The following is a 144179-nucleotide window of genomic DNA, read 5'->3' on the forward strand; positions in this document are numbered from 1 at the left end:
CTATTGAGAATTCTTTCTTCAGTTCTGTACCCCATTTTTAATAGGGTTATCTGGTGTTTTGTTGACTAGTTTCTTGAGTTCTTTGTGTATTTTGGAGATCAGCCCTTTGTCAGATATAGGATTGGTGAAATCTTTTCCCAGTCTGTGGGCTGCTGTTTGGTCTTGTCGACTGTGTCCTTTGCCTTACAGAAGCTTCTAAGTTTGAAGAGGTCCCATTTATTAACTGTTGCTCTCAGTGTCTATGCCTCTGGAGTTATGTTTAGGAAGTGGTCTCCTATACCAATTTGTTCAAAGGTACCTCCTACTTTCTCTTCTAAGAGGTTCAGTGTGGCTGGATTGATGTTGAGGTCTTTGATCCATTTGGACTTGAGTTTTGTGCATGGAAACAGACATGGGTCTATCTGCAGTCTTCTACACATCCTCATCCAATTATGCCAGCACCATTTGTTGAAGATGATGTCCTCGCCCCATTGTATAATTTTACCTGTTTTGTTGAAAATCAGGTGTTCATAAGTGTGTGGGTTAATATCAGGATTTTCAATTCGATTTCATTGGTCTACCTGTCTATTTTTATGCCAGTACCAGGCTGTTTTCAGAACTATAGCTCTGTAGTAGAGCTTAAAGTCAGGAATGGTGATGCCTCCTGAAGTTCTTTTATTGTATAGGGTTGCTTTGGCTATCCTGTGTCTTTTGTTTTTCCATATAAAGTTGATTATTATCCTTTCAAGGTCGGTGAAGAATTGTGGTGCGATTTTAATGGGGATTGCATTGAATCTGTAGATTGCTTTTGGTAAGATTTTGGCAGCTTCTTTGTATCCACCTTCAGTAGATAGAGAAGTAGGAAGTGGACATCCCTCTCCCATCCCTTCACACAAGCTTGCACACCCAATCTCTTCCAAATCTTTCCTTTGTTGTTAGTATTCTGGAATTGAGAATGGTCCTTGAAGAGGTGTATATTCCTCTCCTCTATGGGTATCAAAGGGCCCTTTGGGTCTAGGAAGTCTAGGAGATGCTGCCATCAGTTCTCAGAAAATATACAGAAATTTGTTTTCTGTTTTATTTGTTCTCCACATGAGTTTCTTTAATGGGAATATTAGGCCCCTTAGTCTACCAGTGGGATTTTTTTCCCTCATCTTTTAAAATCACTCTGCCATTTTTCGTCTTTTCTCTATTGTCTTTATTTTTGTGTCTAAGAGCTCCCCTTTGCATTTGTATGGTCTTTTTAAAGACTTCTTATTAGGGGGTTATTAGTGATAGTTGTTGTGAAATTATTCCCCCATAGAAGAGTCTGTGACAGGTGCATGCTAACTTCATGATTACTTAGGCCCTTTTCCTGTTGGTGATTTTACTGGCTTTTTTTTTTTTTTTTTTTTTTTTTGGCCAATCTTGGCTATCTATAATTAAGAAAACTTTTGAAAGCTGTCAACTATTGGCTTCACTGGAGACTCTAATCATTGTAACCGTGAAGTCTCTGACCAGGAATTATCTAGGAATGCTAACAGTGGAAGTCACATTGGCCCCTTAGAGTACTCAGAGACCTGGGAGCAACTGAGGGGAAAAGGAAATGTGTCTCTCTCTTATTAATGTTAGCATTGATCTCTCTTTGTTAGTATGTATTTTCTCATTCAGTTGTGTCTGGTGACTGTCATAGTTTGAATGTAATTGGCTCCCATATGCTCATAGGGACTGCCACTATTAGGAGGTGGGGCTTGGTTGGCGTAGACATGAAGGAAATGTGTCACTGTGGGGATGGGCTGTGAGGTCTCCTATGCTTCAGCTGTAGACACAGACTCTTTCCTGCTGCCTGTGGATCACCATACATCACTCTCAGCTCCTTCTCCAGCACCACGTCTGCCTGCGTGCTACCATGTCCTGCCATGGTGATACTGGATTGAACTTCTGAACTGTAAGTTTGCCTCAATTAAATGTTTTCCTGTATAAGAGTTGCCATGGCCAGTGTGTCTCTTCTTAGCAACAGAAACCTAAGACAGTGACCCATTGTAACTGATTTGTCGCAAATGACGATATTCTAAAGAGACAACACATATCCTACTGAATTCCCCTAGGACATCTTATGAAGGACAAGGATAGGGCACCAGCCAGAGTGGAAGCTCACTATTGATATAAACATCTTTGGTTCCTCCATTTAAACTTTAACATCACTTCAGCACCCCAAAGACAGACATGAAGTTTTTGCTGGGTTTCCTTGTTCCTCTTCCTAGTGCTGCCACATTGAATAAATCTCACTTTACTGCTTCCCACTATTAATTTGGCTCATTTTATTGGATTATTGAGGATTGGTGGCTGAGCCTCACTTCTTGAAGCATAGGTTGCAATCCTCAAAGTCAATAACACTGTCATCCAATATCCTGTGTTTACCCTTTCCAAAGGTAGCAGGTACTTCTAATATTGGAGAAAGAGGTGAGGACCTATTTATGTGTGTGTCTCTCTCTCTCTCTCTCTCTCTCTCTCTGTGTGTGTTCACATGTATTTTGGTACATGCTTACTTGGGTAAATGTACATAGGTGTACACAGGTATGTAATTCAAAATCATCAGGGTGTCTTCCTTTGTCACCATTGTATTTATTGTGGTAGACCCTCTCACTTGAACCCAGACCTTACCTACATGGCTGGTCTAGCAAGCCAGCTTGCTCCAGGCATTCCTTGTTTCTATCTCCCTTGCTCTAGCAGGGAGGATGAGGGCCACCATGCCTGACTGGTATTTACATAGGTGCTAGGGATCAGAACAATGGTCCTTACACTTGAGGTGGAAAATGTGCAAACTCATTTTGAGATGACTTATGCCAGAAAGAAAAGCAGCTGGCAAAGAAAATTGGTGTTTTCCCATGAACATTAGTACCACTTCTGCATAACTGAGCATTCTCGGTTAAGGTGTGGCTTCACCTGCCATGACCACATCACTGTCTGGGCTTCAATCTCTCCTGAGAGGAAGGCTAACAAGTTGTTAGGTTTTAGCCTGGGAAACAGTTTCCTCTTCTGGCTGCCTGGCACCAGGCGTTAACTGTTTTCTTCACTTTGTGTGGAGGGCCTACCTGAGGAATCTTGAGATTTCTTGAAAGCTTTGTCCTAACAGTCAGGTAGCTAGGAGGATAAGTACACATGCCTTCCTTTAGAGTACTGCCACTCACATCAGGATGGTCACTGCCATGTACTTGTCCTTGCCCCCAATCCTATGTGTGAGATCCTAAGCCCTCAAACCAACTGCATTAGAAGGTTGGGGCTTTTTGTGGTTTCTAGATTCAGAGGGAAGATTCCTTCTACATAGGATTAGTGTCCTTACAAATGACAGGCTCCAAAGACCTGTCCTGGAAGATACAGGAACTACAAGAAATACCTTTCTGTGCTTCCCAGTATTCTTACTATGACAGAATCCTTACAGCAATCTAGACTATGTTAGTCATTAAAATTAAGCATAAAAAATTCAGAAATTTTGAACAAAGTGAATGTTGCTGCTTTCTGGGCCAGCATATTGTATCAGTTGTCAACATTGCATTTTGGAGGATTCTGACCCTTGTGAAGGAGCACATAGGATACACAGGCTCAGATGCACAGTCAGCTTTAATTTGTTTATTGATGCATTTTATCTTTCATGTGTATCTCATGTTCTCCCTACTTTAAAAACTATAATACAAAATCTAAAACATGAATGAGTATCCTGTTCCAAGCAATAAATACAAAAGGTAAATGGGTATGCCAGAGAGGAACTGGAAGAAGCGAACTATTTTGAAATAAACAAGAGAATGTGCTGCTGTAGAGGCCACAATTGTACAGGACTCCACACCATGCACTGTAAGAAAGAACTCAGCACAAGGAAGGAAACAGTAGATCTGAACACATTACAGTCACTGTCTCCCTTCTCCCTTGAAATGCTTGCTGGGAACAGTGTCATTTGGATGCACCTGGTCTTGGTGCCTTGTGAAATCTATTCCTTTATGAAAGGGGAAAAATCCTGATGAAACAGCAAGATTTAAATTGGTATTTTAGTCTGTTGTAGAAAAGATACAAACAAGTTGAGGAGCTGTAGCCCCATGTCTCATTACACTTCATCCTAAAAACTGCATCCTCTATGACTTCTTCCAAAATCAAAGTTGGAAACACTTCCACACTTATTTCTGCCAAATGAAAGTCATGTCTACTACCTTGGCAAAGTTCAAAACGAACTTCTTTCTTTATTAAGGACTTCATGTTTTAAACTATGTGATATACTTAATGGGTTTTATGTACTTATACTGACTACAAAATTACCCAAGATTATGTTCAGTTTTGTCATAGAAATCCATTATGCTTATTAGACAAAATCCTGCATGCATTCATTTTAGGAATGCCAGTACCAATTGTAGAAGCAGTAACTGTGATGTATAAAGTTGTTCTTTAGAGGATTTCAGCTAAGAAATGAAGAGGATGTGGTGGCATGAAAAAGCCTCCTCTTGGTGCTAAGAAAACAATACTAGCAGATAATATTAAAAGTCACCAGAACCACTTGGTGAGGGGCTGAGGGGAGCTTAAAGTTGAGGTTTTCCATTGCTTCTCCTTGGCATAGCAACCCATTTTAGAGCCACACAAGAGGTGTTATGTGCTTCCCAATGTGAGACAGATGTGAAATGTTTATACTAAAATAACCAGGAATTAGTCAAGCCTGCCTCTAGGGCTTATGGTTTCCAGTTCCTATACTTGGGAAAAAGAATCATACCACCACAAGAGGGGAAACAAAAAAATCCAGAATTAGCTACCCAATTCCATCAGCAAATAAATGATTTCTAAAAATAAAAAGGGAGAGAGAGAGAAAGTAAATATTACATTGTCCAATCTTAGGAAACATTAAAATACATTGTTGAGTTAATTTTCTTGGGCTGATGTGAGCAGATCTCTTCTCACGTAGGGTACCAGCAACATACATGTCAACACTCCACCCAAGTCCAGTTGCAGAACTGGACTTGTATATAAAGCATGTATGAAGGGTTGCTTACAGGAGCATGGGTGATCCCCAAACAACGGAGTCCCTGCAAAGACAAGGACCTCATGGAAGCTGCACTGGCGGCTGCCTGGCGATCCTCTCTTCCTGTCTGGGGAGGCTTTGGAGCTTTTAGGAGGTAATAACTGTGGTGGAGGAAGTATGTCACTGAGTAGGCAGGCTCTGGGATTTCATAGCCTCACTCTCTTTCCAGGTCTCTCTCTGCTTCATGTTTGTTGTGAAGATGAGATCTGTTAGCTTCCTGTCCTGGTGCATCAAACAGATACTCCCTCTAAAACCACAAGCCAAATTAAACTTTTTTCACTAAGTTAATTTTTAGTTACAGTGTTTTATCACAGTAACAAAAGTAAACAATACACACACAACACACACACACACACACACACACAAAGATGTTGCTCATAGAGACACTCAGGAGTTAGGGAAATTCTGCACTTTTTACAGTTTTTCTGTAAATGTGAAATTGCTGTGAAAAGTAAAAACTTTTTTGAGAGGGATCCTATGTAAACTTGGGGGAAATGAATTTTATAAAACTATATCTGATAAGAGACAATACATCTCAAATCCACAATTGAAAAAATAATTAAAATACAGCCAAGCTAAAATGCTAAGACACTTCACCAAGGATATATACTGGCTAGCCAGTACCTGAAGGATACACACACACACACACACACACACAATGAATGCCATTAAACCGCTAGAAAGGTTAAAGTTTAAAAGCCTGAGAAGACACGGTATTTGGAAGGGGCTGGGAACTGGGTCTCTTACATGGTCCTGGAAGAAGTGTATAGTGGTTTGACCACTGCCATAGTCACTGTGTGTATGCCATCTTAAGAGTCATATGTTCCTTTCTCAGGAACTCAAATCTTATAAAAACATTCATACACTAACACTGAGTGTAGTTTTATTCATAGTAACAAAAACCTTGGATACAACTCAAATTTTTATCAGTAAAAAATGTATAAAATAATATGTTATTTATATAATGAGATATTACTCAACAATGGAGGAACACTCTGTTAACATGCCTGGCAGCATGGGGTAATCTCAAATTTACACTGAACACAAAAAGCTGTTGTACACTGTTATGATATTCAAGAACAGACAAATTTATCTGTGAAGACAGAAATCAGCCCACATAAGATTGGCCTGGATGCACACTTGTGATTAGTGATCCCTGTGGGAAGGTCTAACCCATTGCAGATGGTCTCATCCCTGGGCTGGCAGTCCTGGAATGTATAAGAAAGTAGTCCGAAGATGTTGTCCCTTTCCCCCTTCTCAGGGGGACCATATATGTCTCTCTTAGGGTCCTCCTTGTTTCCTAACTTTCTGGCAGTATGAACTGTAGGCTGGTGATCCTTTGCTCTATGTCTAAAATTCATATATGAATGAGTACATACCATATTTGTCTTTTTGTGTCTGGGTTACCTCACTCAGCATGGTTTTTTCTAGTTCCCTCCGTTTGCCTGAGAATTTTTTTTTTTTTGACTGAGTAGTACTCCATTGTGTAAATTTGTAAATGTACCACATTTCTTTATCCATTCTTCAGTTGAGGGACCTCTAGGTTGCTTCCAGGTTCTGGCTATTACAAATAATGCTGCTATGAACATAGTGGGGCAGATTTCCTTGTATGAATGTGCATGTTTTGGTATATGCCTAAGAGTGGAATTGCTGGGTCTTTTGTTAGACTGATTCCCATTTTCCTGAGCAACCACCATACTGATTTCCAAAGTGGCTGTACGAGTTTGCACTCCTGCCAGCAGTGGAGTAGTGTCCCCTTTTCCACATTCTCTCCAGCATAAACTGTCTTCCATGTTTTTGAGTTTAGTCATTTTGACAGGAGTAAGATGGGGTCTCAGAGTTGTTTTGATTTGCATTTCCCTGATGGCTAAGGATATTGAGCACTTAAGTGTCTTTCATCCATTTTAGATTCCTCTACTGAGAATTCTCTATTGAGTTCTGTATCCTATTTTTTAATTGGATTATTTGGTGTTTTGGTGACTAGCTGCTTGAGTTCTTTGTATAGATATTTTAGAGATAAGCCCTCTCTCAGATGTGGGGTTGGTGAAGATCTTTTCCCATTCTGCGGGCTGCTGTTTTGTCTTGTTGACTGTGTCCTGTGCCTTACAGAAACTTGTCAGTTTCAGGAGGCCCCATTTATTAATTGTGGATCTCAGAGTCTGTGTTACTGGTGTTATAGTCAGGAAGCAGTCTCATGTATGTACCAAGGCCTCAACCTCCCTGGGGAGCAGAAAGGGGATGGGATAAGAAGTTGGTGGGAGGCAGGGGAGGAGGGGAGGGAACTGGGATTGACATGTAAAAAAAACAAAACAAAACAAAAACAAAAAAAAAACCAAAAACTTGTTTCTAATTTGAATTAAAACAAAGGAAAGAAAATAGTCTGAGCAGGTCACGGGGAGAAAGCCAGTCAGCAGCACTCTTCCATGGCCTCTGCATCAGCTCCTGCCCCAAATCCTGCCCTGACATGCACTGATGATGCACTATGATGTAGAAGTATAAAACGAAATATGCCCTTCCTATTCCAAGGTTTGTGTTTTAGTACAGCAACAGAAACATCCTTTGCCAACCTCCTGAAGCTGTGGTATGAATAGAGCTCCTTGAAGATTTGGATATTTGGGATCTCTTCCACCTTGTCTCTGTCCTTCTCAGATCCAGCTTAAGCTTGGTGCTGTAGATACTGTTACCCCTGAGTGTGATCTATGGCACTAGGAGATGAGGAGTTGGTACCACTCAGATAGACTTACTTCACCAGGACTGGAAGGTCAGGGGTGTGTGGCACCCAGCTTCAGTCACTCCAACAACGGGACTGTTCCCATCGCAGGGTCTTGTTTGTTTTCAAATCAATGCTACAATCTGAAAATTAACTGAGTGTAACTTTGGGTTAAGTTTCAAATTTTGCTTTGGCTATGGCTTACTCCTAGCTTCAAAAATTGACACATGAATATTTTGGTGTGTATTCGAGTGTGTCACTTTATGACAGTTTTGAAATATTAGGTTCTCAGTAAATTCGGTAGTCTCAAACTAAATTTAAGCATAATGTTTGAAGTGAATACTTTTGCTCATTTCCTCCCTTCGTCATTTGCTCTTGCTATTTGCATGTAATTAATAGTTCACCAAGGCTTCAGTTTCCCAAGTCTGTTTTCACTTATCTGAGAAAAGGTGCAATTTCTGTAAAGGGATTGGAATCCAAAAACATTATAAACCAAGCTGACATATGGAAATAGTAGAGTAATACAACCAGCAGATTTTACACGAATTGTAAAGGACATAGAGGCTGGCTTCATACTTAAGAATTTCCAGTCTCAACCACTTTTCAATACTATGTACTACTTTCTAAAATACTGTCTGATAAGCCTCTTGTTCAAGGTTCTTTTCTTAGGTGAGTATATTATGCTATCCACCACCATGGCTTAGAATGATGATGAGTGAAGGGAATTTAACTTCTTCCAAGTTTTGTGCCCTTGATAAAAACTAATATTTGTATCATGCTTTATACCTCTCTGGTTCCATTTCTGAATCTTTCTTCTATGCAAGAATTTACAAGTGGAAAACCTCGTGGTAATCTGATTGATTCAGCTGTGGACCTGAAGAAGGTCAATAACATCATGGGGGCAGCAGAATGTGGCAGACAAGGAGTCGATCCTGTGATGACTGGGATCCTCTTGCCTGTGTTCTCTCTTGGCTTGGATGAAGCAGCTCACAATGAAATGTCTTAGTTGTTTTTATGCCTGATGCCCTCCACACATGCCCAGAAGCATGCTTTAGTGATGTCCTTATCAGCTGTCAGTTCATAGTCAGTTTCTCAACCATAATCAGCGATCAGTGTAAGTAAACAAGTAAAATAGAGGAAATGAGTCAGTGCCAGTTTGTAGCTCATGCTAGATCTATTTCTTTCTCTTGCTTCCATTTCAACAAAATACAGAGATGCCTTACTTTAAACAGCTTAGAAGTGAGGACCATACTATCAACAGAAAAATTGAAATGTTCTATGATTTAATACTTTTTCATCAAATCATTAAAATATCCCTTAGTGTCTGTTAAAGGTGTATAGAAAAATTGAAAAAGTAAAACTAGACTAACGTTTATTTAGTATTACATAATAGATATCGTTAGACACAATAGAAGTGAACATGTTCCAGGGCTGGGGTGCAGTCCAGTAGGAGGGTCCATCCTATGCCTGAAGCACTGGGTTCGCTCCCTGAAGCATAAGAAACATTAGTCAAGAGGAGCTGGTGTGATGTTTGCTATTTATGTCATGAAACTTATGTTAGGAAGTTGGGAGATGAACAAGTAAATGCATATGTGGTTTCAAAGACGTGTAGGGAAAATTAAATGAACAAAATATATTATACTATAAGATGCTAGTTCAGCTGGAAGATCTGCCAGGTACCACAGGTGTGGTAGAAGGACAACCTAAGTGACAGAGGAATACAGATGTCAACAGGAAAATGGCTGCCTGAGAAAACACACGCTTAGAGTGGTCTGAGCATCTGTACTTCTGAGTAGCAGAATGATAGAGGAGGGAGCAGGAGATACAGAAATAGACTTCTTGGTGACACCTCGAAATTTAGCTATGGGCAATGCAATGGTATCAGAACAGGGTTTCTTTTTTATTTATGATAATTATTAAAATGCTTTATTTTTAGAGTAGGTTTGTTTTTCATAGCAAAATGAAGAGCCAACAACACAGTTTCCATATATGCCTTACCCACACATCCTCACTAGAAGTTTCCCAGAACAGCGTGCTTAGATAATGTGTTTTTGCATAAATAGCAAGAGTGCTGCCCTGAGGTTTAAGTGGCTCAGTGTCGGAGACAGAATGAATATGGCCTATGGTCAAGTGATGGATGTGAGGCTGCTGTAGAGCTGTTATGTCCCTGGACTGGGGTACAGGAAGATGGAAGAGTTGTGTGGGTCCTATGTAGAGAATCATGAAAATGAGTTGAAACAAGAGTTTCTTCTTCACTTTCTCAAATCTTGCAAATCAAAATGAATGTGATATGTGGCAAACAATGAGACAATTTTTTCTTATAATATTGAAAATGAAGATTTTTATTGACAACTATAAAGGTTCCTTTTTGTCTATCTTATGGCAGAAAGGGCAAAACAATTTTGCAATTGTAAAAATAAATCTCACCAATATAGGTTTTGAGTAATTTTTAACAAAATAGTGAACCTATTCTGATTTCAGACATGAAAAACATTTTGGCAATAGGTTATGATCAATAAAAATCTATAAAAATATTCTGCAATGAATCCAGAAGCAAGTGGTACCCTGCTTAGAGCTTCCAAGGCCTGGGGACTGTGCTCACAGGGGGAACCCATCCTGGCTGACCAGCCTATCAGAGTCACCCAGTTCTAGTCCTGTCTCCAAACAGAGTTGGCCACAAAAAGTGTCCCCTTGCCACATAATAATTAAAACACCAAACACACAGAATAAAGAAAAAATATTAAGAGCAGCAAAGGGAAAAAGGCCAAGTAACATATAAAGCCAAACCTATCAGAATTATACCTGACTTCTCCATGAAAACTCTGAAGGTGAACAGGTTCTGGATAGATAGTCTACACTAAGAGACAATGAATGTCAACCCAAACTACTATACCTAGCAAAGCTTTCAATAACTATAGATGGAGAAACCAAGATATCCACGACAAAACCAGATGTAAATAATATATATCAACTAATCCAGCCCCACAGAAAATTCTAGAAGGAAAACTCCAACCACAGAAAGTTAACTACAAAATCATAGGCAATAGATAATCCCACTTTACTATCAGCCAAAAGAAAAATGGGAAGAAATCCACACCTAATACCACCACCAAAAACAAATCCAAAACAAACAAGAATTAACAATCAATGGTCATTAATATCCCTCAATATTAAAGGTATGTACTCACTTATATATGGGTTTTAGACACAGAGCAAATGATCACCAACCTACAATCCACACTACCAGAAAAGCTAGGAAACAAGAAGGACCCTAAGAGAGACATGCATAGCCCCTCTGAGAAGGGGGAAAGGGTCAAACTCTCCTGAGCAAATTGGGAGCATGTCAGGGGAAGCTAGCAGGTGTTAGGAGAAAGAGAAAGGGAGAAGAGGAGAGGACAGCAGGATATGAGAGAGCAGGAAGATTGAGTTGGGGGAAGAGTAGAGGAGAGCAAGAAAATAGGTACCATAATAGAGGGAACCATTATAGGTTTAAAGATAAACCTGGCACTAGGGAAATATCCAGAGATCTACAAGGATGAACCCAACTAAGAATCTAAGCAGTAGTGGAGAGGCTACCTTAAATGCCCTTCCCCTATAATAAGATTGATGGCTACCTTATATGTCATCCTAAAGCCTTCATCAAGTAGCTGATGGAAGCAGAAGCAGACACCCACAGCTAAGCACTCTACTGAACTCCTGGAATCCAGTTGCAGGGAGGGAGGAGTGATGAGCATAGGAGTCAAGACCAGGCTGGAGAAACCCACAGAATCAGCTGACCTGAACAAGGGGGAGCTCATGGACCCCAGTCTGATAGATGGGAAACCAGCATATGATCAACCCAGACCCCCTGAATGTGGGTGTCAGTTAGGAGGACTGGGCAGTCTATGGGGACAGTGGATCAGTATTTATCCCTAGTGTATGAATGGATTTAGGGAGCCCATTCCACATAGAGGGATACTCTTTCAGCCTAGACACATGGGGGAGGGCCTAGACCTTGCTCCAAATGGTATGACAGACTTTGAAGATTTCCCCCATGGAAGGCCTCATCCTCCCTGGGGAGTAGAAAGGGGATGATATGGGAACTGGGTTGACATGTAAAACAAAATTTTTTTTTCAAATTTAAATAAAAATATCACAAAACCCAAAGCATAATTCCATACTATTTGTAAAGAAAAGGGAAATGATTTGGAGGGTGGAGAGGTGGTTTGGTGTTTCTTTTATAATGGTTTAGTTCCCACCACCCATGTGGCAGCTTTATAACTGTCTGTAATTCCAGTTCCAAGGGATCTGATTCCCTCTTCTGGCCTCCATAGGCACTGTATGCACACACTCACAGATACACATGCAGGCAAATTACCCATACACATAGTGTAAGAATAAATCTTTAATAGATAATATAGGAGCCATATTCTCACAACAGATTTTCGGTCCTTTGTCTCTTACAACCTATGTCCCTCCTCTTTCTTGATGTTTCCTGAACCTAAGGTACAAGAATTGTTTTATAAATGTCATGACTGAGGCTAGGCATCCTACTCTTTCTCTGCAATTAGAAAGGTTGTGGTTTTCCTGTAATAGTCTCCATTTGTTTCAAAGAAAAGTTTCTTTTGATGATTGGTGAGAGATAAACTTACCTGTGGGTAGAAGAACACGTATTTGGAATGCAGGTAGGAATTGTGCTGGCTTAGTGAGCTTAATTTCTGCAATGACAATAGTCCATCAATGTCTCAAAGACCCTTGAATACTTCATGACTTGAATATTTACTTATTTCCAAGCAAACAAGCTCAAGATAAAGTTCTAGAGGTTCTGGTTTGGTCTCACCAACACAGATAATGCAAAGGTCATTAGCCTATTAACAAACTGTGTCTACTCCCAGCCTTCTGGATGAAAATGGGTTATACATTCTCCTCTTTGAAGACACAACCATGTGTGTTTAACATTCCTGGTTCCCCTAGCGCTTATCTGTGAGTACAAGGACATTCATGCCTCCTTCAGTTTGAGGTAAGGAAGATCCCTGGTTTGGGGAATAATTCAATGATTTTGTGTTTAAGGATCTTAAAAAAAAATCAAATCTAAAATAAACTACTCAAATAAGTATTCATGTCAAGGCCAATAACTGATTAGAAACAAAGAGCAGAGCATACTAAGGAGACTATGAAATATATGAAAGGGGGAAGGAAGATTATATGATTATCAAGTAAGCCTTATGATAGCCTGTGAGCAGAGACTTGTATGAAGTGAAGTTGCAAGCCACATGAGTATTGAAGGAAAGCTCCAGACAGCAGAACAGAGTGCAAACTCTGAGGCATAAGCGTGCTTGGTTTATTTAAGCATTAAAAGAGGCCAGTGGGTTGGAGAAGTGAACACAAATTGTTATTAATTAGAATTACATGTAGCTGTGCATAACAGAACAGACAATTTACGGTGACTTAATAAATAACAAACTCTTAATTGTTACCACATACAAGAACCTGGCGTGGCAGATCCATGATAGCACAGGGAAACCATTTCCTTCTACTTTTTCTTTCTATTCACTTTCCCCTAAATCTTCAATACACAAGTCTCATGTTCAAGATGAATGATCCATGTTCATTTTACTTTCAACCTTTCAAACTGGAAGAAGGATGAAGCTCAAAAACTTATATGGCAACAAAATTGGTTCCTATGAAGGTGATTTTTCCCTTCTGGGAAGCTATCAATCAACTTTCTTTTACTGGCCACAACTGAGGCTTATGGATAACCCTATGTGCCGAGAAGGCAATGTGCCACAGGTGACCAATTTTAGTTCTGCAAATTGTCTTTTGTGCTAGGATTCGGGTTCCTTCAGAAGGAGAAAATTGGAGAATATTTACTATGTTGGGAACTGAAGGTCAGTGTCTCAAATGCTTTTCAAATATTAAGAATAGAACTGCTATACACACATAAGAGGAATATTCTTAATCTATGTACTCTCTCACCCATTGCACTGTTAACAATAACTAAGATGGAAAATCAAAATCTATTAGTTACTTTGGTAATACTGCGACCAAATCATCTGACATAGACCTTTCACAAGAGGCAGAATTTTTTCTCTTAGAGTTTTAGAGGGTTTCACATCATTAAGGAAAGGAAGGCATGACAGAGAAGCCCAGGTCATGGCAGTGCACATCTGTGGCAAAGGCTGTTTATTTCACAGCAGAGTAGGAAGCTGTGAAGGCATTAAGATCCAGGGGCTGGGCACAACCTCCAGAGGACTACTGGTCTACCTCTGCCTGATAGGATTTACCTCCTAAAGTCCTCAGAAAATCCAAACAGAGAACTATTACTTGGGGAACATATTCTCCATCCATTAATGGGTGAAAAAAAATCAATAGATGGATGGATAAATAAAAAGTGGCCAATAACCATAGTGGAAGGAAATCTGCATTGTGACAGCATGGATGAGCCTGGAGAACACTGTATTATGTGAAATCCGACAGACACAGAAAGATAAAGGTACAACATGATCTCACTTAACTGTGTAATCTAAAAATGTGCAACTTTTAGACAAGAGCAGAATAGTGATTGCCCTGGGTGGGGAGTTAAGGACACAAACATGGACACATACAATTTCAAATGGACCCAAAGAGATGGCCAAGAGTTCTATTATGCATCATAGTTGATGATACATTGTATGCTTGAAAATGACTAAGAGAACAGATATGAAGTATCCTCCTCATGATAAATTAAAAGGGAGACTATTACATTAACTAGCTCAACTTAGCAATTTAGAGGTAATTATTCATAGTGGGTGTATACTTATTTTAAAACATTATGTAACATAAATATATATATATGTATATATATATATCTGCTTTTTATTGGTTAATTAAAGTATTTTAATGAATAAAAATAAGAAAATATGTATGTGAGATGGCAATGAATAAAATAAAAAGCCAAATAATCAGCAAAAGAGGGGAAAAGTAAGTATCAAGACTAGACAGTGTAGTTTTAAGGTGGGTCTAGATCTTGGGTTGAGATGATGAGTTTTTGAGACTTTCATGCTTGGGTGTCACACACAAGACATGGATGAAGCACTAAGCACTAACCCAGGGACACCCAGAAGTATGATTTAAACAAAGGTTTGCATGTATAGAAACTATTTGAGAAGTAAGCAGGATTGTGGGTTCATAGAAAGTCAACAAGGAGGGATGTCTTCACAGCCATTATCAAAATCTCCCCCCAACCATTCCGATCTCACTTTCCACTAAGTGTAACCATCATGGAGCTATTGGGGACAGAGGAGTAGCCAGCATCTCCCAGTGAAACTATGGAAAATTATAACAAAACCAGCTCCAGTCTCTTCGTATTCATAGCAGTTTCTAAGGCTGAAATTGGTATTTGTCACCTCTCCATTAAGCCCCCTTTTTGATGTTCTTACCATCATTAATTATGCAAGATTGCCTGGATATTCACATCAAAACACCCAGTCTTAACTTGCCTGTCTCTATTTGAACTTGAGTACTACAGTTGCTGCTTGCTATTGTCGTTGACAATAGCAAAAGGAGATATACAGTGAATAATCTGGCTTCCATGCATGCCCTTCCTGCCCTAATTGTGTGGCAGCAATACCACCTTTTCATAATTAAGATGTATTAACATTCTAAAGCTCTCTTCTGCCTACCGATTCCCTGGCTTAGCCAGAGCTTCCAGAGTAGTGTAATCATTATCCTCTCCTCTGGAGAAAGTAGACTCTCCTTGGACTCGGGCTGTCCAATCCAGCAGGGTATGATTAAGGACACAAATAGCACATGTAATTGCATCAGGTCACTTGCATGATGCCAAGTGGTATTCAATACTACTTAATACCTTTTATTCTTGGATCTATACATTATAAACCCTGGGGAGACAGTCTCAGTTCATTCAGTGAATACAGCAGCATCCTTGATGACAGCACCACAAGTCTTTAGGGTATTGCCTCTACTTTATGCCAGGCTGTTATAGCTTTTAAAAAAATTCTACCAGGCTGGCAGCTTTTGGGTATATATTATGGACAGGTACTATGTGCATAGTTATTTATGTTGTTGCTACAATAGAATATTCAAAAAGGTGATGCAAAGAAGGGAAAGTTTATTTTGGCTCACTGGCTGAGGGTACAGACCAGCATGCAGGGGTTGTGCTGTGAGAGCAGCTTTAGAGGAAAGAATACCACAGCACATCCACAGAGATGAATGCGGGTGCTCATTAGGTTTTCTTGTCCCCATTTCCGCAATTATTTAGTCTGGGCACAGAGCACACATTTCTGGATGGTCTTCCCTTCTCTGTTAAACTTCTTCAAATATACTCTCATAGATATGCCCAGGAGTACATTTCTTTATTTTAAAATCTAGCTATTTGACAATGAAGATCAACCACCGTGCAGTCCTTGGTACAGCTCTTTTACTGTGAAATAGGCTCTTTCAGCAAATGCAGTGTTATCTACATTTATATGCAAATGAGCTGCCAAATTATCCTATCAGACATGGCAGGTGGGGAAGTCAGACTGATAAGCACCAAATTTGGTCACTCAGGATAACCATCCATACAGAGAAGTGCTATCGGTTAATCAACTTATAACCGTGTACCATTTGAACATCCTCAGGGGACAGCATTACTTTAGTGGAAGCAGCATACATGCTGCATGTCAGGAGGCAGAGAGGAGGGAGATCTGCCTCGGTTCATTACTGCACTCATGCTCCTGCATTCCTGGTTCGTTGTGTAAGCATATGGGCTGGCATCCATAAGATTAATCATATACATTCTAATTGTTGTAAAAATGCTTGCCTACCTTGGATACATATTAGTTGCTTTTTAGTTGCTGTGATAAAGCATCACATCCAAAAGGAACTTAAGAAAGAGTTTATTTTGGTTATGGTTTCAGAGTGGGAATCCACAATGGCAATGAGGCATGGCAGTAGGCAGAGCAAGAACCTGAGAGAGAAAGAGTTCAGCCACAGACATGAAATGCAGAGTGAACTGGAAATGGAATGAGGCTGCAGGCCCTCAAAGCCCACCACAAGTGATACACTTCCTCCAGCAAGGCTCTATCACTTAAACTCCCTCAAAGACCACTGCCAGCTGGGGATCATGTGTCCAAATACTGAGCATATGGGGGACGTTTCCTCATTTAAATCACCACAGGGTGCTTTCTGTTAAGCACCTCATGTTATCATTCTTCCATTGACATTGCTTCCTTGGACTAATGACTGGGATTTCCACTGTGGTGGTTTCTAGTGGGTCTTGGCCAGAGACCGCACACAGCATTGCCATAGACAATTTTAGCACCATTTCATTTCTGAGTCATAGGACAGAACAGCCAGGGCCACTTGCAGCAGTGCTGAAAATAAGTTTTAGACACAGCTTTCTGTGTAGTCTGCTAAATGGGCCAGAAATGAATGAGCAAAACTATGATATCTACAATCTGAAAAGACCCACAACACAGCTTGACTGCCTAACTGATCTAATGGACATCCAGTGTAATGTTCTATGGAAAGTCAGAGGTTCATCAAGAATCAGTATTGATGGAAAGTAAGGGAGTCCACATGATGCTTGGGTGAGCATTGAACATGCATAGTGTCCCTCTTCTCTCCTTCATGTAACAGATTCTCTTTTGACTTTCTGATTTAGGGGGATTGGGAAAATGCATTTATTTGATACTTACCTTTGTCTCCAGGCCAAAAGGTTACATTAATGTATTTCTAAAATATCTGCACCTCAGGCTTCTGCTCAGTTAAGTTTATGGCATTTGCCATTCATTAGCTGATCATTTAGATAGCAAATATTCAAATTAGTTTGAGATGTGATGGAACTCACTATTCTTAACACTATAATGATATCAATTTCTTTATTGCTTCCTTTTACATGGTATTATGTCTGAACTAATGTCTTGCTTTGGGTTGTGAAGATAGTATTAGGGACTTGCAACTGGTTGTCATGAAATGTTGGTTCTCATTTCATCAATCAGGAAACCAGTGTGGTAGATACATACAAATGCCAAGTGCCTATATAATCTGAAAGTTGTGTAAATTATGTGCAAGATGATATTGAACCCACTGTCTTAGTTACTGTTCTATTGCTATAAAGAGACATGACCAAGGCAACTTGTGGAGGAAAACATTTAATTGCAGGTTGGCTTACAGCGTCAGAGGATTAGTCCATTGTCATCATAGTGGGGAATATGGGGGCAGGCAGGTAGGAGCAGTAGCTGAGAGCTTTACATCCGGATCTGCAGGCAGCAGCTAGAGAGAGATTGGTTATGGCATAGGCTTTGGAAACCCCAAAGTTCACTCCCAATGACACACCTGCCAACAATGCCACACCTCCTAATCCCTCTCAAACAGTTCCACTAACTGGTGATTGACAATTCAACATATGAGCCTATTTTAGCAATTCTCATTCAAATAATCAAATTCCACTCCCTGGCCCCCATAGGCCTTTAGGCATATCATAGTGCAAAAATGCATTCAATCCAACTTCAAAAGTTTCCATAGTCTATCTGTATTAGGACTGCTTAAAGTGTCCAAAGTCTAAAGTCCCTTTTGAGAATCAGGGGAGTTTACCAACTACAACCTCCTTTAAAAATCAAACAGCAAGTTACACACTTCTGACATACAATGGCACAGAGTATGTATTGCTCTTCCAAAAGGGAGGCAAGGGAGCATAGTGAGGAAATACTGGACTAAAGCCAGAAACTCCGCAAGGCGCTCTTCAAATTCTGTGACCCCACGTCTGATGTTAAAGGGTTTATTAGATGGCTCTTATTTTCCAGCTTTGTTGACTGCAACACACTTACTTCTCTTGGGCTGTTACCCACCCGGTTAGTAGTTTTCCTTGGAAAGTATCCTATGGCTCCGGCATGTTCAGCATCTTGCATTTTCCAGTGCAATCCAGGCTTCACCGTCACAGCTTCACCTAATGCTCTGTGCTTCCATGCAGGAATTCCTCTGCCACAGACCCTGCCTTGGCAGCTTTCTTTAACTGTGGAGGAAGAGTCCCTAACCTCTTTTCTGTTTCCTTATTGACTCTAACTCCAGAAACAAGTGGTAAAGTTATCAAGTTCTTCTACTTGCTGGGGCTAGTAATTGCCACCCCCTCAGTAAATCAATTCACATAATCTCTCACTTGTTGATGGTTTCCTTTGCTGTTTGAGCTTTCCTTTAACTCCTTTTCACAAGTTGGAAATTACCTGGGTGGAGTTTTACACTAAGGGTACCATTCTCTTTATTCCATTCTGACTCAGGCTTTTCTTTAAACTTTTTTATGTTCTTGAGCACAGGACTTGGTTCCAACATTACATTTCATGGTACTCTTTTCTCATAAAATTGCACATTTTGCAATTTTATTTGCCCTGCCCACTTCTTTTCACTGTGGATCTGCATAAGGGTGATCACTAATAACCACATGACATAATAAATACTAGGCTGTCTTAAATTATCTTCTGCCAATTGACATTAATCCAAAACTCCTCAATTTAGCCTCTAGCAGACTTTTTGGACAAGGACAGAAAGTAGCTAAATTCTTTGCCAAAATATCACAAGAATGGTTTCTAGCTACTTACTAATGATCCACATTACCCTCAGAACTACTGCCTTTCATGCTTCTACTTGAATGACACATTAAACCATACTTAAAGCATTCAACTACTTTTCTAGTCCAAAGTCCCAAAGTCTTCTATATTTCTCCAGTCCTTTCACAGTAATACCCCCAATCCCAGTTTTGTTCACCATGGTGTTTTTTGTTATATTGATGTTAAATATCAATATCCTATTTTCAAGCCCCAACTGTGGGAGGGAAATAAAAAGAGAAAAAATGACCTCTGCAGGGACTCTGACCAGATCCAGCATGGTAGGCAGGTTCTGGTAGGCCTTCACTTCCCCCCATTCCCTCTGCCATCCTAAAAACCACTAGGTTATATCTCTAAAGCTATCCCCAAAGGTCTATACCCTTATTTGACCACTTCTTTCTCCTGAATCTTACTACCAAGATCCAGCTATCAAATATTAAAGTTAAGCGATGAAAAGCCCCCCTTGGCTCACCTAATTAATATGCCCAATTAAAATTAAACACCTTATCCTAACACATGCTTTCCCCTATTACCATTACAAACTGTGGGCCATGTCTTTGTTCTCTTTATCTGGAGGCAGCCCATTGTCCTCTGGGACAAATACCCCTCCCTCCTGTCCCTTGTTGCTTTCCCCTTTCCCCTGTCCTCTGTCTCCTGTCTTTGTCTCTTATCCCCTGCCCTCTGTACCTCTGGGGCAAATAGGTCTCCTTTGTGCTGAGAACTTGGTCTTGGGGGTCCTGAGGCAGTACTTTTCCTTTCATCCTCTCCTCCATATCCCAGTGCCTAAAACCTAAAGCTACACGATCTTACATGTCCAAGCATACTATGTCCATAGAAGAGTTAAGATACTGATCATGAAAGGGGTTGTTTTTCAATTACCCAGTCTAGTATAATTGGAAAGATGCTTAAAGTGAAACAGGGGCTCTGGAAATAGTTAAAGAAAAATGGGCTCAGTAAGTGTAGTCATTGTGCAACCATAAGAACTCAGGTTTGATCCCTATCCATGTCAAGAAGCTGTACATGGTAGCATGTTTTTCTGTAGCCACATGCTGGGGAGACAGAGACAGTAGATCCCTGGGACTTGCTGGACAGCTAGCCTAGATGAACCAGGTATCCCCAGATTTATCAGGAGAACCTCTTAAAAAAAAACTGGGTGAAAAAAATGATTTCTGGTCCACACACACACACACACACACACACACACACACACAAACACACAAGAGAGAGAGAGAGAGGGAGAGAGAGAGAGGGAGAGAGAGACACACACACACACACTCACACACACACACAAACACCAGAGAGAGAGAGAGAGAGAGAGAGAGAGAGAGAGAGAGAGAGAGAGAGAGAGAGAGAGAGAGAGAGAGAGACAAAGATAGATAGGAGGGGATGAGGAAAGGGAGCTTGGCTTGCTTCAAACTCTCCACACAGGCATTTCATCTTTCTGTCATGCCACAGGTCACCAGCACTGCCAAATCTCATGTTGTCAGTGTAAGGTTAAAGAGGTGTTCAAGTTCAAATTGGAGGTCTCCTGGAGAGAAACATATCCCTGTCCTTTCACCTGTTTAACTCCTCTCACAAGAAAGAGCTTCCCATTCCTCCTGCTAAAAGTTTATCCTCTAGCCCTGTGCTATCCCGTGGCCATCCTTTAAGAAATGGGGAAGAGAGCCTTCCAGCTTCATTAAGAACAGGTACTACATTATTTATTTTGAGTTTTCAGTGTTGGCAAAGAAAATACATTTAATAAATATGGATTGAACAAGTGCCAAGATTCCACTTTTGTAAATGTATTCATCGGTGCCTTGAAGTTTTGTTAATCTGCAGAGCCCATGCCAGACTGCAAGCATTCATTGGGGCCATGAGTCTGTAGCTCTTATCCGGAAGGATGCTCTTACCCATGAAGGGATCTTCTGATTAAAGGCACTGGCACTTAATAAGGTTCTTTGGCATCTGATTTATATTACTTAACCCTCACCACATCCCCTTGTGTAATAATTCTCCCCATTCTACAGATAATGAAGTGCAGCTGACCTGCTATGGGTTGCATGGGAAATGCCTCTGTGGGCGTGTGTACTTGGGGGAGCTTGGTTGCAGGCCAATAGGCTTTAGGGGACTGACTTGGTCATGGTGGCTCTGGGTTCATGTTGTTACTGGGAGGGAATGGGGGTTTGGGGCCTGGTTGGAGGAAGTAGGTCATTAGAGGGATGCTTTGGAAGGTGTGTCTTTCTGTCTGTCCATTCCTCTCTGTCAGGGCTCTCTGATTCTCAGCCATCATGATTGAGTAATTTTGCTCCATCACACACTTTTCACCATTGTGATGTTGTGCCTCGCCCCAGGCCTGTGGCAATGGAGCAAGCTAAGCACAAAGTGAAACCCTGGACCAGAACAAAAATCTTTTCTCTTTTTGTTTATTTCAATTATTTTCATAGAGACACAAATGCCTGCCTCCTCCACAGTCAATACTGCTCACAGGGAAGGCAGCAGTGTTCCATTCTAAGACACTGAGGATGAGGAGTTAGGGGTAAGGAGGAAAGGGCTATGACATAGCCCTATCGTGTTGGCAGTTAAAAGTAGGTCAACTAAGAAAAACCCAGGCAAAAAATTCCCCTGTTGAAAGTTTCCTAGGAACTTAGTGTCATCACAAGGCTGACATTTTACCCAGATCTTGAGTAAGATCTAAACTGGCTGTAAAAGGAATGATACTTCTAGGCCACAGATTCAGGTCTTAGTATTTTATTCCAGCTCTTTCTGAGGCAATACCCTACTCAGATATTTCTAATGTTGTGGTTTACCATCAGAGAAGAAAAGTTCAATACATCCTTGTTCCATAGTATTTTCCTTAATAGAGTCACATAATCTTTGTGACCAAGGGGCATCAGAATGTAGCAATTGCAGAGTTATCTTTTCTGTTGCTTCTTTTTCCTCTTCAGTTTTATTTTAGTAACCTTAGTATTTGAAGAAGTTCTCCATTCTTCTTTCTATTAAGGTCACAAATCGCAGTTTATCTCATACTTTATTATTCACCTTTAGACTATGGTAGCTTTGCCTTTTGAGGCCTGTGATTTTAGGTCTACAAGACTTTAAACCAACCTTGTTTGATTTACAGTGGGAGTGTGATTAAGTATTTTCAAGTTATTGGAGTTGAAAAACAATGGCTCTTAGTGTTCAACTTGTATCTTGTCAAAAGTACAGAGCTGGTATTGTTAGCTGATGACTTCCAGCACTCTAACAGCACTGAAATGATACATATGCAGAAGAAATGGGTCATTGAGTTTGGAACTTTCCTGGGCTTAGTGGTACAGGCTTTGAAGCTGTTTCATGATGTCAAGCAGCCATAGTGAGTCACAGTGTCTGTTTGGCCATGATGACAGATGGGACAACCCATTCTTCCCAGAGAGCTCGAAATGCTATGCCCAGGAGTTTAGCTGATTAGGCAGATCATGCACGTTGTTATCACCATATATTTTATATTTTTGCTGGATTTGTCAAAACATAACTTCAGTGTGTGTATGAAGGGGTATTGGTGTTAGAAAAACACATGACAAATAACTAAAATTTTATGAAAACATGATGATATAGAAATTTTCTCTCTGAAGGAAGATTCACAGTTACCAACACCCAGCAATAGAGACAAGAGGTTCCCTTCTATAGAAGCATGAGATTTTAAGTGCTATCCCAACTTCCATTTTAAAATTCTTTTCCCGAATTGTTCTAACTTTTTAACATGGAATTTTTAGGACAGTACTTGTAACAGAGTACTAAAGGTATTCTGAGATATGTTTTATCCTGTTATCTAGAGCTATATTTGAATAGTAAAAGAATAAGTTAAGAATCACATTTGACATTTGGGACGCTTATAATTATCTAGCAATTTTAATCAACTAGTTGTCACTTTGCTGGATGACAAAATAGATATGCTGAAGAGAAACAGAGCAGATGCCATGCCTGCTCACCACTTTCCAAGCTAGGCAATGACCACTATGCCCTCATCATAGGTAAGTGGGGACCATTGAGAGTCAATGATGGACATTTACTGTCACAACTAGTTTTAAAAGGAAGGTTTTGTTCGCACACACACACACACACACACACACACACACACACACACACACACACACAAAACAACAAGAACAACAAAACAAAATAAAACCCTGACTGCTTATTTGTAAATGGTATAGTGCCTCCAGCCTCAGGTTCTCCCTGTGTTTCATGATCATAATGTTGGAATTCTGTGCTTTTCAAATACAGTTTTGAACAGAATGATGCTAGTGTAAGACTGAAGGAGAACGAGTCCGCTTGGTGTGCATAAAATGTCTTAGAGGAAGTGAATCAGGCAAAGGGAAGATCACTCAGGAAGGCTGTGAGTTGTCCACAGCAGAAATAGTGAGACTGTGATTGGCACCTCAGTGGAACACTCAGAGAGTGGGCAGGAATGGTGATCTTCTGTTAGGACCCATGGTTGATGGTTGGGCTATCAGCAACCAAGCAGGAAATAATACTGATAAAATCTAGTCTTCTTAGGAATCCAGAACAGTACTGGGACTGTGAAATCAAACTTGTGCACTGGTTAACCACTTGAGGCTTCAGCTTAGCTAGAATGTGGCAGCAGTAATATTTCTTCAGGAACTGAAGAGAACTATGGCTGTAAAATATTCATGGCAGTGCATAGTGACTTTTCACTGTTTGTTTTCAAAGGGGATTGTCAGTATTAGTCACCACACGCTGAAAGATATACAATGCTTATTTATCAAGTTTATTTCCTAAGATCAATGATTTGTAATAAAGTAAAATTCTGCCTCCTAATTTATAGTTACACGTCAACATGTCATTTCATTTTGTGACATGTCTCACGATGCAGCGGGGCTGGCCTAGAATTAGCATTCCTCCTACCTCTTTTCTCCCAAGTACAAATATAACAACATTCTTAATGCTGTTGCTATTCTAGTACTGGACTAATTGAAATCTTTCAGAAACTCTATGATATGAAGCTGAATTATGGGGGAAGGTAATACGTGTAGGAAACTAACTATAGTTAAAGGCTGTTACTCTGAGGGGGCAAAGAGACTTCCTTCTCAGACAATTAGGCCTAGTAAGTAGATTCCAGCAAATGTAGGGAGACACAACTTATAGAAGCCTTGATTGCCTTTCCTGTCATGGCTTTAACCATCCGTGTAGAGTCAGCAAAGCTTTAAATGCTTCATTCTAAGAGTAAATCCATGATCTGGTTCTGGGGTCACATTAACATCTTTAATGAAACAAATTGTTGTACCACAGTGCTCTGTGGAAGTAAAATCCTTTACAATAATGCTTTGGGTTTGTCTTCAGTAAAGGAAGTATGTTGTTATATTATCAGTGGTCAACCTTTGTTTGCAAAATTGAATTTAGTAATTTATAGCATCAGGCAAGCCACACACACTCCTCCCTGAACTCAAGGGGAAAAGAGGCAAATCATACATGTTGAAGTTAAAAGGGAGCTTTGTGGTGCTGTGGTCTATCTTACAATGCAAGAAAGGAGGGCTCAGTATTCACACAGTTTGTAGCTAGGTCCTTTGTGGTCTGAGAATGTGGATAGCAAAGCCAAGACTTGGCAAAATGTGAAGGAAGACGAAGCTCACAGAAAGCACTGTCATTGTGTACAATTAGACAAAGTCATTAAAGGATGTTAGCAGAGTACATTCTAGAGTGATGTTGATGAAACGATTGTGTGATGTTGAGCTATACTCCAGAATTGCTACCTGAGAGACTTATTCTCCAGCACCCCCCATGTGTGCATGCATGTGCACACACATGCACACGCAACTGAAAATAGGTAATGCTTTCATTTGATTATTAACCTTGATAGTAGCAAAGAAATACCTAGATAGGAAGCAGTTTCCAGCAAGCTTTTCTTTGTTGACTATGTATTGTCATTTCTTCTATGGGAGGATAGAGCAAGATACAGAGAGATCACTGGCAAGATACATCTCAAATTATCTTTCATGAAGTCAAGAAATAGAATGCCCTCCATTCTAAATGGATCTGTTGATAAGCCAAAAAGAAAAAAAGAACATGGTAGAAAAGAAAGCTAAGATTCTGATTCATTAAAAAAAGGATTAGAAAGGAAGGAAGGAAGAAACAAAAAGAAAGAAAGGAAGGAAGGAAGGAAGGAAGGAAGGAAGGAAGGAAGGAAGGAAGGAAGAAATATGAGACTGATGTTTTAGTTTTGAAATACTGTCAAGAGTGACCATCGGAAAGCTAACCTCTGCATTTTCAGGTGTTCTCAGTGTAAACTGAAAGCAAAGGCAAATACCTTCTCCACATAGCTTATTTTGAGGTTAAGCATTGCTACTTGAGCTAGTGTCCTCAAAATGAATTGCATTTAGTTGAGGAAATAACCGTGATTTAAATATAGCATTTCAGTCACTTGTTTTTGTACCTGAATGGATTTTTTTTTTTTTTGAGTTGGAACAACATTTTCTGTTTTAGGACACAAGAATCCTGGAGCCCAGGAGTAGTTCCTACATACACTGGATATAAGGCCCTGGGTAAATAATCCTGTTAACTCTCTTCCTGTCCTCACATATGAAAGTGATGATGACCTCTCTCATTTCAACCACAACAGGGAACTGGGGATGGTTGAACATTGGTTGGTGAGTACACCAAGGACTGTGACAGCACATTGGTGAAATTTGCACTGTTGGAGATGGTGAAGGAAGGTCCACATGGGAAGAACCATTATGATAAATTTCTGCATTCCCCCAAACAGATATGCATGATTGTTTCCTAAAGAGTACAGGCAACATCAGAGGGATTGTGAATGTTCATTTACAACAGAGGGATACAAAATAAGGCCTTTGGAGAGAGTATTAATCCTTAAGCAATCTGGTAGATCAATTTTTCAACAGGTTCACATAACTGCAGGATTTTCATATGGTATTTTTCTTCTTCCCCTTTGAAATTCTTTCTCCTAAGTATTTAAAATTATATGTACATTATGTCATACATGCACCAGAGGCCTTAAGGGAAAGAAACAAAACAAAAGTAACTCTCTCAAAAGTGAAATGATAAAATCTCAGTAGCAACTTAGGTAGGAAGTATTTTGATTGATGGTTTTGTATGACCTTCAGTATCTCTACAAATGGCTGCTACTTTGTGGTTGTAATAAATCCATATTATAACCTCTAGATACAGCTAATGATATTATAGTCAATTACTCTCCATTTGATGTCTGTAAGTTTTGCAATCAAGTAATTTTTTTAATTGCTATTAAAGACACTTGGTAATATACAGTCTTATTAGAAAAATCTCTATTTAGGGAAGCAAGGCTATATTCCCCAAACAAATAGAAACAACAAGCCTTGGTGAGACTGGGCAATAAACTACAGAGCGCACACAACAGGCACATGAGGATAATAGGAACTGGAAATATCTTATGGGAATCAATTCAAAATCTGAAAAAGAAATAGATAGACATTGATGCTTAATGTGTTAAAAGGCAGGGTGTTCTGGTAATGTAAAACATCCAGAAATTACAGTGGCCATTTATGACAATCTTAAAGTAATAATGAAGCCTTTATATACTCACTGGAATGGTAAAAAACAGAGAAAATATGAGGTGCCAGCCAGCTCTCCAGTGTTCCCTTTTCCCCCATGGGTTAGTATTAATATGGGACAAATAGATGTAGTGAGGATGCCATGCAACATCTCACTGTCTCAGAGTTAACAGACAGAAGGCTTCTATAATAGACATGGGAAGAAAGAATGAGAGCTGGGTGCGGTTGGAATAGAGAGATTTCTGAGTCAGAACAGAGAAAAGATCTTCAGTTTAATCCAACAATGAGGACTTTGGGACTCTGGATGGGAAAACTAGGCTAGGAAGAGATATTTCCATGGGTATGACTGGTTGTAAGGTTAAATAGGGGTAAAACCAGTTGGAAGCTGAGTCCTTAACTACAGTTGCGTCTGGAAAACTTCGAGGCATTGTGGAATATCAGGTGTGGTGTAGTAAAGTATTTCATGTGACTTTTTGAGGGAGATGAACAGGCATATATTTTTATTTAAGAGGAGTCTCCAACAACAGACCAAAGAAATTTTTCTATCCAAGTCGGCCTTGGTGGACCAGTGAATTTATTGAGGTTATTTATAGGAGTATGGGTGGGGGTTCTTTTAGAAGAGTATGGGTGGCTCAAAAGCATCTTTATCATTGAAAAGCCTGCCCTAGCATGGGTGATGACCCAAAAGCTGTATCCCTGGAACTCCATGCACAATTTGTGGGCAGCTAGCAGCAACAACTGTAACGTGGAGTTGGGCAACATGAACTATGCACATTTTTGAAGCTTCCTGAGCAATCTAAGTTTCATGAACTTTCTGAGCATGTATATGTTCATTTACATCTTGAATTTAAAGGGATTCTTCTGGGAAACAATGTACCAATTCAAAGAAACTACTGATATACTTGGAGAGCATCATTGTCTCATTAACATTGACAAATAAAGCATTGCAATTGCCTTTACCAAGATCTCAGTAATCGTAATTGATATTTTATCCTGCACCCAGGATAAATATCATTAGAATAGTCTAGTGGTTTCTCCAGTCAAGGAGGAAATAAACTAAAGAAACTGGGCAAGGTCAGGTTGCAGTCTTTGTAACAGAAACACTGGGGCTTTTGATAAATAAGAAAAGGATGACTTTGAATTCCATGGTTATTTGTTCCTTCATGGATAACTTGACCACAACTCTTCTAGCTCTCTAATGGACACAGCTGTTTTTAATCAACAAAGTAAGATACCTGCCTATAGATTTGGATTAGATAAACATGTATTGAGAAATGACTGCTCAAACTTAGGATTGGCATTCTTGCCATTGGGTTCAGGACTTTGACATGAACTAACTCTGAAGGAGGGTATAGCACTTTATTGCTACTGTAGCAAGACGGCTCTCATGGTCTGAGAAATGGATCTCAAGCATGCCTGTGCCCTAATCTCTAAAATCCCAGAACACAGATAATATGAAGGGTCTTGAATTGAGAGTTACTCTGTTTGGGTCATGCTGGGCTGTAAATATAGTTAGAAGGGTCCTCCCAAATAGTAGGCAGAGGAGAATTTCACTTTACATGAAGAAAAGGCATCAAAATGCTGTCATAATAAAGTATCTGTTAAATAGATGAGTGGCTGCATGGAACCAATATTAATACAAGAAACTCTGGTGCATGCAACCAATATTAATACTAGAAACTCTGCTGTAAGTTGGGTATCTACATGTGCAGATAACTGTTTTAATTTCAGCTTTATCTTTTAGCTTTTCTCTGCCTCCCATTATTGTTGATGCAAAGGGACTACCCCCTATGTATGTCTGATATAAAGAAATTGTTTTGTTGGAAAAGCTAAGAAGGTGATTAGAAAACCAATGTGAAGTGGAGGAAGGAGAAGTTCATCAGCAAATAAGTGGGAAGTACCCTTTGCAGGGTATCGGTCAGCATGAAGCAGTAACACAGTAACCATTGGATTTTACTTTTAAAGTAACAGTATAGTACGCTCCCATTGATGTCACCTAGGGGATTTATAATATCATATGATCCTATGGATTTGTAGGCAAATTAATGATCTCAAATTCTATTCTTTTATTTCATGACTTCTCTGTTTTTGATGTGGCACATGAAATTGTACATCTCACAAAACAACATTAAGAAACCATCTTAGGGCATCCAGGTCTGTATTTACAAAAAGCATGTGGTCCAGTGTGTACATTTGTATAAAGTAGAGGCAAATAGCTTCCCCCTTTAATATACCGTATTTCTTAGTGAGATGAAAGATGGAAACAAGAGAATGGAAAACACTGGAGTCCCTGATAAACCTTGGCAAGTGATTGACAACGCTAGGACCCGGGAAGGTGTCTGAAGTACCAGGACTCATAAGTTTGGTTGTTATCATCACCCTTTCCTTCTCTTGAACACCGTCAACGTGTCTTCCTTCTGGCTGTTGTCCAGTTCTCTAGCATTCCATTGGAGAAGTATTTGCAGACAAGAGGGGAAATAGGAGTTTTGAAAATCTTTTTTTGATAGTTGTCAGCAGATGGTTTATGAGAGATACACAGGAGTCCCATACCTAAAATGACTTTGGAATGTTGTGAAGTTGATTCACCCAGAGAAACTATTCACTGAGAGCTAAAAGGTTAGGGTCTTTTTCATTGATAACTCCATGAGAAGAAACTTTTATGATTTCTATACTTTCCATAAATGGACCAGAGAGGAGAGGAGGAAAGAGCACACATGCTTCTGATTTATCTTGAGTTCTTAGTGGTGTGCTTAGTTCTTTCCTTCAGGCTCTTGCAAGGACGTGATTGTAGAGGCTTCCAGTTCATTTTGGAGAAGTTTCCCGTCAAGTGATTGGCACATGAGATACTGTCACAGGAATCTCTGACTGTATCGGTTTGTGTCTCCCCAAGGAGCCACTTTTAATTATGACTTTTTCCCTTACTGTCTCCTAAAGGTCAACTATGAAGGCATTTTCCTTCATGATCCTTAACTTCCCACACACTCAGTGTGGGTACTGGAGGCAGAATTAGATATTTGCATGATTGAATTGGAAATACTACTTTGGGCACATTTTCCAACCTTTGTTTCTGGGAACTGAGTAGGACCAATGAAGTGGTCATTACAGTTAGATACTGACTTGACGTAACTCATGGTTTCTAATGACTGGAATTGCTCAGCCACATAGTGGGAGGAATGATGTTAAACATGTCAAGTCCAGGTTTGGGTGGCCATTTACTAATGATGCTGTGGACAGCATTAGTGAGAATAGCATTAAGCTAAAAGAAATGCTCATGCCTAATGGAGATTATTAAACTTTAATTAAATGTATTATTTTAATTCACTTTGAATGCTGATATGCAAACCAGCTGCTCTTGTAGTCTGTAATACCCTCTCCATCCATCTGTTTATTCAAGCCATCCTCATTCTTTACGTTGTGTGTGTGCACATGTGTATAATGGCCACAGAGCAACGCAACATTAAGTGTCCTTCCTCAGGTGCTGCCCACTTTGTTTCATGAAGTGGGCTCTTCCACTGGGACCTGGGACCTGGGGATTAGCAACTTGAGTAGCCTATTTCCAACTCCACAGTGCTTTGGTTAACAACTGTGTGTATTCATTTCAGGGTTTTTATGCAGTTCTAGAAAGCCATCTTGGTTCCTCCTGCTCCCAAGGCAGGTGCATCACCAACAGAGCATCCCACAGCCCATGATGCCTCTTCTTTTAGGACCAAAGTTTCTTTACCCCAGCATTTCCTGACTCAGTGATCTCGCCTTCCCTAATTATAACTTCCAATAACTGCATCCAATGGCGGGATCTTTCACTTCAGCATTGAATCACACATGTTCTCGTTTCACTACCTAACTCCTCCACATCCGCTTATCTGTTGAGAGACATGAACAGTACAAGTCCAGTTTTTCCCTATTCCCATTTCAATAGTTTAAATTACTTGTCCTTGTTGAGTAATGAAGGACTTGATATTTTCAGTTGAAGTTCCCCTTTTGTCATTGTAGTAACCTATGAAATATATTACCTTTACAATTCTAAATTGTCCTCATGGAGTGACGGTTTCAGTTATATAATGTATTGTCTGGTTCTCTTTCTAAAGTCAGGCTATGGGAATTTTTAGATATTTCTTTTAGCTTCATGAGCTCTGCATATCTCTTTCTCTGATCTTTTGTAAATGCCATTTAATGGCAAAATAGAATGATGACACAAACAATTTCACGAAGCATAGAACACAAGGCTTCAGGATGCCAAAAAGTTTAAAAGTTTGTGGGAAGAATGGATTTCTTGATACTGTAAGAACAGAAATGTACCTTTTGATTACTGAATATGTTATGTAGTCAACAGTTACAAAAGTGAAAATGATGGGAAAAAATGAAGGACAAATGTGAACTCTTTATTGTTTTATTGTGATGCTGTCTTGATATCTTCATCTTCCTCAGGCCAGCCATCAATCCTAGGGGAACTGTAAATATATACAATCTATCATAAGACCACCCAAATTCTTTTGTGCATTGTAAAAAATAATCCTTTTGAATTCACTAACAAGCATATATGACCTATTATATCCTGATTTTTTTTCCTTTTCTTTCATTGACTTTAAAGTAAATCTAATAGCTGCTTTACTCAGCTCATTCTTGTGTGTGGAATAAGAGGAAAACATAGATGGACAGACCTGAAGACATTCCCATCCTACCATCTGCCCTCATCCTGGGATAGAACAAGTCATGTTAGGGATACTTCATGACATGTTCCTCGTGTCTAAATAACAAGTTATACTCCCCTGATCATCCCTACTCCTCCTTCCTAGGGCAAAGACATTCTGTCTTTAAGGCAGGTATAAATCTTCAGAACGGAGGCTTTGTGTCAAAGTTGTATAGTGATATTCTTTAATTTTATTACTTTCTTTAATCTGTAAGTTATTTATGAATGGGTATATTTGTAGATGGTGTTTCACAGGAAATTAAAGTTAAAGATTGATGACAGTATGAAATAGTATGGTGAATGAGGTAAGACCATTCCTACTGCTTCATACTGAGGCACTCAGGTCAGAGGGAAACTATACCATTTAATTTGACTAGTTCATTGGGTTTTAGAGGGACCACGTCTCAAGCTCCCCAATCCAAAGGGTTACCATTGCCTGCTATAGTCAAATATTGTTTGTTTCCTGAAATACTGGATACATTTTTTTCCCTCAATCAGCCCTCATACTTAAAACTTACTTCTGTATCACCTTATATTCCATTGCTTTTATTTTTAAATTTTAGAAGGGTCAAGGATTCCTTTTTTGTGTGTGGTGATATTTTTATAAGTTTTATTAACTTTTAAGTATTACAACTCTCTTTTCTCCCTGGATGAGGGGATGTTGTCCCTCAGAGTAAATAGCCACTTGGCACAAAACATGGAACCAGGCTTGGACACTTAGAAAAAATCCAGCTTGGTCATGGTATGAAATTCCTACTTGCTGTTGAATTGACTGGAGCAGGTTTTCATCTGTGTTTATGAGGAATAACTATACTTTCAATTTCTTGCAGGGTGTTTGGCTGGTTCTAGTATGTAGGTAGTACTGGTGCCCCAGGGTGTGTTAGGGACAAATCTCTTTAATCTGTAAGAGATGCAGAGGACTGGTACCTTCTTATTTAAATGTTCTTACAATCTACCAGTGAAAGCATCTGGCCCTTTACTTTCTCCTTATTAGCCTTTGCCTGCATACCTTGTATAGTCATGGAGCTGTGCGGGTTGTATTTTGAATCAGTCATAATGCACTATGGTTTTCAATGAGTTGGAATGTTTTTTAATCTGAGTTATCCAAGAGAACCTCTACTGACATTTGTATGTGCATGGGTCACTTACTACATTGCACTTTGTGTCATTTCTCCCTTCTTAGCTGCCAGTTTGGTGAGACTTTACTGATTCTATTGATCTTTTCCAAGGACCATCTGTTATTCTCATTGATTTTCCCTATGCTCTTCTCATTGTAATTTCATGGATTTCTAATTTGCATTTTGTACTTCAGCTTTATGAATGTAATCTGCCTGCCTCTCTTTTGGTGTTTTAGGTGGGAGCTCATTATTGATTTTAGAGTTTTCTTTCTCATATGTACATTCAGTGCTATCAATTTCCCTCTGGCTTCAATTGCAGCCTCTGGGACTGTAATCAATGACTGTTGTTTCAGCCACCCAGACAGTGGCATTCTTTTTCTCCAGTTTCCTTGATGCACTTCCCAAGTTATGTTTTAGAGTCTTCCATATCATTACTCAGAGACCTTTAAAAATTCTTTCTTCCAGTTGGTGAATTTCAATTGAACATATTTATGGAGTAGAAAGTAATGCTTTAATATGTGCTTCTAATGTTATATTATTAAATAAGAATAATTGGCAAATCCATCACCTCACTTGTTCATCTCTTGTGAGGTAGAAGCATTGAAACTCCACTCCTCAGTAGTTTTGAAAGGTCAGGTTTTGTGGTACACATCTTTGATCTCATGTTGCTGGTTGGCAAGCCAGGTGGATGTCTGTGAGAAGCAGACCTAGAATGTCTTCATAGTGACTTTAAAGCCTATGTCACATACACACGAAGAATAAAAACAGTTTTTAAACATAGTACACCCTTATTTCTTACAGTGAACACTGTAGGGGTTATTAAGTCTCATTTCTCATGTCTCCTGGGAGCCATGCTCTCTTTGATCAGCATCTCTTCTTTTTTTGTCTCCCTTCTTCCCCCACTTCTGGTAACCACATCCATTCTCTACTTCCTTTTAGAAGTGTAAAAATAATTTTTCATTTCTGTGGTGTGTGTGTGTGTGTGTGTGTGTGTGTGTGTGTGAGAGAGAGAGAGAGAGAGAGAGAGAGAGAGAGAGAGAGAGAGAGAGAGAGAGCATGCCAAAAATTGTCACCTGTATGGAGAGCCAAGGACTTTCGGTTTTCTCCAGCCATTGCTGGCAGATAGAATGTAGCAAGAGAGAAGTGTAAGGGAGGAATAGGAGATATGAGAGAGATTTTGTTGTGTAAAGAGATGTGGCACATGAAATATAGGATTAGTTTTTTATTGTTAGTAAATACTAGTATGATTGCTTTAATTCTATGGATTACTTGGGATTTATACAGATATTTTAAACAATACTCACTCAATCTAGAGCACTTTCCTATCTGCCATTTACAATTTCTCTTACCAGTGTTTCATTGTCCATATTTAGTCCTTTCACTAAATTCTGACTATTTTATATTTTATACTATTGTTAATGAGCAATTCCTGAAAATACTTTTTTAAGTCTCTGTTGAAGAAATGCTGCTATTTTTGCTCATTGATTTAATACTAGAAAATTTGACTTTTCAGTTTTTAAAGATCTTTTGATAGATTATATTATGAGCAAATATATGCATTTTATTTTTTCCCTACATGGATGCCTTTCATTTATCTGTGTGTTCTGGTCAAAACTCCAAGTACCACATTAGACAGACACAGTGACAGCATGTGCTGTTTTCTAGTTCCTGGTATTAAGATATGTCTACTGCTCTCTAGTAGGCATGATGGTGGTCATAAAGTTTCCATATGTGGGTTTTACTGTGCTGATTTCCTTTCATCTGGTTTTTATCATATTCCCTTTTCTACTGATTTTACTTTTAGTTTGTTCTTCTTTTTCTAGACCCATTAGGTGTAAGGTTAACTTTGTCTTGGAGTCTGTTTCTTTTCTTTTTTTTTTTTTTTTTTCCTTTTTTTTTGATGTAGGCATTTACTGTTAAAAATTTCTCTTTTACATGAATTTAGTGTATCTAACATGTTTTGTTAACTTCTTACTCCATTTTTATTTGTATCTCAAGATACTTTTGACTTTTAGTTTTCATTTTAGCTCCTTGCCTCTTCAGGTACATATTAATTTCCATGAAATAATAGAAAGTGGCCTTCTGATTCCTTTTGTTTCTACAAAAACCTCTAAGCCTGACTCTTGATTTGCTAGAGTCACACAAAACAATATATTCCTTTGCTATTCAAATTAGAACATGCTTGTTTTTATATTAAAACCATAACAGGTTTTTAATGTCCTCTAATTACATATACAGAGCCCATCTTGCCATTGCTCACCAAGTATACATAGCTTCTTTTTGTTGGGTAAAAGCCTTACACTTCCACTCTGGACTAAGCACGGTGTTGCAATTACTTGCTGTGTCCTTGCAGCTAGAAGTATTGATTTATTTACCTTTGTTTCCAAAGCACTAGGCTCAGAATAAAGAAAATGAAAAACAAATACTAGGTGATTGTTGATCCTTTAAGTCATAGGCCCAACAAGACTGAAATGACCTACTCTGTCACTGTGATTTTAAGAATGCAGATAGAGATCTAACATTTCAATCCTTTGTTTACTGTAGTTGAAGCTGTGTGATAGAGAGGACCAGAGAACAAGTGGGGAGATTGTGATATTACTCAGAACCTGGTAGATATGCAAGATAAGCCTTCTACTCAGGTTAGAAATGTACGGGACAAAGAACAAAAAAAGAGAAGATTCAAAGATTAATGTGCATATGGGGCTAGAGACATGGTATAGTAGTTAAGGGCATTTGTTACTCTTGCAGAGGATCTGGTTTGATTCTCAGAACCCACATAGGTAGTTCACAACCATCTGTAACTCCAGTTCACCTGGATCAGATACCGTATTTTAACCTCCATGTGGTACATATACATACATATGGCCAAATCACACATAAAATAAAAACAATTTAAATTAAGAATATTTAAAAATACTAAAGTACACAGGCTTGAAATTAAAAACATAAAAGTAGCTGAAAAATATTTTTTTCTTTAAATAATCAAAGTTATTAATGGAGGGTAAGACTGAAGAAGAAAATGATGGGGATGCCGTTCTGAATGTGTGAATATATGTTTCTCTAATTGGTTGATGAATTGCAGGATATAGCCAAGCAGGGAGTATAGATAGGGTTACTAGATAAGACTAGGAGAATTTGGGGGAGAGGAACGTAGAGAGTGACTCTCAAGGGAGATGCTGCATAGCTACTGAGAAAACAAGAGGCTTGGGCATCACTGGTAAGCCAAGACAATATGGGGGTACATAGATTAATAGAAATGGGTTGATAATTAAAAGAGAGCTGGCCAATAAGAAGCCTGAGCCATTAGACAGTTTATAATTAAAATAAGGTTCTGTGTGTTTATTTGGAACCAAAGGGCTGTGGGACCGGGCAAGACAGAAACTCCATCCACAAGAAAATATGCAGTAAAGCTGAACTATACATCTGAGTAGGTGGCCAAAGCACAAGGAAATTCTGAGAAGAGTTGCTTTATTTTCATATTTGTGAAGGATTTTACAGGCTGCCCTTCAGTCTCACACATTATTGTTAGCAGTAAGGCAAAGAGGCGGGGTTCTTTGATTATATTTGTAATGCAAATTAGAGACCTTGCTACTAGTGCACACTTCAATATAATGTGGTTTGATATGGTTTTAATTGAAACAATAAGTTGCACAGTGGGTGTAATGACTTATGTAAATGCAAATCCCAAATTACAACGTGATCTGATCAGTCTACAATTACTTTTGAAGTCAACATATGAACTGCACTGTCGAGGGAGTAATGCTAATGAAAAAGCTGCGGGGAAAATTGCTTATGATGTTCATAATAGATAAAGGAACCAATATAAGGCCTTCTTGTTACATGGTTTTATATAAAGTTTATTAACTGAACAAAAAGGTAAAGGCTTTTCCAATAGTTTTCTCTGAATTAGTAAATAAGAATACTATAGCAGACTAGATGAGAAGATAATGCAAGAATCCTAAGTATTAGCTAATTAAAAAAAAATGTTAAAAAGAGTGAGGTCCAAATTTTTCCTTCCTGAACTGTCACCATAACTATGCATTCTTCATATTTGAATGGTATCAATTTGTTTTTTATTTTTATCTAATTTGTATTGTATTATATCCCTCTATATATTTATATATAAGCAGCCTGTAATTTTAATTTAGAATAGGTCTGGGCAATATTTACGACAATGACATAAAGGTCATCCTCATACTTGAATCACACAGCTATGCCTTCCATTGCCTCTATTCCCCTGTTCATTTAATCTGTTTCTTACAAGTGAGTACTGGAAGAATTCCAGTTATAGAGTGAGTAATAGGTATGTGATGAGGGCATACCATAGGTATAACCAGCTTTTATGGATTAAATGGTAAATCCACTTTAATTCATTAATAGTTCCAAAGTGTTAATCAAAAGGCTAGAATTGGAAATAGAAATTATAGCAAGCCATAGTTGCATAATGATGAGTTTTCCTCCCATCTGTTATAGATGAAAAGGGACATTCTCTGGTGGGAGAAGCAAAAAAGTGGTGTAATTTCTTTTCTTCCAGAAGAATAGCGAGTACTTCCAAAGTAATATTTTAAATGGCTGGCTGGGTTTTGAGTTGCTGTTTTTGTCACGTGTTGACTTTCCATGTGAATGGAATGCATTTTTAAGGTGTGTGTTAAACATATCATGGTGATAAATTATTTTTCTTTCTGTTAAGGTTTTTTTATTTCTCTTGGGAGTGGCCATAAACTATGGTGGACAGTCTCTGGGACAGTTATGGCCAGTGTGAACTCAGTTTTAGCTGTGTATGTCAAGTGAAACATAATGGAGTGAAACAAAATGAATGAAAGAGGAGAAATTTATTCCAGGTTTTAGAAAGGTTAGGGTTGCTGTCAGGAGGTCATCAGGAGGTGTGGATGTGGTGGGAAGCTCAAGTGGTGTGCACAAAGAAGGATGGAGGGGAGAAGTGATAGCACATATGTAGTGGTGTGTGTGTGTGTGTGTGTGTGTGTGTGTGTGTGCGCGTGCGTGCGTGCATGTGTGTTTGCATGTGTGTATAGCTACACTTATATGCGGGCTCATAAACATTATCTGCTAAGGTTTCCTGCACAAGTGAAGAATTGGCTCGTTGAAAGAAACTGTTCATGAAGGGAACTTATTTACAAGCCTAGGTTCTGATCATTAAGGGGATCACAGTAAACAACTGTGCGCTGTGTTCAATTTTGGAGTGGGGAAATGAAAAGCAAGTATTCATCATGGTTACCACCCAAGAGCAGAAGCTTTAACTAAACTAGAGGTGAGAGAGTATGACTAGGATTTGAAGAACTGAGAACTCAGGTTAATATTAAGGCAACAGTTACATTAAGCATACATATGGCACATGCTTTGGAAACTTTATTTCAGCTTTCTCTGTATTTTAAGAACCTATATATCTGAGTTTGTATCTCAGTCACACCTCAGCTACAAACACATGGCAATGACAGATAAATATAAAAATGGAAACATATGGGTGTACAAAAATATTATATCTGTATTTTGGTTAAACAGTATTGAAATAGAAAGGCAGGATAGTGTGACTGAGTAAAGCTATTGTTCTCTGAATCATGGAATGAGATGTATGGACAGGCTCCTTGCTGTTTAAAGAAGAGAAGTGTGGTCAATGTCAAATGAGGGATTTAAGGTAGGCTGAGTCCCGCTGGCAGAGAAGTGCTGACATATGCCTTTCTCAGCCTCAGTTTGAAAGGAAGGAAGAACAAAAAAACTGAGGCAAGTTTGAGCCTGGGGCTTGGAGGCAGCATTAATGTCATGCCCAATGAGAGAAAGGGACAATGTCCTTTGTGAGTGTAGATGCCTAAATCTCGTCAGTATACTAGAAAACTGTATCTAGCTATTGCTTAGAGGTATTCTGTTTGGAGTCTAACAAATGAAATTAAATCAGTGTAATCTAGTATTGAACAAGGTGAAGAAAAAACATACAATCATTTTAGTTGATGCAGGAAATGTATACAACAAAGTCAACAACTTACAACGATTAAAAATTTAACAAAGGCAAAGGGAACTTTTCAACATGATGAAGAGCATTAACAAAGTCCACAGCTAACATTGCCCCCAACATCAAAGGACTACTACTGTTTTCTCCTTATCTGGAATATGGTACTGGTACTTCTTCATAGCTTTGGTAACTCTAGACGGAGCAATTAGACAAAAAATATAAATAAAAGTCATAAAAATTTGAAAGAAAAAGATGAAATCATGAAAACTGTGTATATTGAAAATTATAGAACATTGCTGGCAGAAGGTAAAGAAGGGTAAAAGAATAGAAGGCATCTCCAGTTTTGGTTAGCATACTTAGTCTTAAGAGTATCGTGATTCCCAAGTCACCTACAGATTCACTGTAACAGCTATCTAAACTGAACTGCATACCCAAAGAGGAAAGCTAATTCTAAATTTCCAAGAAATTCAAAGAGACAAACAAAAACATATCCCAAGTCATTTTATGCTTCTAATTGTTTTTGATGTTTTCAGTGTGGGGGAAGACAAGATCATGTCCTTTTGGAATGCTAACTTCTCTGCTATCTGGAGATAGCTTATCTACCCTTGGGGCAGGGTATTAGAGGGAAGGGGATACTAATGCTTGGTGATACTAAGACTCACCAGCCTTCCTTTCTCAAGTCTGTTTTCTTTCTCCCATCTTAGGCAGAGATGCGGCAGCTTGATCCTCCTTTCTATGGATAGAAACATATAAGGATAAAGATGATATGACAGGGATTCTGTTCACTTTTCCTACTTCATTTTTGTGGCATTGGCAGCTCTCATTAAGCTGGTGTGACAAAATCTAATTCTCAACAGTGAGTCATGTTGGGCACAAATGGGTACAAGTGGTCATCCTTGCTTGGGGGGGTTCTTAGCATTTGACACTGATGTCCAAGTGCTTGTATAGAAAACAAGAATCCTTTCTTATAGTTTAGCCAGTGGCTTTGTACTGCAGCAGAACAGGAACTTATAAAAATTGAGAATTGCCAATTCTAGTCCATATTGTCTCCTCTAGCACTTTGCAAAGAGTGTGATAAGTTCACAGATGGCTTCTATTATTTCTAAGTTTCTTAGCCTGAAATAGCTCCTTAATCCAATCTTAGTCGTGCTACTATGAAGAAAGTATCAAAGTGATGATAACAAACTTGGCACTCGTTCCACATCTGTTTTCTGAATGCTGTAGTACCACTAACTTGTTCAATAAGTAATAGTCAACGGAATTATTGGATGTTAAGAAAAGTTGCTATTGTTTTGCTGTGATGGTGATGATGATGACGATGTTGTTGGTGGTGATGATGGTGGTGATGGTAGTTGTGATGATAGGGATGAGGAGGAGGAGGAATGTGTAGGGTGCTGGCACTGAACTGATAGTGACTCCAGCAGCTAGTTGGTAGACAAGAACTCTGATTACTTAGATTTTATAGCCCAAATAATCAAGAAGATAAGTGTTTACATTGAGCCCTAAATATTTTTTTAAAATTCCAGGCAACTTTATTCTGCAGTTACTCGGACAGTCAAATGTAGAGTTGTGGCCCAATGTATGGGAGCATTATTTCTTTGCTGTGTTTTCCTTCTTCTGGAAGTTAAATATTTGTTTCCACATTACTGGACCCCGCTTTGTGGAAGATTGTCTTATCCTTTAGTGGACGTATCCAAGTTTTTTAATATTAAGACACTAAGATGTCATCTACAAAAGCCACACTTTAGGACCACACAATATAGTTACAAAAATATCATAAAACTCTCATGGTTTGAATAAGTTTATGGTTTTACACTGGGCTATGTTGATTGCTGTCCTGAGCTGCATGAGGCCAGTGACCAATGATTGGACATCCTTGCTCCTCAGGGTTCTCGGTGTCTTCCTCTTCTACCTTCCTCATTTTAATTTCCTATCAGAAATTTAAAAAGCACTGACACATTGTTCTGGTAATAGATTCTTTTAAAACTTAATGTGATCTTTGCCTTATAATTCTTTTTGTGCTACATGGCTAGCTTTCAATTGAGGGAATAATTTAGTGGAATTTCCTCACTCTGTATAGCCCGGTGAAAGTTCACTGGAAGCAGTGTCTAGGGTAATGTATGGTGACTTTGACTTTGTATTGTATGTGAGGTGATACAGTGTTGGTCCTGTCCTAACTCACCCTGGAGCTTGCATGCCCTATACTTTATCTGGAGCTTTGCTTTTGTGGGTAGTCTTCAAAAATAGGAGCCTCTGGGGTTTAAATATGAGCATATATCTTCTAGCTCTTCCGGCAGGTAACAGAAGCGTTCCTTCTGCTCACATTTTGTCTGTAAAACATCATTATGTTCAGTGAGAATGTGCATATTCACAGGCACAAACGGACATGCTCATCTGTAACTTCAATTCTGTAGGGTAGCCCAAGGAATAAACCCAGGGAGACTTTGGGCTGATAAGACCAGAGGTAAAGATATCTGAGGGAGGATGAGATCGATGGTGCCATCACATAATGAATAGGTACCAGCAGTACTAGAGGAAACTCAAGTGAATTGAGCTCCTTAGAATTGAGTCAGACCAAAAGACTAAACGGGAAAGAACAAATGGTACAAATGGTATGCATACTGCCTGTAGCCTCAATTCAAACTTCTGACTCATTAGTTTATCTTCTTAGGTGCTTGGATTTCAGAAGCAGCACAAATGCTGCCATTAAAAATAGGAAGTTAATATTGGAAATTAAATGTCTCCACTGGGGAGGTAACATTTCTGAGCTGTTTGCAGTTGGCAGACACTAAAATCAGATACCCATCCTGCAGTGGATTCTGTTTCCTCCCAGTGACTTTAATTGGATTGCCAGGACACACATCATCTTGAAATTTATTTACCCATTCTAAATCAAGAAAGTGAGTTTCTAGAAGTTGAACAAGCAAGCCTGCCCTAGAATTGCACTGTATTGATTTGGTGCTAAAACAGAAGGGAAGAATCCTCTTGAAACATTTCTGTTTAACAACCACTGAAGAGGACTGAGAGCAGAATGGAGAGAGGTTGTTCTCTTTAAATCAAAGGGCTCTATTTGCAGTTTGAAGTACTCTGGTGCATAGTAAAATCTTGATTAGCTGAGATTCCTTGTGCCTGTCTCTTGGTTTCTTGCAGAACAATCACAGCAGAAATTTAGCACACACAAGTACCCCCAGAGAACCTGAAAGTAATACACATGATGTCAAGCTTCCTACACATCTCCAGGGTTTGCCACAGAGAACTGTAGAGCCTGATGGTTAGAAGAGTTTCAAGGGACCCTGCAAGTGCTCCACGAGAAAAAAGAATTCACTTTTCTTTTTAATGCTCTCCTAGACAGACAGACAGAGAGAGAGAGAGAGAGAGAGAGAGAGAGAGAGAGAGAGAGAGAGAGAGAAGAAAATTAAGGGGATTTCCCCCCCAAAGTATTGAAGTTACTTTTTTTCTTTTTTTCTAGTTGAACTCATGTATTCAGTTTATTAATAGCCCCACTCTGATTTTCTGATTGCCTGTTTCACTCTTCTGCAAGATATGAAGAAGGAAACACACAATCATCCAACCGGGCTACTCTACAAAGATTTTCTTGGGGAACACTGGTGTGTAGTTATTTGGTATTCTATTTGGCCATGGTTATTTTTGGTAGTTGCTATTTGGAGAAATTTCAGGGCAGCTTTATTTGCAGTGTGATATACCTATAGAACAGAACTGGTCATGTGGGAATCTGGGCTCCTCTTCCTGGAGGCCAGGGAGAAATGACAGTCTACAACACTACTTAGAAGAATTATCACACAATTTACGGCACTGATGTGGGAAGACAGCAATGATGCTTCCAATCACATGTCTTCTTAGTTAATGAGTAAGGCTAGGACAGGAGGCTGAGGCAGGGAAATCTGGCAACTCAGGCTTGGCATAGGACATAGTGATAAAGAATATTGAAATTAGCACAGGAGCAAACTCAGGGTAAAGATCACATTTGCCCTGTGTCCTAGGTTTAATGAGCTGTCTGGTGACAAAGTTCAATTTCTCTGCCACTAAAATCCAAGTTTACTTGGGCCTTCTTTAGTCTCATGGGTGTCAAACTCTAACAGATATAAGACCTAAACAAACAGATACTACCAAAAAAAAAAAATCAAAAACCCCGGAATACCCAATAAAATTTATGGTGAGGCCCTGGGGGTGGGGGGTGGGTTGGGGAATCCAATGTGTGCATTTACTTCTGAGTTTTGAATGTCTGGCTTTGGAACCAGACCATTTGTAACTCAGATGACAATGAAGTGGCTATATTACCTGTACAAAGGAAATGTCTCTGCATCTGCGCATCTATTGGGGTCCCTCTATTTGGTATTGAAGCACTAACCTCTGGGAGAAGATTAGGTTTTCCTCATTTCATTTTCCTCTTTTTGATTGCTCCTTGCCTGACTCAGAGCTCTTTGGAGATGTATGATAGCATCACCCATCATTATCAAAGAGGGTTGTATCTCAGTCAGTGGTTATTGTTTGGGCTCAGTAGAATCTTCTTGTCCCACCCAATATTACAGAACTTTTGTGAAGAGGTAGGGACTAATGGACCTCATTGCATTATGTATACTTGTACTCAACAAATTCAGACCAAACAAGTTTGTTGGCTTTAACCAAGGTGACCTTTATTTGGGGCATTATTATTGATTAAACTCTTGCTCCTTTGACTAGAAAGCAACTTTGAGAATGTCTTGTAAAATTATTTCTGTTCCAAGATAAAGAAGCTAAAACTTGCTGGGTGGTGTTGGTCTTTAATCCCAGCACTAGGGAGGCAGAGGCAAAGTGGATCTTCTTGAGTTCAAGGCCAGCCTGGACCACAGAGAGTTCCAAGACAGCCAACCCTGTCTAAAATATCTAAAGGTTAAATGTCCTGATTGAAGTCATACAGATAATTGATAGCCAGGTCAAAAGTAGAGATGGGATCTATAGACACACAGTTCATAGTTCTTTTCACAGAATACATATATAATATGCACAATATATGTGTGAATATATATACTTTATATCTCATATCTGTGCATTTTAAAAATTCTCCTAACAATGTCCTTATATTAACATTTTACTTTAAGTGTACAAACAATAGTTATTGTGACATTTTCATACATGTGTATTATTATATATCCCCTCTCTCTTTCCCATTGGTTCCTTTCCTCTCCCTAAATATTTTCTTTTCTGCTTTTGTGTCTCATAAATCTGTGCCGCATATGGGAGAATATACGCAATGTGTTTCTTCCAGATTCTAACAGAAAGAACTTCATTCACTCTTCAGGGTAGCAGGGAAGCAGGATGGCTTACTGAGAGAACTATCTTTGCTGTGTTTTGATGTAATTGTGAAGGACCTGCTGCTTGGACAGTTGCTATCAGGGAGTTGAAGAAGCCCAAGAGAAAGAAGTATGTTGCAGTCAACAAAGCTGAAAGGAGCTGGATATTTGAACAGTGGTTAACAGAAATGGAGATTGAGAATTTGGAGTTTGGTCTTGTTTTGATTCAGTGTGGTAGTTTGAATGAAAATGACCCCCCCCACAGGCTCATAGGGAGTAGCACAATTAGGAGCTATGGCCTTGTTGGAAGAAGTGTATCACACAGGGTAGGCTTGATGTTTAATAAGCTCAAGCCACACCCACAATTGTTCCCTCTTCCTGCTGCCTGCACACTACCGTACTTTGCACCATGATGATAATGGACTAAACCTCTGAAATATAAGCCATCCCCAGTTAAATGCCTTTCTTTATAAGAGTTGATATGGTGATGACATCTATTTACAGCAATACAACCTAAGACATTCAGTATTTTCCTCCCTATGCTTCCTTTCCTTCCTTTAGGTATAGTATGTGATCTGCTTTTTTATTTGGATTGTATAGGGGATTATAGTTAAGAGATTCCCATAAGTCTTAGAACAGACTTTTGACTTTGAACTTTTAAAGAGGGTTGAGAATTGTAGACTATGGGGACTTTTGAAGTTGGACTAAATGCATTTCTGCATTACGATATGGCCATAAGCCAATGAAGGGCAGCGAGTGGAATGAAAACGGCCACCATAGGATCACAGAAAATTGTGCTATTGGGAGGGGTAGCCTTGTAGGAGTAGATGGGTCACTTTGGGTGAACTTCATGGTTTCAGAAGCCCAAACCAGGCTCAATGCCACCCTCGCTTTCTGATGATCATTGTGTAGAACTCTCAGCTACCTCTCCAGCACCTGCCTGCATGCTGCCATGTTTCCTGCCATGACATTAATGGGCTAAACCTCTGAACCTGTATATCAGCCCCAGTTAAATAGCTTGCATGGTTGTCAGTATTTTCCAGCTGTGGAGTTAACTTCTAATCTGTTTATTTCTTGTCCAGGAATGCACTAGTATTGGTGATTGTGGTGAGACTGATTGAACATCTCTCCCTAGCTCTAGTCAGTAACTGTTAAGAGCTTTTAATTGTCCACAGTGGGCATATATACTTACTGGAAATGGCAAAGATGACATGTGCTGTTAAAAGGCACGTTGATCAAGACAACTCTTACAAAGGAAAAACTTTTAATTGGGATATACTTCAGAGGTCTAATTCATCATCATCGTGATGGGACATGACAGTGTGCAGCCAGAAATAGTTCTGGAGAAGTAGTTGAGAGTCCTACATCTTGACTTGAAAGCAACAGGAAGTGGTCTGTTTCACTGGGAGAGAGACCTCAAAATCCACCTCCACAGTGACACACTTCCTCCAACAAGACCACACTTACTCCAACAAGGTCACACCTTCTAATAGTGCCACTCCCTTGGGGGGCAGTTTCTTTCAAACCACTACAACCAGTGTTCAACTAGATTAACTCATTTTTTAAGATTAAAGCACATTGAGTTTTATGGGCTGATACTTGGAGTCGAGAGCATTAATTTCTATTGTAGTCTAACCTTGGTATACCAAAACACTACTTAACTGGACCTCAAACAGTAGCATAGAGAGAGTCAGACTTAAATTCTAGACAGCTGCTGCTAGGGAACATATTTTAAATAAGAACATGTTTCATATTGCTATCTTAGAAAACATGCACAGTTATGTTTCCACTGGGACCATCCACTCTCTATTGGCCTGATGGCTTCAGATTTTTCGAACAGATATTTTGGTGAATGTCCCATTATGTTTTTGATGAATGTGTAACAAGATAACAACAGAAGGGAACTATGTTGGAAAGACATCTTCAGGCTCAGTGGCATCCAGAGGGCAGGGTTTCTAGCAGTATGACACCAAGGAAGAGAATATTCAAGAGTCATCAGTTCTCAGAGTAAAATCCAAAGAATCCTAAGAGTCCTTCATGGCTGGACCAATGTAGAAATCACACTGCCTTTTTGTTCCCAATGCACAAACTGCTTTGTGTTTCTCTCTCTGTGTGAGATTTGTAAATGGCAGGGCATACAGGATGGGAGCTGGAAAATGAAAAACATATAGGGTAAGAGAGAGACACAGATTCAGTAAAGAATTCTCTCATTTATCTTGCCTTATGTGACTCATTTCATTTCTTGGTTTGTTTCCTATATTTTAAAATAAAAGTGGTAGACTAGCATTTAAAATAATCCTTTCATTTGTGCAGTACAGAGACAATAGTCATATAATTCCATCCAGAAACTTGTCCATTCATTGCTTTAGTGAATCTATATATATATAATATATATATATGCATATGTATTTGTGTATGTATATGTGTATGTATGTATATATACATATTATATAAATATAGTGAATATATATGTGTATGTGTATGTATATGTGCATGTATATATATATGTATATATATAGTGATTATGTTGATTATATAATATATGCCATGACTAGGACATGTCAAAGATAAGTGATCATGAGAATGGCATTGACATACCAAGTATCTGCGATCTCATTTGGTCACAATAATATAGAGGAGTGAGTTGTGAGTTATAAGATTCTCATTTTTAGTTACAAAATCCTATAAAGGGGATTGTTAATAGTATTATTGCAAGAACTCATGGAGACTATCAGTCATTTGGGGGATATTGTCTATACTTATCCCTCATATCTTTCTGTAGATCTTCCTCCTTACCTTCTGGCAAAAACTCTCCATTGCATGTGTGCCTCAATGATGGTAGTTATAGGTGCCAGATAAAGGTCACAGCCTCATCCTTCTGCCTTAGGTATAGATTCTGATGGAGTTTGGCTGGCCAAATATTCTGTTCAGAGGGCCATCTGAAATTGACTCAAGGTAGTTGTATTAGTTACTTTGGAGCTGCTGCAACCCACAGAACATCTTAGGGAAGAAATCTTTATTTTGGTTCATGGATTCAGAGGGGGTTCAGCCCATCATGGTAGGAGATGTGTGGCAGAAAGCCTCACAGCACCACTGCAATGCACCAGAGAACAAGGGGAACCAGGGACAAGTAAAAAAAAAAAACCTTCAAAATTCACCCCAAGCACCTGCTTTTTCCGATCAGGACAAACCTTCCAAAGGCTCCATGATCTCCCAAAGCAACGCCCCCCAGGGAAAAAATATTTCATGGTGTAGAGGGAGACATGTCAGATTCCAAGCTCACCAGAAGCAGTAGATGCTTAGAGGTAAGGCCTCAGGGGCACCTGCAGGATCTTGTCCCTGTCCTGTACCCAGGACTGTGGTTTCTCATGTTTGCTATCTAAAGCTCCCATAACTGTTCCCTTTCCAACCAAGCTTGACATTAGAAATAAAATAGACACTGCAGAAAAGACAACGTGGAATTGTTTGGGACAAATACTATAAGCTGAACACAGTTTAATACATACATTAAGCTCAGTGGTAAGAAGGAAATTATCACTTACTCCCGTTAGGTTCTGTGAATCACTCAGGAGGGCCTGTAGGCTCAGGCATTCTACGTGTACCAAGACACAGTGGACACCAAGACATAGTGCTTCTGTTTATAAAACAAGTGAATAGAGATGGATGACAAACTGTCTTTGCCAGGCTTCTATATAAGCATTACCAATAAGCCATAGTAGATGTGAGGTTTTATAAGAAACTTATGGCACATATATATAAAATAAATAAAAAATTATAAATAAAAAAAGAAACTTAGGGCACTAAGTACAGAGTTTGAATTCTGATCTGTAGTTCCTGCATAGGGGACTTTTGCCCTGTCCTTTAGCTGCCAAAGTGGATCAGCTGTCTTTTCTAAGCACATTTAGTTTATTGGTTGTTTAGTACCATTTACTAAAATACAAATTGTTCTAGAATGGTATTTTGTATTGATTTTTAAGTGTAAAAGTCAGTGCTATTTATTCATGGACAGTGTGGGAGACCTATATTTAATTTCACATTATTTATGTCTAACTTTTCTCTATCCTTTTAAAATTTGGGAGGGATTGTGTGTTGTCCAAGAGTGAGACCAGGTAGTTGTCATCTTCATGTCAATTGAGGGGAATCTTCTCATTCAGAATACTAATATCAAAAGAAACATCATTACAAAGCAGTACATAGGAGGGGGTCATTCTGGCCACTGCATGCCTCATCTAGTCATGAGAAGAGCTCTGAGAGTTTGGCATGATTTTAATCTAAAGCTTAAGATGCAAGAGTAAAGTGTGGAAGATCAAGAAATTCCTTCACTGTCACAGTCTCTTAAATGACACTAGTTAGGTTACATTTCCCCCTGACCCTGTGCTCTAACATGCTGGTGGTCAAACAGCCTGTTACTTCACACTTTGAGAGTGTGGACACTGATTAATTTGGTTGCAGGAAAACTGCATTGTAAATGTGACTATTATGTGCTACAGTATTCCATACAGGAATGCAATGTATCTTATTCAAACCCAAACCAATCCCTCCTTTCAGTCTCCCAAATTCCTCAATCCTTCTTTCCCACCTTCATGTCCTCACTTGTTTTTGTAAGTACTGAGTCCAGTGCATGCTGCCAGATGGTGCATGGGTGGGAGAAATCCACTGAGAGCTTGGACAACATGAGGAGCCACATTGCAGAAAAAAATAAATGCTTCACCTCTGCCCGGCAGACATCATTACTCAATAGCTCTCAAGTGTGGGGTAGTGTCCCATGATACCTAAAACCAAGAAAAAAAGTGGAGTTCCATTCCTGAACACTAAACCAGCATTTAGATAGCACATTCTTAGCAATGGTGTTATCAAACAAAGTATGGAAAGGTCTTACTTTGTGTAAAAAAAGAAGCTTCTCTGATGAGGGTTGATATAGTAATCTATAGTATAATGATAAACTATTAGGGCTTGGTTTAATGTACATTTAGAGATAATGGTGCCAGATATATCATGGGCTTAAATCCAATCAAAAAGTGGTTGGTTAATTCCATGATACTTGTGCCACTAATGTACCCAGTAGGCATGCCTTGCCAGGCCAGACATTATTGTAGCTTGCAGAGTTCATAACTGGGTATGATTGCTGATTAATTTTCTTCTCTAGTAGTTGTCGCAGAACCTTAACAAACTATGAAAGCTAGCCAGTTGAGATCAGGTTTGAAAGCCAGTGCCAGCTTGATTATCCATGACCTGTGGCTTAAGTATGCAATATCTTCATCAGGATAAAGTCTTACTGTCAAGTTCCAGATGGTAACCAATAGCATTGGCAATAGCCTGTTATGATTTGAGGGAGTATAGCACCTCATTTGACAGGAACTCCAAGAGAGAAAGGAAATTCGCATTCTGGTTTGTTGGGGGTGTTACTACTTTTTATAGCACGACTTCATTTAAACTTCATTTAAACAATTACACTTACTTATGGAAGCTTCTTAGTAGTAGATTTTCATATGACAGTTTTGGAAGGTTTATAGTGGTAACTTCTCGCTAACTTTCCTTTACCCTGCCCTCTGCTACCTCGCCATTGTTTAGCCTTACTCTTCCATTATCCTTTAAACACAGATGGGTGAAAATATTTACTGTTGGTCTTTCTGAGTCTGAGTTACCTCACTAAGAATGATTGTTTCCAGCTCCATTCATTTATCTACAAATTGTTTTCAAATAATATCCTGTTGTGTAAATCACATATTCACTGTTTATCGGTTGATGGACATCTAAGCTGTTAACATTTCATGGCTGTTTATAAATAGAGCATCACTGAACATGGATGAGCAAGTAATGCATTGTAGGAAACAGTCATTTGAATATGTGTGTGTGTGTGTGTGTGTGTGTGTGTGTGTGTGTGTGTGTAGAATGGCTGAATCATGTGGAAACTCTACACTTATTTTCATATTGGCTATACCAGTTTGCACTCCCTACATCAGTGAATTCTTGTTCCCCCTTTACCAGATCCAAACCAGCCTGAAACACAAATAGCTGAGAAAGATTTAAAGAAATGTTCAACATCTTCAGCCATCAGGGAAATGCAAATTAGAGCTACTTACAAGTTTTGTCTCACTCAAATTAGAAGGGCTAAGGTCAGAAAAAAAAGGGACAAATGCTGTGGGCATGTTTTTAGTTCTCTTGAACTAATGCTGTGGGTCATGTGGTAACATGATTTTCACCTTTTGTGGAGATGCCAGACTGTTTTCTAAAATAGCTACAATATTGCATTCCTCAAACAGTAGGATAAAAATTCCAGAACAGGCCCCAAAGCTACACAGATAAAACCTGTCTTGAAAAACCAAAAAAAATAAAATAAAAAAAAAAAAAAAATCCAGGCTAGGCACATTCCCCCAGTGCCTCTACCCTTAGGCCCACTTTTTCCCTACTTATCATTCCCCCTTTCGCCCGTGACATTGATTTGCATATTCTAAATGACTAATGCTTTTAAGCATCCTTCATGCATTCTGTACTTTTCCTTATAACTTTTTTTTTTTTGAGAAAGATCTATTAAAATTGTCTTTAGAGATCAGGAATTATGTTATCTTTTTTATTTTTATGATAATATTTTTTATTTAAATTTGAAACAAGCTTGTTTTACATGTCAATCCCAGTTCCCTCACCCTCCCATGGGGTCCTATAGACATCCAAATTATTCCCGTAAATACTGTTTCTAGAATTCTTTCTACAATCTTCTTCACTTTCGACTTGGCACCTCTTAATAGACCCAGTATCCTACAGATTAATTTTCTTCTTTATTCAGGTCCTAAAGTTGAGTATTGTCCTAGTTAGTGTTTCTATTGCTGTGAAGGGACACCACAACCATGGTTGGTAACTCTTATAAATGAAAGCTTTAATTGAGGTACTCACTCACAGTTTCAGAAGTTCAGTCCATTATTGTCATGGCAGGGAACATGATGTGTGCAGGCAGGCGTGGTACTGCAGCTGAGAGTCCTACATCTTGACTCAGAGGCAAGAAGTCAACTGAGACTCTGGATGGAATTCTGAGCATAGGGAATCTCGAAGCCCACTTCCACCATGATGTATTTCCTCCAACAATTTCATGGCCACTCGAACAAATCCACACCTCTTAATACTGCCATTCCCTATGAGAAATATGGGGGCCAAATACATTCAAACTACCACAACTCTTAAATGAACCTATCTCTGTTTTTTACTGCCTTTCTTTTTTCTTTTATTTTGCCTGATTAAATTTTCTTTTTCTCTAGGCTGGCAATTCATTTCTTTAATCTCAATTACACTTTGACCTGTAGGATTTCTGTTCAGTTGTCTTAAAATGCATTCAATGTTCTGATGCTGTTATATGTGGATAGAGCATCCTTGAGCTAGTTTGCCATCCACATTTTGTACACTGGCTATATAAGCTGATCTAGAGACTTGGTTCAATAAGTCCAAGTAGCTGCTTCCTCAGCTACTTTATATTTTCTACACTTTCCTTTTAGTGGCTGTATTTTCTTGCTTTTTTTTCATGTTTCATGTGTTTGCTATTAAAAACCAGGGAGTTAATAGTTACATGTGACTAACCCAGAGGCTGGTTTTCCCTCTTCCCATCTTAGAGCATGCTGCTTCACTACTTTTATTGCTATTTTTATAGTCTTGATTTATGCTTAGGCTTACTTTGTATGCAAATATATGAATTTTTGATTATTGTTTTCTTGTTATGAATATTTTTCTGTTTTAATGGGGATTGTACTGAATTCATAGACCACTTTAGGAAATGTCATTTTCACTATACTAATTCTGACCAGAAGATATGAGAGATCTTTCTACCACCTGGAGATCTTTTACCTCTTCAGTTAGTTTTATTCCTAGACGCTTTTGAGGCCATTATAAAAGAGATTTTTTTTTTTTTTTGCCTTTGATTTCTTTCTCAGCAAGTTTGTTAATGATACATGGGAAAGCTAGTAATTGTAATTCTCTGTATTATTTAATGCTTTGTTTATATATACATATAGTTTATTAATAAGGCAGGTATATTTTGGTAAATGTTGATATGCTGATTTTGTATCATTTTCTGATGATACTGTATCATCTGAAATCCACTGAATTCTTTTTTTTACATGTTGATCCCAGTTCCCCTCCCTCCCTCTTACCCTCTCTGCCCCCTCACATGCACCCTGACCACTCACCCTCCCCTCCCATCCCCCACCCCAACTCCATATGTAGGGCAATGCCATCCAGGTGGGGTCATGTAGATCTGTCAGGTCATTTGAAGTAGGGATTAGGACTTCTCTCCTGTCTCTAGGTTAAGGCAGTATTCCTCCATGGGGGGGATTGGGGGGACCGTTCCTGCAAGGTCCTTTTGTGCACCAGGAATACATTCTGATTTAGGTCCCTTAGACTGCTCAGTCCTTCTGGCTGAGACCCATATTCAGGGGGGCCTGAGTCAGTCCCATGCTGGAGTCCCAGCTATCAGTCTGGGGGCCCGTTAGCTCCTCCTTGTTCAGGTCAGCTGTCTCTATTTGTTTCTGCCACCTGGTCTTGTCTTCTCCCTTTGCATCTAGATTCCAGTTCAACTCAGTGTTTAGGTATGGGTGTTTGCTTGTTTCCAACAGGTACTAGATGAGGGCTCCATGATGGTAATCCACTGAATTCTTACAATGTGTGATTCACTATTCTCCATTGAGTGTCTTAGGTACTGACGTTTGCTTTGGTTTGACTCTAACTTTGTGCTCCACTCCATCGTTGCCACTTGGCCTTCTGACCTGATTCTTCCTGTCCTTCATTCTCTCCAATGTGTCCACTTAGCTTTCTTTCATCAAAGTGGGAACTACTATTTCCTGAAAGTGAAGCTTGCTTTCTCCCTGTTTCATACTTTTGTACTTTTAGTGGCACCACAATGACACATTTTAGGCTTGATTCCTTATTTCTCATCTATGCTGTGCAGCTTGAATTGCAAACCGATTGTCTTTATCACCGAAGTTGCCACTAAGTTTGGTTGTGTGCTTTTGTTGAATGGGAGGCACAGTCAGCACTCTGTGCAGTGACTTACCACAGACTTGCTGGTTATATCCGTTCTAGTGTGAAATATACATGGGAGACCTTGTTTATTGTAAAGTGAGAAACACTAAATCTTGACATTCTCGGTAGAGAGCAAAAAGGCCTTGTGCACACAGATGAGCAATGGAGAATCCAGAGGAGTTAAACACACAGCTCACCTTTCCAATTGAATGAAGTACTTAGCTGGTTTTCCAGAAAGCTAAGGGGAAATGTAGTTTACAACCTGGCAATCTTTTGCTGTCTAGTGAGACAGGCTCCACTCATATCTTCCAGAATGATCTTTTACAAACCTTGAACATTACTTCTAGGCCATAAAACTCATCCTTGTGAGAGATGTCATTTATACTTTATAACAGCCTAAGTGACATCTGTACTACCCCTACAGCCAGGCATTATGTTCACCACAGTTCATCTCTCTAGACTCTAAATCATGAACACTATCTCTGAGTCAACAGTACCCATTCTTATGAAAGAAATCAAACATACTTTATAAAGAATTTCAGGGGAAACCTGTCTTAAGCTCTGCTGTACCCATAGGCCTGAGTTAATTGTTACCTGAATATAACAGTCAATATTAAATCTCATCTTTCTAATGTGTTTGGGGTGGCATAAGTAACTCTCACTCCAAGGTAATTTACATACCTGGTATAAAGTTCATATATATATATATATATCCTCTAAAGACATCAGAATTCAAGACAATAAGGAAACATATATAAAGAATACAAACTAACATGAGTTGAATTCTCCATTAAAAGGTATTTTGAGGTTCTAATTCCCAAGATCCAAGAGTGTGTTTTTGTTATGAACAGGGGTATTGTAGATGTAATGAATTTACAATGAGGTTGAACTGGTTTAGTGTAGACTTAAAAGCCAGCATGTAGCTGCAAGCCAAGGACAGCCACAATTTTTTGCAAACAGGCATTATAAAGTGTCAGGATTACTCTAAAAGATTTCAGAAAGAGTGTGGCCCTGTCAACACCTTGATCTTCTAAATTATAGAGCTGAGATAAAAATAGTTGTTGTAGTTCCAAGCTACCTACCTTTTGGTGCTTGTTACAGGAGCTCTAGAAAAGGAATGTGTCAAGTTTGATTTACTATTTACTAAGGGCTTCATTATTGTTAGTTAATTATAACTGCAAATTAATGCCTACTGTTTACACACTTCCAAGTACATATTAAATTGACCAGTAGTTTACCAAGACCCACAATGTATTGTTATTTGCATTGAACACTCAATTACTTTTCAGAGAAATTCAGGAATGGAGAGAACACATTTATAAATGCCTACAGAATTGTTAGAGGTGTTCATCATTCCTTCTTGTAAAAATAGATTCCATGTTAGTATCATATTGTTGCTTTCTTAACTATTTTATTCCTGTCTTAACTATTTTATTTTAAATACATCTGGTGCTGTTGTCTGCTAAATTCTTTATGCTTTGTGAGAAGGTTTTTATTTTATCTTTACTTTTGAAATTATTTGCATGGGTTATATAGACTTAGGCTGAATTTTCTCATTCTATCTACAGTGGATATATATATATATATATATATATATATAATCTGTAAACTTCTTCTCACTCTCATTACCTATATTCATTGCACATAGTACTAATGGTTGGTGAGATATTTCCTTATATAGTGTGTGTGCTGATTAAATCCAATCTCCTCTTAAAGTCTCCCCCCACTAATCATTATTATTCTACAGTCAGATTGGCAAATTTTGCCTATTAAGCACAACAGGTGGTACTTACTTTTTTGTGTGTCTATGCTTTTGTTTTTAAATTTGAAGTCCACCTGTCATCAATTTTTGCTACAGCCCCCCCCAATGCCTCTTTATTATGTACAGAATGTTGTTTGGCTATATGTAATGCCTACAAGTTGGCCGTTGCTAACAGTGCCACAGTGACTATGAGAGCGCAGACATCACATTTGGAAACTCATTTCAGTTAATTTGGATAAGCACTCATGAACGGGGTAGTAGGCTCATGTTTTCTGAGGAACCTCTACACTGCTCTGCATAATGACTCTAATATGTACCCTACTGAGTATAGACATGACTCTTTGGGGGGGGGTCAGGTATGATTTTTGTGTAATAACCATTCTAACTGGGGTGAGATATATTCATTACACAATGTTTCATAAAGGTATTTTCATACATATATACTGTATACTTTAATAATATATCTTGTTGTCCTCTCCTAGTATTTTATTAATTCTCCAAGATAGTCTTGCTTTTACTTTTATGTCCTCTATACTTCCTCTGATTTTATATATCTACATATAAAACCCATAACGGATATGTGATACTTGTCTTTATAAATCTGTATGACTTCATTAAGTTGGATGCTCTTCTGTTGCATCAATTCCCTGCAAATGGTCTAATTTCTTTCTTCATGACTGAATAAAAATCCATGAAAATATATATCAGGTTTTCCTTATCCATTCACCTGCTGATGGACAGGACACTCAGGCTGATTCCTACCTTGGCTATTGTAAGTAGTGCAAACCACTCAGTATTTCTGTAGTGTACTGATTTAATCTGTTGTGTAAGTATTATAGGTAGATCACATAGATTCACTTAGTTTTTAGAGGACTCTCCATACTGAGTTCCACAATGTTTTGACTAGTGTACATCCTTTCCAGCAGTTTATATGTATTCCCTTCCCTGTGCATCCCTGCCAGTGATTTTGCTAGTTATTTCTTTAATTATAGCCTCTCTGGCTGAGGTGAAATGGAATCTCAGTGTTGTTTCAATTTACATTGCCATGATAGCTGAAGATGTTGACAATTTATTGCAATGACTCATAGTTTGAGAACTATTTTATCAGTTAATTTATTGATTGTATTATTTGCTTTCTTGATAAGTAGTCTCCTTTTATGTATTCTAGATGTTAGTCCTTTGTCCAGTGTGTAGTTAGCAGAGGTTTTCTCCCTTCACTGGATTGTTTCCTTTGCTGTGTGGAAACTGTTCAGTTTCATGTGGTCCTATCTGCCAGTTCTTAGTTTTGTTTCCTGAGATGTGCGAATCATCTTCAGAAGGTCCTAGCCCTTGCTGATGTTCTTGAAGTGTTCCCTTTGACAGTTTCAGATTATTGTGTGTTATGTTAAGGCCTTTGATCCACTTAAAATAAATTTTTATGAAGAATGAGCAGCAGGGAAATGCTCTTATTCTTCTACATGCAAATATCCAGTTTTTCTAGTACCACTTATTGAAAGGGGCTGTCTTTTCTCCAAAATATGTTTTTGGTATCTTTGTCAAAAGCTCAGGTGGTGGCAGCTGTGTGGGATTATATGTGGGCCTTTGTCTATCCCGTTTCTCTATATTTCTGATTTTGTGCCAGTTCCATTCTGTTTATCAGGAAATAAGATATGGCGATAGCCCTAGCATTGATCTTTTTCTTCAAGATTGCTCCGATGGGTGATTGTAGTTGTGAACGTGACACATTGTAGAGTCACCTGGGAAGATGTCTCAATGAGGAGTAGTCTATCTAGATCAGGCTGATTAGCAGGCAGGCCTGTGAGGGATTGTCTTAATTGGGTCAACTGAAGTGGGGAGACACACACTGAATATGGATAACACTATTTCCTGGGCCGTGACCTGCACTGAATGAAAAGGAATGATCAGGCTCAGTATTAGCATGGTGTGAATGCATGCTGTCTCTGCTCTTAAGCATGGATATGACTAGATGCTTTAAAGCACAGCCCTTTTGGCTTCTTCACAATGATGGACTGCAATCTTTAATTTAATTGATTGGAATCTTCTTGCTCTTTGTTGTGGTTAGGTTAAGTAAGCATTTGGCAGTTTTGTCTTTTCAAAAAAAAAAAAAAAAAACAAAACTCTGTTTCATTTATTTGTTTCCATTTCATTGTTTTTTCCTTCTTCTTTTTTTTTTTTTTTTTGCCTTCATATTATATCTCCCCAAAACTACTGATCTTGAGCTTTGTTCTGTTTATCTCCTAGGAACCCAAGATGCATCATCAAGTTATTTGTGACCTAGTATGCCAGGGAGATGTGTCCATGTTGAGGCCAGAAGTTGATATTGGGTCTCTTTCTCAGTCACTCTCAACCTTACATTTTGAGATTTACAGAATCCTCTGTTCATTGGTTGATTAAACTATTTGGCTGGTAAACTCCAAAGATTGTTCTTCCTGCCTTCCCTTCCCACCCCCGGCCTTGGGGTCCCAGGTGCTTACTGCCACATCTGTCATTTATGTGGGTACTAGAGACCTGAACTCAGATCTTTGTGCCTGTGTGGTGAACACTTTACTGACTGAGCTATTTCTGCAGCCCCAGTATTGCCCTAAATTTTCATGGTATTCATTTCATAGGTATAAACTTTTATAAGTGTTTCATGATTTCCCACAGAGTTTAATGTGTTGTTTCTATTCTCCTTCAGTGCTAGGAACTTTTCCATTTCACTCCTGCTGTTTCTTGATGACATATTGATAGTTCAATAGTGTATTGTCATACTTCCATGAGATTGCATATTTTATGTCAACTTTCTTCATTTGAATTCTAGTTTTAATTCATTGTGATCAGATAGAATACAGGAAATAATTTGAATTTTCTTGTAGTTGTTAAAACTTGTTTCGTGTCTTATAATATGGTGCAATTCAGAGAATGTTCCATGAGTTGCTGAGGGGAATATATATTATGCAGGATTTGTATCGAATATTCTGTAGATATCTAATGTCACTTACCTTTGAAGTTCCTTTGTTGATTTGTCGTTAGGATGACTTGCTAATTGGTGAGAGTAAGTGTTGAAGAGATGTCCTTTCCAGTATCATTTATTTTATTTGATTATGTGTGATGATGCTCAGCAATACACATGTAGAACGGTTATATCTTCATGAGTTGTTTTTTGAAACAAAGTGAACTGAGTCAGCCACCGTCTTCTTCACCAAAATAGCACAAGAATGGCCTCTAGACCTAATGTTCTCTAGAACTAATGTTCCCCTCCTCTGAAACCTCTTTATCTGGGTCATCATAATCTCCAATGCTCTCAGTTATCACTCTCTTCCACATTCTCACTAGTATGAGCCTTTAAGCCCTGCTTAAAGTATACAGCTACTTTCTAATCCAGAATCCCCAAATCCACATTCTGCCAATAAGCAGCATTGTCAGGCCTTTCTCAGCAATATCCCAGGCCCTGATATCAACTCCTGTCTTAGTCAGTGTTCTACTGCTGTGAAGAGTCACCATGACCAAGGCAATTCTTACCAAAGACAGTGCTTAATTGGTGCTTGCTTATAGTTTCTGAGGTTTAGTCCCTTATTATCATGGAGGAAGCATGGTGGTAGACAGGCAGACCTATGTGCTAGAGCGTAGCTGAGAGTCCTATGTCTAAATCCACAGGCAGGAGGAAGAAGGAGCCAATGGGTTTGGCATGGGCAAGTTCACCCTCAGTGACACATTTCCTTCAACAAGGCTAGACCTCCTAATCCTTCTCAAGTAGTGCCTCCACTCCCTGATGCCTAAGAATTCAAATACCAGAGAGGACTGTGAGGGCCATTCCCATTCAAACCGCCACAGCTGCCATGCCCTTTTCTATCCTTTCACCCGAAGGCTGAACCTCTTTGCTAATGAGGGACATTTCCTGCAAGCAACAAATTGTTGTGTCCTATTGTTAATCCAATCTGCTTTTTATTGGAGAATATAGGCTATTCTCATTCATAGTTGTTACTGAAAGTTATATATTGAATTCTGTCATTTTATTGTTCTAAGGACCAATACTTTCTTGCATTTTCTTATTCCAGTGCAGCCTTTTAACCTTTTTTGTTTTTTTTTTCTTCCGTGTGAAGGATTCCTTTAATTTGTGTATTCCTTTACTTTGTGCTTATAATGGGAACTTTTCTTCTTCAATATTGAATAGATCTGTTATCTATAACAGTTTGGTTTGAATAGATCTGTTATCTATAACAGTTTGGTTTAATAGTTATTGTCTTTTTCAGAGCTTAAAATACACCATTCTTTACTGTGAACTCTGTTGTAATTCTGATGGATTTACCATTATATATGACTTGAATCTTCTCTCTCAATGTGGCATTCACCATTGCCTTTTCTGTATACATAGTGTTTTAAATGTAATATGAAGTGGGTAGGTTTATATATACACATACATATATGTATATATTAGTAAATATGTCCTGTACCTAATGTCCATCTCTTTTTTTAAGGTAATTTTCTATTATGTGTTTATTAAACATTCTCTGTAGTTCTAATTATACTTCTGTATCCATAATTCATTCATAAATCTGGTGTTTCTACAGTGTCCCACAGATCTTTGATGTTTTGCTCGTACTCGGTTGTCTGAGTTCTAATGATCATGACTGTTCAACAAATAAACAACTGTATTGGTTGCCTTAGTTGATTCAGTTGTTTATTTGTTGAACAGTCATGATCATTGTTTTTTAAATCCCCTATCTTTGGAATTGATCACCTTGGCATTGGTAATTTTTGGCAGTCTGTTGCCTTGGGAGTGCCTCTTACATTTTTGCATGTATATCTGGGATTAAGTTGTTGGTTGAATTAAAAAAAAAAATCATTATTTTAGGTTGGAGCTTTTGCAGTGGTCTGGTGATACGGTTAAGATACTACTCTTTTTTTTTTTCTGGACTTGGAGTATAGTTCAGTACATAATCCTGGAAGAGCCAACAGGCTCTGGGTACAACCTGCAACACAGCCAGTTAGAATATTATCTGCAGAAGCACCTCCAAATGATTGATCTACTGAGATAATATAGTAATGGTTAAAAAAATGCCCCTGTTCTTCAAGTAACTTTGAAGGAATAAGAATGGCATAGTATTATTCTCTGTCTTATGTAGTAATGCTAGGACACTGGGGATGGAAAGAACAATAGAGAAATAACAGAACAAGGATAGTTGAGTAGAAGTCAGAGTAAAATAAAAATTATTAAAACAGAAAATTATACACATACACATACATACACACACACATATACATATACATATATATATATATGTGTGTGTGTGTGTGTGTGTGTGTGTGTGTGTGTGTGTGTGTGAGATAATTGGGAGAGAGAAAAACATGACCCAGATACAAGAAAGTCTAGGTGTTTTTGGTAAGAAAAATAGCAGACAGTACATAGAATAGATATATATAGATGTAAAAACCTAACAATCATATTACCTGGTTGAGCAATGTAAACTCTGTTTAAAAAGTAAAAGTACAATGAAATATATCATCATTTCAGGTCTCTCTCTCTCTCTCTCTCTCTCTCTCTCTCTCTCTCTCTCTCTGCAGCAGAAAATATTTCTTCCCTGAAATTTCTTCTGAATTTAAAGTTCCAAGAGCTGAAACAGCCTTCTGTGTCTCTCAAACGAGCTTGACCAAACTGATAGATGGGTTGATACTGTCTCTGCAGATCAAATAGTAGGCCTGTGAGGTTGAATGTCTGCTTTGCCATCAACAGGGTTCAGCCCTCAGCACGGTGTATTAATTCAAGTACCTGCCACTTGGTTGTTCTGGCTGGCTCTTCTTGGATTTTAGAGTTCTAGGGTCCCAAGACCCTTCATATATACCTTCCCAGCTGGAAATTTTTCTCACCTTATCTAAGTCTGTGCTCTCAACCTGAGGAAGCTTGCTCCCTTGGGATACAGCACAGGTCATCTCCTGTAGGACATCAGTCACTAGAGTTCTCTGGCTCTCAGGGTCTTCTCTTTGAGAGGATAGTGGAATAGAGGCTTTGGAGTTTGGAGACAGATACAATTGTACAGTGTTTTGTACATAGTTTATATAAGGATCCTCCCTGCCCTGCTCAGTGGACTTAGTATCACAGGCAGAGGCAGTGGGGGAATTCCCAGGGTCCACCTCACACATCTGTTTTTAGACCAGTGTTCAGATTTTCCTTCAACTTTAACCTTTTCCAAAAGATAGTGGATCAGGTATTGTTGCCAGGGGAGGAGTTGCCATCTTTCCTTTCCCTATGGCAACTTCCCTTTGCGGATCCATGTTGCAGTCAGCTTTTTTCTTTTACACATCACACAACACATATTCTGTGTTGTCAAGTGTGTCACAGTCTGCTGTTTACGGTGACCCTTCGCACACATCTCAGCTCCCTCTTGAGCCTCCCTGGGCAAGTTTTCTTTCAGAGCCCTGGGTTTGTAGGAAAGTGTGTCTTGCTTTTATCCTGCCCCCACTTTCAGAAATCTTCATTGTAGTTTTGTGACTTGATATTTTCATGTTTATTTATCACTTATATATATGCTTTAAGGTGTGTCTATTCAAACATTTGCCAATTTTTATTTAATTATTTAGTTTCTTTTTAAATTATTTCTAAGCCCTTTATGCATTCTGGATGTTAATCTTCTATCAGATGAGTAGAAGGTAAATTTTTTATTCTGTAAATAGTCTCTATCAGTTGATTGTCTCATCTGCTTTTTAGTTTTACATAATGCCACTTTTTGCTTTTTTTTATGCATATAGAGTATTTTTTATTTAATTTTATATAACAAAGTCCAATTAAATGAAAACAAACATTTATACACAATATTTGGGAATTTGGGCGTCGTTCTTTCCAAACTACTTCCTGCTGGTAAGGGGCACTGTCTTGGGGGATTCGAAGAAGATTCAGATATCCTAGCTGTAGTCTGTAGGGCTGTTTTGTCCAGCTGTTTGGAATGTAGGATCAGCTTGTACTCTGTTTCAGGCGGTCTGGTGTGATCAAACCACATTAGTCTGGAAGGAATCCACATCTTTTCATTTTCTGTGGAAACAAAAATAGAAAACCTTTTCCCCAGTAACTTGTTCTTCAACTTAAATTTTGGAGTCAAAGCGTTTTTTTTTTTTTTATTATTATTTTACATGTCGATCCCAGTTCCCTCTCCCTCCCTCCCTCCCTCCCCCCAAGCCCTCCCTCCCTCCTTCCCTCCCTTTTGCCCTCTCTACCCTCTCCCATGCACTCTAAACACCCTCCCCTCCCAACCCCCCACCACAATACAATATGTAGGGGAATGCCATCCAGTTGGGGTCATGTAGATCTGACAGGTACTGTGAAGTAGGGACTAGGGCTTCTCTCCTATCTCTAGAATAAGGCAGTTATCCCTCCATGGGGGATATGTTTGCAAAGTCCTTTTGTGCACCAGGGATACATCCTGGCTCCACTGTCTGAGGTCTCTTAGACTGCTCAGACCTTCTGGCTGAGACCCATATTCAGGGGGGGTCCGAGTCAGACCCCTGTTGGCTTCCCAGCTATCAGTCTAGTGGCCCTTAGCTCCTCCTTGTTCAGGTAAGCTGTCTCTATGTACTTCTACCGCATGGTCTTGTCCTCTCCATCTGCTTCTGGGTTCTAGTTTGACTCAGTGTTTATGTATGGGTGTTTGCTCCTGTTTTCAACAGGCATTAGTTGAGGACTCCATGGAGAAGTTAGTTGTTGATCTCACTCTCCGGGAAGGGCATTTATGATAGCCTTTCCACGGGAGCTGAGATTGTTAGTTGGGAGCAGTCTTGTAGTTCCCTCGACCTTTCTTTGTGTTCAACTTTATCTTCAAACCAATATTGGCTCCCTCTTTTATGTTCTCTCTGTCTCTGTCTCTCTCTCTCTTTCCTATTTTCCATTCCTACCCAGGCTCAATCCTCCTGGTCGCACATGCCTTCCTCTCCTCCCTCTCATTTTCTCCTACTTCTCTCTCCATTAGCTGTCCTCCCCCACTATACCTGAGGTCTGGGGGACTTGTCCCTTCCCAGTTCTGTGAGGGACTTTATATGAATCTCTTAGAATACAACTTGTATCCTAGTTCCTCTGGTGATGTGAATTATAGGCTGGTGATCATTTGATCTAGGTCTAAAATCCATATATGAGTGAGTACATACTGTGTTCCTCTTTTTGTGACTGGGTTACCTCATTCAGGATGGTTTCTTCAAGTGCCATCCACTTGCCTGCGAATTTCAAGATACCATTATTTTTTTCTGCAGAGTAGTATTCCATTGTGTAGATGTGCCACATCTTCATTAACCATTCTTCAATTGAAGGGCATCTAGGTTGCTTCCAGGTTCTTGCTATTACAAATAGTGCTGCTATGAACATAGTTGAACAGATGTCTTTGTTGCATTGATGTGAATCCTTTGGGTATATGCCTAAGAGGGGGATTGCCGGGTCCTGTGGTAAACTAATTCCCATTTTCCTGAGGAACCACCATACTGATCTCCAAAGTGGCTGTATGAGTTTGCACTCCCACCAGCAGTGGAGGAGTGTTCCACTTTCTCCACATCCTCTCCAACATAAGTCATCACTGGTGTTTCTAATTTTAGCCATTCTGGCAGGGGTAAGATGGTATCTCAAAGTTGTTTTGATTTGCATTTCCCTGATAGCTAAGGATGTGGAGCATTTTCTTAAGTGTCTTTCAGCCTTTTTGATTTCCTCCATTGAGAATTCTTTCTTCAGTTCTGTACCCCATTTTTTAATAGGGTTATTTGGTGTTTTGTTGACTAGTTTCTTGAGTTCTTTGTATATTTTGGATATCAGCCCTTTGTCGGATATAGGATTAGTGAAAATCTTTTCCCAGTCAGTGGGCTGCCGTTTGGTCTTGTCAACTGTGTCCTTTGCCTTACAGAAGCTTCTAAGTTTGAAGAGGTCCCATTTATTAATTGTTTCTTTCAGTGTCTGTGCCCCTGGAGTTATGTTCAAGAAGCGGTCTCCTATACCAATTTGTTCAAGGGTACCTCCTACTTTCTCTTCTAAGAGGTTCAATGTGGCTGGATTGATGTTGAGGTCTTTGATCCATTTGGACTTGAGTTTTGTGCATGGCGACAGACATGGGTCTATCTGCAGTCTTCTACACACCCTCATCCAATTGTGCCAGCACCATTTGTTGAAGATGCTGTCTTTGCCCCATTGTATAATTTTAGCTGTTTTGTCGAAAATCAGGTGTTCATAGGTGCGTGGATTAATATCAGGATTTTCAATTCGATTCCATTGGTCTACCTGTCTATTTTTATGCCAATACCAGGCTGTTTTCAGAACTATAGCTCTGTAGTAGAGCTTAAAGTCAGGAATGGTGATGCCTCCTGATGTTCTTTTATTGTATAGGGTTGTTTTGTCTATCCTGGGTCTTTTGTTTTTCCATATAAAGTTGATTATTATCCTTTCAAGGTCGGTGAAGAATTGTGGTGGGATTTTAATGGGGATTGCATTGAATCTGTAGATTGCTTTTGGTAAGATTGCCATTTTTACTATGTTTATCCTACCTATCCAAGAGCATGGGAGGTCTTTCCATTTTCTGGTATCTTCCTTAATTTCTTTCTTTAGAGTCACAAAGTTCTTATTATATAGATCTTTTACTTGTTTGGTAAGCGTTACACCAAGATACTTTATGTTGCTTGTGGCTATTGTAAAGGGTGATGTTTCTCTGATTTCTTTCTCTGCCTCTTTGTCGTCTGAAAAAAATAGGGCTACTGATTTTTTTGAGTTTATCTTGTATCCTGCTAGTTTGCTGAAGGTGTTTATCAGCTGTAGGAGTTCCCTGGTAGAGTTTATTGGGTCGCTTATGTAAACTATCATATCATCTGCAAATAGAGACAGTTTGACTTCTTCCTTTCCAATTTGGATGTCCTTGATCTCCTTTTGTTGTCTTTTTGCTTTATGTTTGTGTTAAGAAATAAGCTTAGTGTATGGGTAATTTTTCTTATCAATGCCTTGAACTGTTCCCCCGATGTTTTCTTCTGGTCATCTCATCACTTCAAGTTTACTATTCAGGTCTTGATCCATTTTGAGCTTATTATTATCCAGGTTGAGAGATAGAGCTCAAGTCTCAAAAGTTGTCTGAGCAGACTGAGGTTGGTTTGCAGCCTCACCGATAGAACAACATACTTAGAAACAGAGCCAGGAGGACTCCTTTAGCACTTGGGAGAAAAACAGCAGTACAAGCAAGAACAAATCCAAGCAGCTACCGGGAGGAGGGAAGATGGAGTCATGATTTTTACATTGATGTCAAGATCAAAGAAACAATGTAAAAAAAAAAAAAAAACCACACTGTCAAAAAAAAAAAAAAATGTGTATAAGAGTATCCAGCCAGCCATAGATAAGAAGTCAGAGGACAGGATGCACAAGTAACACAAAAAGTCAAGTAGTTTTCCATCCCCAAATAAATAAATATAAATGTAGTCCCATTCACAACAGCTCCTCCCAAATAAGATATAGTATTTTAACAAAAAAGAAAATAACTTATGAAGTATTGATGTTCAGGGATTTTTCTAAATGAAAATATTTTGACTTTTATGCAGTTTCTGAATCTATTGAGATGATCATAGGATTTCCATCCTTCATACAGCTGGTGTGATTTTATTACATTTATTGCTTTGTGAAGATGGAAAGTCTTGCATAATCATTTAGATGCATCCGGTGAGTTTGATTTGCTAGTATTTTGTAAGAGGTTCTCATTTGATCTGAATATTCCTTGCTCTTCTCCCTCTTCTGTGTTTGTAGTTTGATGGTTTATATACTGGTGGATTTGGTTCTGTTCTGTGTATATCTGCAATAATTTTGGTTGAGAGTTTAGAATCTGGTCTACATCATCTTGTTCCTTTCCAACCTGAAGTTTTCCCATGGAGAAATTCAATGTATATCTGTTGGAGCTGCTATGAACCATGATTTTGCAATTAGTCTATGGTATGCTGTGGTATATGGATCTTTCATAGTTATGGGGGCCCACATAAGTTTCATGTACCTGGATATGCAAATATTTCTGAAGATTATGGGAATGATTATGCTACTATTTCATTGAGCAGATTTTCTATACTTTTGACTTCATATTTTTGAGTGTTTCAAAATGGGAAATTTGTTCAATTAATCATGTCCCATGGGTCTTGAATACTCCATTCTTGCGTTCATTTTGGAATTAACAAAGTACCTTTTCCCCAAATTAATTTGTACCTCCGATGGCTCATATAATTCTACCAGCTTTATAGGGAGATCTCAGTAAGGAAAGTTTCTCCTGAAGATGTGCCTTAAGGAGCCAGTGCTGTTTTGCAGTATTGGCTTTGTTTCTAGCTGACACCACACTATCTCCCTATCCCATTCCTTCCCCTGCTATGACTTGTTACAGTACACACTGTGGTAGAGTTAAAGATACCCACTAAGGCCAGAGAAGAGTGGTAACACTAGAGGCTCATACAGGTGTTACACAGACAGCAGTGGGTGTGAGGTATTCACTATGTAGCTAGTACCATAAGGGGTGGCCATGCATATTTTCTTGCATACCACTTTCGTTACTTCTCAGGTCCCATAGAATGAACAGGCATGGTCATGCCTAGTGCTCCAAAGAAAACGCTATGGCCATGGGAGCTACCATGTACATGAGGTGGGGGCAACCCTGGTTTTACTTAAAATTTATTTTAAAATACTGTATAAAGTTTCTGTGTGTGTTTTGCCATCATCTCTGTCTGCATACCACATCTATGCCTGGTACCCAAGGAGACCAGAAATGGGAGTTAAATCTATTTGGAATTGCAGTTGCAGATGGTTGAGAGCCACCATTTGGGTGCTGGGAATGAAACCTGGGTCTTCTGGAAGAGCACATCCAGCCTGTGACTTCTGAGCCATCTCTCAGCCCCTATTCAAATATTCTTTTATTGTCCTCTCTGCATCACATCTCTAGCAATAGAATTACATGTATATTCAGTTACTTGAAACCGGGTCAGAATTCACTGATCCTGTGTTCATTTTTATGTCATTGGTTCCCCCCCACACACTCTGTACTTTCTTTGTACCATTGCTATTGCTAAACTCTCAAGTTTGCCCAACTGTTCTCTAATGTATAATATCCTTTTAATCTTACCAAGTGCACTTTTATTTTTAGATCTTCAATTCAGGTGCCTCTAACAGCCTCTGTGTTACAATTTAACATCCTCTTGAACATACTGAAATTAATTGGTTTCCCACCTACCAGTTCTACCAGCTGTGTCGTGTCTGGGTTACTTTCTGCTGACTGATGTCTTCGTCCTTATAGGAGTTTCAGTTTTGTACTTTTCTGTAAGCCTGGAAATTTTAATTTAGTGAGAGGCAGATAAAATGAGTTTTATCTTGTTTGGCGCTAGATTTTTTATTCTTGGAATTAGTTTTGTTCATTGCTCTTGATATGATTTAGTTGTTTGAGAAACTTCAGTCTCATGGTTAACTTTTCCCACTGAGGCACTGCCGTACTCAGTGAGTGAAGCCCCCCCCCCCCGCAGACCTTAGCACAGCTGATTACCATGTTAGAATCACCATTCCCACCTTAAAACCCAACATCTATTTCAACAATAGCCAAATGGGGCAAAGGCCTAGTCCACAGTTCAAGGAAAGTCCCCAAATGTACTAACCTTGTTAATGAAAGTGTGACAACCAAAATGTAGCTCTTCTTTGCATAAAAGACAAAAGGATGTAAGGCTTGGTGCTGCATGCTTTGGGCAAATTCCCTGTGCAGCCATCAGCCTGCAATAAAGATTTCCTGTTTGGTTTTAAGAGCATCAATGTGATGATCTCTGGTGGACTTACCTCATAAGCGACCTTTGGGGAATGATACTTTCCATTCCAATTGTTAGAGCAAGAAATAAATATTCCTTTCCCTCAGCAACCTGTAGACAGATTTATTGTCTTTTTTTCTTATTTGCTTAACCATAGGTTCAGATACTTTCCTCATATGCAAGCATTATTCTTTTCCTTATGAATACTCAATGTGGACTTGCTGCAGACATTTTGGACTGCATTCATTATGTCTGTCTTTGTCTCTCTCTTTCCTCTCCCTCCCCTGGCTATGCTAGAGTCCCTTAAGGATGGATACCAGGGCCCTCTGCCTGGTTCCTCTTTCCTATTGCAATCAATCAGTTTAGAAATTCACCCAGGCAGAAAGTTGTCACTCTTGCAAAATGAGTGTTCCTTATTTAACTATCCTATGGTGAGTAATATGTACTCTCTGAAGTTTCTTTTAAAAATATTTTTTCTTCAACATTACTAATACCTTAGTAGTTCCCTTTGTCTTGTTTGTTTTTGCCTTAACTCTTTGAATTTTTCCTCTTCATTTAAGATTATACTAGCTATAAATAAACACAGTGTCCCAGAGAGTCTTAGTTCCTGTATGATGGGGCAACAAAGCATATGGACTGTTCAGTGAGGCCCACTGAATGGTGTTAGTAAAACTCAGGAGAAGAAATCAGAGATCCACAGCGCCCTGGAGTATGATGCATCACAGCAAATGAGGGAAATCTTTTAATTTCCTCCCAGGTAGCAGAGTATTTTGAATCATACAAATCCTTCTATATAAATGTACCTTAAAGAAAAATGGACTGTCGGGAATGAAAATCTATTTATTTTAGTCAAGGGAATGGAAGAATACATAAAAACTTAGCAGTGTCAGATGTGTGTAGGTAAAAGGGTTCCCATGGAAATGAATTTAGGGGAAAAATGTTTAAGGGAAACAAAAAAAATACATACACACAACATGAAGCAATGTAAGGTTCAGAGAACAGAGGGTTTCCGGAATGGATTGTTGTCAGAAATATGTTGGGAGTGTTAGGGTGGAAAATTCATAGCACAGATAGGGATTCACACCTACTTCCTGAATCTGTAGCAACCAGGATCTGATTGAACAATAAGGACATTCTCTTCAGGTGGGGCCCTGCAAATCCTCATAGTTTTAGCTAAATTCATTATCCAAGTTTGCAAGCTAAGAGGCCAACACTTCTTAAGTTAGGGATTCTGTCTTTCAGCTTGACCTTGAAAGTGTGGTTGTTTCTCTTGTAAGTGAATTCACACATCTTACAAGGTATATTTTTTTGGTGCATTTATCTCTCATTAGCAACTAGACAATAATCTTGACCGCCTTATAGAAATAGTCAGAAGCTGAACTGCTACCATAACAGGTTTATCCATTCTGTATAGCTTTGAAATGGTAAGGCCAAAGCGAGCAAAGGTGCCACAAAGGTGTACTATTTCAGTTAAACTGATTAACCATGCACAGAGAAAGATTCTATGTTTTCACTTCATTCCTTCATTCTCACCCTGGCTTCTGCAACTCAGGTAAGACAAACTGCCCTGCTTCCGTTCAGAAGTCTACTTGGAATAAAAGCACTGTATCACTCGTTGTACTGTCCTCATAACAGCTCTAAGGTGAATGTTATGCCAGTGTATGTATGGAGGGGCTGAAGCTACCAGAGTTAAAATAACATACCGAAGATGAGACGAGTGGGAGTGTAGGAACTCTGAGCATCGTACTGTGATAAACTTCTAGTGTGTGTTTCCTGGGGTCCCACCCCTCTTCCTAGAATGTCCTCCAGCTGTTCGTTTATCATGTTACTCACTCGTCTGCTATTTAATTCAATCCGAGTACTGTCCTGGTAAGGACCACAGAGAAATGTCAAGGCTTTCTGGGAGTTTGTGTTCTCCAGTGCCCTAGACTGAAACATAATCACCTGGAACAATGCCTTCCTTAACTGAAAAGTCTTTTCAGTCCTGGAGTCAAAAGCTTCTGGCGCTTAGTCCTTGACCTTAGGCTTACTCACTTGAGACTTTGTGTCTTGGGGACATGATAGACAGAGTCCAGAGTACGCCACACTGTTTAGCAGTCTACTCCTTGCTGGCATGAAAATGTGATCATTTCACTGGTGCACATTTTCTCTCTTCGGGCTAGGGTCTGGGCAAAATGACAATGTGTGGATGGTTGTCTTCACCATCTGCATTTTGCCTTGTAGACAATCTCTGAGCATCACCAGCTGTTCTGCATAACTGTGTGAAGCTCCAAGTCCTCCAAGGGAAGAAAAACATAAGGACATAGCCCTGTTTGCTATGAAGGAAATACAAGCGTATGGAACCTGGGGGTGGAGAAAAAGGCAGAGAGAGCCCTGCATTTTATAGCAAGAGTTTGATTTTGTGTGAGCCTTTGTGCTGGCAAGACAAGAGAAATGTATGCAAATTCAGAACAGAAAGTCATTGGACTTGTATTTGTGTTTGGCTGATGAGAAAATGCCATCACATTGAGTATTCAAACATCCCACCCACGTTGCAGAAGAGAAGAATAAACAATGCTAGGGCTCTGGTTATGGCCTGAAAGAGGTACATGTATTTTTAGCTTCCAGATTTATTATAAGAAAATGATGATGCCCTTATGTGTTTAAAATCAAATGTTAACACAAAACTTCTAGAAAAATAGATGTCCTTGTTTAGAGAGACCACACATACCCTGACATGTAGACAGATAATTGCGGGATCAAATTAAGAGTAGGAGTGAGGGCACACATCTTTAAACTTAGTACTTAAAAATGTAGAGGCAGAAGGATAGGGAGCTCAAAATCACCTGAGCTATGTGAGACACTGTCTCTAAACACAATCAAACCTGAGAACTGGCTTAGTTTTCCTGACGGGAATTGAAGGATGTTGAACACAGAGATCATTTAAAGTGCTGTTGCTCTAGGCTTCCCATGGGCAAATGACCCTTCAGAGGACACAGAACTGCTGAGGCTTGCTTCCACACACCTTTTAGCTTTTGAAAAAGCTTCAAGCTTCTGTATTGTGAGTAGGCATGCTCTGAGAATGCTGTTGGGTCTGGCAAAGGAATCTCCTGAGTTGCCTCCTTTGGATTATTTCAATGTCTTTGTAAGCCTAGTAAAAGTTTAGTTTTGTTTTTTTTATAATTAAATAGGGTATGAAGACTAATAATTATATTGTAATGGAAATTGTTTTGAGATCAACAAAGGTACTAATAGGGTCTAATCAGTAAAGTATAATTTTCAGAGGCTCTAATGTTAAATGTGCATATGGATAATTAAAGATATTCTCTTTGTATAATGATAGATGATGACAATAAAATAAAAATTGGATAGTTGAGATCAAGCACCTTCCCTTGCGCCCTGGTTCTCAGGACAAGAACTTGGGTTCTCACATTCAAACTGCTTTTGGTATTTACCCAGTATTAAAGAATACTTACGGTATTGATATATTTTAAAGGCCATATTTCATTTTGCTCTGATTTATCTTGTTACTTTTTAGTAATTAATATGCTCACACACAAATGGTTATGAGTTGAGTATTAAAGGGTACAAGTGTCTCAACACCAAACGAATTATAGGTTCATGAAATCAGGAACATATTATCTCCATACCCAGAATCCCATGCTTATTCCTAGTTCTATTATCTGAGTGTTCTAATGTCTGAATGAAGTGGAGAAAATGATCTCTGTCTCTCTCTTCTAAATTACCTATAGCATTTTGTTTGTATGCTTAAGTGTTGACATTTGCATCAAATTCTTCACTGAGAGTCATTCATGAATCCTACATGCCAAAGGTAGTATTTTGACATGAGTCAAATGTTGCATCTCATTTATCTTTGAAATGATGCTATTGCATAGATGCTGTGATAGTTATTTCACAGGTGAGACAATGCATGACTAGTACACTATGTAACCTGACAAAAGTCAGAGTTGCAAAGAAGAAGGGATGGATTTCAAACTCTGACCATTAGGCTTCGAGGCCCTTATCCTTGAGGGATCTCTGTTATCCTTGACAGATCTTTGTACCCACTGCAACATCCTAGACTGTGTTTACTTTCCCCTTGCCTTCAGATCTAACCTTACCAGAGTACTCTGATAGATTCCTGAGGCTCATTCAGTTGAATGAAAACAGAAGTGACACAAAAGTATAGACTGGGCTCATCGGTAATAAAGGGTATGCATGTAATGCATTTACTACAAGACTGGGTAATTTATAATGATTAGCAATGTACTGACTCAGAGTTCAGGGAATTTGAAGTCCAAGATCCAGGAGCTATAATGTAGTGGGAAGTCTTCTCACAACTCCCATGGTAGAAAGGCAAGGAAAGGGTAAAAGATACAGCAGCATTAATCCAATTGGAAGGGCAATGTCTCCATGACCCAAACTTGGGATGATGTACTCAACCCATAGCACTTGACCCTCCTCCTTAGGGGAAATATCCTGTATTCTTCTTTAAAGCCTTCCAACATCTTTATCCAATGAGAGTTCTTACTTTTCATATCTCCCAGTAATGATGTATCAGCCCCAACTATGATCTTCAATCTGGGAAGGGTGTTAGATGTGAAGAATTAACTTAATCACTTAAGGACAAGACTCTTGCTTCTGTCTCTCAAAATTATAATATTAGAAAATGAATTAATTCTATTTATTCATCTACTGACTCAAACTCTCTTTTAACAACTCATTGCTTTGAGTTTATACAATTTCCACCTCAAGATGTTCATATTTGATGACAATAATCAGCAGGCAACTCAATGATGAATGCAAATACTGACACTGAACACTGGCTGTCCTAGTTTGCCTCAGCTCTGGGATTTCCTAGGATGTGGGCCTTACCTGGCCCATACTGGAATGGTCCCTGACAGATGGGACAGTTGGTTGTTTGAAAACCATGACTCAGCTATAAATACAAGGTGATATTTCCCAGCAGAAATGATTCTAATGCTGGGACTTCAGTAGACAGAGGTGGAACACAGTTTCATAGCATGTGACTCCACATTCTTTGTGTGACCTAACACAAAGACACACAAGAAAAAGGGAGAAGGATGATAGGCACAGCCAAACAGCTTTGGCCTTTCTGAATGAACACTAAATTCACTTTATAAATCAGTTCCCTTCATTTCCTAAAGCTCCATCTTCCACATCCCACTCTTCTGCATCCTCAGCCTGATCTCTATTGCAGGGTATCTGGAGCAGAAAGCACTGTAGCATTTTAAGTCGGTTACACTTTGCCCTGTGGATATCAAAGGATGAACTCTCTGGAGCAGCAAAGCATGGCTAAGTATGCAACAGCCTCATTTGCTAAGTGACACTTAGCCACTGGGGATGCTCCGTGGGTGTGGTTGAGAGAGTACTAAAGCTTGCTCAGTTGACCTGGGCAAGAGCACAGGCTGGAACCTCTGCTGAGGACAGACACTCTGTTCCCTAGGCAGAACTTGATCTCTGGAGGCTTGGGAGGGAAAACTATTGCAGAACTGCCAGAAAACATAATAATTGCCGTGATTATGATTATGAGCGCCTTATAATTGCTGTTCCATCATGCCAACTATCTTGGGAAGGGAAGAGGACGGCTTTATGAATAAATGATCACTTAAATATTTAAACAGATGATTATAATATACAATTTGAAATTCCCTGCTTTCATATACCCTTCAAAGCAAGCATACTTACAAAATCTGATTTAAATAGGCTTCCTAGTTCAAATGTTTAGTAATCTGTAATATGCTGTGTATGTATCTGTGTTGAAGGTTCTTATATATGGTCTGAATGATAAATTAGAAAGTATCGATATAACACAGATATTTAGGTTGCTTATTTTAAAAATGTGCAACACACACAGGATAGTAGAGGTGAGGGATCCATCTATGTAGCTATAAGGAAGCCCTCCTCCCTGCTGGGAAAGGCTTCCTGTGGGCTGGTTCATGGAGGTGTGCTCATACCCCCACACCCTGTGTATAATTCCTCACCTAATGCACTGTAAGAAATCAATATACTCAATGATTACCCCCCCCCGATGTGCCAGAAAATATATTGAATAATGGTCTATCTTTTAACCTGTTTCCAACAGAAAGTGGAGCATCACAGAGTAAGAGAACCAAGCCCACTGAAGGAAAAGGGTATTTCCTCATTTCACAGACCCACCCCCATCATATAACAAAACAACTCAGTACTGTGGAGACATTCTGTAAAGCATATTTTAAAAAGGCAGCCACAGAAACCTTTATTTAGAGGAAAGCACAAAGCATTTAGGGGTAATTTTGCTACAAGGGGCAAGCTGCATCTTGTGTCTCTAAAATCACTGTCACCCATACCCAAAATGATCCAGTGAGAAAGCCAGTTAGGTTGAGAGGGGAAGAACCTGTGAGCTGTTGCTCAGTTTCTGGGTGGACATGGTTCAGAGGCAGTAAAGCTCTACCAGCCATGCCCAGTCTGCAGCCATGAGCTGCATGCCGCCGGGAATATCCATTATTGTGACCCAAATGCAAAATTGCAAACTTACTTGAAACTCCATGAAAATAACAACAAAACCCCCACTCCACTGCATAGTATTCAAGCATGCACTTTGTAATTTTTCTCTTTTTCCATGCCCTATGCGTGAACATGCTACTACAGAGTAGATGGGTTTTTCTCTACCTGAAAACAAAACATCAATATACAGTACCATATACTGTAAGGGGCACACCAAATAACACAGGACTTCCTAAAGCCCTTGATGCCAAACTGAAAGGTACTTAAGGTCAGAAGGAAAGCACCACAGAGTAGAACAGTTGGCAAACTGTTCAGTTGGGCACATTTTACCACAGCCTCATTTTTAGGGCAATGAAATCAGATATCTGTAATTTTAAACTGATATGAGAAAGAAGGAGAAAACAGAACAAGAGAGAGGAAAACTATGTGACAAAGACTATACTATGCAGAACCTAAACTACATTGTCCCCTTTCATTTAGAGTCTTCAGGTATGGCAAATCACAGTGACCACAGACTGCAGCATCCTGACCTGGTACAAGGAAGGACCAGTCCAACTGACAGTAGAAGAAGTCTGATGGGTATCACCCTAGAGACCAGGAAGGAAAACCATGCACAGAGGCTTCTCCTCATGAGATGGGTGAGGTTAAAGAAAGTTTGTTCTGAAGCCATATACTCTTTGCAGGTATAGGAAGGAAGACCACTTGAACTGAGCATATACAAGGCTGAGTTAGCCTGTCAGTGATCTTTACAGCCTCATTCAGGCATTTTATCTTTGGGGATATTACAATGGACTCCAAGGAAAAAGAAAAGTAGTTATTGACACCACATCCCCCTTATTTACAAATATCTCTTGTTTATATTCTGAACATCCATTGCACTAACATGATAAAAGAATACTTTGAATTAGTCAGCCTAGGCTAGGTTGTGTTGTGACAACTAAAGAGCCTGGTGATCTTGTTGGGTTAACAAAAGCAGAGGTCTATTTCTCTTTAAAAGTTAAAATATAATTACATAATTTTCCCCCCAAACCCCTTTCATACCTATCCCTTGCTGCCTCTCAGATCCATGGTCATTTTTCTGTAATTACAGTTAATGACATATTGTTATGCTGTATGTATATATAAATACAACATGTTGAATATGTTTAGTGTTGCTTATAGATATATTATTTCAGTACTGACCATGAGATACTAGAATGATTAAGAGCCAGACAACCAACGGCATATGACTTACTTCATGTGAGTGGGCAAAGGACAGAACTTAAAAACCCTTGAAAGACCCGTAAAGCGTGGACCTTCACTCTCACACTCAGGAAAGGTGCCCCCCCCCAATCACTCATGAGAAGTAGTCTTGATGTAAAAGCATGAGATCTTTTATATTCCAAGTGCACTGGGGTCCACTGTCATGTGCCACACAGGGGTAGAGGACTGAGGACCCTGAGTACAGAATTGAGACAGCTTTTATAGGGTTACAACAAAGCCTGTGCATCATAAACCAATCATTTTATAGCATCTAGAGCCTGCCCCGGAGGTCGGCATTTGGGTGGGCTCCTGGGTAGGGTGACAAAGCTCATTTTCTGTACTCAATTACTCACAGGTCCTGTCCTAAACAGCAAAGATTGTGACATTTTACCTACTTACTACCAGGGGACAGGGTCTGGAATTTAAGGTATTTAGGGCTTTTTGTAGACTTCTAGTTTCCTGGGATCATTGGAGAGTTAGGCTGTATTTTTCCATCCTTACATCCTCTTAAAGACCCAGGCAGATGGAGCCTGCATCATTTTATAGACATATCAAATGAATCTTATAACCACTGAGGTCATTGAAGAAAGGAAAAATGGATGGCGGGGGAACATTAGCTCATGTTTCTCCATCCTGAGTAAATGTTCACAGTCCATTAAATAAGGACATCACAGCCTAACTTCAAAAGACTCACACATACACCAGAGGCAAGTGATTCATACCTGTTTTCAAATGTTACAAGTTAAGAATGGAACTCCTGAATGTGGGGTGAGTGGGCTTCTGATTCCTGAGGCTCTTTTTCTTGGGTTGTCTCATCCAACTTCAGTGGGATACTTTTTGCTTTATTTTATCTTACTATATTTGTTATCTCTTAGAACCCTGTTCTATTCTAATGAGACAGAAAGTGAGTGGATTGGAGGGGAGGTGGGATGAACTGGGAAGAGCAGAGCAGGGGGAAACTATAATCAGGATAGATTGTATGAGAAAAGAATCTATTTGCAATAAAAGGAAAAATTGTAAAAAAAAAAAACTAGTAAAGAGATTTCCTAACTGAATGATAATGCAACACTTTTAATAAAACAGCAATTATTATGTTCATAGTAATGGTTTCAGTTTGCCTGACTACATTTGAAAATTTAAAAGTAATCAAAGAATTTCACAGGCATTGTATAATTTCAAAAAGATTCGCAAAAAGTATCTGATGAAACACAGCATGATACTGAATCTACATATAGAGGGCAACTTCATAAAACTCACAGACAGCATCATATTTACAGGGAAGGTAAGAATTTTCTCATAAGATCGTGAATAAGAGAGAGGGGAAACTTTTTCTCTCCTTTTCCTTTGTAGAGTCAAGATTATAAACAGAAAAATGTACAGACACACACCACAGTAAGAGCATTTAGTAAATTAAGGAATTAATGTTTCTATATGCTGAGAATAAACTATCAAAACATCAAATAATATCATAAACATATTTAGGAAGAAATTTAATCTAGGGGGTAAATAATACAAGAATGTACACTGATGACATGATAGGCTGATTAATAATGAATGAGAAACAAATGAGTAGAAAATAGAGTTGAATGCACTGATATTGTTAAAATATCTATAATAATGAAAACAGTATGTCAATGTGGTGAAATCCTCACCAAAATTGAAATTATATTTTTTCACAAAAATGGGGAAAAAAATCTCAAGTGTACACACTTGTCATCCAAAAAGAATCTGTATATCCAAAGGACTCTTCAGAAAGAATAACATACCAGAGAAGTCACATACCTAATTTCAAAATATGCTACTGAACTGGAGTAACCACCAGCATAAACTACTATGAAAACATAGAGATGGACCCTTGGAACAGGTTGGACAGCCTAGAAACAAAGGTTGGACAGCCTAGAAACAAATCTATACATTTACATATGACAAAGGTATCCAGACTAAACAATAGAGATGGAATAATCACTACAATAAATGATGTGGAGAAAATGTAATCACATATATGAAAGAATAAAACTGATAGCTCAAACCATATACTAAGTCACTGAAAATTGATTATTGAATTCCAAAATAAGATATGGAAATATGGTAGTCATGTAAGAAAACATGTAAGAAAACATATAGAAAACTTTTGACAGTGGTTTAGGCAATGAGTAATCGATTATAGATACTCTAAGCAAAGGTACAAAAAGCCAAAGTAGTAAATGAAATTAAATCATATTAAAAAGCCAACAGAGGGTATAAAGAAAGACTCCCTGAAATAAGAGAAACTACTTGCAAGCCACATATCTAATGAGATAATATTCAAAACACATACTTAAAACTCTATACCCCTATGTCAATTAGAACCCTATATAAAAATGTCAATGTATTGAATGCACTTAATCAATGCTACTTAACCTTAAAGAAGAAAATGTCATTTCCAACAGGGTAAGGTCATCTTGTTAAGTGACATAAGACAGACATAAAAAGACACCAGAAGCTGAGTGACTTTATGTGTAAGATCTAAAACATCATATTTATGGAACCTGGGATTAGAATGGAGATGGACAGCAGCTGGGGGTATTGGGTAGATGTTAATGGCTGTAAAATTTCTGTTAGGGTCTGAAGAACTCTTACACCATTTGCTGTCAGTATCCAATAGAATGAATGTTAAAACTGCAAAGAGATTAGATCTGGGGTAAGTGTTGAAATAGGTTCCCACTGGATGTAGACTCTCCAAGAGTTTTATAATGAATGGATATTGGATTCTGTTAAAGATTTTCCTAGATCTAATGAGATGGCTTTATGGTTTCTATTTTGAATCTCTTTTTGTGGTTCATCACACTTGTTGATTTATATATGTTGAACAATTCCTACAACTGTAGGATGAAGTCTACTTTATCATGATGTGTAGCCTTTTGGATGTGTTCCTGAGTTCAGTTTGCAAGTATACTATGCCAAACATTTGTAACTCTATTTATCTCAGGGAAAGCTCTCTTGTTGGTATGTCTTTATCTGTTTTTTTTCATTTGTTTTTGTATCAGGGAAGAATGGCTTCATAAGAACAATTTAGAAATCTTCTTTCCTTTTCTGGAGATATAGTAATAAATAAAAGCATTCTATTGGTATAAAAACAGACTGGCAGATCAATCAAATTGAATAGAAAACCCTGACATAAATCCACACACCTATGAACATCTGATTTTTGACAAAGTAACCAAAATTATACAATGGAAAAAAGAAAGGCATCTTCAACAAATGGTGCTGATATAACTTGATTGGTGCTGATATAACTTGATTGCAATATGTAGAAGAATGAAAATAGATATATATCTATCATCCTGAAGTAATCTCAAGTCCAAGTGGATCAAAGACCTCAACATCAATCCAGTTACACTGAACCTGACAGAAGAGAAAGGAAGTAGCCTTGAATGCATTGGCATAGGATAGAACTTTATGAATATAACACCAATAACTCAGACAGTGAGATTGGTAATAAATGGGACCACATGAAACAAAAGTTTCTGTAATACAAAGGACATTGTCAATAAGACAAAATGGCAGCACACATAATGGGAGAAGATCTTCAACCCCACATCTGACAGGCTGATCTCCAAAAATATAAATAACTCAAGAAACTAAATATCAAAACACCAAATAATCCAATTAAATAAATAGGGTACAAATCTAAACATAAAATTTTTAACAGAAGAATCTCAAATGGCCAACATAAAAACTGTTTAAGATCCTTAGCCATCAGGAAAATGCAATTTAAAATGATTCAGACATAGAATTTTATACCAGTCCTAATGGTTGAGATAGAAAACACTGACAGTTTATGTTGGAGGGGATTTGGAGTAAGGGGAAACCCCTTCCACTGCTGGTGGAAGTGCAAAATTGTACAGCCATTTTGGAAATCAGTATGGTTGTTTCTCAGGAAAATGGGAATCAGTCTACTACAGGACCCAGCAATTCTGCTCTTAGGCATATACCCAAATGATCCATATCCATGCAACAAAGGCATCTGCTGAACTATGTTCATAGCAGCATTGTTTCTAATAGCAAGAACCTGAAAGCAACCTAAATATCCCTCAACTGAAGAATAAATAAAAAAATGGTACATTTACATAATGGAACATAAATGATGACCTTATAAAATTTTCAGGCAAATGGATGGTAACCCAGACTGAGAAAGACATACACATAATGTACTTACTTATTAATCGATACTAGATATGGATACTACAATCCACAACCCCAGAGAAGATAGGTAACAAGGAGGACCCTAAGAGGGACACATGGACTACCCTGGGAAAATAGATGAGATCTGGGTAAAGTGGGGGCAGGGGCAAGAAGAGAAGAGGGGATGAGGGATGGGAACACAAGGAATCAGGATGGTCTAGTTGGGGGAAGGATGGAGAGGGAGAGAAATGAAAGAGATACCTTGATAGAGGGAGCCATTATGTGGTTAGGAAGAAATATGGTGACATGGAAATTCACACAAATCCGCAAGGGTGACCCCAGCTAAGACTCCTAGGAATAGTGGAGAGGGTACCTGAACTGGCCTTCTTCTGTAATCAGATTAGTGACTACCCTAACTGTCATCATAGAACCATCATCCAGTAACTGATGGAAGCAGATGCAGTGATCCATAGCCAAGCATCAGTCTGAACTCCAGTTGAAGACAGAGGATGAATGATTTGAAGATAATGACAGAGAAACCCACAGAAAGAACACATGGGAGATCATGGAATCTAGACCAACAGCTAGGGAACCTGCAAGGGACCAGCCTAGATCCTCTGCATGTGGGTGACAGTTGTGTAGCTTGGTTTGTTTGTCAGGTCCCTAGCAGTGGGATCAGGATGTATCTATCCCTGGTGCATGAGCTGGATAGAAAGAAGCAATGAAACAAAGAGTTGGTTCTATGAGATTAATATGATTGATAAGCCTTCTGCCAAATTAACCAAAAACTAGAAAAGCCCCAAATTTATAATGTTAGAAATGATAAAGGAGATATTGCAACAGACATTGAGGAAATTCAGAGAACTGAAAGGATGCACAATAAAAATGTATATTCCACTAAAAGGGGAAACAAACTTTAAACAGACCCATAATAGCCATGGATATGTAAGATGTACTGAAAAACCATGCAAGAAGGAGATAGGGACAAATGGATTTAGCACAAATTTCTATCACATCTTCAAAGAAGAATAAACACCAGTATGCCTCAACTAAGTCTGTAAAACAGAAAAGGAGATTTCCAAATTGTTTTTATGAACCCAGTATTCCCTGATGTAAACAAACAGATAGACATACCAACAAAAGATCTCTCCCTGAGGAAAACAGAGATACAAATGTTTGGCGCAGTATACTTGTAAACTGAACTCAAGACCATATCCAAAGACTTCATCCTGCATATGCAGGGATGGTTCAACATATATAAATCAACAAGTATGATCAACAATAAAAGGAGATCCAAACGCAGGAAACACAAGGCCATCTCATTAGAAGTAGAAAAATCTTTAATAAAATACCATATCCATTCATTATAAGACTCTTAGAGACTACACAGTAGAAGCCAATGTCAACCCTTAAGACAATATACAATAAGCCCACAGCCAATATTGTGTTAAATTAATAGAAACTTAAGGACAAGGCAAGGATGTTCACCCAATCCATTCCTGTCCAATATAGTGCTTGAATTCTTACCTGGAGTGGTAAGACAAGAGAAGGAGATAAGTATCCTTATTTGTAGATCATATGATCCAACTCACTAAAGACTTTAAAGACTCCACCAGAAATCCACAGCTTATAAAGACATTCATCACAGTAGCAAGAAACAGTAAATACACAAAAATCAGAAGCTTTTCTATAGACCAACAGTGAGGACAAGAACACGCAGTGGTTCCTTGTTCATATACAGGAAAGTCTTGCATTTTAAAATCTTGTATATTGGCATTTATTCATTCATTAGTTCAAGAGCACATTGCTCAGGAATTTTATTTTAAATAATCATGTGTATTCATAGGAATTTTCTTTTTTCTAGGCAATGCAGTGCATTGCCATAATCCGTTGTAGTAGTTTATAACCTTTTATTGGTAGTCTTTCATTAACATTTTGCATTTGTTTATTTTGTTTTGTTGTCAATTTTGTTTCCAGTGTGAAACTGAAAAGAAGATCTGTGAAAGGAAGTGTCTATATCATGACTTTATAAAAATTTAAACTCATATTCTACAAAAGACCTAAAGAATATAAAAAGACATGCCAGGGTCCAGGGGAGAATATTTGAAAACACATTTGCAATCATATTATCTAAAAAGGATTTAAACCCAGATTATGGATATATTTCTAAAAGTTAAAGAATAATTCCATTTAAAAATGAATACAAAAATCTTAACATACAGTTTATGAACATAGAAATGCTTCATGTCATTTTTGGTAAATACAGAAAACACCACAGTATGTACCAATATACCTGTTTGGATTTCTCTACTTAAAATGTAAAAGGGATACTATAAAATCTTGCCAAGAATACAGACAGCTCAAACATCACACACTGTTCAGAAGAATGAAGAATGATTCAGCAACTATGCAAAAGCAATCCAGCAGTTTCTTACAAATTTAAACAAAGACTTACTGTGTGGCCCAGCAATCACTCTGTCAAGCATTTACCTAAAATAAATCTTCACAAAACACTATATGAACCCTTGGTCATAACTGTCCCAACAGGAGCTGAGAAGATAGCTCAATTATTAATTAATATGTTGGCTGTTGCAAACATGAGGATCTGAATTCAATCCTCAGCACCCATGTAATAGTCCCAGGGTGGCAGCACACACTTGTAACCCTAGTGTGAGAGAGGCAGACTCAGTGACTAGCCAGTGTAGACAGATCAGTGAACCCCAGATCTCAATGACAGAGGCTGTCTGGGAAAACAAGGTGGATTTCTCCTAAGGAACATTTCTTGATGTTCAACTCTGGCCTCCAAACACATGTGTACACACCTGTACACACACACCAAATGGGAAACAAATTAACAATATTGATTATCTAATATTGATAAATTTGGAAAGCTTATAGAAGACGTGGATCAATTTCTATGACTTTCTTAGGAAAGTCGATGTAGACTAAAAGTAACTCAGTGATCTTCAGTAAAATGAGGATGGAGGATTTTTGAGGGTAATGAATTATTTTCTGTCACTATAGTATAAATGGATTATATGACTCTATAGATATGAATTAATAACCACAGAATTATATACACCATTGTAAGTACAATTTTACTGTATAGATTTAAAATTCTATCTTAAAATGCTAAAAAAGAAGTGAGGATAACATTACAATATTTTCTATGCCATGGGGCTAAAGAACATTTGGCACCCTTGCTTTATGAAGAGCCAAGGAAAGCTATTTATTTGTAACAAAAAATAAAAGCAAAATTAAAAGCTCATAAATTAATCGCCTCCAGACTAATAAAAAAAAGTTTAAAGTTGTTTTTGGCCAAAGGGTAGTGAGCTCAGACAAAATGTTTTGGAGCGAGAGAAACCGTGTGCCTCTAAACCACACAGTGGATAAATTATAGAATGGACACACAATGGACATACCAGACATGTTACATCCATTTATGCTATTTGTTTAATGGGGCAAATATGTGTTGCATTCTTTTATATTACATTTGTTTAACTCTGTGAAGCTGTATTACTACTTTGTCTGCCTAAAATACCTGATTGGTCTAGTAAAGAGCTGAACAGTCAAGAGGAGAAAGCATAGGAAGGGAGGGCTGGGAGGCAGAGAGAATAAGTAGAGAGGGAAAGAGGAGTGGGGGAAGGAGGAGGGGAGGACACCAGGGGGAAGGCACCCAACCCCACAACCAGCCTTGGAGCGAGAAGGAAAGAAAGAAGGGCAAAAGGTAGACAAGATAATTTAAGAAAAGTTGGCTATAAATAAGACAAGCTAAGGCTGGTCATTCATAAGTAAGAATAAAAAAACCAACTGCAGAGTGATCTAAACAAAACTCTGCCACAGTGAAAGGCCTTGGCAAATCTCACATATATTGCACTGAGCAAAGAAGTCAGCAGAAATCATGTACGTTGAATGACCTCATTTACAGTGTCTGCACTAGGTATTTCTGTGGTGCTGTGACAAAAATACCCAGGAAGAGAGGGGGGATTAGTAAGGGAGGATCACTTGTTTTCACTCAGTTTCACAGGCTTCAGTCCAGGATTCCTTGCCTTTGTACACTTGGACAAAATAATATGGCGTCAGGGATGTGCTATGGAGGATGGCTGTCCATAGCTACCCAGGAAGGAGAGAACATGACAGCCACAGATTGGAGTTTATCTCTAAGGACCTTGCTCTAGAACATTCCCACCATAACATTCCAAAAATGGTGCTACAAACTCAAAATCAAATAGAAATTATATGTCTGTAGGGGACTGTGATGATTGAAATTAATTGCCAGCTTGACAGGGTTTAGAATCAGCAAGCAACAACAAAAGGAACTAACAGAGATTTCATATTCAACCCATGGCAGTATTTTACTGTCCCACCGGTAGTGCTGAAGGTCCAGGTCACACGGAGCCCCTCAGACCAAGACAACCTCATCTCAAATCTAGCTACACGGGGTTTAACCATAACTAAGTCAGAGGCTGCTTGCTTCTGATGCACAGGTTGAGTTTCAACAGGGCAAGAGAAAAAAAAAATCCTTCTTGATCCCTTACTCTGCTACTTAAAAGGGGAGCAAGGGTGGAAATTCTTTTCTTAACCTAAAATCTGCGTATAAAGATTCCTCTGCTATGCATTGAAAAGTAACTGAGTTAAACATCTGGATCCCATCTGAGCATACTAAGCTCTCATAACTAACCTTTCTCCATCCCTCCCACTCTCCCCAGCCTTTGCTAACCACCATGCTGTCAACTTCTTTATGTTCTGTGAGGCTGAGGCAATGCAACTGTCTCTAAGTTATTTTCCATGACCTACAATCTCCATTTCTATCCAAGCCACAAATGACAGGATCTCATTGTGCTTTGAGATGGAGGAAACCTTCTATATGTTTTTATAATTCTAGTCCCCATACATATGTGAACTTAGAATTTAGAACCTGATTTGACTCAAATTCTAACTTTACTCCATCAAACTTTAACCTGGCCAAGCTACATACATTTTCTTTATCTGATCATCAGGAGTAAGTTGTATTTTTTATTTTATTTTTATTTTACATATTGGTCCCAGTTCCCTCACCCTCCATTCTTCTCTCCCTCCCTCCCTGTTTACCTCTCTCCTCCCTCACATGAACCCCAACCCCCGACCCCCACTCCACATGTAGGGTGATGCCATGCAGGAGGGGTCATCTAAATATGTCAAGTCTTTTGAAGTAGGGACTAGGACTTCTCTCCTGTCTCTAGGTTAAAGGAGTATCTCTCCTCTTTTATGGTCTTTCTCTCTCTCTCTCGTCTTCTATTCCTCCCCTAACTCAATTTTCCTAGTCCCACCTACTTTCCTCTCCTCCCCTGAATGAGGTTACCCAGTCACAAAAAGAGGAATATGGTATTTACTCGCTTATATAGGGATTTTAGACTTTGAGCAAAGGGTCACCAGCCCATAATTCACACTGCCAGAGGAAGTAGGATACAAGGTGGATTCTAAGAGATTCATATAAGGCCCCTCACAGAAGCGGGAAGGGACAAGTTCTCCAGAGCACATGGGGAGTGGAGGGGGTTAGGGAACTAGGGAATAAGATGTATTTAAATTTCCCCCAAACAACCAATCAACATGTTTTCCATAGTCACTGTGTCACCACCTATGGAAGGCTCACCTTCCTTCCTCACCCAAATGCTTTGAGAAGCTATTCAACAGGGCTCACCTTGAGTTGAGCAAGGGAAGCTGGGTAAAGTGGTGCTATCCTTACCTCATCCTCTTCAACCAATCCAGACACATATGCATGTCTGGGTCTCATGCTAATGTTCCCTTTGCTCATGTGCTTTGGCCTTGATACAGTGCTTTACCACTGGGAAGGGCTCTGTGCATTTAGGGTATGAGCCCTTGAGAAATGCTAAATAGCAGAGCCATTAATTGCCTCAAGGAATTAGCTGATGTTTGCTTGCTTCTGGGAAAATCAATAGATCCTTGCCAGGTTTCTGAAATGAAGCAACGGAGCCTTACCAAGCACTGAAGATTAGGGCCTGACATTTTTTCCCCCTGCTGCTGCTTTCCCCTGATGTATCTTTATGTCTCAAGAAAGACGGGGGTACAGATCAGAGTCCCTGGTTCAAAGCATGGCATTAAAAAGAATTTGATTCATTTCATACAGAGACATAGTCACATGCTATAGTAATTTGAATTCCATTTGTGACATTTAATCGACTGATTTGATGCTGGAAGTGACTGAAAACTTTAGCTTTATTAGAATGTGTTGCTTGAATTGAAAGCTTTTACAACCTCTGTCAACTTTTTTAGCTGTTTTAAAATGTTTGATTCATTCAATTATTTAGAACACCCACTAGTGCAATGATTTCAATGGTCAGCACCATTGTTCAGCTCCCCCCTTTCAGGATGTGCAGAGGGTGATATATAATTTAGAGCTAAGAAAGTACACTCTGTGGTATGGTTCTATATCCCCCACGATGCCCGGGATGCCATTTCTTCACCTAAGACCATCCTTCCCGTTAATACGTAACCCTGACTCGTTGTCCCCTCTGTTCTATCCTCAATGCCAATGTTAGGATTTAACAATTAAAAGATCTCCCTCTGGTTCCTGTGGTCAAACACTTGGTCTGCAGGTATTCAGGAGGCTGTAGAAGTTTTAGGAGGCTGGGCCTGCTAGGTTAAAGCCTGGCTCTGGTTTGGTCTGTCCTGAACTCACTTCCTGCTCTGTGGCCTGCCCAGATGCGAGCATGATTCTGTTGCCATGCTTTCCCCTCCATGGTGGAATGGAATGTATCACCATGGCTGAGAGGCAAAATCTTCCTTAATCTGTGTCTTGTCAGCTGCTTAGTTACTTTTCTCCTTGCTGTCACTGGCACTGGCACATCTGTTTTCTCACAGATGTTAACCTTAGGAGAACAATCCCAGATGAAGCTGCCATAACACTGCACTTCCCTGTCCAAGCACAGTCATCAGCATTGTTCAGCAGCATTAGCCCCCTCCAGCTCTGGGAGAGATTAATCTTTTTATATGCCAGTCTGCCAGCCATATTCCTTTGTGTGTGTGTGTGTGTGTGTGTGTGTGTGTGTGTGTGTGTGTGTGTGTGTTTAGGAGCAAACCCAGACAGAATTGCTCACTATACTCTTGTCCAAGTAACATCCCTGACTTCAGCTGCCAGCTCCATTTCCTCTTCATGGCAGCACTATCATCACTTAGGGGTTGTCCTTCCACAGGACACACAGTGGACTGTGCACAAGGCAGGTGCAATCAAAGCCATTATCACCACTGAGTCAGATTCCTGTCACTCTCACAGGTTTATTACAAGGACACAAATGATATTATGGTCCTGCCTATTTGGTTTCATAAATTGACCTGTCTCTTTTCTTAGGATTTCATTACCTGTGAAGTGTCACTGAACATTACTCATGTCCTTTGATTTCTTGAGATTGTCATGCTTGGCCTTTTATCCATTAAGCTACATTCCTCCTTGACAATTCTACTTATTCCTTGTCCTCTAGTAACTCTGTGAGACTTCACTAGTCACATTATAAATAGAAATGGGGAATGCATTTGTTACGCATAATTACAAATGGACTTATCAGAGAAGATTTGGCATAATCATCACTGTGTTTCGAATTAAAGGCTGACTGCATCAATATTATGACTTCAGGAGATAGATCTGGATGGGGGAAATCATAATCTGAGGCCAAACCTGAATATTAGACATACTGAAAATTTGGAACATTAAATACCAAGAAGTTATATCCATTAAAACTTTCTCTTGAATTTTTAATTGTTATTTCTTTGATATATATATATATATATATATACATATATATATATATATATATATATATATATATATGATTACATGTCAAATATAGGTGACTAATGAGAGGTTAGGACAAAATTAAACTTTAGGCAGTGCTAACAGAATAGGAATGAAACTTCCATTTTTTTTCTAGAAAATTACCGTTAGTATTTGCTTTGATAGATAGGGTAAATTATAAATTACACTTGCAACTGAATGGAAAGGTCTCTGACCCAAGATTCTGTGTGGTCCTTGAGCACCAACAGTTCTTTCTAAAGAGACACAAGCTTTCCCCAAAGGGCAGGCTAGCACATGAATGATACAGAGATGAGTCCTTACAGGTTTAACTTCTGTAGATCAAGTAGGTCCAGTTGATTCTAGTCATTTATCATTTCAGTTCAATATCTGATTTTTCCAAGGAACTGACATACAGTCAGTTTATATTAAAAATGTTCCCTGTCCTTATTTGGAGTTCTCAGGCACATTTGTTTTAAATAAGGCATCTTTGCATACCCCTAATACTCAGTGCAGGCATAGATTGCATGGGATCTCAAACAATACCAGGATGGCCTATAAAATGCTGCATATTTCTGGCTGCTTCAGTGATGGTGATGAATTCAAAATGTGTGTAAGAGTGTTCTATAAAATCAAAGTTGACACAGGTACCTGCATGAATTTAAAAAGGATACAAATGAACAGCTTGGTGACAAGAGCAATACTATACTGTACCTAAACAGACTGGAGGACAAGGAAGAGAAATTCAATGAAGAGATTAAAATAAAATATCAAATTGAGATCTAAATAAAATGAGAAGTCCAATAAGTCAAAGATTAAAAAAAAAAACTCACCAGTAGCCTTAGCAGCAGAATGAGAAGACAGAATATAGGGGTTTGGAGACAAGGTAGATGATTAGAACATTCAGACAGCAAACATTTGGAGTTGGATCAGAAAATGTGAAATGTAATGAACTCCATTACAAATACAGGAGGCCATTATATCAAACGGCACTAGCAATGGAGAGGGACATCCGAAGAAGAGAGACATTTAGAATGACAAACAGAATCAAACAGCACTAGCAATAATAACCACCACCTACCCAAATCTAAACAAAAAAGACAAGATGAGACAAGAACCCACACATGTACTTTGAGAAGTACATAAAACAGTCTTGAAAGCCACAAGAGAAACAAAAAAATCTCATATAAAGGCAAATCCATCAAAATATTATCAGGGTTATCAATAGATAGTCTAAAATGCAAAAAGCCATAGAATAATGCAGTTTAATCTTTGAAACACAATTTTCAATCTGGATTACTGTGTCCAGCAAAGATGTCCTTATACAATAAAAAGGGAGGGAGGACAGACGAATAACCACTGAGCCAGCACTAAATAACATTTGAAGGAATGTCACATACTAAACGGTCATGAAAATGAATAAACCACAGCAGAACAGTACATTATCAAGTGAGTATTAAAGAAGAACCAAACATTATAAAGTAAACCCAACAAAATGATGGGAATTAATATATACCTTTCAATAATAAATATTAATGTAAATGTCTCAATTCTTCAATTAAGACACAGAAGACCAGATTGAATTTAAGAATCTAGGACCCATCTACTTGCCTGAAAATAAATAAATACATAAATAAATAATAAATAAATGCACCTCATGGTCAAGACAGGTAGTGTGAATTCGAATTGGTTTTTAATAATAAAAATCTAGAATCAGATATAGGTGTTAATGCTCAAATTTCAGAGAAGCAGTCAGACAAACTTTATTTGTTAGATCACAAACAAAATATCACCACAAAGGCAAACATCTTTCAGGTATTGGAAGCTACATTCCCAAACAAGCAGAATTAGAAACAAGTAAACATAGCCATATTAATAAGAAGGAAGAAAATACTTTGAACCAAAATTAATCATCAGCGAGACAAGGAAGGTAACTTCATATTGATTAAGAGGATATTAACAATTGTAAAAATATAGACATCAAGATTGATTCAACTAATTTCATGAAACAAACTACCCTATTGTATATAACGCACAACTCAATAATAGAAAAAAAGGCTTCTGTTCTCCAGTGTCACTAATAGATAAGTCATTCAGAGAGAGTCAACAAATAAATATCAGAGTTAAATGACACTACAGATCAAATGGATTTTATAGACAGCTAAAGAATATTCTACTTGCCAACTACAGAATACACATTTTTCAGAAACTCATGGAACATTATCCATGCAATCCACATTTAAGCAAATCAAAAGAAAGGAAAAATAACATCTTATATTCTATTTGATCACAATGGAATAAACCCAGACATTAACAGCAAAAAAAAAAAAAAAAAAAAAAAAGTTGTACAACATGCACAAACACAATTCTGAATGATGACTGGATCATTGAGGAAACTGGGGTAAATTTAAAAACTCCTAGACAGAATGAAAATAATAGTGCAACATACCAGAATCCATAGGATACAATGAGAGCAATTTTAAAGAGAAGACTATATAGCTATAAATGCTTATATTAAGAAGAATTAGTGAGATGGGAGTTGGAAAAATGGTTCAAGAGTTAGGAGCACTTGTTACTTTTGTACAGAACCCAGGTACAATTTCAAGCACCCACATGGTGGTGTACAACCACCCAAAACTCCAGTTCCAGGGGACCTGGTACCCTCTTCTGGCCTCTGGGTACCAGGCACATATGCAGTGCACATAATATATAAAGGAAAAAGACTCACACACATAAAATAAAAATATAAAAATCAACAAGTTGTGTTGAATGTATGGAGAAAACACTTGCACAGTTGTGAGGAATTTAAATTAGTTCAACTATTATAAAGCATAAGATGACAGGTTTTGAAAAATTAAAAACAGAACTATGTTTTTGATTCAGGCATCCCACTCTGGAATATATACTGAGAGGAAATGAAATTGATACAAGCAAGAGATACCTGCAGGCTCCTCCTGATTGAAGTAGTATTCAGTAAAGCCAAGAAATGGAAATAACTGAAGAGTTCTTCCACCACTGAATGTGTAAAGACAGTACAGCACATATATGATGGAATAGGATTCAGCAACAAAAGGAGTGAGATCCTGTTGAGTCTATCAACATGGATAGAGCTTTAGCTTGTGGGAACGCAGTTTAAGAATGGAGCCATTTGAGGAGAACTCTGAGGGCTTGTGAGAAAACCCCAAGAAGGAGAGCCAAGAGCCCGCGACCTCAATTTCTTTAAATGCAGAACTGTTCTTGGAATGCGTCTTCAGGCTCCTCCCATGTGTAGTGGACAGGAGTGAGTTTACTTCCCATTACTCATTATTGCTTGCTGCTATTACTCAATTATGCCTCTATAGCAAAACATGTTCTCATCACATGTGGCTTGTCTTAACCACTAAGCCATCCTTCCAGTCAGATGTATTGTTTTTAAATTTTATTTTATATGTATGAGTATTTTGCCTGAATGTGTGCCTGATGCCTCTGGAAGTCTGAAGAGAGTGTCCATTCCCTGGAACTCTAATGACAGATGGTTGAACCTGGGTCCTCTGGAACAGCAGCCATAGTTCTTAACCATTGAACTGTTCCTCCCACCTTATACATTTTACTCATGATTCTTTTTAACCCTAAGAGTATAAATTTGTCTCATAATCTAAATAAAGACTAGTACATGAAACTCTGGTCTGCTTCATTTATTGGCTCAATTCTCAGGTCTTAGTGCCTCTAGAGTGATAAGCAGAGCTCAATTTAAGTGAAATATGTCAGACACCAAAAGTGTTACATGGTTTCTCTTATATAATGAACTGAAAAATGTTGGTCTAGAACAGCAGTTCTTAACCTGTGGGCTGAGATTCCTTTGGGGTCAAATGGCCCTCCCATGTAAGTCACCTAAGACCATCTGCATAGCAGATATTTACATTGCAATTCCTAACAGTTATGGTGTAGCAATGAAAATTTGATGGTTTGGGATCACTAGAACATGAAGAACTGTATTAAAGGGTCATGGCATTAGGAAGGTTGAGAAACACTGGTCTGTAAGATGAGAATAGAGTGGGGCTATCAGGTACTAAGGGGGAAGAGGTGAAGGAGATAAAGGGAAGGAATCTGGCAAGTGATGATAAGCATTAAATTACAGCCAAAAAATAATAACAAGGTAGGTGTTGGCTCAGCAAGGTCTGTAAACTCTACATGTTATTTTCTCAATGAAATAGGAAGACTGTCAACTCAAAATGGTAGTGAAAAGGAGATACTTGGCAGGAAGGAGAGAAGAGTTATGAACTAGAATTCTAGAAATGTGAACAAGAGGTATACCTGGATAATAGGGAGGAGCTCTGGGTGGCTCCCAGTGACAAGTGAAATGAACAACCAGGGATGTAAAGCAAATGATCCTGGGTCTCACCCCCAGCCTTGGCAACTCCCTGGGGAAGTAGAGAAGAGAGGACTTCATGGGATGAGGAACAAAGAACCAAATTAAAATACTAATAGCTTAAAAATTTGGGTAGCACAGAAATGTGAGGGGCAGTGTCTAAGAAAGGTTTATGTTCCAGAAAAAGAGCATGCCATCGTTGGAGAGCTGTACAGCTCTACATGAACTATTAAAGGCTTTGGTCTTATTTATAAAGAAAATATCTAATATAGAAAAGTGGGGATGGATGGCTGAGACTCCATCGAACTTGATTTCAGCTTGAGAGGCTAGGAAACTCGGGGAGGGGGGGGGGAGCAGGGCCTTATATGCAGCTTTTTTTTTTTTTTAAAGACAACCCGGAGTCATAATAGGGATTATTTGTTACAAGATGATAGTCTGGAACTGTGAGATAGGAAAAGGCAGACTTGAAATGGAGTTACGGTGACAGCTGGACTTAAGAAAAAGAAGGGCCAGAGAGCTTTGTGTTCAGGGTGAGCTTGTATCAAGGACAGAAGTCTAGGGCATACAGCACTTTGAGAGATTCAGACAAGAACCAGGCTTTGGGACAAAACAAGCACAGTCAGTGAAATTGGAGGAGACCCAACTGGTAGAAATTGTGTAATTTTCTTCCAATTTATTTATTCCTTTCCCCTCCAATCCTGCCTCCGTTCTATCATTCTCAAGGATGAAGCTCCCTCCCTTGCTGAAGCCAACAGAATCTGAGCAGGTATGACACATGCCACATCTAAGCAAAAGTTTTAATTAGCACACACAGAATGGCCCTGTTCCTTTTCTTCCTGCCCTCCACTATGAGAACAGCCTGGGCCAGACAGTGTCTATGCCTTTGTCCTGCATTTCAAAATGGGAAGTTGTATGGAGTCCTGCCAAAGCTGTAGTGAGACTAAATATTGGTTTGCTAAAGCCGCTGATTGGGGAGGTTATTTGTGGGTGTTGCAGACATTAACTAATTCTGTGACTATGAATGCATTACAGGGACAAGGCACTGAAAGAGGGGATGTTATAGTACACAGAAATGCTATGTAACATGGAAATTGAAGAGAATGGTATGTGTTCAAGTTCAGGGTTACTCTGGGCTTCAGAATGACCTATATGATGGACAAGTTCCCTTTGTTAATCATTTTAATGATTGGTTAACCATTCCTTTATTTTCTCACTCTGATGCTGTCTGGAAATAGGTTGCATAACATGGTCCTCACTTAGTTACCTCTTCTACATATGGGGTCCTTTGGAGACTCAAGAGATTTTAAGACTAAAAGAAGTTCATATTCCAAGAGCAGCATGCTGGGGTGCACACATAACAATTTACGTAGAAGGTGCCCAGTGCCTTGACTTGACAGGCTCTTTTCTAAGTTGATTTTAAAATTGTACAAAATCTGAAGGGTAAACAACTGTCTACACATCATTACTGCACATATAAAATGGAGCACTGAAAGCTGTCAATTCGGGCTTGCTTGTCTGAATGTCTCTGCCTTGTCCTAGAGCTAAGGCTGAGCTCTGGAGGTCACACTCAGGCTCAGCATCTTTCCAGGTCTGCAAACTTGGACATAGGACTCAATTCACTAACCTTGGTTTTCTTTTTTAACAGAGAAAAATGAAAATATCTTTGGCATATTGACAATATTCAAGTAAAAAATGATGTCAAAGCACTTGGCTTTCATAAACACTAATCATTACTGTACTTATAATGTCATGACTACTATGTCACTTCCTAAATTCCTTTGTATAAACAACAGAAGTCTAAACTCAATGTTTGGATACAAACTAGGAGGACTGCTACTAAAATCAAATTTTAAGGCAGGCTTGGTGTGAGAGGGGTTGAAAGATGCTGGTCTCAGCTGACACTGGATTAAGGAAGGCAGTTTGATGTCCTTGAAAGAGAGGAGGCATCCACATGGGCCCAACTCAGCCAAGTCCAGCTGACTCAGCACTAATAACACAAACAGGAGACTATGGAGCAGAGACTGCACACCACTCCGTGTTGACTCTGCAAGGCACTACTCCATTCTCCTGACAAGGCGGGTGAAGCACCGCTCACTTGAGAACGCAACTCATAGAGTTGGGCAGTCTTACCATTGTCTGGTAAATTCCTTGTCTGATGTTACGTGCCACCAAAGGACACTGTCTTAGAGCCATATAGTTGCAGAGAGAGCAGATCTTTCAAGATCACGATCCACTTTCCTGGTAATTTGACTAATTCTCAAATACCCATCAATATTCCCTTCCTCTCTCTGCATGTGTGTGCAATTTCACAGAACTGATTCACAGTCCTTCACTTGGGAGATTCAAGAGCTTTTATCCCTGAAAGGGAAGCTTTATAATTTCTTTAGTAGTGTTGATAATAAGGAAGTTTCTGAACATGAAGGCATGAATTTAGTTTTTGGAGTTGGGTTTAGAGAATGGCTGGGAGCAGGAAGGTGGGAAAATGGCAGAGGGAAGACTGAAGCCACGGAGACAAATTTCATCAACCTAACAGCTCTGTTTAGGATCTGTACTAGCTCCCAAGTTAATCTAACATGCAAGCACATGAAAATTTTTTGTTAAGCATATCTGAAGACTCTGGGGAGGAGGCAGATTGAGAGAGAAGAATGGAAGGAGGGAGGGAGGGAACGTCAATATACACAATGCTGGCTCCTATACAGGTAAACCCTAATTGCTATGATGATCTGTAATAGAAATTATCTGCTTGGCCTAGATTTGTTGAACCTTGCTGTTTGAGGATGCTCTGTATATAAGATCCCTCTTCCAATGAACTGATGCCCCAGCTGCCAGACTTGCCTTCAGAGCTCATCTATTCTAGGTATTCCCTCTCTAGAGAGAAGCCTCATCTATGGTGCCTTCCTAGAATGGCCCACCCAGTGACTAACTAAAAGGGGAATACAAGGTACTTTGACCCAACCTAAGCTAGCTCTGATGGGATGTACTGAGATAGTTCATGAACTACATATGAGGTAGCCAAGGCTGTCTTCGGGGCCGGCTTCCTAACACCTTGTCCATTGGCCTAGTCACAATTTTTGCCTCTCATGGTAGATTTATTTCAACAACTCCTTAATAAACATCCAGCCATTAGTCACCTTAGAATATAACTTCATTGAGAAACTGAGAATTGCAGATAACAACGGGAAACGATAGAGACTGTCACCCATGGAAAGCTTTATTCTGGAAGAATATGTCATTGTCAGTGCATTGTTAGCTAGAACTCAATCTACTCAAAACCTGCAGCTCACCATAGGAAGACCCAAGATACACAGAAGACCCAAGATACAAATACATAACTTACACCAGCTTCTATGTTCTATGCAAAAATCCAAGTGATTTCTTGCCCTCCGGAGAAAAGCACACAATTTTATCTTCCAGTTCAGGTCAACAGAGTTGTTAAATTCCCTCTCTTTTTGGGGGTAGGACTTTATCTCAAGAAAACTCAGAAAAATACTTGCAATAAATTATAGCCAAGTACATAGTCCCTTAAAATTCCCTTGTTGACATGACCTACTCTTTTAATTTGTCTGCTCTTGGAACTCTTGTTTACATTTTTATTTATATTTTATCATATTACTTGTGTTTTTTGCTGAAAAATCACTTCATATCCTTTCTTAGGATGAGTCAGAATATATGAAAATTAGTCATTAAACACGAAAATGGAATCATGATTCAGTATTCCTTGTGCCATAGCATCCTATTAGAAACCCTCCCATTATAGTGTACATCATTATGGGAGCACATCCAACTGATTAGAGAACAAACTAAACATCTGAAATATAAATGACATGCAAGGCACCTGTTCATAACGACAGCCTGGTACAACTTTAGATTTCCAGACAGGAAATGGCAATGTAATTTGAGATTTCTAAAACATTTTTAAAGGATGGGCACCTATTTAGCAGATAAAATGTCATCATTCTCCATACAACTGTTTTTACCCTTGGTCCTGACTCATCTGTGGTAATTGTGTTTCACAGTTGACAAAACTTGAGTTTGAAGAGGTCATAGCTTACAGCTACATGAAGTAGGGAACAGCAGCACCAGCCTCCTGGGAGGTGTTTTTTGTTTTTTGTTTTTTTTTTTTTTTTTCAGTTAAATTCTCTATTGAATGTAGACCAACAGCTTCAGCATAAGATTTCAGGGTTTTCTTAAAAGGTTGAAGATATGTTTTCTGGTTTTTTGTTTTGTTTTGTTTTGTTTTGTTTTTTCTGTTGATCTTGTCTGTCATGGTGATTTTTGCCATGAACTGCATAGAGTTCACATTATCATTATTACTCAATACCCAGTAATACTACAGTGTTTTGTTTTTTTGTTTTTTTCTTTTTCCTAATTGCTCTTGCTTTTCAGAATGTTTCTGAATTTTATTTGTATCTTCAAATGAGTTACAGTTGCCTTGTCTAATTACAGGGACAAAATCCTGTGGGTATGCGCATTGAAACCATGTGAGAGATAGAGACTGATTTTGGAGGAATTACTTATTCTGATATTTCACATTATTATTTCCACGTGCCTTTGATAGATTTAGCCCTTCTGAAGAGACTGTTTCATTCTATATATTTCCTGTTTTTCAGTTAATTTTGCTGGGCTTCTCAGAACATTTCCTGCCATCTCTCATTAGTGATAAATACACACTCTCTCTAAATTACCTACTCAGAAATGTCCTGGTGCTAGAGCTGAAAAAGGTGAGATAGTGACACAAACCATCACCAGAGGGAAGAAACAGCCATTAGAACAGGAAACAAATCTAGGCCAACTACATACTAGATACAGGTTGGATATCTAAAATACATAAAGAGCTGTGGATTTCAAACTACAAAACCTAAGTGGTGTAGTCAATAAGTGGGCATGGAATCTGAGACAGCTGTCACATTTCACCTGTAGTCATGAAGCAGGAAACATGAATGCTGGTGTTCACATGCTTTCTTGCTTGTCTGAGATGCTAACCCACATACTGATATAGCTCTCTAGTATCTAGGAAACTCCAGTTTGTTAAATGTAAATGACAGTTGCTACTTTCAGCTTTCGTCAATTTGTTTTCATCTGTCTGATTCTGATGCCACATCTGGCTACCATCTCCTCCAAGATGTCAAAGCTTCTCTGGCTTACAGGAGAAGCGACAGGGCCTACTATACAAAACCTTACTGGAGTGGCCAGTCTTCCTGCTTGGAGTCTGATGTTATCTGTAGCTGCTGGGAGGGCAGTCTGCTATTCTCAGTGTCCCAGGGTAGGCAGGTTTTTCTTCTCCCCAGGGCAAACCACCTTAAGGAACCATCCAGTTTATTCATATAAGTAGCTGTGATTATTTGGGAGTAGCTCAGAGGCTACTTTACATTGTCAGTTTGAAAGGATTTAGAATCACCATGGAAACAAACCTCTGGGGATGGATAAGGAGGCAGTTCCCAAGAAATTGAACTAGCAGGGAAGGCACACCTTGAATCTAGGCAGTGATTCCCGTGGGCTGGGGTCTTGAACTGAAGAAAAAAGATGACATGAACATGAACGGAGCAACATCACTCATCCTTCTGCTTCTTGGCCACAGGTACAATAGTACTGGCTGTCTCACACTTCTGCTGCCAGGCTTTCCTTACCTTGATGGACTGCACCCTCAATTTGAGTCTAAATAAACCTTCCCAAGTCACTTTAATTGGGTATTTTGTTGCTACAATGAGATATAGAGGTTCAAAGGAATTATAATGGAAACAGAGACATGGTCTCATAGCATAAGGATGTTGTCCAGTTCTTCATGTAGTTTCCTGCTCACCTATTTCTACTTCAAGTAGCTTCCTCCTTGCCTTTATTCTTCATAGAAGATTCTCTAGGCTTCTGGCAGGATGAGAGCTGCCTGCTTTCTGATTGGATAACACTAACTTAAAGGGAGTTTCCATCTCTTGTAGGTTTCTCTAAAGAGAAAGTTATTATTATTATTATTATTATTATTATTATTATTATTAATCTATGTTGTATCACATATGTGCATCCCTGAACTGATTTCCACGGTACAGAGATGAATCAGGACTCTGATTGGTCACACATGGTCTACTCTCATTCCCTTGCTGAGCTCTGTGGCTTTCCCCATAGTTCTGGGGTTTGGATGCAGGAGAAATGAAGGAACAAGCAGGAAGTATCTGTCAAAGTTCCCCAAAGGCAGGCATTCAGTTTTAGAACTGAAGACTTTTCCATCATTTGCATATTCTTTTAAATATCCCATATATGAATTCTGAATTACATAGGAAGGTACTCAAGTAATACTTGTCTTCATTTTAGCACTTTTTTATTCTTATGTTCATGGTGTTTTGAGGATTTAATGAAGTTTTTTTTTTTTTTTTTGCTTTTTATCTTTACCCAAGTATTTGTTATTGTTCTTATAGTTACAAAATGTTCAGTGTATGTATTACCTTCCTGGAGGGATTGGTTCTGTATGGATCAAGTATTGTGATCAACGCTTTTGTCATTAGGAACTCATGAGACTCTCACAGGGTGGGTTGTTGGCATATGCTATGAGAATACTGTGTTGTGGAAGAGAGCCATTTTATGAGGCTCAATTCTTACATTCCAGCCTCAGTATCAAACTACACAGGAAGATCGACATAAAAATTCTGATATGCAATTCAGAAGAGAACTTAGAAGGGCTCTATTGAAGATTCTACCCGCTGTTTTCTGTGAAACAGTGGGAAAGCATAGAACACACATCAGAACCTCAGATTACCTTTGTCTAATGGAGACTGTCAATGTCAGTGCATAGAATGGGGTGGGGAGAGTCATCCACACACAGGCCCAATCAAATTAAAGTACTGAAGAGTGAGATTTTTAATGGTAACAATATTCAAGTTACCTTAAATCATTCAAGAAACAAAACAAAACTGCCATCATGGACACATGAAGTTCTGCAAAACCTGATCTTTTAATAGGGTCAGAGGTCTATTAGGGAAAAAAGTGACAAGTGCAATTTTGAACAAATAAAGCAGAGTACGTCCCAGATGCTTTGCAATATGTGAGGAAATGTTGTCGAGCTGATCCACAGAGCCACAGAGGAGTTCCTGCAGGGCACAGAATTGGCAGTGGGACCTTCGGTTCTGGATGTCCATGAAGGCTAAGTCTGAAGGCAGGTTTCAACAGGGTGTCAGAGAGTCCACAGAGAATTTGGAACCAATTCTGCCATGTACCCATTACCTTCAAAGTTGACAGCTCACAAGCAAATACACAGAACTGGGCAAGGAAGGGCAAGTTGGACTGGAGCCAGCTCCACCATCAGCTGTGCTTGGCCAATCAACGGCTTCAAGAGTGTTCTAGGTTGAACTTGTTTCTTGTGGGCACTGTAACAACCACAGACTGATTGACTTAAAACAAAATGAACTTTTTATTTCATCCTCTGTGAGTGTCAGAAGCCCAAAGTTGGTCTCAACAGGCTCCTCCTAGAGGCTGTACATTCCTTGACCTCACATATTTTAGAACTTAATTCTGTAGCCTTACTGACCATTCTACTCTGTTTTTATGCATTAGACTTGAAAGAATAATTCACATGCGAGCATGTGGGATTTCTTCCCGTGCCTGGTTTATTTCACTTAAAATAATTATTTTCAGTTCCATCCATGCTTTTACAAGAGGCAGTTAATGGTCACTTCGGCTGGTTCTATTTCTGGGCTATTATACAGAAAATTCCATTAGATAGCAGGAGAATGTTCAAATGCATGTGTAATAGTCTTCAGTGTACATGGGATATTACCCAGGATAGAGCAGACATTAGGCTAAAACAAGTCCTAACACTTTTAAAAAGACTGAAATAATTTCAAATGTCTTTTCTAAATACAATGTTATACAACCAGAAAAAAAAATGTCATGAAACATTCTGGAAAATTAATTGATATATAAAAATTCAAAATACCCATTTATTGTTCTAGTGGGCAGATAAGCAAATTACTTGGAAAAGAACACATTTGAAAAAGGAGGATTGGCTGAAGGAGTCAGAAAAAAGAAAAGAAAAAAAAATCCATTGCTCTTACTCAGACTCTTTCTGAGACTTTCTGGGTAGATGGTCTTCTATTCCCTTTTAACAGAAGCTGATGGTTGGGTATTTCATTTCCTAGCATCAGACCCACAAAAATGAAAACAGCCTCTAAGAGGCACCGAGCAATTTCCGGCAACAGATGCTACACTGGGTAATTTAGTATGTGGATTTGTTTTTCATGCTCTCTTGTTAAATGTAGTACGCTGTTGTTAATACTGCCCATGAGTTTCAATAGCTGATACTGGCTACGCCACTTTGACCTAAGTCAGAACAAAGAGGAATTAATGTGCTTCTACAGCAATGGATTGTCACAGTAGAAGAATCTGCGAATTAGTAGCAGGGCACGTTTTTCTTCCACTACTGTGTTCTCATTTGCTTTGTGGTCACTTCCTTCACACCACTGTGCCAGCCTTATTTGTTTACTGGTCATGACATGAAGTTTTAATTGCAGGGTGGCTGTCTATGTCTAAATCAAAGAGCCATAAAAACAGACCTCTGAGCAATCAGCCAGAAACTGCTCTCTGAGTTGATGGCCAGTAAAGCAAAACACAGGTGCTAAGCAATTACCTGGTGAGTAAGATCAATGTAGACAGCTAAACCAGATAATGTACTCTCTGCTCCCCAATCTTCCTTTCCATTTTTACACCAGAATTGTCAGTGAAAGCTGAAAAGCCTGGCTTAATGTTACTCTTCCTCTTTTTGTGCTGGCCAGACCCATGCACCACCAAATATCTACTTTTGCTATGTTGACTATGACACATCTCAACATCAGTGCTAAAGGGGTCTTTCTTATTTTGGTCAGGAGCAGTAGACTATTTGACTGTAAACTGTTTAGGATTCATCACAGTTATTATTAAAAAGGCTTTGGTGTACATCTAAGGTATGGTTGTATATGTAATAGAACAGTCCATCAGAACACCTAAGACCCCAAGCTGAATAAAAGCAGTAATGAGAGTGGTCAGTTAGCCAGTAGAAATGGAAGTCATCACACAACCAACCAAGATGGCAGTGTGGAAGGGAAAAAACGTGAGGGGACGCAGGGGCAATGACTTACAGAGGCTTGAGTTTACTGAAAGGGGAAATGGGCATTATTTTCTGTTTCCTTAGTGGGCACTCAAAGTACTGCTTACACGTCCACTGTTACCTAAGGAGCCTGGTAGGGAGCAGGAGGGAGAATGTTGTAGGTCACAGACAGCATACATGGGTAAAGGAGCTTATGGGGAGCACAACTTCAGGTCCTCATTTGCAGCTCACACTGAAGATATGCATGAGTGCGGAATCCTGCTATGGAAGTTAACATCCCAACAGAAGCTATGAATTCTTTTATCACATAATATGTAGTATATGTTTTTTCTCTAGGATTCAACTATACATACACATACACACACACACACACACACACACACACACACACACACACACACAGTTAGTACACAAAATAATGTTCTATGAGATTCTGGATTTTTAAACCAGCCAAGATGTCCTTCTAGGCAGTAGGTGGACTCAATCATGAGATTCTCCTTGTCACCAGGCAAGATGAAGAATTGTCACTTGGAGAATAAGGGGATATTAAAATTCAAAGAGAAAACCAAACATGTACATATATGAAAATATTATATATTCCCTTATCCCAGACTTCTAAATCCAGAATAGGACTAACTCTAGGGATTTAGGCAAACAAATTTGAATTAATATTTGAAATAATGTAACTGGGTCTAGAGATTAAACAATCTGCCCAAACACCTGAAAATAACCATAAAAGCTTTGGACTCCAGACAAGATACCTGCAAGGAGTTTACTTAGCAGGCAATTGGAAGAACACTACGAAGTGCTGGACAGGTATGGTGTTTTGAATGAGAATGGCATCCACAGACAGGTTCATATATTTGGATGTTTGGTTCCCAGTTCATAGAACTGCTTGGGAATAATTAGGAAGTGTGGTGTGTGCAGGAGGTGTGACATTGCAGATGGCTTTGAGGTTTCAAAAGCCCATACCAGGTCCACTCTCATTCACTTTAGGTCTCCTGTTGGTGGATCATATGTGAGCTCTTGGCTACTATTCCAGCACCATGCCTGCCTGTCACCATTTTTCCCACCATGATTGCCATGAACTAACACTCCGAAACTGTAAGCAAGATGCTAATTAAATGCTTTCTGTTATAAGTTGCCTTGGTCATGACATATTTTCATAGCAATAGAACAGTAAGTAAGATATCAGTGTTCTCCAGAAAAATTATATGTGTATACAAATTTTAATATATGATATCAAATAAACATGTATGCAACATCTAAAGTATACATGTGTCACATTTAAATGTCACAGAAACATTTAGACTAATATGTGATTGAAGTCAAGTTGACATATAAAATTAATCATAATAAGAATTATATTGGAAAACAAAGATACCTTACAATCAACCTTCTGAGTTATGATCACTTTATGAAGTAATCATATATATGAAATGAGAAGTAAGAAAATGAAGAGATTAAAGATATCAACTCTTTGAGTTGTTCCCATTGCTTATCAGCACATAGAGTTCATCTTTTTGTATATTTATGAATCAAAAGGTATAACCAATAACTATATTTTTAAGTGACTATATCCTTAAGAGATCTGAAGATATAGGGAGCTATGGCATTACAGCAAATCTTAGTTGTATTAAGTACCCTTGAGCAGAACTGAATACACTTGGATGTAGGCTAAAGCACCAGGATTGGGGGAGTGAGTTGCTATAGGTCATTAAAGCATTCAATGATGGTGATGATGATGGTGGTGGTAGTAGTGGTATCGGAGGTGATAGGGATGTGATGAGTAGGAAGAAGAGGAATGGTAAGGAGAAAGAAGGTAGAGGGGGCTGCAAAAACAGAATGGTACATAGTCATAAGAATACTTGACAAGATCTCCTGAGCAAATTGGGATCATGGGGGGGGGTGGCAGAGGGAGTTAGGAGAAAGAGAAGGGGAGAAGGAGGGGAGAGGAAGATATGAGAGAGCAGGAAGACTGAGTCAGGGGAAGAATAGAGGAGAGCAAGAAAAGAGATACCACAATAGAGGGAGCCAGTATAGGTTTAAAGAAAAACCTGAGAGGGAAATGTCTAGAGATAAGCAAGGATGATCCCAACTAACAATCTAAGTAATAGTGGAGAGGCTACATTTAATGCCTTTCACTGATAATGAGTTTAATGACTACTTTATATGCCATCCTAGAGCCTTCATCCAGTAGCTGATGCAAACTGGATGAAGTAGACACCCACATCTAAACACTGAGATGAACTCCTGGAATCCACTTGCAGACAGGGAGGAGTGATGAGCAAAGGGGTCAAGACCAGGCTGGAGAAACCCACAGAAACAGCTGAACTGAACAAGGCGGAACTCATGAACCCTAATCAGATAGCTGGGAAACCAGCATAGGATAGACCCAGGCCCCCTGAACGTGGGTGTTCGTTAGGGGGACTGGGCAGTCTATGGGGCCTCTGGTAGTGTATCAGTATTTATCCCTAATATACGATTGGGCTTTGGGAGCCCATTCCACATAGAGGGATATTCTCTCAGTCTAGACACGAGGAGGGTCTACGCCCTGCTACAAATGATTTGACACACTTTGAATATTCCCCACAGTAGTCCTCACTCTCCCTGGGGAACAGAAAGGGGATAGAATGGGGGTTGGGGGCAGCAGAGGAGGGGAGGATGAGGGAACTGGGGTTGACATATAAAAAAGCTTGTTTCTAATTTAAATAAAAAATTATCTTGAGAAAAAAAATCAAAGAAACATCACTCTTTATACTAGCCACAAACAACATAAAGTATCTTGGGGTAATGCTTACCAAACAAGTGAAAGGCCTATATTCTGAAAACTCTGTGTCTTTAAAGAAAGAAATTAAAGATACCAGAAAAGGAAAAGATCTCCCATGCTCTTGGATAGGTAGGATAAGCATAGTAAAAATGACAATCTTGCCAAAAGCAATGTACAGATTGAATGCAATCCCCATTAAAATCCTAGCACAATTCTTCACTGACCTTGAAGGGATAATACTCAACTTTATATGGAAATACAAAAGACCCAGGATAGCCAAAACAACCCTGTACAATAAAGGAACTTCAGAGGCATCACCATCTCCGACCTCAAGCTCTACTACAGAGCTATAGTCCTGAAAAAAGCCTGGTATTGGCACAAAAATAGACAAGTAGACCAATGGAATCGAATTGAAAATCCTGACATTATCCCACACACCTATGACAAAACAGCTGTAAGTGTACAATAGGGGGAGGAAAACATCTTCAACAAATGGTGCTGACACAACTGAATGATGGTGTAGAAGACTGCAGATAGACCTATGTCTATCACCATGCACAAAACTCAAGTCCAAATGAATCAAAACCTCAAAATAAATCCAGCTACACTAAACTTCTTAGAAGAGAAAATGGGAGGTACACTTGAACAAACTGGTACAGGAGACCACTTTCTGAACATAATGCGAGTAAAACAGACACTGAGATCGACAATAAATGGGACCTCCTCAAACTGAGAAGCTTCTGTAAGACAAAGGACACAGCTGAGAAGACCAAAGGGCAGCTGACAGACTGGGAAAAGATCTGCACAAATCCTACATCTGACAGAGGGCTGATATCCAAAATATACAAAGAACTCAAGAAACTAGTCAACAAAACACCAAATAACCTTATTTTAAAAATGAGGGGACTGAAGAAAGAATTCTCAATAGAGGAAATTGAAAAGGCTGAAAGAACCTTAAGAAAGTGCTCAACATCCTTAGCTATCAGGGAAATGCAAATCAAAACAACTCTGAGATACCATCTTACTCCTGTCAGAATGGCTAAAATTAGGAACACCAATGACAACTTATGCTGGAGAGGATGTGGAGAAAGGGGAACACTCCTCCACTGCTGGTGGGAGTGCAAACTTGTACAGCCATTTTGGAGATCAGTATGGAGGTTCCCCAGGAAAATGGGAACCAGTCTACCACAGGACCTGGCAATCCTCCTCTTAGGTATATACCCAAATGATCCACACCCATACAACAAAGACATATGTTCAACTATGTTCATAGCAGCGTTATTTGTAATAGCAAGAACCTGGAAGCAACCTAGATGTCCTTCAACTGAAGAATGGAATGAATACTACTCTGCAGACAAAAATAATGGAACCTTGAAATTCTCAGACAAGTAGATGGAACTAGAAAAAAAACATCCTGAATGAGGTTACCCAGTAACAAAAAGAGGAACATTGTATGTACTCACTCATATATGGATTTTAGACCTAGAGCAAAGCATCACCAGCCTATACTTCACACCGCCAGAGAAACTAGGATACAAGGAAGATTTTAAGAGATTCATATAAGGTCTCTGACAGAATGGGAAAGGGCCAAGATCTCCTCAGCATATGGAGATTGGGGGTGGGCAACGTGTGGAGAGGGAACTAGGAAAAAGAGAATGGGAGGAGAGGAAAGCACTAGGGACTAGGAAGATTGAGTCGGGGAGGAATACATAGGAGAGAGAGAGAGAGAGAGAGAGAGAGAGAGAGAGAGGTTTGAAGAGAAAACTGACTCTAGAGAAATGACCAGAAACCTACAAGACTGACCCCAACTAACAATTTGAGCAACAGTGAAAAGGCTACCAGAAAGGCCCTTCCCTGATAATGAGATCAATAACTAACTTATCCACCGTCATGATACCCTCATCTAATAGCTGATGGAAACAGAAGCAGACACCCACAACTAAACACAAGCTGAATTGGAATCCAGATGCCGAGATGGAGGACAAGACCAGGCTACAGAAACACATAGTGACAACTGACCTGAACAAGGAAGAGCTAATGTGCCCCCAGACTGATAGCTGGGAATCCATCATGGGACTGACTCAGACCCTCTGAACATGGGTTTCACCTAGAAGGCATGGGCAGTCTAAGGGACCTCAGACAGTGGAACCAGGATGTATTCCTGGTGCACAAAAGGACTTTGGGAATTCATCCCTCATAGAGGGCTACTCCCTTAACCTAGAGACAGGAGACAAGTCCCTGTCCCAATTCCAAATGACTTGACAGATTTAGATGACCCTCCTGGAAGGCATCCCCCTATATCCAGAGTGGGGGGGGGTGGGAAGAGAGGGTGGTTGGGGGGCATGAGAGGGTAAGAGAGAGGGAAACAGGGAGGGAGGGAAGAAGGGGAGGAGGGAGGGAGGGAGAGGAAACTGGGATCGATATGTAAAATAAAAAGAACAAAGAAAAAGACAGAAGAACAAAGGGGGGACAGGAAGAAAAAGAAAATGAATACTTGAGAGAATTCAGATCCTGTAGCATTTCAATTATGAATAAAGAACCCTAATTAACAGTAAACTTTTACTGAAATATTGGACATATTTGTATGACTACAGTATATCTATGAAGATTGCAGCATATGAGAACACAAGCACATGTGTATGCAGCTGAGGAAAAGAACTACCACTGCCAGGCTAGTCAAATAGCAGCTCTAAGCTGGTAGCCCATCTCTTGATACCTTGGATTGAGGCACTCTTTTACATATTCTTGGTAATACAAGCTTTAGTGATCACCTCCCTGTCTATCTTTATAATTGTCAATGTTGAAGTAGCCTTCCATTCTGTGTGAACATAATGTCTTCTTTTTTCACAAGCTTCTATAGCTATTTTAGAATGATTGCTTGCAAAGCAGTCCCTACATCTGTACATCGCAGAGGCCAAATTCAGTGAACTGTTAAATAATTCCTAGATGCATCTATCACATGGGAGAATACACACTTTATTCCTCTAAAGCAAAGGCCATTCCACCAGGAAGCTGTGTCAAAATTATCTTTTCTCATTGTACTTACACCAAAGCATACCATCCACTCTTTCATTCCCAAATCATTCAGGAACTTCTATTATGAAACTAAGTCATTAAGGAGATAACAACAGAATATAAAGCATACTCCTAACTGATTCAATTAAAACACATTTAAAAATTTTATTTCATATTCAAGACCAAACATTCAGAGATATATCACCAGTAATATTGTTTGACTACCTCTTTTTCATATTTGGTAAATAATAGAAACAATGTCAGGTTTTGGCTTCCTAGAGAAAAGTTCAGATGGGTTGCAAATAAGACTTAGTGTGTATGTGTGTCTGTCTGTCTGACTCTCTCTCTCTCTCTCTCTCTCTCTCTCTCTGTGTGTGTGTGTGTGAGAGAGAGAGAGAGAGAGAACAATCCATGGATGTGTAAACCATCTGTATGCAGTTGCCTGCCAAAGCCAGAAGTGGAAATCAGATTCTCTGGAGCTAAAGTTGGAGGTCCTTGTGAGATGCCCATTATGGGCTGAGAATCCAATTCAGGTTCTCTGGAAGAGTATCAAGTGAGCCATCTTTTCATTCCCAACTTTGATAAAAAATTATTGGGGGTGAATAGGTGGAATAAAAGATGACAGAAACGTGAGCTGAGACAAAGAATTAAAACCTTGTTTGAAACGCCTATCTCACTATGCCATACATAAATAGTAACGGAGTAAAAAGGACATGTAAGCCACAAGAATTGTGGGAGTTTGAAGAGAAAGACTGATGTAGTTTGAAAGGGAATGGCTACCATTGGCTCAGATATCTGAATACTTGGTCCCCAGTTGGTGAAATTGTCCAACTTGTACATAAGGATATAAGTAAGCTCCCAGCTATGACTCATGTCATGCCTGTCTGCCATGATGATACCTACTATGATGGTTAGACTCCAACCCTCTGAAGCTCTAAACCCTGATAAACTCTTTCTTCATTAAGTTACCTTGTACACAGTGTCTCATCACAGCAACAGAAAAATAACTAAGACAGACAACAACACCAGGAAATAATGGGAAAGGATTCATGATAGACTTACAGAGCCTGGATTAGGATTTGCTGACTAAAACAGAAGAATGATGCAGGATGAGGGACAAGAGCTAGGATTCCAAACAGGATCAAAGATCATAGTACAAAGGTAAAAGGACAGGATTGCAGGCTTGTTGTCAGACAAAAATGGGCCTTAGCTAACTGAGGCTTCCTGCCCCCAGGATAGGTTTGCTACTAGTGTGAATGGCGAAATGTATTCTGAGATTCTGCTTCCTTACTGATGGAAAACAGCTGGCAGTTCACAATGGCTCATGCACCCGGGAACAAAAATTGGTTTTAAGAGTGCCTTATTCATGTAGTTACAATGGTCCCAAAGCAAAGGATCTGGGTAACATGAGTTGCCCTGACACTGCATGATCTAGGGACATGCTCAGCAGCTTGGGATAGGAAGATATGGACTCACAGCTTGCTTACAAGCCATGTAATCCTAAGAAAACTACACAACCCAAGCAAGCATCTGCCTTCCGAAAGGAGGTATGAGCCCTTCTGTTGATAGGGAAAAATAACCTGGTATAGTCTTCAGCATGAGTGAGTGCTGTGCAAATGCAAAGATACTCTTTTTGCCATTTTGTATCACATTACTATCAGGAAGAATCTGAGACAACTTACAAATGTACAAAGGATAGGAAGATAAAATAAACAGAACAAAATTAAGGTCTTCATGTCCTACCATTCACAGTGTGCCATTGACTGTGGCATGCACACATACACTGTGTGTGTGTGTGAGAGAGAGAGACAGAGAGACAGAGAGAGACTTTATAATAATCAAAGGGATTAAGCAAATACTATCTTTACCATAATTTTCCAGATAAAGAAAATGAAGTTTGAAGAAGAGATTTAAAAGTTCATAAACCAATAATAAAAGCAGAATATAAACCCACCATGTTCTGTCTCCTGCAAAGATTTAGTTCGCATTACATCACATTGCTTTTCAGAACTCGACAAAGTTGAAAGTAAGAAGGAATGAAAAGAAAGTGGTATCAGGTACAGCATCCCCCGTGTGCTTGCTATCAGCACGGTACACGTTAGACTCTGAATTTTATACAAAATGGAGAATATAGTCAGCTACATAATTAACAGTGTAAAGATAAAATTAAACAGACTGCTACAGAAAAGTAGGTTCTTTTCCTAATAATAACCTTGGAAAGGGATGTCTCCCAGGGATGGGTTCTCACCACTTTCAGTACAGTCTACATCTTTATCACCAATGTCCTTATTATAGACATGGTGAGGAGTATCAGATAATGTTAATGTTGCATTATTATTAGTGTATATGAAACAGAATGTTCACATTAGTTTTAACTGAGATAGAAGTGCAGTGGCCTAGAATTTCCAAATCTAGATCAGTACGTACACATATGCCACCCCCTTCAATTCTTAGCCAGATCAATTACATAGACACTTGGCAGAGTGGAGGAATTATGGATGGGTTTGTTTGGAAGGGCAGTTGTAATGCTGAATCCTACCTCTACCCCGGAGGGTAGATGGATAGGTTGCTGAGGTTCCAGTAGGATGGAGTATTACCTCCTCCACCGTAAACCTACTGAGAAAGCGGTGTTTGGTGTAATCACATGTATCCTTATGTGACCCTTTCTCTCTAGGATTTTGATTCAAAATATGAGAAAGAAGAATCACATTTTCCATGTTATATCAAGGTGGTAGCTAGAGCAGAAATGGTGAATTGAAATGATAGCAAAACAGATCAGAATAAAACCAGCCACTCTAATGAATGACAGTCTCTGAGCCCAGAATCCTTCACATCACTTTCAGGAATTGAAGAGGAAAAAGGTGCAGGTACCTGGCCACAGTGATAGTAGTGACTCATGTTCTAAAGTTCTGTCTACTTGTTGCCAAAGTCTAAGTGGAAAATAATGTAGTGAGTGACCAGGAGAGCTTTGGGGAAGACAGCACACAATTCTTGGCCAGGCAGAGTAATGCCATGAGGACTTAGCTGGGAACAATCTATGTCACAGCTGTGTACTGGAGGAGATTGCTTTCTTCACGTCCCTCTCAAGGAAGAATTTCAACCAAGCAATAAGCACATAATGCTTATACTGCAACAGGCACAATCTCTTGATAGGTGAAAAGACAGTACACATTTCAGTTCTAAATGGAGAACATGCCAAGGAAAGAGAAAGACAGTGTGTCAAAGGACCAGAACTTTTTACAGTCTTCCCTTAGAAGGTCTGGATGATGGTTTCTTCTAGAGAGGACCTTGAGACCTTAAAAAAAAAAGTATACTTCAAGTGTTAGGTAAGCTGAGCTACACTAGAATTGTAGAGTTTTATTAACAACTTGTGAATGAGGATGCTCCAAAATGGAAAGGGTTCAGGCACTCCTTTGAAGAAACACAATGTTCAGGATATATAGAGAGAATGTGGAAGCTGTGGAGAGAAAATTCCTGGTGTGTTTCAGGTTTTAAGTTTACCTTATTTGTTCTATTCTGCTGGAAAGTCCCTAGTCATAGGAGAGTTATAAGCTGGCTGGCTGCCTTTGCTGGGTGGAAGCTTGGTTCAGTTTTTCTTTAAGATAGGTGTTTACAAAAAAGAGCCCAAGTTAAGTTCATCTTATGTTTGCAAGTCAAAATTAAGCTAATTTGTGAGGTTAAAATGGCTTTGTCTGCTCTAGGCTTCCTTACACTTGGTTTTCAGTTTCATTTTCTTTAACTCATACAATAAGCCTGGCTCAGAGAGACTCTGTTATTGATTGAGGGAGTTCTTTTTTTCTGATGACACCACAATGAGCTCATAGTAAGGCCTCAAGCAGTGCCTTTTGGCCCTCCTTTAAGATTCTCTATAGTTTGCAGCTTTGGATTTCCCCCACAGAATACAGGGTCTGTAATCTTCCTTTAGAGGTTATGGAATCCTATCCTTGATTCTTCAGTCACTTCTGCAAGGCCTTCAGTGTTATTATCTTGACCTTTGTAATGGTTAGTAATTGAATTGTTGGCTGGTACGTTTCCATTAATGCCTGCCTTCAGGCAGAGCATTCCATGGGGCCAAATAAGATCTGAAAGCCCCTCTAAAGCACTACTCTGAAACTCATTAATTTGCCTCTCAAATTTAAGTCTTCTGTTCTTTTTGCTGAGGTAGAAAATCATCTTATATGGAAGGCACTCAGGTCTGCATTATCCAGAACCATGAACAGGAACCATGCCAAAGCTGTTTGCAAAGTCCTTTCGTCATGTTGGCCCAACTTTACTCTCGAGCTTGCATGAGCTAACCCATATTTTCGGAGACAACTCTTCTAGTTCTCTCCTAGTTAAGACTTTCTATACATTGGATATTCTGCCCATCTCCTGGTCTCTTTCTTACGGCTTACTAACAAAAGCCATCACCATTCAATGGCCCTCTTTATTCCTGGCCTGTAATTGAAAGGACACCATAATTCTTAAGAGGGTAAATTGTAATCACTGTCAAGCATCACTCACATACTAACACTAGGACTCTTTCTATGTTATCCTTTGTGTTGTTGTCTCCCCCTCTGTCCCCCTGCCCCCCAACACCAAGGGCTTTACATTCTTGCTTTTCTGAGTCACACTATCAAAGCAAGCAAATGAAAATCAGTGAAGTCTTACTGGAGAGAAGCCATGGATAAATATCTGTTGAATGAGCAGCAAACTCTGGAAGACAGACTGCCTGGTTAGTTATCCCATGGAAAGAATTTAAAATTTTCTAGCTTTCCTGATTCTCTTTTGACTATACAAAGCCTACATTAGCTATGTATTTGAGTGATGTGACAAAATACTTGTCAAAACCAACTTGAGAGATGAAAGATGCATTCTGGACCATGGCTTAGTGCATACAGCCCTGAAGGGAAGGAAACCATGACAACTGGGGCCCCATTCTTTGCAGCCAAGGGTCCCCCAGTTCTGACCTATAACTCTGCCTCTTCCACCTGTAACCTATGCACAAAAGCTCCCACAATTTGCCAAAGCAGGGGCATCCAGCCAGCTGAAGACCAATGCTTCTACTACATGAGCCTTTGGGGACATTTCATATTCAAAGTGCTCAAAGAAATTTTGTGAGACTGAAAGTGAGACAATAGAATAGACCTGAAACTTCATCTTGCTTCTAATGAAAAGGCTAGGTTAGGAATTTCCTTCTTAATCCCTAGAGTGATGTTGTTTACTTAGTTATGCCTGGTGTTGGCATTGGAACTCAGGGCCTCACACTAGTGCCCTATCACTGAGCTACACTGAGTTGGTTTGGGGGGTCAATGCTTGTGTCTCGTTATTATGATGGATTAAATAAAAACAAAAAACAAAATAAAAAAAAGAAAATAGTCCCCAAACATATTATTTCATAACACAAATTAAAATAAGAGATACACATAAATTGAAACAAGAGTTAAAAGCACAGAATACTTAGGTATAATTTGGTAAATTTTCTTAATTTTCCATAGTTCTTATTAATTGCTGCTAAATTTAACTTTGGTCTCCTGTATCCCACCTTTTAAAAAGAACATTTACATCTTTCAGCTGATTAACAAGTGTTCACTGGTGTTCCCATTTGCTTGCTGCAGTCTTCTTAACTAGAGCTTGCTTCACCTCAAAAGCTACACCCCCATCCTCAGCTACCTGCCTTAAATTTAGCAAAAAGGAAACACTAAGTTCATCTTCAATGTTCTCAATCTCTTAAGACACTGATTTCCCACTTGCCTCTGCATCAACTCTCTAAGGAAAGTCCCTGCTCAACCTTCCCAGCTCCTCAGTGCCAGAATGCATGATGAGGCAACAAGCCACAAACAGGAGCAGGTAAATAGACTGTGGTCACATCTGGAAATGAGACTTTGCTTGACGGCATCCTCCCAGGTCTCAGAATAATCATGGACAGTCAGTATTTGTGGATTTAGTGATTGATCAGTGTGGACAAAACTCAGGGAGGGATTAATTAAAACAGGGGTGGGATGACTACCAGAGAGACTGAGCCAGGAGCTCCCAAGAGAATCAACGGGTAGCACCCAAAGCAGCTAGGCATGTCATTCTAACACTCTTGCTCAGGATGAGCCTTAGAAACAGTGCATTCTTACCCAGATCACATTACACTCCGAGTTTTATCTACTGGTAAATGATGCCAGATACATTTATATGGATATCAGATGTCAAAACTTTTAAGATGTATCAAGTAGTATATTAGGAACCAGTGGCAAAGTTGAGCTGCTTATTTCATACTTTCACATATTTCCCCTATAACTCTCAGTTATCTGAGCATTTTACCTTAGATAAAATGGTTTCTAATTAGTTTTTAGTAACATGGACTTGTGAACATTTCCTAATCTCTTTTCTTGTTAACAGATATGAGAGATCACAGATTGCCAGAACTTCTATTAGGTAACTCCATGTATATTTGGATCGATATCCATGGAAAACAATAAGATAATTCACACATACTTTGAAAAGCAATTTTAAACCTTTGTCCTTAATTCCATTTCACAGTGTCAATTAATAGACTTTGAGTAGATTTATTATGGATTCCTGTTTGGCATTATTAATCTAAGAGAGAAGAGGAACTTGGAAGAAACAGGAACCATTGGAAGATAGGAAGACTGTTGGATGACAGAATCCAACTGTCCAAAATATCCTCTTAGGATGATGTGTTAGAGTCTTTAGCTGCCACTGGTTATCTTGGGGACGCACACAGTACACTTAGGATTTTGTTTTTCTGCCTCTACAATGGGGTTGTGAAATGATCTTTGCTTTAATACAATGTTATAAGCCAGTGACAATGGAGTTTCTGCTCCCTCAAAGACTGTTTCTTGAATCATTCTATTCAAATTTCACTCTGAAGCCCAGTTTGCACTGCTAAATATACCAAGAGTATCAACCAGTGCCATGTCAATCTGTCTTTTTTGGATGAATTTATTCTATAAAACAAGTAATTTAGTAACAGAAAAAAAGGAATCTTTATATTTTGAAATTAATTATAACCAGTTAATTTTTTTCCTTATAAATCAGGGAGGTCTACAAATACTCATAATGTCCACTATGATGTACTTTCTAAAGAAGACATGCCACAGTGAGCTTAAGACACTCACTCTGTATAGTATCTCACATGCTGTCTCACTCATGGTGACCCCAATTTAGTAACTTCTTTGCTAATTATATTATTCACACATCATAATATTCCTCAATATTTTTTAAAACTTAATTATGTGTATGCATGTGTATCTGTGTGGGTAACTGAGTATAGTACTCACATAAGCCAGGATTAGGTGTCAGATCCCTTGAAAGTAGAGTTACAGGTCATTGTGAGTCTGGGAATTGGGAACCAAATGGGTTCTTTGTAAGAACAATATATACTGTTAACCACTGAGCCGTCTCTCCAGCACAGCCATTACCATATTATTTTATTTGAGGGTTTTATAGTTTTGCAAATCTACTCTTCTCTCAGCCTAAAGAAAACCTTGATCTAGCTATTTCTCAAAGAAGTCTGAGAGCATGTGGGACTAGGAAGATTGAGTCATGGGAGGAATAGAAGAAAGAGAGAAAGAGAGCACATAATAGAAGTAGCCATTATAGGTTTGGAGAGTAAACTATCGAGAAATGTCCAGAGACCTTCAAAGATGACTCCAACTAACAATCTTAGCAACAGTGAAAGGCTACCTTAAATGTCCTTCACTGATGAGATTGATGACTAACTTATCTGCCATCATAGAGCCCTCATCTAGTAGCTGATGGAAACAGAAGCAGACACCCACAGTTAAACAATGAACTAAACTCCTGGAATACAGTTGCAGAGAGGGAGGACTGTAAGAAAAATAGGGAAGCTTGAACAAATTGGTACAGGAGACTGCTTCCTGAACATAACACCAGTAAAACAGACAATGAGATCAGCAATTAATAAATGGGTAATAAATGGGACCTCCTCAAACTGAGAAGCTTCTGTAAGGCAAAGGACACAGCTGACAAGACCAAACAGCAACCCACAGACTGGGAAAAAAATCTTCACCAACCTTAACATCTGACATGGGGCTGATCCCCAAATTATACAAAGAACTCAAGAAACTAGTCAACAAAACACCAAATGACCCTATTTTTAAAATGGGGTATAGGACTGAAGAGAGAATTCTCAATAGAGGAAATTGAAAAGGTTGAAAGAACCTTAAGAAAGTGCTCAACATCCTTAGCTATCAGGGAAATGCAAATCAAAACTCTGAGATAACATCTTACTCCTGCCAGAATGGCTAAAATTAGGAACACCAATGACAACTTATGCTGGAGAGGATGTGGAGAAAGGGGAACACTCCTCCACTGCTGGTGGGAGTGAAAACTTGTACAGCCATTTTGGAGATCAGTATGGAGGTTCCTCAGGAAAATGGGAATCAGTCTACCACAGGACCTGGCAATCCACCTCTTAGGCATATACCCAAATGATCCACACCCGTGCAATAAAGACCTATGTTCAACTATGTTTGTAGCAGCATTATTTGTAATAGCAAGAACCTGGAAGCAACCTAGATATCCCTCAACTGAACAATGGATAAAGATGTGGCACATCTACACAATGGAATACTACTCTGCAGAAAAAAAAAAAAAAAACGAAAACAATGGAATCTTGAAATTCACAGGCAAATGGATGAAACTTGATGAAACCATCCTAAATGAGGTAACCCAGTCACAAAAAGAGGAAGATGATAAGTAATCACTCATATATGGATTTTTGACATAGAACAAAGGATCGCCAGCCTATACTTTACACCGCCAGAGAAACTAGGATACAAGGAGGATTCTAAGAGATTCATGATTCATACAAGATACCTCACAGAAGAGGAAAGGAACAAGATCTGTTGAGCATATTGGGAGTGGGAGGGCAGTGAGTGAAGATGGAGCTAGGAGAAAGAAGGGGAGGAGAGGAAAGCATGTGGGACTAGGAAGATTGAGTCAGGGGAGAAATAGATGAGAGAGAGAGAGAGAGACCATAAAAGAGTGAGCCATTATAAGTTTGAAGAGAAAACTGACTCAAGAGAAGTGTTCAGAGACCTACAAGACTGACCCCAAGTAACAATTTGAGCAACAGTGGAAAGGCTACCATAAATGCCCTTTCATGATAATGAGAATAATGACTAACTTATCCACCATCATAGATCCCTCATCTAGTAGCTCATGGAAACAGAAACAGACACCCACAGCTAAACACTGAACCAAGCTGGAATCCAGATGCAGAGAGGGAGGACAAAACCAGGCTACAGAAACCCACAGAGACATCTGAACTAAACAAGGGGGAGCTAATGAACCACCAGAATGACAGCTGGGAAACCATCATTGGACCAACTCAGGCCGCCTGAACATGGGTCTCAAGTAGAAGGCCTGGGCAGTCTAAGGGACCTCAGACAGTGGAACCAGGATATATCCCTGGTGCACAAAAGAACTTTGGGAGCTCCTTCTCCATGGAGGGATTCTCCCTTAATCTCAAGGCAGAAGGGAGGGCCTAGTCCCTACTTCAAGTGACTTGAGAGATTTTGTTGATCCCTCCTGGAAGGCATCATCCTCCCTGTGGAGTGAGGGGGGAGGGATGGGATTGGAGAGTGGTTGGGGGACATGGGAGGATGGGAGAGAAGGAGAGGTAACTGGGATAAGAAAAAATAATAATACAAAGAAAGGAGGAAGGAAGGAAGGAAGGAAGGAAAAAAAGAAAGAAAGAAAGAAAGGAAGGAAGGAAGAAAGAAAGAAAAAGAAAAACTCTGGGAAGCTACTTGTGAAACTGGTCATCTCTGAAAATTACCCAGAACTCATTGATCATGATCTTTTTTGATGGGCCCAGGAATCTGCATGTGTAACACATTTTCCAGATGTGGGCACTATTGACAATTCTGTGTTGAGCCCCCTGTCCTCTGTTCCACACGTGGCTGCTTACTCCAACCATGTTTTACTGTGTAGCCCTCTCCCAAATACACATTTGTGTTGGTTTCAATGTGAAAAGCTTCCAAAAGCATACCTGTTTGAATTCTTGGTCTCCAGTTGGCAGAAATATTTGAGAAAGAGAAAGTGTGGCATTGTTGGAGGAAGTGTGCCACTCAAAGCAGGCTTTAAGATTTCAAATGACTGGCACCATTTCCAGTGTTGTCTCTGTCTCTGTCCGTGTGACCGTGTCCGTGTGTCCGTGTGTGTCCGTGTGTGTCTGTGTGTGTGTGTGTGTGTGTGTGTGTGTGTGTGTGTCCCCTTGTCCTACTTTCAGCTTAAGATGTGATCTCTCAGCTGTTCCTATACTGATGGCTTCACTCTGTCACTGACCCTCTGAAACCATAAGCCCAATTAAATGCTACCTTTCATATATTGCCTAGGCCATAATGTTTCATCACAGAAATAGAAAAGTAACTAATATACCATAACCTCAAAATTCTGTGGTGAACACTTAAACCAAAATGAAGTAAATGTGCAGCTGACCATAATGTCCTTGTCATTGTTCCCCACAATAATAAATTTAGAATGTCCAGCACCATGAAACGTTAACTCCTCTTACCTCCCTCCAGAATCTCATCATCGTAGATTAATTTGCCCATTTTAAAACAACTGAACTGTGTATCCCACTTGGACAGTAGTTTCTTTGCTTCTTTGGCTCATCAAGTATCTCCTAAGGAAGGAGAGTCACCAAGTGTTGGGGTCACTGCTTTGCACCTCTTTTCCTCTGATTTTGCCCGCTTGCCCTGGCTACTTTGACTTTCAACTTTCATTGCTTTGGCTATAAAAACTTCCCAGCAGTTGTTCTAGTTCTCTTTAATTTTCACAATGACACCTCTGCCTGATTTTATCTCTCACTCCAGGACAAATCCACAAAGAGCTTGAAAGGATAAATGAGCACCTCAAGAAATATTAGATTACTTCTCTTTGGTTCCCTGATTTTCTAAGTCTTAGCTGGACATGGTTCAGTAACTCTAGCTCTCTGCTCTTAAAACAGATAATCAGGTGGGCTTTTTAAGAAACTATCTGAATTTTGGTATTGCAGTGGGTACCATCATGTGATATAATGATTCTATCATAGTCTTAAAAACGAATATGTGTGTGTAGCATATTAAAATCATAAATACTATTGGCTATGATTCTGTAGTTCAAAATTTAAGAACAGCTACATCACAAAAGTAAGTGAATTAAAACAAGTACAATAATTAATCTTTGTTCCCAAAGCTATGAATTAGGGGAGACCTTGGAAGGGACCATTCATCTCTGCCTCAACAGCATCAGCTAAGAAAAGGATGAGTATGATTGAGTGGTGGGGAACTGTTCATTCACATTTGGAAGATACTAAATAGATGTTAACTGGAATTAAAAATGGGCCAATGGAGACATTGACTGAATTACTCTACCAGGTCTTTTCCTTGAAGCTATTTTATTAAGGAATGGTGGCTATGTTCTGTGAGTACTCTATAAGACAGAAAATGTATACTTCTAGTTTTGAAAGAATGGTCACAAAAAAAATGGCATTGCAGCCCATACCCTCCAATGGACTTGTAATGATTTTAGAGCCATGTTTAAAATTTTCTAAATCAGTGTATAATCCTAAATATGCAAGGGATCTTAGGTGTTGGGAATACAATCATTAATAATATAATCAAGTTTCTTCTTCAAAGTAGAGACAAAATAAAATGTGTAAGAGAAAATTTGGGGGGTCTTTAATTGAAGAAGAGAGTGAGATCAATAAAGAGAAGAGAGAATAGGGACAAATAGGGTTTTTTAAGAAGTAGTAGAAAGAGAAGGGGAGGAGAAGAAAGCACATGTGACTAGGAAGATTGAGTCAGGATAGGAATAGAATGCAGAAGAGAGAGAGACAGACAGAGAGAGAGAGAGAGAGAGAGAGAGAGAGAGAACGAACATAAAACAGGGAGCCATTATTGGTTTGAAGAGAAAACTGAACCTAAAGAAAGGTCTAGAGACATACAAGACTGTTTCCAACTAACAATTTGAGCAACAGTGGAAAGGCTACCATAAATGCCCTTCCCGGATAGTGAGATCAACAACTAACTTATCTATCCATGGAGCCCTTATCTAGTACCTGTTGGAAACAGAAACAAACACCCATAACTAAACTCTGAGTCAAACTAGAATACAGATGCAGAAGGATAGGACAGGACCAGGTTGCAGAAACACATAGAGACAGCTTACCTGAACAAGGAGGAGCTAACAGGCCCCCAGACTGATAGCTAGAAAGCCAGCTTGGGACTGACTCAGACCCCCTGAATATGGGTCTCAGTTAGAAGGACTGAGCAGTCTAAGGAACCTCAGACAGTGGAACCAGGATGTATCCCTGGTGCACTAAACGACTTTAAGGACACATCCCCCATGGAGGGATAACTGCCTTAACCTAGAGACAGGAGAGAAGCCCTAGTCCCTACTTCAAAAGATTTGACAGAGTTACATGACTCCACCTGGCTGGCATTGCCCTACATGTGGAATTGGGGTGGGGGGATGGGAGGGGATGGTGGTCAGGCTGCATGTGAGGGGGCAGAGAGGGTAAGAGGGAGGGAGGGTGGGAGGTGAGAGGACTGGGATAGACATGTAAAAAAAAAAAAAAATAAGCCGTAAGGAACCATAGCATTTCATTAAATGATTTACCTAAACTCACATGTAATACATATTAAATATTTGTACCCACATTTCTTAAATGAAACTATGGGCATTGGACTCTCCACAAGAACCACAGATTATCCAACATAAACCTGGCAAGAGAAACCTTTTGAGTTGTCGGTCAGGGTAGTCCAACAGCCTCCCAAAACAATATAGTTTACTGCTCTTGTCTTTGATTGCCTCCCAGAGGCCCCCATTACTAAAGATACCACAGATTTCAGACATGGGACTTGGCAAACTGGAACTGGATCTGACCTGAAGTGCTCCTTCTTGAGGTCTTTCTTTCATAGTACCAGATGATGCTATACAAGCTGCTAAGGAATGGATGTAACCAGTAGTCATATCCAGCTATGATGCCTATTAATCACAACAATGACAAGCATGGCTAGAGATCCCCAAATGTACACTTATGCTATACATATTTTGGCAGTAACCAAGAGCTGTCTAATTCTACTTAAGGGAAAGCACACCGTATACTAAAAACCCAGCCAACTGTCTAGGGGTGAAGAAGTCATGGATATTAAGGGAGAACCTATTACTCCTACTTACTTGACCAAAATAATTCCTGAGGTCATTCTCAAAACCGGCCCTCTCGCCCTGCAAGAAAGATGTTTTGCTTTGCAGCAAATAGAGACCATTGCAGAAAGCTACAAGTGATCAATATGTAGAGATGAACTGATCATGGGGTGCTTACATTTCTGACTCTGCCAGCCACAAGTTTGCATAGCAGTCATGAATAGTCATGAATCCTGCACCATGACACATGGCCATGGGTAAAATAGGAAGTTTAGAAGAAACTAGGCTTCACATACAATTTATTTGTTTGCACACGAGAAAGCACTGTTCATCCCCCTGCTCTGCCTTATAATATTGATCTCGGGAATATGAGTCCCTGGGGTATACAGTTTCCTTTAATTCAAGACTTTTTCCCCCCGACAACACTGCTGTGCCCCTCAAATATTACAAAACTGCAGCTTCCCCAGGACACTCTGAGGTCAACGTGCTCTCAGTACAAAGGACTCTTTACCATCAAAGGCTCCTAAGGAAGCAATGGTCCAAGTGTTAGATGATTCGGTTCCTGATTTTAACATTTCAGAACCACAACCATCATTCTGGCTTTATTCATCTTTTGTTTGCTATTGTGAGAAACTTTTATCAATATTCTATAGTCTCATTCCTTTTCTTTCAACTAAAGAGAAGCCCAAACTGTGGTTTGCGGTCTCCTGCCCTTAACAAGCCCACAATCTTGTATTACTATGCATATATATGCAAATAAATACATGTATGTGCATTTCTGTGTGCAAATATGCAGAAACATGTATGTATGAATTTGAGTACGTGCACATGAATGCAAATGCATGTGTGTTCTTCTCATGTGTCCATGTTTTCATGTCTTCTGATGGTGTTTTTAATAAGAAGGAGTTGCTATTATGAAATGTTGAGCTGTAAAAATCATCTAGTTTACTTAACATGATGTGACCCAGACTCAATCCATTGCCTTCTTGGTAGATGCAGGCTATGGTTGTTCCTCCTAAAACAGCAAAGACCTCCTGGGAGGACATCTTTACGTATTCTGCTCACTGAAGTCTCATCAGCTAAGGGAAATTGGTTGTTCTGGAAAACATGCAGGAACCATGCCAGGGATAGTAAATTCTGTAGAAATTACAGTTAACACTTGCATATTATAGTGTATTAATTTCCTTCCTCATAGGTTAATTCACTTATCCAAAACAATTATAACCTTATGTCAAAGGAATAAGAACACCCCTATATGTAAGAGAAAATGGAGATAGAGAAATAAATGCTTTTCTTAACTCTCCACTGTTATAGACAGTAAGACAAACAAATCCTAGCCAATGACATTCAAGCCATGCATGATAGTAAAATAATGGTCCTCAATCACAGAAGATGGACATAGAAAGAAGTGACTCTAACCACAAGAAGATCTTCTACTGGGTGTTTTTTGATAAATGGAGGCCTCAGTTCATAGTTTACTTAGACTTTCAGCTTTTAACATAAAAGTAATGAAACCACCAGTGGGTCATTGCAAGCTCTATGCTGTCATAAACTGTAGAGCCTTAGATACAGGCCTTTAGAACAACTAGGCTTTGAGAAATGTTCTGTGAATGCAAATCGATGTACTCTGCAGGACCTAAGGCAATGCTGACTTGGGGTCTTTACAACAGAATGGGGAAAACTGGCACTGTAGGAACAAATTACTTGGGTGTCCAAGTGTCTCCCGACACAGAGGCCTGTTTCTCTCTAGCACTGTATCTCTATCACTCTTGCTGACAGCTGTTGCAGATTTTTACCTACCTGACGCCACTGATGGTGAACAGTCATAATCTACCTGATGACACGACTGATGGTGAACAGTCATAATCTACCTGACAATGTGACTGCTGGTGGAAAGTCATAATCTACCTGACGATGTGACTGCTGGTGGACAGTCATAATCTACCTGATGACCTGACTGCTGGTGGACAGTCATAATCTACCTGACGACGTGACTGCTGGTGGATAGTCATAATCTACCTGACAATGTGACTGCTGGTGGACAGTCATAATCTACCTGACAATGTGACTGCTGGTGGACAGTCATAATCTACCTGACGACGTGACTGCTGGTGGATAGTCATAATCTACCTGACAATGTGACTGCTGGTGGACAGTCATAATCTACCTGACAATGTGACTGCTGGTGGACAGTCATAATCTACCTGACAATGTGACTGCTGGTGGACAGTCATAATCTACCTGACAATGTGACTGCTGGTGGACAGTCATAATCTACCTGACGACGTGACTGCTGGTGGATAGTCATAATCTACCTGACAATGTGACTGCTGGTGGATAGTCATAATCTACCTGACAATGTGACTGCTGGTGGACAGTCATAATCTACCTGACAATGTGACTGCTGGTGGACAGTCATAATCTACCTGACAATGTGACTGCTGGTGGACAGTCATAATCTACCTGACGACGTGACTGCTGGTGGATAGTCATATCTACCTGACAATGTGACTGCTGGTGGAAAGTCATAATCTACCTGACGACGTGACTGCTGGTGGACAGTCATAATCTACCTGACGACGTGACTGCTGGTGGACAGTCATAATCTACCTGACAACGTGACTGCTGGTGGACAGTCATAATCTACCTGACAATGTGACTGCTGGTGGACAGTCATAATCTACCTGACAATGTGACTGCTGGTGGACAGTCATAATCTACCTGACAATGTGACTGCTGGTGGACAGTCATAATCTACCTGACGACGTGACTGCTGGTGGATAGTCATATCTACCTGACAATGTGACTGCTGGTGGAAAGTCATAATCTACCTGACGACGTGACTGCTGGTGGACAGTCATAATCTACCTGACAATGTGACTGCTGGTGGACAGTCATAATCTACCTGACGACGTGACTGCTGGTGGATAGTCATAATCTACCTGACAATGTGACTGCTGGTGGATAGTCATAATCTACCTGACAATGTGACTGCTGGTGGACAGTCATAATCTACCTGACAATGTGACTGCTGGTGGACAGTCATAATCTACCTGACAATGTGACTGCTGGTGGACAGTCATAATCTACCTGACGACGTGACTGCTGGTGGATAGTCATATCTACCTGACAATGTGACTGCTGGTGGAAAGTCATAATCTACCTGACGACGTGACTGCTGGTGGACAGTCATAATCTACCTGACGACGTGACTGCTGGTGGACAGTCATAATCTACCTGACAACGTGACTGCTGGTGGACAGTCATAATCTACCTGACAATGTGACTGCTGGTGGACAGTCATAATCTACCTGACAATGTGACTGCTGGTGGACAGTCATAATCTACCTGACAATGTGACTGCTGGTGGACAGTCATAATCTACCTGACGACGTGACTGCTGGTGGATAGTCATATCTACCTGACAATGTGACTGCTGGTGGAAAGTCATAATCTACCTGACGACGTGACTGCTGGTGGACAGTCATAATCTACCTGACGACGTGACTGCTGGTGGACAGTCATAATCTACCTGACAATGTGACTGCTGGTGGACAGTCATAATCTACCTGACAACATGACTGCTGATGGACAGTCATAATCTGGGATATGAGGGATCTCATGGAAGAAGGAATTTGTCTCTCTTCCCACCATTTCTCTGAGGAGGCAGATAGATCTCTGTCTTTTTCTCTTCTCTCTCCCCACTCTCCCTTCCCTTCCTCCAATAAAATTACTTCCCATGTAAATTTTTTATTAATTTTACATACCAGCCACAGTTCTCCCCTCCCCTTCTCTCACATGCTCACTTCCCCACCACCCTACCCTGCATCCACTCCGGGGGTGGGGGGGGGAGGCCTCCCTGGGGAGTCAACAAAATCTGACATACCAAGTTGAGGTAGGACCAAGCCTTTCACTCATGTAAAGGCTGAACAAGGTATCCCATCACAGGATCTGGGCCCCCAAAAGCCAGTTCATGCACCCAGAATAAGTCCTGGTCACTGCCAGAGTTCCTTCCCCATAACAAAGCAAGCCACACAACTGTCACCCACATTTAGAGGGCCTAGCTCAGTCCCATGCTGGTCAGTCCAGAGTCCATGAGCTCCCACTAGTTCTGGTCAGCTATCTCTGTGGTTTTCCCCATCATACTCCTGAACCCCCTTGCTCATATCATCGCTCATGCTTCTCTTCAACTGAACTCCAGGATCTAAGCCCAGTGCTTGGCTGTGGATCACTGCATTTGCTTACATCAGTTACTGGATGCAGGTTCTATGGTGACAATTAGTGAAGTCACTAATTATAGGGGAAGGCCAGTTAAGGTATCCTCTCCACTCTAGGAATCTTAGCTGGGGTCATCCTTGTGGATTCCTAGAAATTTCCCTGGTACCAGGTTTCTCCCTAATCCATAATGGCTCCCTCTATCAAGATATCTCTTACATTGTTCTCCCTCTCCATCCCTTCCCCAACTCAGACACCTCAAACTCTCATTTTTCCATCCCCCATGGCCTCCCTCCAACCACACACCCCCAGTTTAACCAGGAGATCTTAACTATTTCCCTTTTCTGAGGCCCTCAATGGAAGAAGATTAAAGGAGAAATGAATCTACCATTGCCCTTCTAAACTCATCCTAGGGAATGACTGCCACTATTGTCACTATTGATTCATCAAAGAAGGACCTAGGATCCAAATACCATGTGGCTGTTAGGTACAAATCTCACTTAAGAAGGATCAGAGAATATTTATGAAAACTGTCAATGACTATTTTTAGAACTGTATTTTCTTGCTGTTATTTATCCTATTTTTATCACCTACGTTTGCCTATGTAGCAGTATTTTTTTAAAATAAAAAGTTAGCTATTTTCTATTTGGTAGAATATTCTCCATCCAGGACTGTTCCATCATAGGAATGAATAATCATTGAAATTGTGTCTGATGCTGAGGCTGAACCAAGCCCTCATCATGATGAAGAGCCGGGATGTCAAGAATAACTTGGCAGGCAATTGGAATTTATGGGACAACAGGCTGATGAGATCTACCAGTTGTATGTTTAGTTCATTTACTCCCCATACCAAGCAATACATGCAGCTCTTATCCTGTCTATGCATGTTTCAAGGGGTAAAAGCGTAAGACCCACTGTGAAGTACCACAACATCAGAATATTGATTCCAACTGTTTAGAAATACAGTGAGATGTAGAAATCTCAGGTCTCATTAACTTTGTCATGTGATATTTTTATTTATAAGTTCTTTACATTAAAGTTTTAATAAATTTTAAAAAGAATTGATTATTTACATTACACTACATTTTAAATTCAAAGAACAATACCAAAACTGCTAACCTATAAATAATATCAGAAAGAAAATCTACAGACTATTGGCACAACACTTGTAACTTTAGATCCCAAATCATTCTTGTCTCCAATTTACATAATGACATTACAGATCATATAACTTTAGCACAAATAATAGTTCTTTATTATCATCCATCATTCCTTTGGAGATGAATTTTAAGCTAATGGAGCTATAACTGGGAATTGAGGCACACATATGGCCAGTCTTCAGGGGCTGTAAGTGGGAAGATAAAAAAAGTTCCCCATGCCTCCCTCTGTTAAAAGCAATATTCTTTTTTCTATCAGTTTCTTAAGAATATTTTATTACATGGTTGTACCAGCATACAGATACCCAAATAAAAAAGCCTATGGAATTTCCTTGGTAATCATCAACAGTGTATGTTCAAGAAGGCTTCCTAAAACAGAGTCTATGCACATTTCTGATCAATACAGCATTAAACAAGGACAAGATACTAGCGTGACAATGACAATGAATAGTCCTAATCTTCTGTAACCCTCAAAAAGAAACAAAGTATAGAATATATTTCAAAGGGAAGTTTTAATCATCCTGAACGAACCTTTCCACAGCCTCATGCATGGCCAACTGGTAAGCTGACCCCTCTGGCCAGTACTGGAATGAAAGTGAACACAAAGGAAAAACATCCACTGTGACAACAGGACCAGTATACTGGTAATAGTAATAGTAATGCCAAATAATAATAATTTGTAAGTGCTGAGCATGTGTTAACTTACTTAGCTTTCAAAACTCTATGGCATAGATGATTATATTATCAAGAAATAAATAAAGGCTCCAGGATAAAAAATAGCATTTCCAAGGTTTGAGTTTACTTTCAACAACACTACTATACTGTGTCTGAACAGGAGGTCGATTTGTATCTCTTGGGAATGAGGAGGAAAACTGGGCAAGGGTTTTGCCTTGGTTGCTATAGGTTTGATGTAGAAGCATGTGTGGGACACCAGGTCATGGGAAACAATATACCTTTAAATACTACTTTAAAAAGTAATTTAAATACTACTTTTAGGACAAATTAGTCTTTCTTTTCAGCTGTATTTAAAGAAATATATACAGATGTGCTGTAATTACTAAAATGTAAGTTCACTGCATTCAAGTCATCTTTAAATCTTGAAAACAAAACATCATCCAATCATGACATGCACTTAACAGCTATGTCTTGTCTTAAATGCTTATTTTTGGATACGAATATGTCATTTTTAAACAAAAGAAGAGGTAACTAAAAATAAATCACAGTTTATAACAAAAAGCCTTGGAAAACACCAGGTAAGACCCCTTAATTTGGGGGCACTGAACGGTTGCAGTCATCTATAGCCATACTAGGTGAGGCTACTGGCCTACTCATAGATTGTAATGTGTAAGAGTTTGAGTGCTGCATATGAAATATGTACAGATTTAATCTTTCTATCTTCATGTGATATAAATGGTCTTTTAAAACTATAAACACCATATAATATATGCTGAAATATTAGACCCTCACAAGCACAGAGAAATACTACCTGGGTACAGACCTTGATTTCTGTACAGCTTTGACATCTGTCTCTGAGATACAGCTTCCTTACTTATGGACATGCTAATCTAAAGCTAGGTAGGGATATAAGCCATTTAGAATTGCATAATGAGCCATGGATGGTGTGTGCACATTTGGAAGGAAGCATGACTTTCTAGATATAGTTAACCAAATAATCTCAGTCAGTCTACATACAGTATGTCAACTTGGAACAGGTCCTAATGCAGATTTCTCAGTCTAACACTGAGTGAATTTTTCCCCTGCCTATTTCTGTTTTCTTCTTAAGTACAGTTATGTCAGGCAGGAATGAGTTCAGTATGAACTTGACATTCTCCTATTAAGTCAGCAAAGTGATTAGAGAAAAAAAATCACATACCAAAAATATCAGTATATAGATGGAAGGGGTAATATTTCAAGAATCTCCTTGTCAAGCTATAGGTCATTGCCTCAATCAGAGTTAGTTAACACGTTGCTGTGTTTCCTTCTAATATACATGTGGTCACCTTCAGCCCAGAGTCCCAGAGACCAGACTCTCAACAAAGAAAGAAAAGTACATACTGATCTTTGCGAATTAAGACTGAACCAAAGCTACCCATCGCTGGTGAGCGTCTCCCAAAGCAAAGAACTGAAATAGTAAATTCATCATAGTGTTCATGGAATTTTCAGGCAACACACAAGAAATTTTAAAGAGTTTGTTGCTTTGTTCTCTGGTTATTTATATTTTTTAATTCTTTTAAAAGTTAAGCATATAATTTGATGATTCCTGACACGTGCATAATGCATTCTGATTATTGTTGCCTCTGTCTTCTCCTATCTCCCTCTCTCCCTTTTCCACTTCCCCTTTCCGACTAATCACTTCCCCATCCATCCCTGCCTTTCTCTTTTGTGTCCCTTCAGGTTTGCTGCAGGGGACTCTGTGGCCTTGGGATTGGAATTATCCACAGGAGGCTAGTAGGTAAACCAAGTAAAGCTTAAGATATTAGCTCCTTTCTCCCAGAGCCCTTCAGCAATAAGGGACAGGATTCCATGAGCCCCTTTGCCACACACAGCTAACTATTGAGGGGCCTATCTTAAGTAGGCTCAGTGCAAGTAATTACAGTTGATGTAAGTTCCAAATTATCCTGATTGTGTAATGTCTAGAGGCTAGAATTCTGATACCCTTCTCTCCTGGCTTTTGCATTCTTTTCAAGCCCTTCTTCCACAATGTTCCCTGAGTCTTACAGGGGTTGTTGAGGGCTGAGTCCTCATCTGTCATTTGTTCTTAGCATCTTGGACAGCTATGAGTCTACATCCCCTGTGATTCCCTATGAAACAGAAGCATTTCTGATTAGGGTGGAGGGCTTCATTGTCTAAAGGTATAACCACAGAAATCCTAAAGGTAGACTGACATGTTATTCATTCAACTAAACTTCAGTAATGTTATCCTTAATACAGCTGTATGTCCTTCCAATGTCTTCTTTTTAAAGCCAGGCTTGTGTTACTAGGCACCAGGGCACTTCTGTGTCACTGACCTCAAATACAACCAGAGAGTGGCTGGTTGCCAACATTATACCTGTGCCATTATTTTCCACATAGATACCTATCCTGCCAAGTTGATGTTGTAGTAATGCTTTTGATGCCTTTATTCTCCCAAAAGCTTATACAGCAACTTCTGGAACTTGGAAAGCTAGACAGCAAGGAAAAGGTTTCCAGATAAGTTCTAGCTTGATTCTTATATACCTTATATCAGGTTATGTATCATGTTTAGCAATAGGGTCTTATCCTATAGTTCTGGTGGACAACCAAGCAGAAACGCAAGCATCTATTTTATATTGCAGAAGTTTGGATAATGATTATCTCATGCCTGACACTGGGATCTTTTTCCATTTTCACGGCACTTTCACACTTTATTTCACTTTCTCTTTGAGGTATCACCCTAAGCAATGCAGAACAGTTGCTATCTTCCTTATCACCAGAATCCCAGTTACATATGGAGAATTGATACCCATACAGGTTTAGCATCTTTTTCCGAAGTAGGACTAAAGTGCATATTTGGATATTCCTAATTAGCAAATCAAAGAGATAATTTTCCATCTCTTTAATCTGACTTCCTCTTCCTTTCATTTTTTGAGAAATTATACTACATAGTCTAATCACAGTTTCTCCTTTTATAAAATGACCCAGATCCTTCCCACCTCCTAACACACCAACTTACTCCCTTCCTTCCTTCCTTTTTCCTTCCTTTCCTTTCTTTTTAGAAAACAAACAGGAAAAAAGAAATGAAGCAGTGTTGTTTTAAAAAAGAATACACATACACCACAAACTCAGAAACCATAATATATAAATAAAAGACCAATGATTTTAAAAAATGCTCAAATAAGCAACATCAGACAAAAGTCTCCAAAAATAGCATTTAATTTGTATTAGCCATCTACTGATGGGCGATGTCCTTAAGTGTCACTCATACACCAGTAAGATTCTACTAGAGAAAAATAATGTTTCATTAGCAAGTGGTTGTCAGTTGCAGACAGTTTCTTTGTAGGGGTGGGTACCTGGGTCAACTTCCCCTTTTCAGCAACGAGGTCCTGTCTGGCTTGAACCATGCATGCTACTAGTCTCTGTGAGTTCACATACGGCCCAAAGATTCTTGTTTAGCATCTTGCCACTTTTAGGAGCAGCACAATCTAGCCATACTTGGTACTTTCTTTTAAACTCTTATTTTTAAGTGTCTTTAATTGGGTTAGAAGATAGGTTTCCATATGGCTGTTTCATAGCCTTCCTTCTGCTTTTGCTTACCCTCCTCCACCACCTGCTCTTTCAACCTCCTCATATCTTTAGCCCCTTTCCAGGATAACCCTCTTGTCCCACATAGTCCTTCTTCATACCTTAGCTTCATCTATGTTCTTCTATCCCCTAACACTTCAGCACCCTCCCCAAGCAACTCCTTCCTAGTTGCATTGCTTCTATGGGTTCTTTAAGTTAAATACGAAAAAAACCTAAGAGTAATTTTCCCCAGCCTTATTTCTCTACCTTCAAACTCATTTCCCCCTACTATTGACTAAAATTTCATTGTGGCTATGTTTTATGTTTCCATTATCCTTTCATCTGTTGATGAATATCTACATTGATTCTGTTTCCTAACTATTGTGAACAGGGCATCATTGAATATAGAGGTGCAAGTATCTCCTTAGTAAGATTTAGATTCACTGGGCTACATGCAAAATGGTGGTATAGTTATGTCATATTATAGTTTTAGTTCTAGTCTTTTGAAGGATCCACCAGATTGATTTTCATAGTTGATGTGCTAGTTTATTCCTGTCCCTACAACCATGTCAACATGTTTATTACCATTTGTATTCTTGATGTTGGACATTCTGACTGAAGTAAGATGCATTTTAAGGTAATATTGATCTACATTTCCTTGATGCTGTGTTTATTAGTATGTCTCTATATTGTAACTTGAAATAAGGAATGGTGACAGCTCCCATTCTCTCCTTTTTTTTTTTTTTTTTAATTGCTTGGCTATTCTTAGTGTTCTGTTGCTTTCATATGATATTTTTGTTACTTTTATTTTTGAGATTATTACATAATCACATCCTTTCTTCTTCTTTTTTCTCCCTCCAAGGTCTCCTATACACTTATCCTTGCTCTCTTTCAAATTCATGGCCTCTTTTTCATCAATGTTGTTACATGAATATGTATATATGCATACACATATATTCCTAAATACAACCTGCTCTGTTTTGTATAATGTTACACATTATACAATACTATGGATAATGCTGTTAATTAACTAGATTTAGTCATTTGATACAAATACACATTTCAAAACCTCATGCTATATCTGTATCACATTTCAAAATCCATGCAACTTTAACTGTCAGTGTAAAAAATGGTAACATTTAAAAATGTACATCTGCACTCAGACACCTGTTCAAAGGGTTGACATATGTCTACTACTAATGATTTTTAGAAATCTTTAAGTGTGTACATGTGTGTATTGTGTATTCTCATGTATGTATTGTGCGTGCACGTGTGTGTGCGTGCATGTGTGTGTGTGCTCACCTGTGAGTGTGTGCGTGTATGCTATAGCAAAGTATGGACGTCAGAGGACAATTGCCTCTACATATCCTACCTCTGCATACAACACTTTTGTACACACCAGCCCAGGTACCCATGACCTTCTGAGAATCCTCACATCTCCATCTTCCATGGTGTTGCATAACCACTGCAATGATAGATATATACTACTGTACCCAATGCAACATGGGTTCCAGGATTTGAACTTGGGTCCTCATGTTTGTACAGTAATCATTTTATTCAGTGAGACATCTCTCCAGCACCCAGATATTTTCAATTTTTGATGGAAGGTTTAATTATCTCTAAAGGCAGTGCCTTCCAGCACAAATTATATTACAGGTAACACTGAGCCTCTAGATCATACTATGGATTATTTGTCTTTAATATTCTTTTTCTTTAAATGCTATGCTTATTTCAAAGAAGTCCAGATATATTCACAATGAGAATGACACTCACTGCCTGTTATTATCAGCTGGCATCACTCTGCTATTTTTTAAATTCTTTTCCTTTATTGAAAATACATTTTTTCTCACATAATTACCTTCCCAGCCCTTCCCCATGTCCTCTCCCACCTGGATCTAAACCCTTTCCATCTATCCTTGGAAAATATGCTTTCTGTGGGATAATAATAAACTAAAATAAGATAAAACAAAACTAACACATTGGAATTGGACAAAAAACAACAGAAGGAAAAGAGCACAAGAAAACAGAGACCTCTTTGCTCACACACTCAAAAATCCAGTAAAAACAGTAAACTAGAAGCCATATGTATGTGTGAAAACCTTGTATGGTAAATATATACATACATATATATATGTATATATTTTGCACACAATGTATGCTTATATGTTTCTGTATTATATATAATAATAAAATTTAAAAAGAAGAGCTCTGATACAACCTTATTAGACAAGGAACCCCCAAATTCTCATTTTAACTAAGAAAAAGTAATCATGGCAGTATATTTCCTTAAACACACACATAAGCAGCAAACCTGGTTCATAGAGGAATTTCCATCAGTGAGAATTCTAGGACTGGGAAAGAACATTAGGAGACACCTGATAAAAGCTGGTGATCATATCAGCCATTATTCATATCCAGTATCTCTACCCTAATAATAAAACAGATCAAGAAAAATATTCTTCCTATGAGAATGCAAAGTTCTTAATAAAATACTCACATATAGAAATTCAAGAACATGGCTGGAGAGACATCTCAGCAGTTAAGAATTCATAGTGGTCTTGCAGAGGACCTGAACTTAACTCTCAGAACCCATGTCACGTGGTTTACTCCTGCCTATAACTCTTGCTCCAAGTGTCTGACACCTTTTCCTGGCCTCTGTTAGTATCTGCATTCATGCATGCATGTGTGTATGTGTGCATGCTCCCATGTCTGCTCGTATACACACACACACACACACACACACACACACACACACACACACACACACCAAAGGAAAAATAAAATCTTTAAAGTAAAAACATAATCCATCAAAAAGATGATTCACCATGACCAAGTTGACATTATTCTATGGGACATCAGCATGGTTCAATATACACAAATCAACAAATATAATGTATCACCTAAACACATAAATAAACTTAAGAATAAGAAATCACTGATCATCAAAATAGTTATGGTAAAGAACTTTGATAGTTCAATGTCCCTTTAAGAAAAATTCTCTAAGACAACTTGGAATACAATAATTGCATCTCAGAATAAGAACTCCTTTATGTGCCAAATGGAGGGGAAACTCATGGCATTTCTATAAGATGAGAAATAAGGCAGATTGTTCACTGTGTTCAATCCTATCAATATAGGAAGTCTTATGCAGGGGAATAAGAAGAGAAGGGAATGAAAAGAAAGAAGCCAAAGTCCTTATTTTCGTACATTAGGATTCTATATATAAAAGGCCCAGAAGACTGGCAGGAAACAGGAAACTTTCCCCAAAGTATTGGGGCACAAAATTCATGACAAAATCAGTAGTTTTTTCATTTATCAGTAACAAACATGCTAAGAAAATAATTCAATTAATAGTAGATATAAAGCAAACAAACAAAACCCAAAACTTTAGAATAAATATAACCAATGAACTGAATGATCTCTTACAATATAAACTTGAAAATACTGAGGAAAGAAATTAAAAACAATATATTCTGGTTTCTGGTTTTGTGATTTTATGAATTTTTGAAATTAATTATCTGTGTGTGTGTGTGAGAGAGAGAGAGAGAGAGAGATTCCTGTGTTTGTATGAGTTTCTTAAGCTTTTTCTTTCTTTCCTTTTACTCTTGATTTGATTTTTTTTAATTTGCCTGTTTGTTTCTTAAAAGAGAGAGAAAAAGGGCCTGGAGTTTGAATAGTTAGGAAGGTACAGAAGATTTGGGAGGAGCTACATGACAGAAACCACAATCAGAATATGTTGTATGGAAAACTTAGTGCCAATCTCATGCTCATGGCATAGAAGAGATAATATTGTGAGAATAGCTTTAATTACCAAAAGCAGCATCTAAAGTAATTGCAATGTGCATCAAAATTCCAATGCCATTCTTCACAACAAAAGAAAGAATCTTAAAGTATACATGGATAACCAAATCAATCCTAAATAAAAAGTCAACACTATAGGTATTACTAAGTCATACTACAACTCATAGTAAGCAAAACATCACAGTACCCGCACAAGACAGTAATGGAAGCTAGTAGACTAGGATAGAGGATCCAAATACGTGTCTGTGAAAATACATCTATCTGATATTTTTAAAAAATGCTAAAAACATGTTGGAGGCTAATCAAATCTAAGTAATTGAAAATGCCATTAACATTTGTTACTTGACAAACCAATAAAAACTAAACTAGAAAGAGGTATGATGTATACAGGTCCTCTCCATGAATAAATAGAGCTGCTCTCACAAGATATAAGTTATTATAAGGAAACACAGTCCCAAAGATTTGGCTACTTCCATATATGTTGCCCATCAGGGAGCCCCCAGAGTTTCGAAAATCAACACATGACTTGATCCTATGATTGGTTGCATAGCAAAACTAAATATGCAGTCAATCATAGCTTCTGTGAGTTCAAGAGTACAACAGCCATGTCATGTTCTGAACTAGAATCCACCAGTACTCCTTTTCATGGCTCCTAAGTTCATATGTATTAGATAGATAGATAGATAGATAGATAGATAGATAGATAGATAGATGATAGATAATAGATGATAGATATTAGATAATATATAGATGATAGTTATATATAGATATGTGTGTGTTCATGTACAGATATTCATCCCCTCTCTGCTGGCTATCCTTCATAGTGCCTGAGATGCTATGTAAGCTTCTGGAGTAGAATTGTCAATAGTGTGCTGCTGACATGCCAGGAAAGACGTCCCTACTGGTAGTAAAATGTCTGTTGTAAGTGTTACAAGGGTAACCAGTTGGTTTCTTACCAGACCCAAGACCTACTCCACAAAATAATTCACTTCCCCCAGGGCTGGGGAGGTCAAGAATCCTACATGGGAAGCTACTGCTATTGTGATGTCAAATGCACATGGATGTGGTCATCAAATTGTTTTCTAAATAATTGTGTTTATGCTCAGAGATTGGTGTTGATATTAGCTTTGACCAATTTCTTTTTGTTGCAGTCAACAGTAACTGAGACACTCACAGCTAATAAAACTAAATAAAATTAAAGTGTATTAAATGGCTACCAATTAACAGCTACCTACAGAAGACCTACAACACTGTGACTGACAATACCCTGTCAGGGAGTGGGGAGGGGCTCCAGAGACCTCACCCCCTCCCTGAAGACTTATAGGCAATTAATGGTTGCTTGGGGAGGACGAAACATTTCCTTAAGTGGTGTAGCCAATGGTAAGGTGCTTTGAGCCTTTAAATAATAATTCATCCTTCCTCCTATACAGCTCTAATTGAACTCATGGACATATCGATTAACAGAGAAGGGGCAAATGGAAGAGGGAATACATCAACAGGAGTGTAGGGCATAAGAAAAAGTAATGGCGGGTGAACATATTCAAAATACATTATATACATGTATGAAAATGTCATAGTGAAACCATTATTATATTGTATATTAAGAACAAAATGTAAAAGTCCCAAATCTACTTAGGAAAGTGAAGCAAAAGTAAAGGGTATTTTAACTCATTAATTTCCTTTTAAGACAACAGCCCAGGGGTTCATAATATATACTATAAATACACAAATAATATTTCTACCTCATTAGAGGTTTCTTCTGGTTTCTGCTAAGGTATTTCCTATTCTATTGTTCCAGATGAACCACCTCGAAATGCCAGTTAGTTCATATGATAAGTGCTTTAACATTAAAGGCTGCTTGGAGGGTATTAATAGATAAATTATTACCCATATTGATATTCTATAGTCAGGGCACTTTTAAAGGTCATCATCTTAAGATATAGCTACCTTTCCTTCATATATTTATTTTGTATCTTATATCACAGTTTACTTGGACAAGGTTCAACCATTTGCTTCATTGGTAATTGTACTAACTGTGGGAAAATAGTAAAAAGAGAGAGAGATGTTAAGTAAAAAAGAAGGAAGGGAGAAGGACAGAGAAAGTGAGGAGAGAATGAGACAGGCTAATTAGCTCCTGAACTTGAGATCTGTGAGCAGAAACTGCTACTAAGAAGCAAGGTGGTTCCTATGCATAGCACAGAAGTCAACCGCACTGCATGGGATGTAAGACAATGCTTCATGGGACTTTCTTATTTCCCACATTACATCAGCAGTGATTCTCAGTAAGTTTGTTTGGGATGCCCAGTTTACTTTCAGCTTGTTAGTCTGGCTTCTGGCTTCATGTTGCAAACATGAGAGTTTGATTAACATGCAAGATAAATATATTTTCCTGAAAAATATGGCAATAACAACCAGAGTAGATTCCCAGGCTCCATCCTATCATTCACTACCAGTAAGATCTTCATGATACTATAAAAACATTATTATTAGTAGTAGTATAGTAGTATTAGTAGTAGTATTACTATTGTAGTAATATTGACTGTTACAAAAGCTCTCTGAAGTTTACCAAAGACCTTCAGCTTTAGTTATTAAGTAAAACATACAAACTCTGCTATCAACTAAGTATAAGTCATTGTTTCAATTATGGGATCCAGTTCCCATAAGAGGACACAAAGATATAACTGAGGTAATAGTTTCTCTAATTTCTAAGTTGTCTTCCTCAATGTTTTCTTCATTTATCACATGCCCCAAAAATCGTGCCCTTCTCTTTTCAGGATATCATCTTCTCTAATTGGTTTTGAAGGAGATTTTACAGACTAGTGAGTGAAGAAGAAATCGTTTTACTAGGCAAAGAAATCTCTTGACTGGGTTTGAGCCCTACAGCAGCCTTACCACCCTCTATTCCCACACTCTGACATGATAATGACAGTTTTCTGGAGACATTTAAGATAAATGTCTAAGCTTGTGCTTAGTAATCTAAGTATAACTGATGTAGAGCTTCTGAAATCAAGATAAAAATAACATTTAATGAAAGAGGAAATCATACTCAGAAAGCTGGACATTGTACCTCACACCATACTTAGACCACTGCGGGGTAACCAGCCATACAAAGCTGAGGTGATTTGAAAGGAAATGGCCCCCAAAGAGTGTGGCACTTCTGGGAGGTGTAGCTTTGTTTGAGTAGGTGTGGCCTCACTGGAGGAAGTGTGTCCCTGTGGAGGCAGACTTTGAGATCTTATATGTGCCTGGTGTCACTTCCTCTTGGCTGTGAGTCAAGATATAAGGACTCTAAGCTCCTGTAGCATCATGTTTGCCTACATACTGTCTTGCTTCCTGCCAAGACAATAATGGACTAAACCTCTGAAAATGTAAGCCACCCCAATCAAATGTTTTTCCTTTGTAAGAGTTGCTGTGGTCATGGTGTCTCTTCATAGCAACAGAAATCCTAACTAAGTCAAGAGAAAATGAAGGCAAGGCCTTGGTCCCACACATACTACAACTAGGTGGAAATTATTTTCCTCTTCCTTCTTTCCAATAATCTGGCCTCCAGATTAAGGTCTTTGGAAAAGTTAAAGTCAGCCCTAAACTGCTGCTCCCACAGCCACATTATAATCCCCAAATGCTGTACCATATTTTCCTATATTCAATTATTTATTCCCTAGAAACATGGCTACTTAGGCCAAAGCAAGATTACACTTACCAGTACCTTGGTTGGCTCTACTAATGATTCCTAACAGCAATAATCTGACTTACATCAAGCAGCTCCCTGACAGACCATTTCCACAGGTATACCTCAAGTATGACAGCATTTCTTGATACTTTTAAGCTTAATGAAAGCTCTGTTAAATATTCATGAGTCATCGAGCTGTCTCCTGGCCTTTTAATTAAATTTTTTTCTTAACTGGCCTAAGTATAAGGATGTCTGTTAAGAGCTTTGAAAAAAATTCTCTTCCTATTAATATTATGTTTCTCACAATAAAATGGTGCATTGGGTGTTTCTTTTGGTCTGTGTCTTTTCTATCTGTTACACACAAGTTCTGAACTGCTGGAAAAATTAACTGGAAGACAATAGAAATACCCTCAAGAAATTAGAGGGTTCTGTGGGGTTGTTCACTTAGAAAAGAGATGTTCCATTCAACTAAGGCCAGTTGAAAGTCAAATTTAGTCTGAGAATTGAGTAAAAAACTTGGACTTCAACAATCTTGGGGATAAATCATTGAGTACCAACTAATTAAAATTACTTAACTAACAGATATTTTTGGTTCATGAGTGGTTTTTAAAAAATCAACAAGATATTGACATAAGGAAACCTTGTTCTTGAATGCTCATATTAAGGGAGCAAACAAAAGATAGATTCTCATGTTTAGTTAGACACATAGACACATATTCACAAATAATCCCCACAGTGACATAGAACTAAAAGCAAAGCAAAGCAAAACAAAACAAAACAAATATAAAACAAAGAGCAAATCTATAAGACCCAAATTTTATGGAAGAACTATAGTGAATACAACATTTAATTGGGGCCACAGACTAAGTAGGATTAGTAACATGTAGAAAAGACAGTGACAGAATATTCTAGATGGAAGGAATGATATAATGGCCTTTTGTTTTTCAAGACAGTGTTTTTCTGCGTAACAGCCCTAGCTCTACTGGAAATAGCTCTGTAGAACAGGTTGCCTTCGAACTCACAGAGATCTGCCTGCCTCTGCCTCCCAAGTGCTGAAATTAAAGGTTTGTGCCACCACCACTTGGCTCAAGATGGCTTTGATAGCTGAAAGTTTGAGAAATATTTGGAAAATAGCATAATTGGGAGCCAAGAGATGTTAATGAAGACAGAAAGGAGTTCAAGTCAGATTTGCAGAACATCATGACTAGAGTCTGCACTGATAGTCTTTCCACAAGGTATTAGACTCCTCCAGAAGAGTTCTGTAATAAAAAACATGATCATCATAGTAGCTGGGGGCAGTATGGACACACTGGAAGAGGAAGGAGAAGGATCTTTGCCAAACCTAAAATCATTTTGAATGGTATTTTATTACAAATTTCCCCAGCTCCTTCCAGATCCTCCTTATCCCTACCCACTCAAATCTATACCCTTTAGAGAACAAACAGGCAAACAAAAAAAAAAAAAACAATAAACAGACCAGAATAAAGAGAAAAGTAAAAGAAACACACACGAAACCTATGAAAACACAAACTTTGATACTATAATATAGAAGCAAAATATGAATAAGACAAAAAATAAAATGTCCAAACAAGGAAATAGAAGACAAAAGTCTACAAAAACACTATTGAGTTCCTTTTGTGCTGATCATCTATTGCTGAATTTGGAAGCTACACTTAAGTGTGGTTTATGAGTAAAACTCCATTTAGAGAAAACTAATTTTTCCTTTGAAAGTGGATGTCAATGGCAGATAGCTTCTTTGTTAGGGATGAGTGCCCATGTCTACTTCACTGTCTCATCACTGGGACCCTGCCTGAATTGAACCTGTGCATGCCCTGTGTACACCACCACCATTTCTGTGAGTTGTTATGTTTGTCAGTGCCAGGATGTCTGGAAGATACTGTTTTTCTGGTGTCATTCATCCACTCTGGCTCTAATATTCTTCCTGCCTTCTCTTCTACACAGCTCACTGAGCCCAAGAGGAGGGGTTTGATGAAGATATTACATTTAGGATTGAGGGCTCCAAAGTCTCCCATTTCTCTGAACATTATACAGTAGTGGATTTCTGTGTCAGTTCCCAGCTACTTAAAGAGGAGCTTTTCTGATGATGGCTGAGTGAGGTATTGATCGGTTGTTATAAAAGAATGTCCTTAGAAGTCGTTTTATTGCTGTATTTCTATATCCCTTTAGCAGAACAGTAGTATTTGGTTTGTTCCCCCAGGCACACAGCCTATATAGTCTTAGGTTCCTGGCTACCTGAGTGGTGCCAGGCATGTGTTTCATCCCTTGAAGTGGGCTTTACCTCCAAGCAGAAGGTGATTGGTCACTCTCACAACACTTGTGCCACACTGCACCATGTCATGAAGGCAGGTAACCGCTGTGGATCACTGTGTTTGTAGTTCTGATAGCGTGCAAACTGTTCCATGAAGACATTCCAGAACCCTGCGCAGTGTTCATAGCTCTGATAGCATGCAAACTGTTCCATGAAGGCATTCCAGAACCATGAACAGTGTTCATAACTCTGATAGTGTTCAAACTATTCCATGAAGGTATTCCAGAACCATGAGCACTACTCAGTAGGGTGAAGACTTTAACTAGGCACTAGCTCAACCTTTCATGGTCAGCAAGATATGTAAGTGTTGCCTCAGCAATAAGGTCTTACTCCCATTGATTAATTTACCCATTAGGTCTAAATGCAGCCTTCAACAGTGTAGAAATGTATGAGTAGAATATTCAGCAGTCTTGGCAGACCAGTATATATTCATTTAGTTGATCTTTTGTTCCACCTGAATTAAAATGATAAATGTCTCATTTAGTTTGAGCTTTATAGATGGTCTAACTTATTTACATTTATACTGGTGGCCTATTTGGTTTTCTGTGATCTAAATTCTATACTCTCTCAGGGGACAAAAGCATGTTTATAGTTTAAATATATTGTTCACAGCACTGAGCATAGACTCTAATAAATAGAAGTTACAGAACAAATACTTTTGATCATTTAAATTTCATAACTAAAAGCACTGCATTTATTTTATATCATAAGCATACCTTCACAAAATAAGAGTTATGTAAGTAAAGGTCTATAAAATTACTTTTTAATTCCCCCTGGACCAGCAGGGGGAAAATGAGTTCTGTTTTTTTTTTTTTTTTTTTTCTACTAATCTTCAATCTTGTATTGGCAACATGTTTTACACTGAAACTGAAAGTATGAATAAGCCTACAAATACAAATGTAATGTGGGAGGTTGCTGACTGACATGTGAAACTGTTGAATTCTGAATTTGCTTCACTTTTCCACTTACAGCTTTTCAATGAAATAAAATGTTTTTTTTAGATTGCTATATGTTAAAGAGGATGTTTTCTACCAGCTACAGGTGTAGGAGTGTGTGTATATGTGTGTTTGTGTGTGTGTGTGTGTGTGTGTGTGTGTGTGTGTGTGTGTGTGTGTGTGTGTATTCACATCCAAGTTCAGGATTTGCTATACTAGCACATCTTGGGAAATTAGTCCCACAGAGGGGATGGCACTCCTGACTTGGAAAAGCATAGTAAAAACTGATACTGCCTCTTTAGGCCAGTCCCTGTCTGACATCAAAAGTAAAATGTTTTCATCTAAGGAGTTTATCCCTTGGAAAAAGGAAAACAAGATGCAACTAAATTTACTTTATTGTGCTATAGCACAGCAGAGAAACTGTAGACTACAATACCTTGTGATGAATTTTGAAATAACATGAAGGGCCCCAGAGCTCTCAACACATAGGAATAATTATGTTTGAAAGGATGCAGATGCATAGTATAAAACACTGGTCTTCCAGACGACTATAAATAAGCTCACAATACTTACTTAGCTCATCTCCAAAAAGGACTGAGTTTTAAATATTCTAGACTTTTGTGGATCACTGACTTACAGAACAGTGCTTTAATAAATTCTGCACTTCCATTTGACCTACTCAATGTCTTAGCTACCACATGGTTCTACTGTCACATAGACTTTTAGGTTTTTCTGTTTTGTATGCTTGCATGTGCATGTGTATGCTGTGCCACACGTGTGTAGCTCAGACAACAACTTGCAATTGATTCTCTCCATTCATCATGTGGGCTCAGGGGATTAGTTACACACAGTTACTTATACATGGAGGCAAGTGGCTTTACCCACTGAGCCATCACACCTGACCTGGATTTCTTTCTGATTTAGTCTTCTGAATCAACAACTCAACTAGACAACAGGCCCTAGGGTCATATCTACAATCTCATGTACTGATGCTCTCAGGAACAAATTCCCAAATCAAGTCCTTCCTAAAACATCTTGAAATTGCTTGAAAGAAAGAAAAGAGTCACTCTCCATGCTTCAATTGTCTTTCCTTGGGACCAACAATATACATTAGGATCAGTTAGTCGGTGTGTATGAGTTGTTAGAATATGGGTCTTAACAGCATAGAAGTCTCCATACCTCCTTCTTGAAACCAGGAGACCTGAGAAAGAACTGAGAAAAATGTAAATGTAACCAGGACAGTTTGTGATAGATCATACATTCCAGAACAAGGTATCTGGACATGTTTAAAGGGTGTGAGACAATGAAGCAGGTTGCAGGGAAAAATACAATTCACTTATATAATTCACTTATATATTTGCTTTGGTAATGGCAAAAAACAAGTTGGCTGATATTTTAGAAAAGTGAAACTGAATGGCCAACTAATATTATCACTTTGTGACCATTACAGGCACAACTGCATATTTTCTAAGTTACAAAGATGTGACTGAAATTCTTTCCACAGAGGAGTAATCACTCCAGTCCTGGTGCCCCTCTGTTGGAAGAATCTCGCCATGAGCATTTCATCTCTGAAAATGACAAATAGCCTATAGCTATAAACATCAATGTGAGATGCAAATGATGAGAGAGGAGAGAGCACCGTGAGGAAAGCCATATGGGAGCATGAAAGCCACATAGAAATGGGAGTAGTCACCCTTACCACTCCTTGATGCTTTTCTAGATGCCTCAGCCCGGGTGGCTTATTCTTACTTCTAACAATTCCTCCTGTGCTGGAGAACTTCAATAACCTTCACTTTATCTTTCGAAAGTAAAGGATGGGTGAGATAACAAAAAAGGAGAAAGGTCAAACATGCATTTGTTTTTGTGTTTTCCGTGTTATGGAAAAAAAATAACAGCCCACGCATATCTTCACAACATTTTCATGTTCATGTTCATAGAGAAATTCTTTTCTTTGATCGAACTTCACTTGAACTGTTTCTAGAACTGCCATGTTACCAGCATTGATATGACTACACAAGCTTAAGTCATACAAAGTTCTGGAAAGAAGTCTGACTAGTTTATATGTATGGAGGAATTTCAGTCTCACCATTATTAAAATTTCTAGTTCAGTCTTTCTTTTGTAACAAGCTTGCCTGTTTATTGATAGGGTAGTTAGCAGCATTCTTTGTTGCTAATTTTTATTATGCCACTGTCAACTGTCACACTTCCCTTCCAAGTGAGTGATGACAGTCAAAAGAATACCTAGTCATTGCCAGATGTGCCATGGCTGAGAATCTGTGTGTTTTCCACATCTACTTCAGAGGAAGATTCCACCTAGAACTGAGAAGCGGATAACTGCTTCAGAAGGCTTCAGCTGGAGAACTGGCTTCATTAGTACTGGGTCTTTCTACCTTCTACACTGCTTACCTGAGTGCTTGCAGCAATAAATGCTCAAGAGTTACCCATTGAATAAATAAACAACACATCTCAGGATGTCAGCAATCACACACAGATACAAAGTTGTCAGCAAGGTTGGTACTGTCACATAAAACTACTTTGAAAAAAAATATGATACCAAATCTGGATGTGACAGCTTATGCTTGTCATCCTAATTACTCAGGTGACTGATGAAGGAGAAACTCCAGTTTAAGGCCTGCCTAGACGAAATAGGGAGTTCAAAGCCACACTGTAGAACTTAGTGATGCACTACCTCAAAATCAAAATCCAAAAGGCTATAGACTACACTTCTGTGATGGGGCACCTACCTTACTCATGCAGAGCCTGAGGTTCAAGCCTCACCCTATACTACACCCCCCCCCACACACACACCAATTATACACAGAGACAAACTAATTCAAAGTTTAAATTGATGAAAGCATCTCAGGCAATTAGACTAAGGCACTGAGTTTAAATAATCTTATATTGAAGTTAGGCAATTGTCTATTAATGTAAAAACACCCATGGAGTGCCAAAGAACAGGGTAAATCAGTAGTTGCTCATCCCTGAAAGGAGTTATACTCAGGCAATGACAAATATGTTTGGAGGTAAAAAGGAAATCCAATGAGCATCTTTACTTATAAGGCCTCTCCCACATATAGACCTTATACCATTCCAGCATTATACCATTCCAGCAACCTCTTTTTTTTCTTTTTTGCTTGTATATGTATTTAGAGTTTGCATCTTTGCATCTTTGCTGTAACACAAGGTGGTTTTGAAATTTTAATCCTATTGTGCTATGTTCCCAAATTCTGGGATTGCAACTGTTCACTACCATCCCTGGCTTATTCTATTTTTTATTGGCCCTATGACTTAGATTCCTATCTATATGAATTATTACGATACCACTGATGTAAAGATTGAAGTAACACATAAAATTGCCATTAGTTACACAGGTATATTCACATATGTTCTTAAACATGAAGGCTTTTTGTAATTTTCTTCTCTGCAAGGAAAAAAATCATTACAGTTTAAAATGAACTACTTCGTTCTTGGAAATCATTTCCAATCTTGGACTTCTCAAATAATTGTATACATTTTCTTTAGATGAATACCCTTTTAATATTTTGAAATGAATGTTGTAGTTCAGAACAATCTAATACATAGTTTCGAATGTTGTGAACCATGGTATTCTACCCTTCTAAAAATAATGTTGAATAAGATCAACTATGTGAAGTACCCAGACTAAATTCTATCATGATTATGTATTACAAAACCACAGTTTGTTAGTATATCCAGCTAATTTTTTTTCATTTTTTAATTTTATTTATTTATTTTTTATTTTACATGTCGATCTCCCTCCCTCTCACCCTCTCTGCCCCCTCACATGCACCCTGACCACCCTCCCCTCCCATCCCCCCACCCCAATTCCACATGTAGTGCAATGCCATCCAGTTGGGGTCATGTAAATCTGTCAAGCTGTTATTGGTTTGTAGAGAAAACTTAACCTAAAGAAAGGTCTAGAGGCCTACAAGACTGCCAACTAACAATTTGAGCAACAATGGAAAGGCTACCATAAATGCCCTTCCCAGATAGTGAGATCAACAACTAACTTCTCCACCATCATGGAGCCCTCATCTAGTACCTGTTGGAAACAGAAGCAAACACCCATAACTAAACACTGAGTCGAACTAGAATCCAGATGCAGAGAGAGAGAGGACAAGACCAGATTGCAGAAACACAGAGACAGCTGATCTGAACAAGGAGGAGCTAACGGGCACCCAGACTGATAGCTGGGAATCCAGCATGGGACTGACTCAGGCCCCCCTGAATATGGGTCTCAGCTAGAAGGACTGAGCAGTCTAAGGGACCTCAGACAGTGTATCCAGCTAATTTTTGCACTTGCCCTATCTGTGCCATTCTACTCTTACATGCTCAGAAGGAATCATGAACAAAGAAAATAACAATTCTAGCCTCCATTTGCCAAAATTCTAAACAAACAGCTTACTA

This window comes from Phodopus roborovskii, unplaced genomic scaffold (assembly GCF_943737965.1).
Source record: "Phodopus roborovskii unplaced genomic scaffold, PHOROB, whole genome shotgun sequence".
NCBI classification, from domain to species: domain Eukaryota; kingdom Metazoa; phylum Chordata; class Mammalia; order Rodentia; family Cricetidae; genus Phodopus; species Phodopus roborovskii.